At 50.1% G+C, this 128,882-nt stretch overlaps 88 non-coding genes and 6 pseudogenes across 88 annotated transcripts; all 94 read right to left on the bottom strand.

Annotated features, from left to right (window-relative positions):
• Positions 1-43,480: 43,480 nt before the first annotated feature.
• Positions 43,481-43,599, bottom strand: LOC140129253 (U5 spliceosomal RNA). The gene has a single exon (XR_011855458.1). It is a non-coding gene; the product is annotated as a U5 spliceosomal RNA (small nuclear RNA).
• A 548-nt stretch (positions 43,600-44,147) lies between these two features.
• Positions 44,148-44,266, bottom strand: LOC140129252 (U5 spliceosomal RNA). The gene has a single exon (XR_011855457.1). It is a non-coding gene; the product is annotated as a U5 spliceosomal RNA (small nuclear RNA).
• Positions 44,267-44,814: 548 nt separating this feature from the next.
• LOC140129251 (U5 spliceosomal RNA) lies at positions 44,815-44,933 on the bottom strand. The gene has a single exon (XR_011855456.1). It is a non-coding gene; the product is annotated as a U5 spliceosomal RNA (small nuclear RNA).
• A 548-nt stretch (positions 44,934-45,481) lies between these two features.
• LOC140129250 (U5 spliceosomal RNA) lies at positions 45,482-45,600 on the bottom strand. The gene has a single exon (XR_011855455.1). It is a non-coding gene; the product is annotated as a U5 spliceosomal RNA (small nuclear RNA).
• Positions 45,601-46,148: 548 nt separating this feature from the next.
• Positions 46,149-46,267, bottom strand: LOC140129248 (U5 spliceosomal RNA). The gene has a single exon (XR_011855453.1). It is a non-coding gene; the product is annotated as a U5 spliceosomal RNA (small nuclear RNA).
• A 548-nt stretch (positions 46,268-46,815) lies between these two features.
• On the bottom strand, positions 46,816-46,934 carry LOC140129247 (U5 spliceosomal RNA). The gene has a single exon (XR_011855452.1). It is a non-coding gene; the product is annotated as a U5 spliceosomal RNA (small nuclear RNA).
• A 548-nt stretch (positions 46,935-47,482) lies between these two features.
• Positions 47,483-47,601, bottom strand: LOC140129246 (U5 spliceosomal RNA). Its single transcript, XR_011855451.1, has one exon. It is a non-coding gene; the product is annotated as a U5 spliceosomal RNA (small nuclear RNA).
• Positions 47,602-48,149: 548 nt separating this feature from the next.
• On the bottom strand, positions 48,150-48,268 carry LOC140129245 (U5 spliceosomal RNA). The gene has a single exon (XR_011855450.1). It is a non-coding gene; the product is annotated as a U5 spliceosomal RNA (small nuclear RNA).
• Positions 48,269-48,816: 548 nt separating this feature from the next.
• Positions 48,817-48,935, bottom strand: LOC140129257 (U5 spliceosomal RNA). The gene has a single exon (XR_011855460.1). It is a non-coding gene; the product is annotated as a U5 spliceosomal RNA (small nuclear RNA).
• A 548-nt stretch (positions 48,936-49,483) lies between these two features.
• LOC140129244 (U5 spliceosomal RNA) lies at positions 49,484-49,602 on the bottom strand. The gene has a single exon (XR_011855449.1). It is a non-coding gene; the product is annotated as a U5 spliceosomal RNA (small nuclear RNA).
• Positions 49,603-50,150: 548 nt separating this feature from the next.
• On the bottom strand, positions 50,151-50,269 carry LOC140129243 (U5 spliceosomal RNA). The gene has a single exon (XR_011855448.1). It is a non-coding gene; the product is annotated as a U5 spliceosomal RNA (small nuclear RNA).
• A 548-nt stretch (positions 50,270-50,817) lies between these two features.
• Positions 50,818-50,936, bottom strand: LOC140129242 (U5 spliceosomal RNA). The gene has a single exon (XR_011855447.1). It is a non-coding gene; the product is annotated as a U5 spliceosomal RNA (small nuclear RNA).
• Positions 50,937-51,484: 548 nt separating this feature from the next.
• LOC140129241 (U5 spliceosomal RNA) lies at positions 51,485-51,603 on the bottom strand. The gene has a single exon (XR_011855446.1). It is a non-coding gene; the product is annotated as a U5 spliceosomal RNA (small nuclear RNA).
• Positions 51,604-52,154: 551 nt separating this feature from the next.
• LOC140129240 (U5 spliceosomal RNA) lies at positions 52,155-52,273 on the bottom strand. The gene has a single exon (XR_011855445.1). It is a non-coding gene; the product is annotated as a U5 spliceosomal RNA (small nuclear RNA).
• A 548-nt stretch (positions 52,274-52,821) lies between these two features.
• LOC140129259 (U5 spliceosomal RNA) lies at positions 52,822-52,940 on the bottom strand. Its single transcript, XR_011855462.1, has one exon. It is a non-coding gene; the product is annotated as a U5 spliceosomal RNA (small nuclear RNA).
• A 548-nt stretch (positions 52,941-53,488) lies between these two features.
• On the bottom strand, positions 53,489-53,607 carry LOC140129239 (U5 spliceosomal RNA). The gene has a single exon (XR_011855444.1). It is a non-coding gene; the product is annotated as a U5 spliceosomal RNA (small nuclear RNA).
• Positions 53,608-54,155: 548 nt separating this feature from the next.
• Positions 54,156-54,274, bottom strand: LOC140129174 (U5 spliceosomal RNA). The gene has a single exon (XR_011855381.1). It is a non-coding gene; the product is annotated as a U5 spliceosomal RNA (small nuclear RNA).
• Positions 54,275-54,822: 548 nt separating this feature from the next.
• LOC140129237 (U5 spliceosomal RNA) lies at positions 54,823-54,941 on the bottom strand. Its single transcript, XR_011855442.1, has one exon. It is a non-coding gene; the product is annotated as a U5 spliceosomal RNA (small nuclear RNA).
• A 548-nt stretch (positions 54,942-55,489) lies between these two features.
• Positions 55,490-55,608, bottom strand: LOC140129236 (U5 spliceosomal RNA). The gene has a single exon (XR_011855441.1). It is a non-coding gene; the product is annotated as a U5 spliceosomal RNA (small nuclear RNA).
• Positions 55,609-56,159: 551 nt separating this feature from the next.
• On the bottom strand, positions 56,160-56,278 carry LOC140129265 (U5 spliceosomal RNA). The gene has a single exon (XR_011855468.1). It is a non-coding gene; the product is annotated as a U5 spliceosomal RNA (small nuclear RNA).
• A 548-nt stretch (positions 56,279-56,826) lies between these two features.
• Positions 56,827-56,945, bottom strand: LOC140129173 (U5 spliceosomal RNA). Its single transcript, XR_011855380.1, has one exon. It is a non-coding gene; the product is annotated as a U5 spliceosomal RNA (small nuclear RNA).
• Positions 56,946-57,493: 548 nt separating this feature from the next.
• LOC140129235 (U5 spliceosomal RNA) lies at positions 57,494-57,612 on the bottom strand. The gene has a single exon (XR_011855440.1). It is a non-coding gene; the product is annotated as a U5 spliceosomal RNA (small nuclear RNA).
• Positions 57,613-58,163: 551 nt separating this feature from the next.
• On the bottom strand, positions 58,164-58,282 carry LOC140129234 (U5 spliceosomal RNA). Its single transcript, XR_011855439.1, has one exon. It is a non-coding gene; the product is annotated as a U5 spliceosomal RNA (small nuclear RNA).
• A 548-nt stretch (positions 58,283-58,830) lies between these two features.
• On the bottom strand, positions 58,831-58,949 carry LOC140129233 (U5 spliceosomal RNA). The gene has a single exon (XR_011855438.1). It is a non-coding gene; the product is annotated as a U5 spliceosomal RNA (small nuclear RNA).
• Positions 58,950-59,503: 554 nt separating this feature from the next.
• LOC140129232 (U5 spliceosomal RNA) lies at positions 59,504-59,622 on the bottom strand. Its single transcript, XR_011855437.1, has one exon. It is a non-coding gene; the product is annotated as a U5 spliceosomal RNA (small nuclear RNA).
• Positions 59,623-60,170: 548 nt separating this feature from the next.
• On the bottom strand, positions 60,171-60,289 carry LOC140129231 (U5 spliceosomal RNA). Its single transcript, XR_011855436.1, has one exon. It is a non-coding gene; the product is annotated as a U5 spliceosomal RNA (small nuclear RNA).
• A 548-nt stretch (positions 60,290-60,837) lies between these two features.
• Positions 60,838-60,956, bottom strand: LOC140129230 (U5 spliceosomal RNA). Its single transcript, XR_011855435.1, has one exon. It is a non-coding gene; the product is annotated as a U5 spliceosomal RNA (small nuclear RNA).
• A 548-nt stretch (positions 60,957-61,504) lies between these two features.
• Positions 61,505-61,623, bottom strand: LOC140129229 (U5 spliceosomal RNA). Its single transcript, XR_011855434.1, has one exon. It is a non-coding gene; the product is annotated as a U5 spliceosomal RNA (small nuclear RNA).
• A 548-nt stretch (positions 61,624-62,171) lies between these two features.
• Positions 62,172-62,290, bottom strand: LOC140129228 (U5 spliceosomal RNA). The gene has a single exon (XR_011855433.1). It is a non-coding gene; the product is annotated as a U5 spliceosomal RNA (small nuclear RNA).
• A 548-nt stretch (positions 62,291-62,838) lies between these two features.
• Positions 62,839-62,957, bottom strand: LOC140129226 (U5 spliceosomal RNA). The gene has a single exon (XR_011855431.1). It is a non-coding gene; the product is annotated as a U5 spliceosomal RNA (small nuclear RNA).
• Positions 62,958-63,505: 548 nt separating this feature from the next.
• LOC140129225 (U5 spliceosomal RNA) lies at positions 63,506-63,624 on the bottom strand. Its single transcript, XR_011855430.1, has one exon. It is a non-coding gene; the product is annotated as a U5 spliceosomal RNA (small nuclear RNA).
• Positions 63,625-64,172: 548 nt separating this feature from the next.
• LOC140129172 (U5 spliceosomal RNA) lies at positions 64,173-64,291 on the bottom strand. The gene has a single exon (XR_011855379.1). It is a non-coding gene; the product is annotated as a U5 spliceosomal RNA (small nuclear RNA).
• Positions 64,292-64,839: 548 nt separating this feature from the next.
• Positions 64,840-64,958, bottom strand: LOC140129224 (U5 spliceosomal RNA). The gene has a single exon (XR_011855429.1). It is a non-coding gene; the product is annotated as a U5 spliceosomal RNA (small nuclear RNA).
• A 548-nt stretch (positions 64,959-65,506) lies between these two features.
• LOC140129223 (U5 spliceosomal RNA) lies at positions 65,507-65,625 on the bottom strand. The gene has a single exon (XR_011855428.1). It is a non-coding gene; the product is annotated as a U5 spliceosomal RNA (small nuclear RNA).
• A 548-nt stretch (positions 65,626-66,173) lies between these two features.
• Positions 66,174-66,292, bottom strand: LOC140129222 (U5 spliceosomal RNA). The gene has a single exon (XR_011855427.1). It is a non-coding gene; the product is annotated as a U5 spliceosomal RNA (small nuclear RNA).
• A 548-nt stretch (positions 66,293-66,840) lies between these two features.
• On the bottom strand, positions 66,841-66,959 carry LOC140129221 (U5 spliceosomal RNA). The gene has a single exon (XR_011855426.1). It is a non-coding gene; the product is annotated as a U5 spliceosomal RNA (small nuclear RNA).
• Positions 66,960-67,510: 551 nt separating this feature from the next.
• Positions 67,511-67,629, bottom strand: LOC140129264 (U5 spliceosomal RNA). The gene has a single exon (XR_011855467.1). It is a non-coding gene; the product is annotated as a U5 spliceosomal RNA (small nuclear RNA).
• A 551-nt stretch (positions 67,630-68,180) lies between these two features.
• On the bottom strand, positions 68,181-68,299 carry LOC140129220 (U5 spliceosomal RNA). Its single transcript, XR_011855425.1, has one exon. It is a non-coding gene; the product is annotated as a U5 spliceosomal RNA (small nuclear RNA).
• Positions 68,300-68,847: 548 nt separating this feature from the next.
• On the bottom strand, positions 68,848-68,966 carry LOC140129219 (U5 spliceosomal RNA). The gene has a single exon (XR_011855424.1). It is a non-coding gene; the product is annotated as a U5 spliceosomal RNA (small nuclear RNA).
• Positions 68,967-69,514: 548 nt separating this feature from the next.
• Positions 69,515-69,633, bottom strand: LOC140129218 (U5 spliceosomal RNA). The gene has a single exon (XR_011855423.1). It is a non-coding gene; the product is annotated as a U5 spliceosomal RNA (small nuclear RNA).
• Positions 69,634-70,181: 548 nt separating this feature from the next.
• On the bottom strand, positions 70,182-70,300 carry LOC140129217 (U5 spliceosomal RNA). The gene has a single exon (XR_011855422.1). It is a non-coding gene; the product is annotated as a U5 spliceosomal RNA (small nuclear RNA).
• Positions 70,301-70,848: 548 nt separating this feature from the next.
• On the bottom strand, positions 70,849-70,967 carry LOC140129215 (U5 spliceosomal RNA). Its single transcript, XR_011855420.1, has one exon. It is a non-coding gene; the product is annotated as a U5 spliceosomal RNA (small nuclear RNA).
• Positions 70,968-71,515: 548 nt separating this feature from the next.
• On the bottom strand, positions 71,516-71,634 carry LOC140129214 (U5 spliceosomal RNA). The gene has a single exon (XR_011855419.1). It is a non-coding gene; the product is annotated as a U5 spliceosomal RNA (small nuclear RNA).
• A 548-nt stretch (positions 71,635-72,182) lies between these two features.
• On the bottom strand, positions 72,183-72,301 carry LOC140129213 (U5 spliceosomal RNA). Its single transcript, XR_011855418.1, has one exon. It is a non-coding gene; the product is annotated as a U5 spliceosomal RNA (small nuclear RNA).
• A 548-nt stretch (positions 72,302-72,849) lies between these two features.
• Positions 72,850-72,968, bottom strand: LOC140129212 (U5 spliceosomal RNA). Its single transcript, XR_011855417.1, has one exon. It is a non-coding gene; the product is annotated as a U5 spliceosomal RNA (small nuclear RNA).
• A 548-nt stretch (positions 72,969-73,516) lies between these two features.
• Positions 73,517-73,635, bottom strand: LOC140129211 (U5 spliceosomal RNA). The gene has a single exon (XR_011855416.1). It is a non-coding gene; the product is annotated as a U5 spliceosomal RNA (small nuclear RNA).
• Positions 73,636-74,183: 548 nt separating this feature from the next.
• On the bottom strand, positions 74,184-74,302 carry LOC140129210 (U5 spliceosomal RNA). The gene has a single exon (XR_011855415.1). It is a non-coding gene; the product is annotated as a U5 spliceosomal RNA (small nuclear RNA).
• Positions 74,303-74,850: 548 nt separating this feature from the next.
• LOC140129209 (U5 spliceosomal RNA) lies at positions 74,851-74,969 on the bottom strand. Its single transcript, XR_011855414.1, has one exon. It is a non-coding gene; the product is annotated as a U5 spliceosomal RNA (small nuclear RNA).
• A 551-nt stretch (positions 74,970-75,520) lies between these two features.
• LOC140129208 (U5 spliceosomal RNA) lies at positions 75,521-75,639 on the bottom strand. The gene has a single exon (XR_011855413.1). It is a non-coding gene; the product is annotated as a U5 spliceosomal RNA (small nuclear RNA).
• Positions 75,640-76,187: 548 nt separating this feature from the next.
• Positions 76,188-76,306, bottom strand: LOC140129207 (U5 spliceosomal RNA). The gene has a single exon (XR_011855412.1). It is a non-coding gene; the product is annotated as a U5 spliceosomal RNA (small nuclear RNA).
• Positions 76,307-76,854: 548 nt separating this feature from the next.
• LOC140129258 (U5 spliceosomal RNA) lies at positions 76,855-76,973 on the bottom strand. The gene has a single exon (XR_011855461.1). It is a non-coding gene; the product is annotated as a U5 spliceosomal RNA (small nuclear RNA).
• Positions 76,974-77,521: 548 nt separating this feature from the next.
• On the bottom strand, positions 77,522-77,640 carry LOC140129206 (U5 spliceosomal RNA). The gene has a single exon (XR_011855411.1). It is a non-coding gene; the product is annotated as a U5 spliceosomal RNA (small nuclear RNA).
• Positions 77,641-78,188: 548 nt separating this feature from the next.
• On the bottom strand, positions 78,189-78,307 carry LOC140129254 (U5 spliceosomal RNA). Its single transcript, XR_011855459.1, has one exon. It is a non-coding gene; the product is annotated as a U5 spliceosomal RNA (small nuclear RNA).
• A 548-nt stretch (positions 78,308-78,855) lies between these two features.
• On the bottom strand, positions 78,856-78,974 carry LOC140129204 (U5 spliceosomal RNA). Its single transcript, XR_011855409.1, has one exon. It is a non-coding gene; the product is annotated as a U5 spliceosomal RNA (small nuclear RNA).
• A 551-nt stretch (positions 78,975-79,525) lies between these two features.
• Positions 79,526-79,644, bottom strand: LOC140129203 (U5 spliceosomal RNA). The gene has a single exon (XR_011855408.1). It is a non-coding gene; the product is annotated as a U5 spliceosomal RNA (small nuclear RNA).
• Positions 79,645-80,192: 548 nt separating this feature from the next.
• LOC140129202 (U5 spliceosomal RNA) lies at positions 80,193-80,311 on the bottom strand. Its single transcript, XR_011855407.1, has one exon. It is a non-coding gene; the product is annotated as a U5 spliceosomal RNA (small nuclear RNA).
• Positions 80,312-80,859: 548 nt separating this feature from the next.
• LOC140129201 (U5 spliceosomal RNA) lies at positions 80,860-80,978 on the bottom strand. Its single transcript, XR_011855406.1, has one exon. It is a non-coding gene; the product is annotated as a U5 spliceosomal RNA (small nuclear RNA).
• Positions 80,979-81,529: 551 nt separating this feature from the next.
• On the bottom strand, positions 81,530-81,648 carry LOC140129200 (U5 spliceosomal RNA). Its single transcript, XR_011855405.1, has one exon. It is a non-coding gene; the product is annotated as a U5 spliceosomal RNA (small nuclear RNA).
• A 551-nt stretch (positions 81,649-82,199) lies between these two features.
• Positions 82,200-82,318, bottom strand: LOC140129198 (U5 spliceosomal RNA). Its single transcript, XR_011855404.1, has one exon. It is a non-coding gene; the product is annotated as a U5 spliceosomal RNA (small nuclear RNA).
• Positions 82,319-82,866: 548 nt separating this feature from the next.
• LOC140129197 (U5 spliceosomal RNA) lies at positions 82,867-82,985 on the bottom strand. The gene has a single exon (XR_011855403.1). It is a non-coding gene; the product is annotated as a U5 spliceosomal RNA (small nuclear RNA).
• A 548-nt stretch (positions 82,986-83,533) lies between these two features.
• LOC140129196 (U5 spliceosomal RNA) lies at positions 83,534-83,652 on the bottom strand. Its single transcript, XR_011855402.1, has one exon. It is a non-coding gene; the product is annotated as a U5 spliceosomal RNA (small nuclear RNA).
• Positions 83,653-84,200: 548 nt separating this feature from the next.
• On the bottom strand, positions 84,201-84,319 carry LOC140129195 (U5 spliceosomal RNA). Its single transcript, XR_011855401.1, has one exon. It is a non-coding gene; the product is annotated as a U5 spliceosomal RNA (small nuclear RNA).
• A 548-nt stretch (positions 84,320-84,867) lies between these two features.
• LOC140129194 (U5 spliceosomal RNA) lies at positions 84,868-84,986 on the bottom strand. Its single transcript, XR_011855400.1, has one exon. It is a non-coding gene; the product is annotated as a U5 spliceosomal RNA (small nuclear RNA).
• A 551-nt stretch (positions 84,987-85,537) lies between these two features.
• Positions 85,538-85,656, bottom strand: LOC140129192 (U5 spliceosomal RNA). The gene has a single exon (XR_011855398.1). It is a non-coding gene; the product is annotated as a U5 spliceosomal RNA (small nuclear RNA).
• Positions 85,657-86,204: 548 nt separating this feature from the next.
• Positions 86,205-86,323, bottom strand: LOC140129190 (U5 spliceosomal RNA). Its single transcript, XR_011855397.1, has one exon. It is a non-coding gene; the product is annotated as a U5 spliceosomal RNA (small nuclear RNA).
• A 548-nt stretch (positions 86,324-86,871) lies between these two features.
• On the bottom strand, positions 86,872-86,990 carry LOC140129189 (U5 spliceosomal RNA). The gene has a single exon (XR_011855396.1). It is a non-coding gene; the product is annotated as a U5 spliceosomal RNA (small nuclear RNA).
• A 551-nt stretch (positions 86,991-87,541) lies between these two features.
• On the bottom strand, positions 87,542-87,660 carry LOC140129188 (U5 spliceosomal RNA). The gene has a single exon (XR_011855395.1). It is a non-coding gene; the product is annotated as a U5 spliceosomal RNA (small nuclear RNA).
• A 548-nt stretch (positions 87,661-88,208) lies between these two features.
• Positions 88,209-88,327, bottom strand: LOC140129187 (U5 spliceosomal RNA). The gene has a single exon (XR_011855394.1). It is a non-coding gene; the product is annotated as a U5 spliceosomal RNA (small nuclear RNA).
• Positions 88,328-88,875: 548 nt separating this feature from the next.
• On the bottom strand, positions 88,876-88,994 carry LOC140129186 (U5 spliceosomal RNA). The gene has a single exon (XR_011855393.1). It is a non-coding gene; the product is annotated as a U5 spliceosomal RNA (small nuclear RNA).
• Positions 88,995-89,545: 551 nt separating this feature from the next.
• On the bottom strand, positions 89,546-89,664 carry LOC140129185 (U5 spliceosomal RNA). Its single transcript, XR_011855392.1, has one exon. It is a non-coding gene; the product is annotated as a U5 spliceosomal RNA (small nuclear RNA).
• Positions 89,665-90,212: 548 nt separating this feature from the next.
• On the bottom strand, positions 90,213-90,331 carry LOC140129184 (U5 spliceosomal RNA). The gene has a single exon (XR_011855391.1). It is a non-coding gene; the product is annotated as a U5 spliceosomal RNA (small nuclear RNA).
• Positions 90,332-90,879: 548 nt separating this feature from the next.
• Positions 90,880-90,996, bottom strand: LOC140129167 (U5 spliceosomal RNA). Its single transcript, XR_011855374.1, has one exon. It is a non-coding gene; the product is annotated as a U5 spliceosomal RNA (small nuclear RNA).
• A 548-nt stretch (positions 90,997-91,544) lies between these two features.
• On the bottom strand, positions 91,545-91,663 carry LOC140129183 (U5 spliceosomal RNA). Its single transcript, XR_011855390.1, has one exon. It is a non-coding gene; the product is annotated as a U5 spliceosomal RNA (small nuclear RNA).
• A 548-nt stretch (positions 91,664-92,211) lies between these two features.
• Positions 92,212-92,330, bottom strand: LOC140129171 (U5 spliceosomal RNA). The gene has a single exon (XR_011855378.1). It is a non-coding gene; the product is annotated as a U5 spliceosomal RNA (small nuclear RNA).
• A 548-nt stretch (positions 92,331-92,878) lies between these two features.
• On the bottom strand, positions 92,879-92,997 carry LOC140129182 (U5 spliceosomal RNA). Its single transcript, XR_011855389.1, has one exon. It is a non-coding gene; the product is annotated as a U5 spliceosomal RNA (small nuclear RNA).
• A 548-nt stretch (positions 92,998-93,545) lies between these two features.
• On the bottom strand, positions 93,546-93,664 carry LOC140129180 (U5 spliceosomal RNA). The gene has a single exon (XR_011855387.1). It is a non-coding gene; the product is annotated as a U5 spliceosomal RNA (small nuclear RNA).
• A 548-nt stretch (positions 93,665-94,212) lies between these two features.
• On the bottom strand, positions 94,213-94,331 carry LOC140129179 (U5 spliceosomal RNA). Its single transcript, XR_011855386.1, has one exon. It is a non-coding gene; the product is annotated as a U5 spliceosomal RNA (small nuclear RNA).
• Positions 94,332-94,879: 548 nt separating this feature from the next.
• Positions 94,880-94,998, bottom strand: LOC140129178 (U5 spliceosomal RNA). The gene has a single exon (XR_011855385.1). It is a non-coding gene; the product is annotated as a U5 spliceosomal RNA (small nuclear RNA).
• A 548-nt stretch (positions 94,999-95,546) lies between these two features.
• Positions 95,547-95,665, bottom strand: LOC140129177 (U5 spliceosomal RNA). Its single transcript, XR_011855384.1, has one exon. It is a non-coding gene; the product is annotated as a U5 spliceosomal RNA (small nuclear RNA).
• A 548-nt stretch (positions 95,666-96,213) lies between these two features.
• Positions 96,214-96,332, bottom strand: LOC140129176 (U5 spliceosomal RNA). Its single transcript, XR_011855383.1, has one exon. It is a non-coding gene; the product is annotated as a U5 spliceosomal RNA (small nuclear RNA).
• Positions 96,333-96,880: 548 nt separating this feature from the next.
• LOC140129270 (U5 spliceosomal RNA) lies at positions 96,881-97,016 on the bottom strand (annotated as a pseudogene).
• A 549-nt stretch (positions 97,017-97,565) lies between these two features.
• LOC140129166 (U5 spliceosomal RNA) lies at positions 97,566-97,682 on the bottom strand. Its single transcript, XR_011855373.1, has one exon. It is a non-coding gene; the product is annotated as a U5 spliceosomal RNA (small nuclear RNA).
• Positions 97,683-98,230: 548 nt separating this feature from the next.
• On the bottom strand, positions 98,231-98,351 carry LOC140129266 (U5 spliceosomal RNA; annotated as a pseudogene).
• A 545-nt stretch (positions 98,352-98,896) lies between these two features.
• LOC140129255 (U5 spliceosomal RNA) lies at positions 98,897-99,017 on the bottom strand (annotated as a pseudogene).
• Positions 99,018-99,565: 548 nt separating this feature from the next.
• LOC140129175 (U5 spliceosomal RNA) lies at positions 99,566-99,684 on the bottom strand. Its single transcript, XR_011855382.1, has one exon. It is a non-coding gene; the product is annotated as a U5 spliceosomal RNA (small nuclear RNA).
• Positions 99,685-100,232: 548 nt separating this feature from the next.
• LOC140129169 (U5 spliceosomal RNA) lies at positions 100,233-100,351 on the bottom strand. Its single transcript, XR_011855376.1, has one exon. It is a non-coding gene; the product is annotated as a U5 spliceosomal RNA (small nuclear RNA).
• A 548-nt stretch (positions 100,352-100,899) lies between these two features.
• On the bottom strand, positions 100,900-101,020 carry LOC140129256 (U5 spliceosomal RNA; annotated as a pseudogene).
• Positions 101,021-101,568: 548 nt separating this feature from the next.
• LOC140129168 (U5 spliceosomal RNA) lies at positions 101,569-101,687 on the bottom strand. The gene has a single exon (XR_011855375.1). It is a non-coding gene; the product is annotated as a U5 spliceosomal RNA (small nuclear RNA).
• A 548-nt stretch (positions 101,688-102,235) lies between these two features.
• On the bottom strand, positions 102,236-102,360 carry LOC140129269 (U5 spliceosomal RNA; annotated as a pseudogene).
• A 548-nt stretch (positions 102,361-102,908) lies between these two features.
• On the bottom strand, positions 102,909-103,027 carry LOC140129262 (U5 spliceosomal RNA). Its single transcript, XR_011855465.1, has one exon. It is a non-coding gene; the product is annotated as a U5 spliceosomal RNA (small nuclear RNA).
• Positions 103,028-103,575: 548 nt separating this feature from the next.
• Positions 103,576-103,700, bottom strand: LOC140129268 (U5 spliceosomal RNA; annotated as a pseudogene).
• A 548-nt stretch (positions 103,701-104,248) lies between these two features.
• On the bottom strand, positions 104,249-104,367 carry LOC140129261 (U5 spliceosomal RNA). Its single transcript, XR_011855464.1, has one exon. It is a non-coding gene; the product is annotated as a U5 spliceosomal RNA (small nuclear RNA).
• A 548-nt stretch (positions 104,368-104,915) lies between these two features.
• LOC140129164 (U5 spliceosomal RNA) lies at positions 104,916-105,032 on the bottom strand. Its single transcript, XR_011855372.1, has one exon. It is a non-coding gene; the product is annotated as a U5 spliceosomal RNA (small nuclear RNA).
• A 548-nt stretch (positions 105,033-105,580) lies between these two features.
• On the bottom strand, positions 105,581-105,699 carry LOC140129263 (U5 spliceosomal RNA). The gene has a single exon (XR_011855466.1). It is a non-coding gene; the product is annotated as a U5 spliceosomal RNA (small nuclear RNA).
• Between the last annotated feature and the right edge of the window lie 23,183 nt (positions 105,700-128,882).

Genomic DNA, 128,882 nt, shown 5'->3' with positions numbered 1-128,882 from the left:
TGTCTGCTGATGTTTTGGAACAGAGTCTCTCTCCCTCAGTTACTGGCAGAGACTCTCCTTGTTGAAGGTGCCCCAGACTTCCCGGTGTAGATTTATGACCGGTGGAAGGTGAAATGTTCTGCCTGGGAGGCTCAACTCCCATGTCTGCCAATGTGTTGGAACAGAGTCTCTCTCCCTCAGTTACTGGCAGAGACTCATCTTGTTGAAGGTGCCCCAGACTTCCAGGTGTGGAATTATGAGCGGTGGAAGGTGATATGTTCTGCCTGGGAGGCTCAACTCTATTCGCCATGAAACAAAGCTCCACTCCCATATCTGCCGATGTCTTGGAACAGAGTCTCTCTCCCTAAGTTACTGGCAGAGACTCTCCTTGTTTAAGGTGCCCCAGACTTCCAGGTGGGGAATTATGACCGGTGGAAGGTGATATGTTCTGCCTGGGAGGCTCAACTCCCATGTCTGCTGATGTGTTGGAACAGAGTCTCTCTCCCTCAGTTACTGGCAGAGACTCTCCTTGTTGAAGGTGCCCCAGACTTCCCGGTGTAGATTTATGACCGGTGGAAGGTGAAATGTTCTGCCTGGGAGGCTCAACTCTATTCGCCATGGAACAAAGCTCCACTCCCATGTCTGCCAATGTGTTGGAACAGAGTCTCTCTCCCTAAGTTACTGGCAGAGACTCTCCTTGTTGAAGGTGTCCCAGACTTCCAGGTGGGGAATTATTACCGGTGGAAGGTGATATGTTCTGCCTGGGAGGTTCAACTCTATTCGCCATGGAACAAAGCTCCACTCCCAAGTCTGCCGATGTGTTGGAACAGTCTCTCTCCCTCAGTTACCGGCAGAGACTCTCCTTGTTGAAGGTGCCCCAGACTTCCAGGTGTGGAATTATGAGCGGTGGAAGGTGATATGTTCTGCCTGGGAGGCTCAACTCTATTCGCCCTGGAACAAAGCTCCACTCCCATGTCTGCCGATGTCTTGGAACAGAGTCTCTCTCCCTAAGTTACTGGCAGAGACTCTCCTTGTTGAAGGCGCCCCAGACTTCCAGGTGTGGAATTATGACCGGAGGAAGGTGATATGTTCTGCCTGGGAGGCTCAACTCTATTCGCCATGGAACACAGCTCCACTCCCATGTCTGCCGATGTCTTGGAACAGAGTCTCTCTCCCTAAGTTACTGGCAGAGACTCTCCTTGTTGAAGGTGCCCCAGACTTCCAGGTGTGGAATTATGACCGGAGGAAGGTGATATGTTCTGCCTGGGAGGCTCAACTCTATTCGCCATGGAACAAAGCTCCACTCCCATGTCTGCCGATGTCTTGGAACAGAGTCTCTCTCCCTAAGTTACTGGCAGAGACTCTCCTTGTTGAAGGTGCCCCAGACTTCCAGGTGTGGAATTATGACCGGAGGAAGGTGATATGTTCTGCCTGGGAGGCTCAACTCCCATGTCTGCTGATGTGTTGGAACAGAGTCTCTCTCCCTCAGTTACTGGCAGAGACTCTCCTTGTTGAAGGTGCCCCAGACTTCCAGGTGTGGAATTATGACCGGTGGAAGGTAATATGTTCTGCCTGGGAGGCTCAACTCCCATGTCTGCCGATGTGTTGTAACAGAGTCTTTCTCCCTCAGTTACTGGCAGAGACTCACCTTGTTGAAGGTGCCCCAGACTTCCAGGTGTGGAATTATGAGCGGTGGAAGGTGATATGTTCTGCCTGGGAGGCTTAACTCTATTCTCCATGGAACAAAGCTCCACTCCCATGTCTGCTGATGTCTTGGAACAGAGTCTCTCTCCCTAAGTTACTGGCAGAGACTCTCCTTGTTGAAGGTGCCCCAGACTTCCCGGTGTAGATTTATGACCGGTGGAAGGTGAAATGTTCTGCCTGGGAGGCTCAACTCCCATGTCTGCCGATGTGTTGGAACAGAGTCTCTCTCCCTCAGTTACTGGCAGAGACTCATCTTGTTGAAGGTGCCCCAGACTTCCAGGTGTGGAATTATGAGCGGTGGAAGGTGATATGTTCTGCCTGGGAGGCTCAACTCTATTCGCCATGGAACAAAGCTCCACTCCCATGTCTGCCGATGTCTTGGAACAGAGTCTCTCTCCCTAAGTTACTGGCAGAGACTCTCCTTGTTTAAGGTGCCCCAGACTTCCAGGTGGGGAATTATGACCGGTGGAAGGTGATATGTTCTGCCTGGGAGGCTCAACTCCCATGTCTGCTGATGTGTTGGAACAGAGTCTCTCTCCCTCAGTTACTGGCAGAGACTCTCCTTGTTGAAGGTGCCCCAGACTTCCCGGTGTAGATTTATGACCGGTGGAAGGTGAAATGTTCTGCCTGGGAGGCTCAACTCTATTCGCCATGGAACAAAGCTCCACTCCCATGTCTGCCAATGTGTTGGAACAGAGTCTCTCTCCCTAAGTTACTGGCAGAGACTCTCCTTGTTTAAGGTGTCCCAGACTTCCAGGTGGGGAATTATTACCGGTGGAAGGTGATATGTTCTGCCTGGGAGGTTCAACTCTATTCGCCATGGAACAAAGCTCCACTCCCAAGTCTGCCGATGTGTTGGAACAGAGTCTCTCTCCCTCAGTTACCGGCAGAGACTCTCCTTGTTGAAGGTGCCCCAGACTTCCAGGTGTGGAATTATGAGCGGTGGAAGGTGATATGTTCTGCCTGGGAGGCTCAACTCTATTCGCCATGGAACAAAGCTCCACTCCCATGTCTGCCGATGTCTTGGAACAGAGTCTCTCTCCCTAAGTTACTGGCAGAGACTCTCCTTGTTGAAGGCGCCCCAGACTTCCAGGTGTGGAATTATGACCGGAGGAAGGTGATATGTTCTGCCTGGGAGGCTCAACTCTATTCGCCATGGAACAAAGCTCCTCTCCCATGTCTGCCGATGTCTTGGAACAGAGTCTCTCTCCCTAAGTTACTGGCAGAGACTCTCCTTGTTGAAGGTGCCCCAGACTTCCAGGTGTGGAATTATGACCGGAGGAAGGTGATATGTTCTGCCTGGGAGGCTCAACTCTATTCGCCATGGAACAAAGCTACACTCCCATGTCTGCCGATGTCTTGGAACAGAGTCTCTCTCCCTAAGTTACTGGCAGAGACTCTCCTTGTTTAAGGTGCCCCAGACTTCCAGGTGGGGAATTATGACCGGTGGAAGGTGATATGTTCTGCCTGGGAGGCTCAACTCCCATGTCTGCTGATGTGTTGGAACAGAGTCTCTCTCCCTCAGTTACTGGCAGAGACTCTCCTTGTTGAAGGTGCCCCAGACTTCCCGATGTAGATTTATGACCGGTGGAAGGTGAAATGTTCTGCCTGGGAGGCTCAACTCTATTCGCCATGGAACAAAGCTCCACTCCCATGTCTGCCAATGTGTTGGAACAGAGTCTCTCTCCCTAAGTTACTGGCAGAGACTCTCCTTGTTGAAGGTGTCCCAGACTTCCAGGTGGAGAATTATCACCGGTGGAAGGTGATATGTTCTGCCTGGGAGGTTCAACTCTATTCGCCATGGAACAAAGCTCCACTCCCAAGTCTGCCGATGTGTTGGAACAGAGTCTCTCTCCCTCAGTTACTGGCAGAGACTCTCCTTGTTGAAGGTGCCCCAGACTTCCAGGTGTGGAATTATGAGCGGTGGAAGGTGATATGTTCTGCCTGGGAGGCTCAACTCTATTCGCCATGGAACAAAGCTCCACTCCCATGTCTGCCGATGTGTTGGAACAGAGTCTCTCTTCCTAAGTTACTGGCAGAGACTCTCCTTGTTGAAGGTGCCCCAGACTTCCAGGTGTGGAATTATGACCGGAGGAAGGTGATATGTTCTGCCTGGGAGACTCAACTCTATTCGCCATGGAACAAAGCTCCACTCCCATGTCTGCCGATGTCTTGGAACAGAGTCTCTCTCCTTAAGTTACTGGCAGAGACTCTCCTTGTTTAAGGTGCCCCAGACTTCCAGGTCTGGAATTATGACCGGTGGAAGGTGATATGTTCTGCCTGGGAGGCTCAACTCTATTCGCCATGGAACAAAGCTCCACTCCCATGTCTGCCGATGTGTTGGAACAGAGTCTCTCTCCCTAAGTTACTGGCAGAGACTCTCCTTGTTTAAGGTGCCCCAGACTTCCAGGTGGGGAATTATGACCGGTGGAAGGTGATATGTTCTACCTGGGAGGCTCACCTCCCATGTCTGCTGATGTGTTGGAACAGAGTCTCTCTCCCTCAGTTACTGGCAGAGACTCTCCTTGTTGAAGGTGCCCCAGACTTCCAGGTGTGGAATTATGAGCGGTGGAAGGTGATATGTTCTGCCTGGGAGGCTCAACTCTATTCGCCATGGAACAAAGCTCCACTCCCATGTCGGCCGATGTCTTGGAACAGAGTCTCTCTCCCTAAGTTACTGGCAGAGACTCTCCTTGTTGAAGGTGCCCCAGACTTCCAGGTGGGGAATTATGACCGGTGGAAGGTGATATGTTCTGCCTGGGAGGCTCAACTCCCATGTCTGCTGATGTTTTGGAACAGAGTCTCTCTCCCTCAGTTACTGGCAGAGACTCTCCTTGTTGAAGGTGCCCCAGACTTCCCGGTGTAGATTTATGACCGGTGGAAGGTGAAATGTTCTGCCTGGGAGGCTCAACTCCCATGTCTGCCGATGTGTTGGAACAGAGTCTCTCTCCCTCAGTTACTGGCAGAGACTCATCTTGTTGAAGGTGCCCCAGACTTCCAGGTGTGGAATTATGAGCGGTGGAAGGTGATATGTTCTGCCTGGGAGGCTCAACTCTATTCGCCATGGAACAAAGCTCCACTCCCATGTCTGCCGATGTCTTGGAACAGAGTCTCTCTCCCTAAGTTACTGGCAGAGACTCTCCTTGTTTAAGGTGCCCCAGACTTCCAGGTGGGGAATTATGACCGGTGGAAGGTGATATGTTCTGCCTGGGAGGCTCAACTCCCATGTCTGCTGATGTGTTGGAACAGAGTCTCTCTCCCTCAGTTACTGGCAGAGACTCTCCTTGTTGAAGGTGCCCCAGACTTCCCGGTGTAGATTTATGACCGGTGGAAGGTGAAATGTTCTGCCTGGGAGGCTCAACTCTATTCGCCATGGAACAAAGCTCCACTCCCATGTCTGCCAATGTGTTGGAACAGAGTCTCTCTCCCTAAGTTACTGGCAGAGACTCTCCTTGTTGAAGGTGTCCCAGACTTCCAGGTGTGGAATTATGAGCGGTGGAAGGTGATATGTTCTGCCTGGGAGGCTCAACTCTATTCGCCATGGAACAAAGCTCCACTCCCATGTCTGCCGATGTCTTGGAACAGAGTCTCTCTCCCTAAGTTACTGGCAGAGACTCTCCTTGTTGAAGGCGCCCCAGACTTCCAGGTGTGGAATTATGACCGGTGGAAGGTGATATGTTCTGCCTGGGAGGCTCAACTCTATTCGCCATGGAACAAAGCTCCACTCCCATGTCTGCCGATGTCTTGGAACAGAGTCTCTCTCCCTAAGTTACTGGCAGAGACTCTCCTTGTTGAAGGTGCCCCAGACTTCCCGGTGTAGATTTATGACCGGTGGAAGGTGAAATGTTCTGCCTGGGAGGCTCAACTCCCATGTCTGCTGATGTGTTGGAACAGAGTCTCTCTCCCTCAGTTACTGGCAGAGACTCTCCTTGTTGAAGGTGCCCCAGACTTCCCGGTGTAGATTTATGACCGGTGGAAGGTGAAATGTTCTGCCTGGGAGGCTCAACTCTATTCGCCATGGAACAAAGCTCCACTCCCATGTCTGCCAATGTGTTGGAACAGAGTCTCTCTCCCTAAGTTACTGGCAGAGACTCTCCTTGTTTAAGGTGTCCCAGACTTCCAGGTGGGGAATTATTACCGGTGGAAGGTGATATGTTCTGCCTGGGAGGTTCAACTCTATTCGCCATGGAACAAAGCTCCACTCCCAAGTCTGCCGATGTGTTGGAACAGAGTCTCTCTCCCTCAGTTACCGGCAGAGACTCTCCTTGTTGAAGGTGCCCCAGACTTCCAGGTGTGGAATTATGAGCGGTGGAAGGTGATATGTTCTGCCTGGGAGGCTCAACTCTATTCGCCATGGAACAAAGCTCCACTCCCATGTCTGCCGATGTCTTGGAACAGAGTCTCTCTCCCTAAGTTACTGGCAGAGACTCTCCTTGTTGAAGGCGCCCCAGACTTCCAGGTGTGGAATTATGACCGGAGGAAGGTGATATGTTCTGCCTGGGAGGCTCAACTCTATTCGCCATGGAACAAAGCTCCACTCCCATGTCTGCCGATGTCTTGGAACAGAGTCTCTCTCCCTAAGTTACTGGCAGAGACTCTCCTTGTTGAAGGTGCCCCAGACTTCCAGGTGTGGAATTATGACCGGAGGAAGGTGATATGTTCTGCCTGGGAGGCTCAACTCTATTCGCCATGGAACAAAGCTACACTCCCATGTCTGCCGATGTCTTGGAACAGAGTCTCTCTCCCTAAGTTACTGGCAGAGACTCTCCTTGTTTAAGGTGCCCCAGACTTCCAGGTGGGGAATTATGACCGGTGGAAGGTGATATGTTCTGCCTGGGAGGCTAAACTCCCATGTCTGCTGATGTGTTGGAACAGAGTCTCTCTCCCTCAGTTACTGGCAAAGACTCTCCTTGTTGAAGGTGCCCCAGACTTCCAGGTGTAGATTTATGACCGGTGGAAGGTGAAATGTTCTGCCTGGGAGGCTCAACTCTATTCGCCATGGAACAAAGCTCCACTCCCATGTCTGCCAATGTGTTGGAACAGAGTCTCTCTCCCTAAGTTACTGGCAGAGACTCTCCTTGTTGAAGGTGTCCCAGACTTCCAGGTGGAGAATTATCACCGGTGGAAGGTGATATGTTCTGCCTGGGAGGTTCAACTCTATTCGCCATGGAACAAAGCTCCACTCCCAAGTCTGCCGATGTGTTGGAACAGAGTCTCTCTCCCTCAGTTACTGGCAGAGACTCTCCTTGTTGAAGGTGCCCCAGACTTCCAGGTGTGGAATTATGAGCGGTGGAAGGTGATATGTTCTGCCTGGGAGGCTCAACTCTATTCGCCATGGAACAAAGCTCCACTCCCATGTCTGCCGATGTGTTGGAACAGAGTCTCTCTCCCTAAGTTACTGGCAGAGACTCTCCTTGTTGAAGGTGCCCCAGACTTTCAGGTGTGGAATTATGACCGGAGGAAGGTGATATGTTCTGCCTTGGAGGCTCAACTCTATTCGCCATGGAACAAAGCTCCACTCCCATGTCTGCCGATGTCTTGGAACAGAGCCTCTCTCCCTAAGTTACTGGCAGAGACTCTCCTTGTTGAAGGTGCCCCAGACTTCCAGGTGTGGAATTATGACCGGAGGAAGGTGATATGTTCTGCCTGGGAGGCTCAACTCTATTCGCCATGGAACAAAGCTCCACTCCCATGTCTGCCGATGTCTTGGAACAGAGTCTCTCTCCCTAAATTACTGGCAGAGACTCTCCTTGTTTAAGGTGCCCCAGACTTCCAGGTCTGGAATTATGACCGGTGGAAGGTGATATGTTCTGCCTGGGAGGCTCAACTCTATTCGCCATGGAACAAAGCTCCACTCCCATGTCTGCCGATGTGTTGGAACAGAGTCTCTCTCCCTAAGTTACTGGCAGAGACTCTCCTTGTTTAAGGTGCCCCAGACTTCCAGGTGGGGAATTATGACCGGTGGAAGGTGATATGTTCTACCTGGGAGGCTCACCTCCCATGTCTGCTGATGTGTTGGAACAGAGTCTCTCTCCCTCAGTTACTGGCAGAGACTCTCCTTGTTGAAGGTGCCCCAGACTTCCAGGTGTGGAATTATGAGCGGTGGAAGGTGATATGTTCTGCCTGGGAGGCTCAACTCTATTCGCCATGGAACAAAGCTCCACTCCCATGTCTGCCGATGTCTTGGAACAGAGTCTCTCTCCCTAAGTTTCTGGCAGAGACTCTCCTTGTTTAAGGTGCCCCAGACTTCCAGGTGGGGAATTATGACCGGTGGAAGGTGATATGTTCTGCCTGGGAGGCTCAACTCCCATGTCTGCTGATGTGTTGGAACAGAGTCTCTCTCCCTCAGTTACTGGCAGAGACTCTCCTTGTTGAAGGTGCCCCAGACTTCCCGGTGTAGATTTATGACCGGTGGAAGGTGAAATGTTCTGCCTGGGAGGCTCAACTCTATTCGCCATGGAACAAAGCTCCACTCCCATGTCTGCCAATGTGTTGGAACAGAGTCTCTCTCCCTAAGTTACTGGCAGAGACTCTCCTTGTTGAAGGTGTCCCAGACTTCCAGGTGGGGAATTATTACCGGTGGAAGGTGATATGTTCTGCCTGGGAGGTTCAACTCTATTCGCCATGGAACAAAGCTCCACTCCCATGTCTGCCAATGTGTTGGAACAGAGTCTCTCTCCCTAAGTTACTGGCAGAGACTCTCCTTGTTGAAGGTGCCCCAGACTTCCAGGTGTGGAATTATGAGCGGTGGAAGGTGATATGTTCTGCCTGGGAGGCTTAACTCTATTCTCCATGGAACAAAGCTCCACTCCCATGTCTGCTGATGTCTTGGAACAGAGTCTCTCTCCCTAAGTTACTGGCAGAGACTCTCCTTGTTTAAGGTGCCCCAGACTTCCAGGTGGGGAATTATGACCGGTGGAAGGTGATATGTTCTGCCTGGGAGGCTCAACTCCCATATCTGCTGATGTTTTGGAACAGAGTCTCTCTCCCTCAGTTACTGGCAGAGACTCTCCTTGTTGAAGGTGCCCCAGACTTCCCGGTGTAGATTTATGACCGGTGGAAGGTGAAATGTTCTGCCTGGGAGGCTCAACTCTATTCGCCATGGAACAAAGCTCCACTCCCATGTCTGCCAATGTGTTGGAACAGAGTCTCTCTCCCTAAGTTACTGGCAGAGACTCTCCTTGTTGAAGGTGTCCCAGACTTCCAGGTGGGGAATTATTACCGGTGGAAGGTGATATGTTCTGCCTGGGAGGTTCAACTCTATTCGCCATGGAACAAAGCTCCACTCCCAAGTCTGCCGATGTGTTGGAACAGAGTCTCTCTCCCTCAGTTACCGGCAGAGACTCTCCTTGTTGAAGGTGCCCCAGACTTCCAGGTGTGGAATTATGAGCGGTGGAAGGTGATATGTTCTGCCTGGGAGGCTCAACTCTATTCGCCATGGAACAAAGCTCCACTCCCATGTCTGCCGATGTCTTGGAACAGAGTCTCTCTCCCTAAGTTACTGGCAGAGACTCTCCTTGTTGAAGGCGCCCCAGACTTCCAGGTGTGGAATTATGACCGGAGGAAGGTGATATGTTCTGCCTGGGAGGCTCAACTCTATTCGCCATGGAACAAAGCTCCACTCCCATGTCTGCCGATGTCTTGGAACAGAGTCTCTCTCCCTAAGTTACTGGCAGAGACTCTCCTTGTTGAAGGTGCCCCAGACTTCCAGGTGTGGAATTATGACCGGAGGAAGGTGATATGTTCTGCCTGGGAGGCTCAACTCTATTCGCCATGGAACAAAGCTCCACTCCCATGTCTGCCGATGTCTTGGAACAGAGTCTCTCTCCCTAAGTTACTGGCAGAGACTCTCCTTGTTGAAGGTGCCCCAGACTTCCAGGTGTGGAATTATGACCGGAGGAAGGTGATATGTTCTGCCTGGGAGGCTCAACTCCCATGTCTGCTGATGTGTTGGAACAGAGTCTCTCTCCCTCAGTTACTGGCAGAGACTCTCCTTGTTGAAGGTGCCCCAGACTTCCAGGTGTGGAATTATGACCGGTGGAAGGTAATATGTTCTGCCTGGGAGGCTCAACTCCCATGTCTGCCGATGTGTTGTAACAGAGTCTTTCTCCCTCAGTTACTGGCAGAGACTCACCTTGTTGAAGGTGCCCCAGACTTCCAGGTGTGGAATTATGAGCGGTGGAAGGTGATATGTTCTGCCTGGGAGGCTTAACTCTATTCTCCATGGAACAAAGCTCCACTCCCATGTCTGCTGATGTCTTGGAACAGAGTCTCTCTCCCTAAGTTACTGGCAGAGACTCTCCTTGTTGAAGGTGCCCCAGACTTCCCGGTGTAGATTTATGACCGGTGGAAGGTGAAATGTTCTGCCTGGGAGGCTCAACTCCCATGTCTGCCGATGTGTTGGAACATAGTCTCTCTCCCTCAGTTACTGGCAGAGACTCATCTTGTTGAAGGTGCCCCAGACTTCCAGGTGTGGAATTATGAGCGGTGGAAGGTGATATGTTCTGCCTGGGAGGCTCAACTCTATTCGCCATGGAACAAAGCTCCACTCCCATGTCTGCCGATGTCTTGGAACAGAGTCTCTCTCCCTAAGTTACTGGCAGAGACTCTCCTTGTTTAAGGTGCCCCAGACTTCCAGGTGGGGAATTATGACCGGTGGAAGGTGATATGTTCTGCCTGGGAGGCTCAACTCCCATGTCTGCTGATGTGTTGGAACAGAGTCTCTCTCCCTCAGTTACTGGCAGAGACTCTCCTTGTTGAAGGTGCCCCAGACTTCCCGGTGTAGATTTATGACCGGTGGAAGGTGAAATGTTCTGCCTGGGAGGCTCAACTCTATTCGCCATGGAACAAAGCTCCACTCCCATGTCTGCCAATGTGTTGGAACAGAGTCTCTCTCCCTAAGTTACTGGCAGAGACTCTCCTTGTTTAAGGTGTCCCAGACTTCCAGGTGGGGAATTATTACCGGTGGAAGGTGATATGTTCTGCCTGGGAGGTTCAACTCTATTCGCCATGGAACAAAGCTCCACTCCCAAGTCTGCCGATGTGTTGGAACAGAGTCTCTCTCCCTCAGTTACCGGCAGAGACTCTCCTTGTTGAAGGTGCCCCAGACTTCCAGGTGTGGAATTATGAGCGGTGGAAGGTGATATGTTCTGCCTGGGAGGCTCAACTCTATTCGCCATGGAACAAAGCTCCACTCCCATGTCTGCCGATGTCTTGGAACAGAGTCTCTCTCCCTAAGTTACTGGCAGAGACTCTCCTTGTTGAAGGCGCCCCAGACTTCCAGGTGTGGAATTATGACCGGAGGAAGGTGATATGTTCTGCCTGGGAGGCTCAACTCTATTCGCCATGGAACAAAGCTCCTCTCCCATGTCTGCCGATGTCTTGGAACAGAGTCTCTCTCCCTAAGTTACTGGCAGAGACTCTCCTTGTTGAAGGTGCCCCAGACTTCCAGGTGTGGAATTATGACCGGAGGAAGGTGATATGTTCTGCCTGGGAGGCTCAACTCTATTCGCCATGGAACAAAGCTACACTCCCATGTCTGCCGATGTCTTGGAACAGAGTCTCTCTCCCTAAGTTACTGGCAGAGACTCTCCTTGTTTAAGGTGCCCCAGACTTCCAGGTGGGGAATTATGACCGGTGGAAGGTGATATGTTCTGCCTGGGAGGCTCAACTCCCATGTCTGCTGATGTGTTGGAACAGAGTCTCTCTCCCTCAGTTACTGGCAGAGACTCTCCTTGTTGAAGGTGCCCCAGACTTCCCGATGTAGATTTATGACCGGTGGAAGGTGAAATGTTCTGCCTGGGAGGCTCAACTCTATTCGCCATGGAACAAAGCTCCACTCCCATGTCTGCCAATGTGTTGGAACAGAGTCTCTCTCCCTAAGTTACTGGCAGAGACTCTCCTTGTTGAAGGTGTCCCAGACTTCCAGGTGGAGAATTATCACCGGTGGAAGGTGATATGTTCTGCCTGGGAGGTTCAACTCTATTCGCCATGGAACAAAGCTCCACTCCCAAGTCTGCCGATGTGTTGGAACAGAGTCTCTCTCCCTCAGTTACTGGCAGAGACTCTCCTTGTTGAAGGTGCCCCAGACTTCCAGGTGTGGAATTATGAGCGGTGGAAGGTGATATGTTCTGCCTGGGAGGCTCAACTCTATTCGCCATGGAACAAAGCTCCACTCCCATGTCTGCCGATGTCTTGGAACAGAGTCTCTCTCCCTAAGTTACTGGCAGAGACTCTCCTTGTTGAAGGTGCCCCAGACTTTCAGGTGTGGAATTATGACCGGAGGAAGGTGATATGTTCTGCCTTGGAGGCTCAACTCTATTCGCCATGGAACAAAGCTCCACTCCCATGTCTGCCGATGTCTTGGAACAGAGCCTCTCTCCCTAAGTTACTGGCAGAGACTCTCCTTGTTGAAGGTGCCCCAGACTTCCCGGTGTAGATTTATGACCGGTGGAAGGTGAAATGTTCTGCCTGGGAGGCTCAACTCCCATGTCTGCCGATGTGTTGGAACAGAGTCTCTCTCCCTCAGTTACTGGCAGAGACTCATCTTGTTGAAGGTGCCCCAGACTTCCAGGTGTGGAATTATGAGCGGTGGAAGGTGATATGTTCTGCCTGGGAGGCTCAACTCTATTCGCCATGGAACAAAGCTCCACTCCCATGTCTGCCGATGTCTTGGAACAGAGTCTCTCTCCCTAAGTTACTGGCAGAGACTCTCCTTGTTTAAGGTGCCCCAGACTTCCAGGTGGGGAATTATGACCGGTGGAAGGTGATATGTTCTGCCTGGGAGGCTCAACTCCCATGTCTGCTGATGTGTTGGAACAGAGTCTCTCTCCCTCAGTTACTGGCAGAGACTCTCCTTGTTGAAGGTGCCCCAGACTTCCCGGTGTAGATTTATGACCGGTGGAAGGTGAAATGTTCTGCCTGGGAGGCTCAACTCTATTCGCCATGGAACAAAGCTCCACTCCCATGTCTGCCAATGTGTTGGAACAGAGTCTCTCTCCCTAAGTTACTGGCAGAGACTCTCCTTGTTTAAGGTGTCCCAGACTTCCAGGTGGGGAATTATTACCGGTGGAAGGTGATATGTTCTGCCTGGGAGGTTCAACTCTATTCGCCATGGAACAAAGCTCCACTCCCAAGTCTGCCGATGTGTTGGAACAGAGTCTCTCTCCCTCAGTTACCGGCAGAGACTCTCCTTGTTGAAGGTGCCCCAGACTTCCAGGTGTGGAATTATGAGCGGTGGAAGGTGATATGTTCTGCCTGGGAGGCTCAACTCTATTCGCCATGGAACAAAGCTCCACTCCCATGTCTGCCGATGTCTTGGAACAGAGTCTCTCTCCCTAAGTTACTGGCAGAGACTCTCCTTGTTGAAGGTGCCCCAGACTTCCAGGTGTGGAATTATGACCGGAGGAAGGTGAAATGTTCTGCCTGGGAGGCTCAACTCTATTCGCCATGGAACAAAGCTCCACTCCCATGTCTGCCAATGTGTTGGAACAGAGTCTCTCTCCCTAAGTTACTGGCAGAGACTCTCCTTGTTGAAGGTGTCCCAGACTTCCAGGTGGAGAATTATCACCGGTGGAAGGTGATATGTTCTGCCTGGGAGGTTCAACTCTATTCGCCATGGAACAAAGCTCCACTCCCAAGTCTGCCGATGTGTTGGAACAGAGTCTCTCTCCCTCAGTTACTGGCAGAGACTCTCCTTGTTGAAGGTGCCCCAGACTTCCAGGTGTGGAATTATGAGCGGTGGAAGGTGATATGTTCTGCCTGGGAGGCTCAACTCTATTCGCCATGGAACAAAGCTCCACTCCCATGTCTGCCGATGTGTTGGAACAGAGTCTCTCTCCCTAAGTTACTGGCAGAGACTCTCCTTGTTGAAGGTGCCCCAGACTTTCAGGTGTTGAATTATGACCGGAGGAAGGTGATATGTTCTGCCTTGGAGGCTCAACTCTATTCGCCATGGAACAAAGCTCCACTCCCATGTCTGCCGATGTCTTGGAACAGAGCCTCTCTCTCTAAGTTACTGGCAGAGACTCTCCTTGTTGAAGGTGCCCCAGACTTTCAGGTGTGGAATTATGACCGGAGGAAGGTGATATGTTCTGCCTTGGAGGCTCAACTCTATTCGCCATGGAACAAAGCTCCACTCCCATGTCTGCCGATGTCTTGGAACAGAGCCTCTCTCCCTAAATTACTGGCAGAGACTCTCCTTGTTGAAGGTGCCCCAGACTTCCAGGTGTGGAATTATGACCGGAGGAAGGTGATATGTTCTGCCTGGGAGGCTCAACTCTATTCGCCATGGAACAAAGCTCCACTCCCATGTCTGCCGATGTGTTGGAACAGAGTCTCTCTCCCTAAGTTACTGGCAGAGACTCTCCTTGTTTAAGGTGCCCCAGACTTCCAGGTGGGGAATTATGACCGGTGGAAGGTGATATGTTCTACCTGGGAGGCTCACCTCCCATGTCTGCTGATGTGTTGGAACAGAGTCTCTCTCCCTCAGTTACTGGCAGAGACTCTCCTTGTTGAAGGTGCCCCAGACTTCCAGGTGTGGAATTATGAGCGGTGGAAGGTGATATGTTCTGCCTGGGAGGCTCAACTCTATTCGCCATGGAACAAAGCTCCACTCCCATATCGGCCGATGTCTTGGAACAGAGTCTCTCTCCCTAAGTTACTGGCAGAGACTCTCCTTGTTGAAGGTGCCCCAGACTTCCAGGTGGGGAATTATGACCGGTGGAAGGTGATATGTTCTGCCTGGGAGGCTCAACTCCCATGTCTGCTGATGTTTTGAAACAGAGTCTCTCTCCCTCAGTTACTGGCAGAGACTCTCCTTGTTGAAGGTGCCCCAGACTTCCCGGTGTAGATTTATGACCGGTGGAAGGTGAAATGTTCTGCCTGGGAGGCTCAACTCCCATGTCTGCCGATGTGTTGGAACAGAGTCTCTCTCCCTCAGTTACTGGCAGAGACTCTCCTTGTTGAAGGTGTCCCAGACTTCCAGGTGGGGAATTATTACCGGTGGAAGGTGATATGTTCTGCCTGGGAGGTTCAACTCTATTCGCCATGGAACAAAGCTCCACTCCCATGTCTGCCAATGTGTTGGAACAGAGTCTCTCTCCCTAAGTTACTGGCAGAGACTCTCCTTGTTGAAGGTGTCCCAGACTTCCAGGTGGGGAATTATTACCGGTGGAAGGTGATATGTTCTGCCTGGGAGGTTCAACTCTATTCGCCATGGAACAAAGCTCCACTCCCAAGTCTGCCGATGTGTTGGAACAGAGTCTCTCTCCCTCAGTTACCGGCAGAGACTCTCCTTGTTGAAGGTGCCCCAGACTTCCAGGTGTGGAATTATGAGCGGTGGAAGGTGATATGTTCTGCCTGGGAGGCTCAACTCTATTCGCCATGGAACAAAGCTCCACTCCCATGTCTGCCGATGTCTTGGAACAGAGTCTCTCTCCCTAAGTTACTGGCAGAGACTCTCCTTGTTGAAGGCGCCCCAGACTTCCAGGTGTGGAATTATGACCGGAGGAAGGTGATATGTTCTGCCTGGGAGGCTCAACTCTATTCGCCATGGAACAAAGCTCCACTCCCATGTCTGCCGATGTCTTGGAACAGAGTCTCTCTCCCTAAGTTACTGGCAGAAACTCTTCTTGTTGAAGGTGCCCCAGACTTCCAGGTGTGGAATTATGACCGGAGGAAGGTGATATGTTCTGCCTGGGAGGCTCAACTCTATTCGCCATGGAACAAAGCTCCACTCCCATGTCTGCCGATGTCTTGGAACAGAGTCTCTCTCCCTAAGTTACTGGCAGAGACTCTCCTTGTTGAAGGTGCCCCAGACTTCCAGGTGTGGAATTATGACCGGAGGAAGGTGATATGTTCTGCCTGGGAGGCTCAACTCCCATGTCTGCTGATGTGTTGGAACAGAGTCTCTCTCCCTCAGTTACTGGCAGAGACTCTCCTTGTTGAAGGTGCCCCAGACTTCCAGGTGTGGAATTATGACCGGTGGAAGGTAATATGTTCTGCCTGGGAGGCTCAACTCCCATGTCTGCCGATGTGTTGTAACAGAGTCTTTCTCCCTCAGTTACTGGCAGAGACTCACCTTGTTGAAGGTGCCCCAGACTTCCAGGTGTGGAATTATGAGCGGTGGAAGGTGATATGTTCTGCCTGGGAGGCTTAACTCTATTCTCCATGGAACAAAGCTCCACTCCCATGTCTGCTGATGTCTTGGAACAGAGTCTCTCTCCCTAAGTTACTGGCAGAGACTCTCCTTGTTTAAGGTGCCCCAGACTTCCAGGTGGGGAATTATGACCGGTGGAAGGTGATATGTTCTGCCTGGGAGGCTCAACTCCCATGTCTGCTGATGTTTTGGAACAGAGTCTCTCTCCCTCAGTTACTGGCAGAGACTCTCCTTGTTGAAGGTGCCCCAGACTTCCCGGTGTAGATTTATGACCGGTGGAAGGTGAAATGTTCTGCCTGGGAGGCTCAACTCCCATGTCTGCCGATGTGTTGGAACAGAGTCTCTCTCCCTCAGTTACTGGCAGAGACTCATCTTGTTGAAGGTGCCCCAGACTTCCAGGTGTGGAATTATGAGCGGTGGAAGGTGATATGTTCTGCCTGGGAGGCTCAACTCTATTCGCCATGGAACAAAGCTCCACTCCCATGTCTGCCGATGTCTTGGAACAGAGTCTCTCTCCCTAAGTTACTGGCAGAGACTCTCCTTGTTTAAGGTGCCCCAGACTTACAGGTGGGGAATTATGACCGGTGGAAGGTGATATGTTCTGCCTGGGAGGCTCAACTCCCATGTCTGCTGATGTGTTGGAACAGAGTCTCTCTCCCTCAGTTACTGGCAGAGACTCTCCTTGTTGAAGGTGCCCCAGACTTCCCGGTGTAGATTTATGACCGGTGGAAGGTGAAATGTTCTGCCTGGGAGGCTCAACTCTATTCGCCATGGAACAAAGCTCCACTCCCATGTCTGCCAATGTGTTGGAACAGAGTCTCTCTCCCTAAGTTACTGGCAGAGACTCTCCTTGTTGAAGGTGTCCCAGACTTCCAGGTGGGGAATTATTACCGGTGGAAGGTGATATGTTCTGCCTGGGAGGTTCAACTCTATTCGCCATGGAACAAAGCTCCACTCCCAAGTCTGCCGATGTGTTGGAACAGAGTCTCTCTCCCTCAGTTACCGGCAGAGACTCTCCTTGTTAAAGGTGCCCCAGACTTCCAGGTGTGGAATTATGAGCGGTGTAAGGTGATATGTTCTGCCTGGGAGGCTCAACTCTATTCGCCATGGAACAAAGCTCCACTCCCATGTCTGCCGATGTCTTGGAACAGAGTCTCTCTCCCTAAGTTACTGGCAGAGACTCTCCTTGTTGAAGGCGCCCCAGACTTCCAGGTGTGGAATTATGACCGGAGGAAGGTGATATGTTCTGCCTGGGAGGCTCAACTCTATTTGCCATGGAACAAAGCTCCACTCCCATGTCTGCCGATGTCTTGGAACAGAGTCTCTCTCCCTAAGTTACTGGCAGAGACTCTCCTTGTTGAAGGTGCCCCAGACTTCCAGGTGTGGAATTATGACCGGAGGAAGGTGATATGTTCTGCCTGGGAGGCTCAACTCTATTCGCCATGGAACAAAGCTCCACTCCCATGTCTGCCGATGTCTTGGAACAGAGTCTCTCTCCCTAAGTTACTGGCAGAGACTCTCCTTGTTGAAGGTGCCCCAGACTTCCAGGTGTGGAATTATGACCGGAGGAAGGTGATATGTTCTGCCTGGGAGGCTCAACTCCCATGTCTGCTGATGTGTTGGAACAGAGTCTCTCTCCCTCAGTTACTGGCAGAGACTCTCCTTGTTGAAGGTGCCCCAGACTTCCAGGTGTGGAATTATGACCGGTGGAAGGTAATATGTTCTGCCTGGGAGGCTCAACTCCCATGTCTGCCGATGTGTTGTAACAGAGTCTTTCTCCCTCAGTTACTGGCAGAGACTCACCTTGTTGAAGGTGCCCCAGACTTCCAGGTGTGGAATTATGAGCGGTGGAAGGTGATATGTTCTGCCTGGGAGGCTTAACTCTATTCTCCATGGAACAAAGCTCCACTCCCATGTCTGCTGATGTCTTGGAACAGAGTCTCTCTCCCTAAGTTACTGGCAGAGACTCTCCTTGTTTAAGGTGCCCCAGACTTCCAGGTGGGGAATTATGACCGGTGGAAGGTGATATGTTCTGCCTGGGAGGCTCAACTCCCATGTCTGCTGATGTTTTGGAACAGAGTCTCTCTCCCTCAGTTACTGGCAGAGACTCTCCTTGTTGAAGGTGCCCCAGACTTCCCGGTGTAGATTTATGACCGGTGGAAGGTGAAATGTTCTGCCTGGGAGGCTCAACTCTATTCGCCATGGAACAAAGCTCCACTCCCATGTCTGCCAATGTGTTGGAACAGAGTCTCTCTCCCTAAGTTACTGGCAGAGACTCTCCTTGTTGAAGGTGTCCCAGACTTCCAGGTGGGGAATTATTACCGGTGGAAGGTGATATGTTCTGCCTGGGAGGTTCAACTCTATTCGCCATGGAACAAAGCTCCACTCCCAAGTCTGCCGATGTGTTGGAACAGAGTCTCTCTCCCTCAGTTACCGGCAGAGACTCTCCTTGTTGAAGGTGCCCCAGACTTCCAGGTGTGGAATTATGAGCGGTGGAAGGTGATATGTTCTGCCTGGGAGGCTCAACTCTATTCGCCATGGAACAAAGCTCCACTCCCATGTCTGCCGATGTCTTGGAACAGAGTCTCTCTCCCTAAGTTACTGGCAGAGACTCTCCTTGTTGAAGGCGCCCCAGACTTCCAGGTGTGGAATTATGACCGGAGGAAGGTGATATGTTCTGCCTGGGAGGCTCAACTCTATTCGCCATGGAACAAAGCTCCACTCCCATGTCTGCCGATGTCTTGGAACAGAGTCTCTCTCCCTAAGTTACTGGCAGAGACTCTCCTTGTTGAAGGTGCCCCAGACTTCCAGGTGTGGAATTATGACCGGAGGAAGGTGATATGTTCTGCCTGGGAGGCTCAACTCTATTCGCCATGGAACAAAGCTCCACTCCCATGTCTGCCGATGTCTTGGAACAGAGTCTCTCTCCCTAAGTTACTGGCAGAGACTCTCCTTGTTGAAGGTGCCCCAGACTTCCAGGTGTGGAATTATGACCGGAGGAAGGTGATATGTTCTGCCTGGGAGGCTCAACTCCCATGTCTGCTGATGTGTTGGAACAGAGTCTCTCTCCCTCAGTTACTGGCAGAGACTCTCCTTGTTGAAGGTGCCCCAGACTTCCAGGTGTGGAATTATGACCGGTGGAAGGTAATATGTTCTGCCTGGGAGGCTCAACTCCCATGTCTGCCGATGTGTTGTAACAGAGTCTTTCTCCCTCAGTTACTGGCAGAGACTCACCTTGTTGAAGGTGCCCCAGACTTCCAGGTGTGGAATTATGAGCGGTGGAAGGTGATATGTTCTGCCTGGGAGGCTTAACTCTATTCTCCATGGAACAAAGCTCCACTCCCATGTCTGCTGATGTCTTGGAACAGAGTCTCTCTCCCTAAGTTACTGGCAGAGACTCTCCTTGTTTAAGGTGCCCCAGACTTCCAGGTGGGGAATTATGACCGGTGGAAGGTGATATGTTCTGCCTGGGAGGCTCAACTCCCATGTCTGCTGATGTTTTGGAACAGAGTCTCTCTCCCTCAGTTACTGGCAGAGACTCTCCTTGTTGAAGGTGCCCCAGACTTCCCGGTGTAGATTTATGACCGGTGGAAGGTGAAATGTTCTGCCTGGGAGGCTCAACTCCCATGTCTGCCGATGTGTTGGAACAGAGTCTCTCTCCCTCAGTTACTGGCAGAGACTCATCTTGTTGAAGGTGCCCCAGACTTCCAGGTGTGGAATTATGAGCGGTGGAAGGTGATATGTTCTGCCTGGGAGGCTCAACTCTATTCGCCATGGAACAAAGCTCCACTCCCATGTCTGCCGATGTCTTGGAACAGAGTCTCTCTCCCTAAGTTACTGGCAGAGACTCTCCTTGTTTAAGGTGCCCCAGACTTACAGGTGGGGAATTATGACCGGTGGAAGGTGATATGTTCTGCCTGGGAGGCTCAACTCCCATGTCTGCTGATGTGTTGGAACAGAGTCTCTCTCCCTCAGTTACTGGCAGAGACTCTCCTTGTTGAAGGTGCCCCAGACTTCCCGGTGTAGATTTATGACCGGTGGAAGGTGAAATGTTCTGCCTGGGAGGCTCAACTCTATTCGCCATGGAACAAAGCTCCACTCCCATGTCTGCCAATGTGTTGGAACAGAGTCTCTCTCCCTAAGTTACTGGCAGAGACTCTCCTTGTTGAAGGTGTCCCAGACTTCCAGGTGGGGAATTATTACCGGTGGAAGGTGATATGTTCTGCCTGGGAGGTTCAACTCTATTCGCCATGGAACAAAGCTCCACTCCCAAGTCTGCCGATGTGTTGGAACAGAGTCTCTCTCCCTCAGTTACCGGCAGAGACTCTCCTTGTTAAAGGTGCCCCAGACTTCCAGGTGTGGAATTATGAGCGGTGGAAGGTGATATGTTCTGCCTGGGAGGCTCAACTCTATTCGCCATGGAACAAAGCTCCACTCCCATGTCTGCCGATGTCTTGGAACAGAGTCTCTCTCCCTAAGTTACTGGCAGAGACTCTCCTTGTTGAAGGCGCCCCAGACTTCCAGGTGTGGAATTATGACCGGAGGAAGGTGATATGTTCTGCCTGGGAGGCTCAACTCTATTTGCCATGGAACAAAGCTCCACTCCCATGTCTGCCGATGTCTTGGAACAGAGTCTCTCTCCCTAAGTTACTGGCAGAGACTCTCCTTGTTGAAGGTGCCCCAGACTTCCAGGTGTGGAATTATGACCGGAGGAAGGTGATATGTTCTGCCTGGGAGGCTCAACTCTATTCGCCATGGAACAAAGCTCCACTCCCATGTCTGCCGATGTCTTGGAACAGAGTCTCTCTCCCTAAGTTACTGGCAGAGACTCTCCTTGTTGAAGGTGCCCCAGACTTCCAGGTGTGGAATTATGACCGGAGGAAGGTGATATGTTCTGCCTGGGAGGCTCAACTCCCATGTCTGCTGATGTGTTGGAACAGAGTCTCTCTCCCTCAGTTACTGGCAGAGACTCTCCTTGTTGAAGGTGCCCCAGACTTCCAGGTGTGGAATTATGACCGGTGGAAGGTAATATGTTCTGCCTGGGAGGCTCAACTCCCATGTCTGCCGATGTGTTGTAACAGAGTCTTTCTCCCTCAGTTACTGGCAGAGACTCACCTTGTTGAAGGTGCCCCAGACTTCCAGGTGTGGAATTATGAGCGGTGGAAGGTGATATGTTCTGCCTGGGAGGCTTAACTCTATTCTCCATGGAACAAAGCTCCACTCCCATGTCTGCTGATGTCTTGGAACAGAGTCTCTCTCCCTAAGTTACTGGCAGAGACTCTCCTTGTTTAAGGTGCCCCAGACTTCCAGGTGGGGAATTATGACCGGTGGAAGGTGATATGTTCTGCCTGGGAGGCTCAACTCCCATGTCTGCTGATGTTTTGGAACAGAGTCTCTCTCCCTCAGTTACTGGCAGAGACTCTCCTTGTTGAAGGTGCCCCAGACTTCCCGGTGTAGATTTATGACCGGTGGAAGGTGAAATGTTCTGCCTGGGAGGCTCAACTCTATTCGCCATGGAACAAAGCTCCACTCCCATGTCTGCCAATGTGTTGGAACAGAGTCTCTCTCCCTAAGTTACTGGCAGAGACTCTCCTTGTTGAAGGTGTCCCAGACTTCCAGGTGGGGAATTATTACCGGTGGAAGGTGATATGTTCTGCCTGGGAGGTTCAACTCTATTCGCCATGGAACAAAGCTCCACTCCCAAGTCTTCCGATGTGTTGGAACAGAGTCTCTCTCCCTCAGTTACCGGCAGAGACTCTCCTTGTTGAAGGTGCCCCAGACTTCCAGGTGTGGAATTATGAGCGGTGGAAGGTGATATGTTCTGCCTGGGAGGCTCAACTCTATTCGCCATGGAACAAAGCTCCACTCCCATGTCTGCCGATGTCTTGGAACAGAGTCTCTCTCCCTAAGTTACTGGCAGAGACTCTCCTTGTTGAAGGCGCCCCAGACTTCCAGGTGTGGAATTATGACCGGAGGAAGGTGATATGTTCTGCCTGGGAGGCTCAACTCTATTCGCCATGGAACAAAGCTCCACTCCCATGTCTGCCGATGTCTTGGAACAGAGTCTCTCTCCCTAAGTTACTGGCAGAGACTCTCCTTGTTGAAGGTGCCCCAGACTTCCAGGTGTGGAATTATGACCGGAGGAAGGTGATATGTTCTGCCTGGGAGGCTCAACTCTATTCGCCATGGAACAAAGCTCCACTCCCATGTCTGCCGATGTCTTGGAACAGAGTCTCTCTCCCTAAGTTACTGGCAGAGACTCTCCTTGTTGAAGGTGCCCCAGACTTCCAGGTGTGGAATTATGACCGGAGGAAGGTGATATGTTCTGCCTGGGAGGCTCAACTCCCATGTCTGCTGATGTGTTGGAACAGAGTCTCTCTCCCTCAGTTACTGGCAGAGACTCTCCTTGTTGAAGGTGCCCCAGACTTCCAGGTGTGGAATTATGACCGGTGGAAGGTAATATGTTCTGCCTGGGAGGCTCAACTCCCATGTCTGCCGATGTGTTGTAACAGAGTCTTTCTCCCTCAGTTACTGGCAGAGACTCACCTTGTTGAAGGTGCCCCAGACTTCCAGGTGTGGAATTATGAGCGGTGGAAGGTGATATGTTCTGCCTGGGAGGCTCAACTCCCATGTCTGCTGATGTGTTGGAACAGAGTCTCTCTCCCTCAGTTACTGGCAGAGACTCTCCTTGTTTAAGGTGCCCCAGACTTCCAGGTGGGGAATTATGACCGGTGGAAGGTGATATGTTCTGCCTGGGAGGCTCAACTCCCATGTCTGCTGATGTTTTGGAACAGAGTCTCTCTCCCTCAGTTACTGGCAGAGACTCTCCTTGTTGAAGGTGCCCCAGACTTCCCGGTGTAGATTTATGACCGGTGGAAGGTGAAATGTTCTGCCTGGGAGGCTCAACTCCCATGTCTGCCGATGTGTTGGAACAGAGTCTCTCTCCCTCAGTTACTGGCAGAGACTCATCTTGTTGAAGGTGCCCCAGACTTCCAGGTGTGGAATTATGAGCGGTGGAAGGTGATATGTTCTGCCTGGGAGGCTCAACTCTATTCGCCATGGAACAAAGCTCCACTCCCATGTCTGCCGATGTCTTGGAACAGAGTCTCTCTCCCTAAGTTACTGGCAGAGACTCTCCTTGTTTAAGGTGCCCCAGACTTCCAGGTGGGGAATTATGACCGGTGGAAGGTGATATGTTCTGCCTGGGAGGCTCAACTCCCATGTCTGCTGATGTGTTGGAACAGAGTCTCTCTCCCTCAGTTACTGGCAGAGACTCTCCTTGTTGAAGGTGCCCCAGACTTCCCGGTGTAGATTTATGACCGGTGGAAGGTGAAATGTTCTGCCTGGGAGGCTCAACTCTATTCGCCATGGAACAAAGCTCCACTCCCATGTCTGCCAATGTGTTGGAACAGAGTCTCTCTCCCTAAGTTACTGGCAGAGACTCTCCTTGTTTAAGGTGTCCCAGACTTCCAGGTGGGGAATTATTACCGGTGGAAGGTGATATGTTCTGCCTGGGAGGTTCAACTCTATTCGCCATGGAACAAAGCTCCACTCCCAAGTCTGCCGATGTGTTGGAACAGAGTCTCTCTCCCTCAGTTACCGGCAGAGACTCTCCTTGTTGAAGGTGCCCCAGACTTCCAGGTGTTGAATTATGAGCGGTGGAAGGTGATATGTTCTGCCTGGGAGGCTCAACTCTATTCGCCATGGAACAAAGCTCCACTCCCATGTCTGCCGATGTCTTGGAACAGAGTCTCTCTCCCTAAGTTACTGGCAGAGACTCTCCTTGTTGAAGGCGCCCCAGACTTCCAGGTGTGGAATTATGACCGGAGGAAGGTGATATGTTCTGCCTGGGAGGCTCAACTCTATTCGCCATGGAACAAAGCTCCACTCCCATGTCTGCCGATGTCTTGGAACAGAGTCTCTCTCCCTAAGTTACTGGCAGAGACTCTCCTTGTTGAAGGTGCCCCAGACTTCCAGGTGTGGAATTATGACCGGAGGAAGGTGATATGTTCTGCCTGGGAGGCTCAACTCTATTCGCCATGGAACAAAGCTACACTCCCATGTCTGCCGATGTCTTGGAACAGAGTCTCTCTCCCTAAGTTACTGGCAGAGACTCTCCTTGTTTAAGGTGCCCCAGACTTCCAGGTGGGGAATTATGACCGGTGGAAGGTGATATGTTCTGCCTGGGAGGCTAAACTCCCATGTCTGCTGATGTGTTGGAACAGAGTCTCTCTCCCTCAGTTACTGGCAAAGACTCTCCTTGTTGAAGGTGCCCCAGACTTCCAGGTGTAGATTTATGACCGGTGGAAGGTGAAATGTTCTGCCTGGGAGGCTCAACTCTATTCGCCATGGAACAAAGCTCCACTCCCATGTCTGCCAATGTGTTGGAACAGAGTCTCTCTCCCTAAGTTACTGGCAGAGACTCTCCTTGTTGAAGGTGCCCCAGACTTTCAGGTGTGGAATTATGACCGGAGGAAGGTGATATGTTCTGCCTTGGAGGCGCAACTCTATTCGCCATGGAACAAAGCTCCACTCCCATGTCTGCCGATGTCTTGGAACAGAGCCTCTCTCCCTAAGTTACTGGCAGAGACTCTCCTTGTTGAAGGTGCCCCAGACTTCCAGGTGTGGAATTATGACCGGAGGAAGGTGATATGTTCTGCCTGGGAGGCTCAACTCTATTCGCCATGGAACAAAGCTCCACTCCCATGTCTGCCGATGTCTTGGAACAGAGTCTCTCTCCCTAAATTACTGGCAGAGACTCTCCTTGTTTAAGGTGCCCCAGACTTCCAGGTCTGGAATTATGACCGGTGGAAGGTGATATGTTCTGCTTGGGAGGCTCAACTCTATTCGCCATGGAACAAAGCTCCACTCCCATGTCTGCCGATGTGTTGGAACAGAGTCTCTCTCCCTAAGTTACTGGCAGAGACTCTCCTTGTTTAAGGTGCCCCAGACTTCCAGGTGGGGAATTATGACCGGTGGAAGGTGATATGTTCTACCTGGGAGGCTCACCTCCCATGTCTGCTGATGTGTTGGAACAGAGTCTCTCTCCCTCAGTTACTGGCAGAGACTCTCCTTGTTGAAGGTGCCCCAGACTTCCAGGTGTGGAATTATGAGCGGTGGAAGGTGATATGTTCTGCCTGGGAGGCTCAACTCTATTCGCCATGGAACAAAGCTCCACTCCCATGTCGGCCGATGTCTTGGAACAGAGTCTCTCTCCCTAAGTTACTGGCAGAGACTCTCCTTGTTGAAGGTGCCCCAGACTTCCAGGTGGGGAATTATGACCGGTGGAAGGTGATATGTTCTGCCTGGGAGGCTCAACTCTATTCGCCATGGAACAAAGCTCCACTCCCATGTCTGCCGATGTCTTGGAACAGAGTCTCTCTCCCTAAGTTACTGGCAGAGACTCTCCTTGTTTAAGGTGCCCCAGACTTCCAGGTGGGGAATTATGACCGGTGGAAGGTGATATGTTCTGCCTGGGAGGCTCAACTCCCATGTCTGCTGATGTGTTGGAACAGAGTCTCTCTCCCTCAGTTACTGGCAGAGACTCTCCTTGTTGAAGGTGCCCCAGACTTCCCGGTGTAGATTTATGACCGGTGGAAGGTGAAATGTTCTGCCTGGGAGGCTCAACTCTATTCGCCATGGAACAAAGCTCCACTCCCATGTCTGCCAATGTGTTGGAACAGAGTCTCTCTCCCTAAGTTACTGGCAGAGACTCTCCTTGTTGAAGGTGTCCCAGACTTCCAGGTGGGGAATTATTACCGGTGGAAGGTGATATGTTCTGCCTGGGAGGCTCAACTCTATTCGCCATGGAACAAAGCTCCACTCCCATGTCGGCCGATGTCTTGGAACAGAGTCTCTCTCCCTAAGTTACTGGCAGAGACTCTCCTTGTTGAAGGTGCCCCAGACTTCCAGGTGGGGAATTATGACCGGTGGAAGGTGATATGTTCTGCCTGGGAGGCTCAACTCTATTCGCCATGGAACAAAGCTCCACTCCCATGTCTGCCGATGTCTTGGAACAGAGTCTCTCTCCCTAAGTTACTGGCAGAGACTCTCCTTGTTTAAGGTGCCCCAGACTTCCAGGTGGGGAATTATGACCGGTGGAAGGTGATATGTTCTGCCTGGGAGGCTCAACTCCCATGTCTGCTGATGTGTTGGAACAGAGTCTCTCTCCCTCAGTTACTGGCAGAGACTCTCCTTGTTGAAGGTGCCCCAGACTTCCCGGTGTAGATTTATGACCGGTGGAAGGTGAAATGTTCTGCCTGGGAGGCTCAACTCTATTCGCCATGGAACAAAGCTCCACTCCCATGTCTGCCAATGTGTTGGAACAGAGTCTCTCTCCCTAAGTTACTGGCAGAGACTCTCCTTGTTGAAGGTGTCCCAGACTTCCAGGTGGGGAATTATTACCGGTGGAAGGTGATATGTTCTGCCTGGGAGGTTCAACTCTATTCGCCATGGAACAAAGCTCCACTCCCAAGTCTGCCGATGTGTTGGAACAGAGTCTCTCTCCCTCAGTTACCGGCAGAGACTCTCCTTGTTGAAGGTGCCCCAGACTTCCAGGTGTGGAATTATGAGCGGTGGAAGGTGATATGTTCTGCCTGGGAGGCTCAACTCTATTCGCCATGGAACAAAGCTCCACTCCCATGTCTGCCGATGTCTTGGAACAGAGTCTCTCTCCCTAAGTTACTGGCAGAGACTCTCCTTGTTGAAGGCGCCCCAGACTTCCAGGTGTGGAATTATGACCGGAGGAAGGTGATATGTTCTGCCTGGGAGGCTCAACTCTATTCGCCATGGAACAAAGCTCCACTCCCATGTCTGCCGATGTCTTGGAACAGAGTCTCTCTCCCTAAGTTACTGGCAGAGACTCTCCTTGTTGAAGGTGCCCCAGACTTCCAGGTGTGGAATTATGATCGGAGGAAGTTGATATGTTCTGCCTGGGAGGCTCAACTCTATTCGCCATGGAACAAAGCTCCACTCCCATGTCTGCCGATGTCTTGGAACAGAGTCTCTCTCCCTAAGTTACTGGCAGAGACTCTCCTTGTTGAAGGTGCCCCAGACTTCCAGGTGTGGAATTATGACCGGAGGAAGGTGATATGTTCTGCCTGGGAGGCTCAACTCCCATGTCTGCTGATGTGTTGGAACAGAGTCTCTCTCCCTCAGTTACTGGCAGAGACTCTCCTTGTTGAAGGTGCCCCAGACTTCCAGGTGTGGAATTATGAGCGGTGGAAGGTGATATGTTCTGCCTGGGAGGCTTAACTCTATTCTCCATGGAACAAAGCTCCACTCCCATGTCTGCTGATGTCTTGGAACAGAGTCTCTCTCCCTAAGTTACTGGCAGAGACTCTCCTTGTTTAAGGTGCCCCAGACTTCCAGGTGGGGAATTATGACCGGTGGAAGGTGATATGTTCTGCCTGGGAGGCTCAACTCCCATGTCTGCTGATGTTTTGGAACAGAGTCTCTCTCCCTCAGTTACTGGCAGAGACTCTCCTTGTTGAAGGTGCCCCAGACTTCCCGGTGTAGATTTATGACCGGTGGAAGGTGAAATGTTCTGCCTGGGAGGCTCAACTCTATTCGCCATGGAACAAAGCTCCACTCCCATGTCTGCCAATGTGTTGGAACAGAGTCTCTCTCCCTAAGTTACTGGCAGAGACTCTCCTTGTTGAAGGTGTCCCAGACTTCCAGGTGGGGAATTATTACCGGTGGAAGGTGATATGTTCTGCCTGGGAGGTTCAACTCTATTCGCCATGGAACAAAGCTCCACTCCCAAGTCTGCCGATGTCTTGGAACAGAGTCTCTCTCCCTAAGTTACTGGCAGAGACTCTCCTTGTTGAAGGTGCCCCAGACTTCCAGGTGTGGAATTATGACCGGAGGAAGGTGATATGTTCTGCCTGGGAGGCTCAACTCTATTCGCCATGGAACAAAGCTCCACTCCCATGTCTGCCGATGTCTTGGAACAGAGTCTCTCTCCCTAAGTTACTGGCAGAGACTCTCCTTGTTGAAGGTGCCCCAGACTTCCAGGTGTGGAATTATGACCGGAGGAAGGTGATATGTTCTGCCTGGGAGGCTCAACTCCCATGTCTGCTGATGTGTTGGAACAGAGTCTCTCTCCCTCAGTTACTGGCAGAGACTCTCCTTGTTGAAGGTGCCCCAGACTTCCAGGTGTGGAATTATGACCGGTGGAAGGTAATATGTTCTGCCTGGGAGGCTCAACTCCCATGTCTGCCGATGTGTTGTAACAGAGTCTTTCTCCCTCAGTTACTGGCAGAGACTCACCTTGTTGAAGGTGCCCCAGACTTCCAGGTGTGGAATTATGAGCGGTGGAAGGTGATATGTTCTGCCTGGGAGGCTTAACTCTATTCTCCATGGAACAAAGCTCCACTCCCATGTCTGCTGATGTCTTGGAACAGAGTCTCTCTCCCTAAGTTACTGGCAGAGACTCTCCTTGTTTAAGGTGCCCCAGACTTCCAGGTGGGGAATTATGACCGGTGGAAGGTGATATGTTCTGCCTGGGAGGCTCAAATCCCATGTCTGCTGATGTTTTGGAACAGAGTCTCTCTCCCTCAGTTACTGGCAGAGACTCTCCTTGTTGAAGGTGCCCCAGACTTCCCGGTGTAGATTTATGACCGGTGGAAGGTGAAATGTTCTGCCTGGGAGGCTCAACTCCCATGTCTGCCGATGTGTTGGAACAGAGTCTCTCTCCCTCAGTTACTGGCAGAGACTCATCTTGTTGAAGGTGCCCCAGACTTCCAGGTGTGGAATTATGAGCGGTGGAAGGTGATATGTTCTGCCTGGGAGGCTCAACTCTATTCGCCATGGAACAAAGCTCCACTCCCATGTCTGCCGATGTCTTGGAACAGAGTCTCTCTCCCTAAGTTACTGGCAGAGACTCTCCTTGTTTAAGGTGCCCCAGACTTCCAGGTGGGGAATTATGACCGGTGGAAGGTGATATGTTCTGCCTGGGAGGCTCAACTCCCATGTCTGCTGATGTGTTGGAACAGAGTCTCTCTCCCTCAGTTACTGGCAGAGACTCTCCTTGTTGAAGGTGCCCCAGACTTCCCGGTGTAGATTTATGACCGGTGGAAGGTGAAATGTTCTGCCTGGGAGGCTCAACTCTATTCGCCATGGAACAAAGCTCCACTCCCATGTCTGCCAATGTGTTGGAACAGAGTCTCTCTCCCTAAGTTACTGGCAGAGACTCTCCTTGTTTAAGGTGTCCCAGACTTCCAGGTGGGGAATTATTACCGGTGGAAGGTGATATGTTCTGCCTGGGAGGTTCAACTCTATTCGCCATGGAACAAAGCTCCACTCCCAAGTCTGCCGATGTGTTGGAACAGAGTCTCTCTCCCTCAGTTACCGGCAGAGACTCTCCTTGTTGAAGGTGCCCCAGACTTCCAGGTGTTGAATTATGAGCGGTGGAAGGTGATATGTTCTGCCTGGGAGGCTCAACTCTATTCGCCATGGAACAAAGCTCCACTCCCATGTCTGCCGATGTCTTGGAACAGAGTCTCTCTCCCTAAGTTACTGGCAGAGACTCTCCTTGTTGAAGGTGCCCCAGACTTCCAGGTGTGGAATTATGACCGGAGGAAGGTGATATGTTCTGCCTGGGAGGCTCAACTCTATACGCCATGGAACAAAGCTCCACTCCCATGTCTGCCGATGTCTTGGAACAGAGTCTCTCTCCCTAAGTTACTGGCAGAGACTCTCCTTGTTGAAGGTGCCCCAGACTTCCAGGTGTGGAATTATGACCGGAGGAAGGTGATATGTTCTGCCTGGGAGGCTCAACTCCCATGTCTGCTGATGTGTTGGAACAGAGTCTCTCTCCCTCAGTTACTGGCAGAGACTCTCCTTGTTGAAGGTGCCCCAGACTTCCAGGTGTGGAATTATGACCGGTGGAAGGTAATATGTTCTGCCTGGGAGGCTCAACTCCCATGTCTGCCGATGTGTTGTAACAGAGTCTTTCTCCCTCAGTTACTGGCAGAGACTCACCTTGTTGAAGGTGCCCCAGACTTCCAGGTGTGGAATTATGAGCGGTGGAAGGTGATATGTTCTGCCTGGGAGGCTTAACTCTATTCTCCATGGAACAAAGCTCCACTCCCATGTCTGCTGATGTCTTGGAACAGAGTCTCTCTCCCTAAGTTACTGGCAGAGACTCTCCTTGTTTAAGGTGCCCCAGACTTCCAGGTGGGGAATTATGACCGGTGGAAGGTGATATGTTCTGCCTGGGAGGCTCAACTCCCATGTCTGCTGATGTTTTGGAACAGAGTCTCTCTCCCTCAGTTACTGGCAGAGACTCTCCTTGTTGAAGGTGCCCCAGACTTCCCGGTGTAGATTTATGACCGGTGGAAGGTGAAATGTTCTGCCTGGGAGGCTCAACTCCCATGTCTGCCGATGTGTTGGAACAGAGTCTCTCTCCCTCAGTTACTGGCAGAGACTCATCTTGTTGAAGGTGCCCCAGACTTCCAGGTGTGGAATTATGAGCGGTGGAAGGTGATATGTTCTGCCTGGGAGGCTCAACTCTATTCGCCATGGAACAAAGCTCCACTCCCATGTCTGCCGATGTCTTGGAACAGAGTCTCTCTCCCTAAGTTACTGGCAGAGACTCTCCTTGTTTAAGGTGCCCCAGACTTCCAGGTGGGGAATTATGACCGGTGGAAGGTGATATGTTCTGCCTGGGAGGCTCAACTCCCATGTCTGCTGATGTGTTGGAACAGAGTCTCTCTCCCTCAGTTACTGGCAGAGACTCTCCTTGTTGAAGGTGCCCCAGACTTCCAGGTGTGGAATTATGAGCGGTGGAAGGTGATATGGTCTGCCTGGGAGGCTTAACTCTATTCTCCATGGAACAAAGCTCCACTCCCATGTCTGCTGATGTCTTGGAACAGAGTCTCTCTCCCTAAGTTACTGGCAGAGACTCTCCTTGTTGAAGGTGCCCCAGACTTCCAGGTGTGGAATTATGACCGGAGGAAGGTGATATGTTCTGCCTGGGAGGCTCAACTCTATTCGCCATGGAACAAAGCTCCACTCCCATGTCTGCCGATGTCTTGGAACAGAGTCTCTCTCCCTAAGTTACTGGCAGAGACTCTCCTTGTTGAAGGTGCCCCAGACTTCCAGGTGTGGAATTATGACTGGAGGAAGGTGATATGTTCTGCCTGGGAGGCTCAACTCCCATGTCTGCTGATGTGTTGGAACAGAGTCTCTCTCCCTCAGTTACTGGCAGAGACTCTCCTTGTTGAAGGTGCCCCAGACTTCCAGGTGTGGAATTATGACCAGTGGAAGGTAATATGTTCTGCCTGGGAGGCTCAACTCCCATGTCTGCCGATGTGTTGTAACAGAGTCTTTCTCCCTCAGTTACTGGCAGAGACTCACCTTGTTGAAGGTGCCCCAGACTTCCAGGTGTGGAATTATGAGCGGTGGAAGGTGATATGGTCTGCCTGGGAGGCTTAACTCTATTCTCCATGGAACAAAGCTCCACTCCCATGTCTGCTGATGTCTTGGAACAGAGTCTCTCTCCCTAAGTTACTGGCAGAGACTCTCCTTGTTTAAGGTGCCCCAGACTTCCAGGTGGGGAATTATGACCGGTGGAAGGTGATATGTTCTGCCTGGGAGGCTCAACTCCCATGTCTGCTGATGTTTTGGAACAGAGTCTCTCTCCCTCAGTTACTGGCAGAGACTCTCCTTGTTGAAGGTGCCCCAGACTTCCCGGTGTAGATTTATGACCGGTGGAAGGTGAAATGTTCTGCCTGGGAGGCTCAACTCCCATGTCTGCCGATGTGTTGGAACAGAGTCTCTCTCCCTCAGTTACTGGCAGAGACTCATCTTGTTGAAGGTGCCCCAGACTTCCAGGTGTGGAATTATGAGCGGTGGAAGGTGATATGTTCTGCCTGGGAGGCTCAACTCTATTCGCCATGGAACAAAGCTCCACTCCCATGTCTGCCGATGTCTTGGAACAGAGTCTCTCTCCCTAAGTTACTGGCAGAGACTCTCCTTGTTGAAGGTGTCCCAGACTTCCAGGTGGGGAATTATTACCGGTGGAAGGTGATATGTTCTGCCTGGGAGGTTCAACTCTATTCGCCATGGAACAAAGCTCCACTCCCAAGTCTGCCGATGTGTTGGAACAGAGTCTCTCTCCCTCAGTTACCGGCAGAGACTCTCCTTGTTGAAGGTGCCCCAGACTTCCAGGTGTGGAATTATGAGCGGTGGAAGGTGATATGTTCTGCCTGGGAGGCTCAACTCTATTCGCCATGGAACAAAGCTCCACTCCCATGTCTGCCGATGTCTTGGAACAGAGTCTCTCTCCCTAAGTTACTGGCAGAGACTCTCCTTGTTGAAGGTGCCCCAGACTTCCAGGTGTGGAATTATGACCGGAGGAAGGTGATATGTTCTGCCTGGGAGGCTCAACTCCCATGTCTGCCGATGTGTTGTAACAGAGTCTTTCTCCCTCAGTTACTGGCAGAGACTCACCTTGTTGAAGGTGCCCCAGACTTCCAGGTGTGGAATTATGAGCGGTGGAAGTTGATATGTTCTGCCTGGGAGGCTTAACTCTATTCTCCATGGAACAAAGCTCCACTCCCATGTCTGCTGATGTCTTGGAACAGAGTCTCTCTCCCTAAGTTACTGGCAGAGACTCTCCTTGTTGAAGGTGCCCCAGACTTCCAGGTGTGGAATTATGACCGGAGGAAGGTGATATGTTCTGCCTGGGAGGCTCAACTCCCATGTCTGCTGATGTGTTGGAACAGAGTCTCTCTCCCTCAGTTACTGGCAGAGACTCTCCTTGTTGAAGGTGCCCCAGACTTCCAGGTGTGGAATTATGACCGGTGGAAGGTGATATGTTCTGCCTGGGAGGCTCAACTCCCATGTCTGCCGATGTGTTGGAACAGAGTCTCTCTCCCTCAGTTACTGGCAGAGACTCACCTTGTTGAAGGTGCCCCAGACTTCCAGGTGTGGAATTATGAGCGGTGGAAGGTGATATGTTCAGCCTGGGAGGCTCAACTCCCATGTCTGCCGATGTCTTGGAACAGAGTCTCTCTCCCTAAGTTACTGGCAGAGACTCTCCTTGTTTAAGGTGCCCCAGACTTCCAGGTGTGGAATTATGACCGGAGGAAGGTGATATGTTCTGCCTGGGAGGCTCAACTCCCATGTCTGCTGATGTGTTGGAACAGAGTCTCTCTCCCTCAGTTACTGGCAGAGACTCTCCTTGTTGAAGGTGCCCCAGACTTCCAGGTGTGGAATTATGACCGGTGGAAGGTGATATGTTCTGCCTGGGAGGCTCAACTCCCATGTCTGCCGATGTGTTGGAACAGAGTCTCTCTCCCTCAGTTACTGGCAGAGACTCACCTTGTTGAAGGTGCCCCAGACTTCCAGGTGTGGAATTATGAGCGGTGGAAGGTGATATGTTCTGCCTGGGAGGCTCAACTCTATTCGCCATGAAACAAAGCTCCACTCCCATGTCTGCCGATGTCTTGGAACAGAGTCTCTCTCCCTAAGTTACTGGCAGAGACTCTCCTTGTTTAAGGTGCCCCAGACTTCCAGGTGGGGAATTATGACCGGTGGAAGGTGATATGTTCTGCCTGGGAGGTTCAACTCTATTCGCCATGGAACAAAGCTCCACTCCAAAGTCTGCCGATGTGTTGGAACAGAGTCTCTCTCCCTCAGTTACTGGCAGAGACTCTCCTTGTTGAAGGTGCCCCAGACTTCCAGGTGTGGAATTATGAGCGGTGGAAGGTGATATGTTCTGCCTGGGAGGCTCAACTCTATTCGCCATGGAACAAAGCTCCACTCCCATGTCTGCCGATGTCTTGGAACAGAGTCTCTCTCCCTAAGTTACTGGCAGAGACTCTCCTTGTTGAAGGTGCCCCAGACTTCCAGGTGTGGAATTATGACCGGAGGAAGGTGATATGTTCTGCCTGGGAGGCTCAACTCCCATGTCTGCTGATGTGTTGGAACAGAGTCTCTCTCCCTCAGTTACTGGCAGAGACTCTCCTTGTTGAAGGTGCCCCAGACTTCCAGGTGTGGAATAATGACCGGTGGAAGGTGATATGTTCTGCCTGGGAGGCTCAACTCCCATGTCTGCCGATGTGTTGGAACAGAGTCTCTCTCCCTCAGTTACTGGCAGAGACTCACCTTGTTGAAGGTGCCCCAGACTTCCAGGTGTGGAATTATGAGCGGTGGAAGGTGATATGTTCTGCCTGGGAGGCTCAACTCCCATGTCTGCTGATGTGTTGGAACAGAGTCTCTCTCCCTCAGTTACTGGCAGAGACTCTCCTTGTTGAAGGTGCCCCAGACTTCCCGGTGTAGATTTATGACCGGTGGAAGGTGAAATGTTCTGCCTGGGAGGCTCAACTCTATTCGCCATGGAACAATGCTCCACTCCCATGTCTGCCAATGTGTTGGAACAGAGTCTCTCTCCCTAAGTTACTGGCAGAGACTCTCCTTGTTGAAGGTGTCCCAGACTTCCAGGTGGGGAATTATCACCTTTGGAAGGTGATATGTTCTGCCTGGGAGGTTCAACTCTATTCGCCATGGAACAAAGCTCCACTCCCAAGTCTGCCGATGTGTTGGAACAGAGTCTCTCTCCCTCAGTTACTGGCAGAGACTCTCCTTGTGGAAGGTGCCCCAGACTTCCAGGTGTGGAATTATGAGCGGTGGAAAGTGATATGTTCTGCCTGGGAGGCTCAACTCTATTCGCCATGGAACAAAGCTCCACTCCCATGTCTGCCGATGTGTTGGAACAGAGTCTCTCTCCCTCAGTTACTGGCAGAGACTCACCTTGTTGAAGGTGCCCCAGACTTCCAGGTGTGGAATTATGAGCGGTGGAAGGTGATATGTTCTGCCTGGGAGGCTCAACTCTATTCGCCATGGAACAAAGCTCCACTCCCATGTCTGCCGATGTGTTGGAACAGAGTCTCTCTCCCTAAGTTACTGGCAGAGACTCACCTTGTTGAAGGTGCCCCAGACTTCCAGGTGTGGAATTATGAGCGGTGGAAGGTGATATGTTCTGCCTGGGAGGCTCAACTCCCATGTCTGCTGATGTGTTGGAACAGAGTCTCTCTCCCTCAGTTACTGGCAGAGACTCTCCTTGTTGAAGGTGCCCCAGACTTCCCGGTGTAGATTTATGACTGGTGGAAGGTGAAATGTTCTGCCTGGGAGGCTCAACTCTATTCGCCATGGAACAAAGCTCCACTCCCATGTCTGCCAATGTGTTGGAACAGAGTCTCTCTCCCTAAGTTACTGGCAGAGACTCTCCTTGTTGAAGGTGTCCCAGACTTCCAGGTGGGGAATTATCACCGGTGGAAGGTGATATGTTCTGCCTGGGAGGTTCAACTCTATTCGCCATGGAACAAAGCTCCACTCCCAAGTCTGCCGATGTGTTGGAACAGAGTCTCTCTCCCTCAGTTACTGGCAGAGACTCTCCTTGTTGAAGGTGCCCCAGACTTCCAGGTGTGGAATTATGAGCGGTGGAAGGTGATATGTTCTGCCTGGGAGGCTCAACTCTATTCGCCATGGAACAAAGCTCCACTCCCATGTCTGCTGATGTCTTGGAACAGAGTCTCTCTCCCTAAGTTACTGGCAGAGACTCTCCTTGTTGAAGGTGCCCCAGACTTCCAGGTGTGGAATTATGACCGGAGGAAGGTGATATGTTCTGCCTGGGAGGCTCAACTCCCATGTCTGCTGATGTGTTGGAACAGAGTTTCTCTCCCTCAGTTACTGGCAGAGACTCTCCTTGTTGAAGGTGCCCCAGACTTCCAGGTGTGGAATTATGACCGGTGGAAGGTGATATGTTCTGCCTGGGAGGCTCAACTCCCATGTCTGCCGATGTGTTGGAACAGAGTCTCTCTCCCTCAGTTACTGGCAGAGACTCACCTTGTTGAAGGTGCCCCAGACTTCCAGGTGTGGAATTATGAGCGGTGGAAGGTGATATGTTCAGCCTGGGAGGCTCAACTCCCATGTCTGCCGATGTCTTGGAACAGAGTCTCTCTCCCTAAGTTACTGGCAGAGACTCTCCTTGTTTAAGGTGCCCCAGACTTCCAGGTGTGGAATTATGACCGGAGGAAGGTGATATGTTCTGCCTGGGAGGCTCAACTCCCATGTCTGCTGATGTGTTGGAACAGAGTCTCTCTCCCTCAGTTACTGGCAGAGACTCTCCTTGTTGAAGGTGCCCCAGACTTCCAGGTGTGGAATTATGACCGGTGGAAGGTGATATGTTCTGCCTGGGAGGCTCAACTCCCATGTCTGCCGATGTGTTGGAACAGAGTCTCTCTCCCTCAGTTACTGGCAGAGACTCACCTTGTTGAAGGTGCCCCAGATTTCCAGGTGTGGAATTATGAGCGGTGGAAGGTGATATGTTCTGCCTGGGAGGCTCAACTCTATTCGACATGGAACAAAGCTCCACTCCCATGTCTGCCGATGTCTTGGAACAGAGTCTCTCTCCCTAAGTTACTGGCAGAGACTCTCCTTGTTTAAGGTGCCCCAGACTTCCAGGTGTGGAATTATGAGCGGTGGAAGGTGATATGTTCTGCCTGGGAGGCTCAACTCTATTAGCCATGGAACAAAGCTCCACTCCCATGTCTGCCGATGTCTTGGAACAGAGTCTCTCTCCCTAAGTTACTGGCAGAGACTCTCCTTGTTTAAGGTGCCCCAGACTTCCAGGTGGGGAATTATGACCGGTGGAAGGTGATATGTTCTGCCTGGGAGGCTCAACTCCCATGTCTGCCGATGTGTTGGAACAGAGTCTCTCTCCCTCAGTTACTGGCAGAGACTCTCCTTGTTGAAGGTGCCCCAGACTTCCCGGTGAAGATTTATGACCGGTGGAAGGTGAAATGTTCTGCCTGGGAGGCTCAACTCTATTCGCCATGGAACAAAGCTCCACTCCCATGTCTGCCAATGTGTTGGAACAGAGTCTCTCTCCCTAAGTTACTGGCAGAGACTCTCCTTGTTGAAGGTGTCCCAGACTACCAGGTGGGGAATTATCACCGGTGGAAGGTGATATGTTCTGCTTGGGAGGTTCAACTCTATTCGCCATGGAACAAAGCTCCACTCCCAAGTCTGCCGATGTGTTGGAACAGAGTCTCTCTCCCTCAGTTACTGGCAGAGACTCTCCTTGTTGAAGGTGCCCCAGACTTCCAGGTGTGGAATTATGAGCTGTGGAAGGTGATATGTTCTGCCTGAGAGGCTCAACTCTATTCGCCATGGAACAAAGCTCCACTCCCATGTCTGCCGATGTCTTGGAACAGAGTCTCTCTCCCTAAGTTACTGGCAGAGACTCTCCTTGTTGAAGGTGCCCCAGACTTCCAGGTGTGGAATTATGACCGGAGGAAGGTGATATGTTCTGCCTGGGAGGCTCAACTCCCATGTCTGCTGATGTGTTGGAACAGAGTCTCTCTCCCTCAGTTACTGGCAGAGACTCTCCTTGTTGAAGGTGCCCCAGACTTCCAGGTGTGGAATTATGACCGGTGGAAGGTGATATGTTCTGCCTGGGAGGCTCAACTCCCATGTCTGCTGATGTGTTGGAACAGAGTCTCTCTCCCTCAGTTACTGGCAGAGACTCTCCTTGTTGAAGGTGCCCCAGACTTCCCGGTGTAGATTTATGACCGGTGGAAGGTGAAATGTTCTGCCTGGGAGGCTCAATTCTATTCGCCATGGAACAAAGCTCCACTCCCATGTCTGCCAATGTGTTGGAACAGAGTCTCTCTCTCTAAGTTACTGGCAGAGACTCTCCTTGTTGAAGGTGTCCCAGACTTCCAGGTGGGGAATTATCACCGGTGGAAGGTGATATGTTCTGCCTGGGAGGTTCAACTCTATTCGCCATGGAACAAAGCTCCACTCCCAAGTCTGCCGATGTGTTGGAACAGAGTCTCTCTCCCTCAGTTACTGGCAGAGACTCTCCTTGTTGAAGGTGCCCCAGACTTCCAGGTGTGGAATTATGACCGGTGGAAGGTGATATGTTCTGCCTGGGAGGCTCAACTCCCATGTCTGCCGATGTGTTGGAACAGAGTCTCTCTCCCTCAGTTACTGGCAGAGACTCACCTTGTTGAAGGTGCCCCAGACATCCAGGTGTTGAATTATGAGCGGTGGAAGGTGATATGTTCTGCCTGGAGGCTCAACTCTATTCGCCATGGAACAAAGCTCCACTCCCATGTCTGCCGATGTCTTGGAACAGAGTCTCTCTCCCTAAGTTACTGGCAGAGACTCTCCTTGTTTAAGGTGCCCCAGACTTCCAGGTGGGGAATTATGACCGGTGGAAGGTGATATGTTCTGCCTGGGAGGCTCAACTCCCATGTCTGCTGATGTGTTGGAACAGAGTCTCTCTCCCTCAGTTACTGGCAGAGACTCTCCTTGTTGAAGGTGCCCCAGACTTCCCGGTGTAGATTTATGACCGGTGGAAGGTGAAATGTTCTGCCTGGGAGGCTCAACTCTATTCGCCATGGAACAAAGCTCCACTCCCATGTCTGCCAATGTGTTGGAACAGAGTCTCTCTCCCTAAGTTACTGGCAGAGACTCTCCTTGTTGAAGGTGTCCCAGACTTCCAGGTGGGGAATTATCACCGGTGGAAGGTGATATGTTCTGCCTGGGAGGTTCAACTCTATTCGCCATGGAACAAAGCTCCACTCCCAAGTCTGCCGATGTGTTGGAACAGAGTCTCTCTCCCTCAGTTACTGGCAGAGACTCTCCTTGTTGAAGGTGCCCCAGACTTCCAGGTGTGGAATTATGAGCGGTGGAAGGTGATATGTTCTGCCTGGGAGGCTCAACTCTATTCGCCATGGAACAAAGCTCCACTCCCATGTCTGCTGATGTCTTGGAACAGAGTCTCTCTCCCTAAGTTACTGGCAGAGACTCTCCTTGTTGAAGGTGCCCCAGACTTCCAGGTGTGGAATTATGACCGGAGGAAGGTGATATGTTCTGCCTGGGAGGCTCAACTCCCATGTCTGCTGATGTGTTGGAACAGAGTCTCTCTCCCTCAGTTACTGGCAGAGACTCTTCTTGTTGAAGGTGCCCCAGACTTCCAGGTGTGGAATTATGACCGGTGGAAGGTGATATGTTCTGCCTGGGAGGCTCAACTCCCATGTCTGCCGATGTGTTGGAACAGAGTCTCTCTCCCTCAGTTACTGGAAGAGACTCACCTTGTTGAAGGTGCCCCAGACTTCCAGGTGTGGAATTATGAGCGGTGGAAGGTGATATGTTCAGCCTGGGAGGCTCAACTCCCATGTCTGCCGATGTCTTGGAACAGAGTCTCTCTCCCTAAGTTACTGGCAGAGACTCTCCTTGTTGAAGGTGCCCCAGACTTCCAGGTGTGGAATTATGACCGGAGGAAGGTGATATGTTCTGCCTGGGAGGCTCAACTCCCATGTCTGCTGATGTGTTGGAACAGAGTCTCTCTCCCTCAGTTACTGGCAGAGACTCTCCTTGTTGAAGGTGCCCCAGACTTCCAGGTGTGGAATTATGAGCGGTGGAAGGTGATATGTTCTGCCTGGGAGGCTCAACTCCCATGTCTGCCGATGTGTTGGAACAGAGTCTCTCTCCCTCAGTTACTGGCAGAGACTCACCTTGTTGAAGGTGCCCCAGACTTCCAGGTGTGGAATTATGAGCGGTGGAAGGTGATATGTTCTGCCTGGGAGGCTCAACTCCCATGTCTGCTGATGTGTTGGAACAGAGTCTCTCTCCCTCAGTTACTGGCAGAGACTCTCCTTGTTGAAGGTGCCCCAGACTTCCCGGTGTAGATTTATGACCGGTGGAAGGTGAAATGTTCTGCCTGGGAGGCTCAACTCTATTCACCATGGAACAAAGCTCCACTCCCATGTCTGCCAATGTGTTGGAACAGAGTCTCTCTCCCTAAGTTACTGGCAGAGACTCTCCTTGTTGAAGGTGTCCCAGACTTCCAGGTGGGGAATTATCACCGGTGGAAGGTGATATGTTCTGCCTGGGAGGTTCAACTCTATTCGCCATGGAACAAAGCTCCACTCCCAAGTCTGCCGATGTGTTGGAACAGAGTCTCTCTCCCTCAGTTACTGGCAGAGACTCTCCTTGTTGAAGGTGCCCCAGACTTCCAGGTGTGGAATTATGAGCGGTGGAAAGTGATATGTTCTGCCTGGGAGGCTCAACTCTATTCGCCATGGAACAAAGCTCCACTCCCATGTCTGCCGATGTGTTGGAACAGAGTCTCTCTCCCTCAGTTACTGGCAGAGACTCACCTTGTTGAAGGTGCCCCAGACTTCCAGGTGTGGAATTATGAGCGGTGGAAGGTGATATGTTCTGCCTGGGAGGCTCAACTCCCATGTCTGCTGATGTGTTGGAACAGAGTCTCTCTCCCTCAGTTACTGGCAGAGACTCTCCTTGTTGAAGGTGCCCCAGACTTCCCGGTGTAGATTTATGACCGGTGGAAGGTGAAATGTTCTGCCTGGGAGGCTCAACTCCCATGTCTGCCGATGTGTTGGAACAGAGTCTCTCTCCCTCAGTTACTGGCAGAGACTCATCTTGTTGAAGGTGCCCCAGACTTCCAGGTGTGGAATTATGAGCGGTGGAAGGTGATATGTTCTGCCTGGGAGGTTCAACTCTATTCGCCATGGAACAAAGCTCCACTCCCAAGTCTGCCGATGTGTTGGAACAGAGTCTCTCTCCCTAAGTTACTGGCAGAGACTCTCCTTGTTGAAGGTGCCCCAGACTTCCAGGTGTGGAATTATGACCGGAGGAAGGTGATATGTTCTGCCTGGGAGGCTCAACTCCCATGTCTGCTGATGTGTTGGAACAGAGTCTCTCTCCCTCAGTTACTGGCAGAGACTCTCCTTGTTGAAGGTGCCCCAGACTTCCAGGTGTGGAATTATGAGCGGTGGAAGGTGATATGTTCTGCCTGGGAGGCTCAACTCCCATGTCTGCCGATGTGTTGGAACAGAGTCTCTCTCCCTCAGTTACTGGCAGAGACTCACCTTGTTGAAGGTGCCCCAGACTTCCAGGTGTGGAATTATGAGCGGTGGAAGGTGATATGTTCTGCCTGGGAGGCTCAACTCCCATGTCTGCTGATGTGTTGGAACAGAGTCTCTCTCCCTCAGTTACTGGCAGAGACTCTCCTTGTTGAAGGTGCCCCAGACTTCCCGGTGTAGATTTATGACCGGTGGAAGGTGAAATGTTCTGCCTGGGAGGCTCAACTCTATTCACCATGGAACAAAGCTCCACTCCCATGTCTGCCAATGTGTTGGAACAGAGTCTCTCTCCCTAAGTTACTGGCAGAGACTCTCCTTGTTGAAGGTGTCCCAGACTTCCAGGTGGGGAATTATCACCGGTGGAAGGTGATATGTTCTGCCTGGGAGGTTCAACTCTATTCGCCATGGAACAAAGCTCCACTCCCAAGTCTGCCGATGTGTTGGAACAGAGTCTCTCTCCCTCAGTTACTGGCAGAGACTCTCCTTGTTGAAGGTGCCCCAGACTTCCAGGTGTGGAATTATGAGCGGTGGAAAGTGATATGTTCTGCCTGGGAGGCTCAACTCTATTCGCCATGGAACAAAGCTCCACTCCCAAGTCTGCCGATGTGTTGGAACAGAGTCTCTCTCCCTCAGTTACTGGCAGAGACTCTCCTTGTTGAAGGTGCCCCAGACTTCCAGGTGTGGAATTATGAGCGGTGGAAGGTGATATGTTCTGCCTGGGAGGCTCAACTTTCATGTCTGCTGATGTGTTGGAACAGAGTCTCTCTCCCTCAGTTACTGGCAGAGACTCTCCTTGTTGAAGGTGCCCCAGACTTCCCGGTGTAGATTTATGACCGGTGGAAGGTGAAATGTTCTGCCTGGGAGGCTCAACTCTATTCGCCATGGAACAAAGCTCCACTCCCATGTCTGCCAATGTGTTGGAACAGAGTCTCTCTCCCTAAGTTACTGGCAGAGACTCTCCTTGTTGAAGGTGTCCCAGACTTCCAGGTGGGGAATTATCACCGGTGGAAGGTGATATGTTCTGCCTGGGAGGTTCAACTCTATTCGCCATGGAACAAAGCTCCACTCCCAAGTCTGCCGATGTGTTGGAACAGAGTCTCTCTCCCTCAGTTACTGGCAGAGACTCTCCTTGTTGAAGGTGCCCCAGACTTCCAGGTGTGGAATTATGAGCGGTGGAAGGTGATATGTTCTGCCTGGGAGGCTCAACTCCCATGTCTGCTGATGTGTTGGAACAGAGTCTCTCTCCCTCAGTTACTGGCAGAGACTCACCTTGTTGAAGGTGCCCCAGACTTCCAGGTGTGGAATTATGACCGGAGGAAGGTGATATGTTCTGCCTGGGAGGCTCAACTCTATTCGCCATGGAACAAAGCTACACTCCCATGTCTGCCGATGTCTTGGAACAGAGTCTCTCTCCCTAAGTTACTGGCAGAGACTCTCCTTGTTGAAGGTGCCCCAGACTTCCAGGTGGGGAATTATGACCGGTGGAAGGTGATATGTTCTGCCTGGGAGGCTCAACTCCCATGTCTGCCGATGTGTTGGAACAGAGTCTCTCTCCCTCAGTTACTGGCAGAGACTCTCCTTGTTGAAGGTGCCCCAGACTTCCAGGTGTGGAATTATGAGCGGTGGAAGGTGATATGTTCTGCCTGGGAGGCTCAACTCCCATGTCTGCTGATGTGTTGGAACAGAGTCTCTCTCCCTCAGTTACTGGCAGAGACTCTCCTTGTTGAAGGTGCCCCAGACTTCCACGTGTGGAATTATGACCGGTGGAAGGTGATATGTTCTGCCTGGGAGGCTCAACTCCCATGTCTGCCGATGTGTTGGAACAGAGTCTCTCTCCCTCAGTTACTGGCAGAGACTCACCTTGTTGAAGGTGCCCCAGACTTCCAGTTGTGGAATTATGACCGGTGGAAGGTAATATGTTCTGCCTGGGAGGCTCAACTCCCATGTCTGCTGATGTGTTGGAACAGAGTCTCTCTCCCTCAGTTACTGGCAGAGACTCTCCTTGTTGAAGGTGCCCCAGACTTCCCGGTGTAGATTTATGACCGGTGGAAGGTGAAATGTTCTGCCTGGGAGGCTCAATTCTATTCGCCATGGAACAAAGCTCCACTCCCATGTCTGCCAATGTGTTGGAACAGAGTCTCTCTCTCTAAGTTACTGGCAGAGACTCTCCTTGTTGAAGGTGCCCAAGACTTCCAGGTGGGGAATTATAAACGGTGGAAGGTGATATGTTCTGCCTGGGAGGTTCAACTCTATTCGCCATGGAACAAAGCTCCACTCCCATGTCTGCCAATGTGTTGGAACAGAGTCTCTCTCCCTCAGTTACTGGCAGAGACTCTCCTTTTTGAAGGTGCCCCAAACTTCCAGGTGTGGAATTATGACCGGTGGAAGGTGATATGTTCTGCCTGGGAGGTTCAACTCTATTCGCCATGGAACAAAGCTCCACTCCCATGTCTGCCGATGTGTTGGAAAAGAGATCTCCTGTCCTTCTCTGTCTCCCACCCAGATGGCCGTTCTCAATAAAGCCTTGTGCCTGCCTGTCGAACAGTCTTCCGCAAGGCACACTAGCCTGAAAGCTTTCGGCTGTGCCCTGGATAACCCCTAGACCAAAGCGCCTCAAACAGCGGTACACGACGCCAGATTATTTAGTAAAAGGCCTCCTCCCTTGTTTATCAAGCCAGTAATCAACAGATCTTTCCTTCTCCACTCCTCCTTCTGTTCTTCCACAAAGACAAGAAGCTCCAGCAAGCTGAAGCATACAAAAATTGCAACAAAACTCGGTTTCATCTCTCTCTCCACGGGAAATCTTTAGTAAAAGCCAAAAGACTCGTTCGGTATGAAGAGAGACCAGAGCATGTTTTTGCTGCTGGAACAAGCCCCGCCTCCGATGCCTGCCGACAGCCACAGGTGTCGAGCTGCTCAGGGAGATGCCACTAATTTGCACAGAGGCAAATTCCCTTGCAAAATGTGTGCAAATTAGGCCACAGACAAAAAGGAGTCCCAGACGGCGCCCGGGGAGGGATTTGTGCCAAAGAAGGTGTTGTGCTCCAGGGAGGGGGGCAGGCCTCATAGACTCCTGCTTTGGTTATTGTTGTTGTCGTCGTCAAAAACAGAAGCAGAGAGGAGAGGAGGATTCCATTTAGATCTCCTGTCCTTCTCTGTCTCCCACCCAGATGGCCGTTCTCAATAAAGCCTTGTGCCTGCCTGTCGAACAGTCTTCCGCAAGGCACACTAGCCTGAAAGCTTTCGGCTGTGCCCTTGATAACCCCTAGACCAAAGCGCCTCAAACAGCGGTACACGACGCCAGATTATTTAGTAAAAGGCCTCCTCCCTTGTTTATCAAGCCAGTAATCAACAGATCTTTCCTTCTCCACTCCTCCTTCTGTTCTTCCACAAAGACAAGAAGCTCCAGCAAGCTGAAGCATACAAAAATTGCAACAAAACTCGGTTTCATCTCTCTCTCCACGGGAAATCTTTAGTAAAAGCCAAAAGACTCGTTCGGTATGAAGAGAGACCAGAGCATGTTTTTGCTGCTGGAACAAGCCCCGCCTCCGATGCCTGCCGACAGCCACAGGTGTCGAGCTGCTCAGGGAGATGCCACTAATTTGCACAGAGGCAAATTCCCTTGCAAAATGTGTGCAAATTAGGCCACAGACAAAAAGGAGTCCCAGACGGCGCCCGGGGAGGGATTTGTGCCAAAGAAGGTGTTGTGCTCCAGGGAGGGGGGCAGGCCTCATAGACTCCTGCTTTGGTTATTGTTGTTGTCGTCGTCAAAAACAGAAGCAGAGAGGAGAGGAGGATTCCATTTAGATCTCCTGTCCTTCTCTGTCTCCCACCCAGATGGCCGTTCTCAATAAAGCCTTGTGCCTGCCTGTCGAACAGTCTTCCGCAAGGCACACTAGCCTGAAAGCTTTCGGCTGTGCCCTGGATAACCCCTAGACCAAAGCGCCTCAAACAGCGGTACACGACGCCAGATTATTTAGTAAAAGGCCTCCTCCCTTGTTTATCAAGCCAGTAATCAACAGATCTTTCCTTCTCCACTCCTCCTTCTGTTCTTCCACAAAGACAAGAAGCTCCAGCAAGCTGAAGCATACAAAAATTGCAACAAAACTCGGTTTCATCTCTCTCTCCACGGGAAATCTTTAGTAAAAGCCAAAAGACTCGTTCGGTATGAAGAGAGACCAGAGCATGTTTTTGCTGCTGGAACAAGCCCCGCCTCCGATGCCTGCCGACAGCCACAGGTGTCGAGCTGCTCAGGGAGATGCCACTAATTTGCACAGAGGCAAATTCCCTTGCAAAATGTGTGCAAATTAGGCCACAGACAAAAAGGAGTCCCAGACGGCGCCCGGGGAGGGATTTGTGCCAAAGAAGGTGTTGTGCTCCAGGGAGGGGGGCAGGCCTCATAGACTCCTGCTTTGGTTATTGTTGTTGTCGTCGTCAAAAACAGAAGCAGAGAGGAGAGGAGGATTCCATTTAGATCTCCTGTCCTTCTCTGTCTCCCACCCAGATGGCCGTTCTCAATAAAGCCTTGTGCCTGCCTGTCGAACAGTCTTCCGCAAGGCACACTAGCCTGAAAGCTTTCGGCTGTGCCCTTGATAACCCCTAGACCAAAGCGCCTCAAACAGCGGTACACGACGCCAGATTATTTAGTAAAAGGCCTCCTCCCTTGTTTATCAAGCCAGTAATCAACAGATCTTTCCTTCTCCACTCCTCCTTCTGTTCTTCCACAAAGACAAGAAGCTCCAGCAAGCTGAAGCATACAAAAATTGCAACAAAACTCGGTTTCATCTCTCTCTCCACGGGAAATCTTTAGTAAAAGCCAAAAGACTCGTTCGGTATGAAGAGAGACCAGAGCATGTTTTTGCTGCTGGAACAAGCCCCGCCTCCGATGCCTGCCGACAGCCACAGGTGTCGAGCTGCTCAGGGAGATGCCACTAATTTGCACAGAGGCAAATTCCCTTGCAAAATGTGTGCAAATTAGGCCACAGACAAAAAGGAGTCCCAGACGGCGCCCGGGGAGGGATTTGTGCCAAAGAAGGTGTTGTGCTCCAGGGAGGGGGGCAGGCCTCATAGACTCCTGCTTTGGTTATTGTTGTTGTCGTCGTCAAAAACAGAAGCAGAGAGGAGAGGAGGATTCCATTTAGATCTCCTGTCCTTCTCTGTCTCCCACCCAGATGGCCGTTCTCAATAAAGCCTTGTGCCTGCCTGTCGAACAGTCTTCCGCAAGGCACACTAGCCTGAAAGCTTTCGGCTGTGCCCTGGATAACCCCTAGACCAAAGCGCCTCAAACAGCGGTACACGACGCCAGATTATTTAGTAAAAGGCCTCCTCCCTTGTTTATCAAGCCAGTAATCAACAGATCTTTCCTTCTCCACTCCTCCTTCTGTTCTTCCACAAAGACAAGAAGCTCCAGCAAGCTGAAGCATACAAAAATTGCAACAAAACTCGGTTTCATCTCTCTCTCCACGGGAAATCTTTAGTAAAAGCCAAAAGACTCGTTCGGTATGAAGAGAGACCAGAGCATGTTTTTGCTGCTGGAACAAGCCCCGCCTCCGATGCCTGCCGACAGCCACAGGTGTCGAGCTGCTCAGGGAGATGCCACTAATTTGCACAGAGGCAAATTCCCTTGCAAAATGTGTGCAAATTAGGCCACAGACAAAAAGGAGTCCCAGACGGCGCCCGGGGAGGGATTTGTGCCAAAGAAGGTGTTGTGCTCCAGGGAGGGGGGCAGGCCTCATAGACTCCTGCTTTGGTTATTGTTGTTGTCGTCGTCAAAAACAGAAGCAGAGAGGAGAGGAGGATTCCATTTAGATCTCCTGTCCTTCTCTGTCTCCCACCCAGATGGCCGTTCTCAATAAAGCCTTGTGCCTGCCTGTCGAACAGTCTTCCGCAAGGCACACTAGCCTGAAAGCTTTCGGCTGTGCCCTGGATAACCCCTAGACCAAAGCGCCTCAAACAGCGGTACACGACGCCAGATTATTTAGTAAAAGGCCTCCTCCCTTGTTTATCAAGCCAGTAATCAACAGATCTTTCCTTCTCCACTCCTCCTTCTGTTCTTCCACAAAGACAAGAAGCTCCAGCAAGCTGAAGCATACAAAAATTGCAACAAAACTCGGTTTCATCTCTCTCTCCACGGGAAATCTTTAGTAAAAGCCAAAAGACTCGTTCGGTATGAAGAGAGACCAGAGCATGTTTTTGCTGCTGGAACAAGCCCCGCCTCCGATGCCTGCCGACAGCCACAGGTGTCGAGCTGCTCAGGGAGATGCCACTAATTTGCACAGAGGCAAATTCCCTTGCAAAATGTGTGCAAATTAGGCCACAGACAAAAAGGAGTCCCAGACGGCGCCCGGGGAGGGATTTGTGCCAAAGAAGGTGTTGTGCTCCAGGGAGGGGGGCAGGCCTCATAGACTCCTGCTTTGGTTATTGTTGTTGTCGTCGTCAAAAACAGAAGCAGAGAGGAGAGGAGGATTCCATTTAGATCTCCTGTCCTTCTCTGTCTCCCACCCAGATGGCCGTTCTCAATAAAGCCTTGTGCCTGCCTGTCGAACAGTCTTCCGCAAGGCACACTAGCCTGAAAGCTTTCGGCTGTGCCCTGGATAACCCCTAGACCAAAGCGCCTCAAACAGCGGTACACGACGCCAGATTATTTAGTAAAAGGCCTCCTCCCTTGTTTATCAAGCCAGTAATCAACAGATCTTTCCTTCTCCACTCCTCCTTCTGTTCTTCCACAAAGACAAGAAGCTCCAGCAAGCTGAAGCATACAAAAATTGCAACAAAACTCGGTTTCATCTCTCTCTCCACGGGAAATCTTTAGTAAAAGCCAAAAGACTCGTTCGGTATGAAGAGAGACCAGAGCATGTTTTTGCTGCTGGAACAAGCCCCGCCTCCGATGCCTGCCGACAGCCACAGGTGTCGAGCTGCTCAGGGAGATGCCACTAATTTGCACAGAGGCAAATTCCCTTGCAAAATGTGTGCAAATTAGGCCACAGACAAAAAGGAGTCCCAGACGGCGCCCGGGGAGGGATTTGTGCCAAAGAAGGTGTTGTGCTCCAGGGAGGGGGGCAGGCCTCATAGACTCCTGCTTTGGTTATTGTTGTTGTCGTCGTCAAAAACAGAAGCAGAGAGGAGAGGAGGATTCCATTTAGATCTCCTGTCCTTCTCTGTCTCCCACCCAGATGGCCGTTCTCAATAAAGCCTTGTGCCTGCCTGTCGAACAGTCTTCCGCAAGGCACACTAGCCTGAAAGCTTTCGGCTGTGCCCTGGATAACCCCTAGACCAAAGCGCCTCAAACAGCGGTACACGACGCCAGATTATTTAGTAAAAGGCCTCCTCCCTTGTTTATCAAGCCAGTAATCAACAGATCTTTCCTTCTCCACTCCTCCTTCTGTTCTTCCACAAAGACAAGAAGCTCCAGCAAGCTGAAGCATACAAAAATTGCAACAAAACTCGGTTTCATCTCTCTCTCCACGGGAAATCTTTAGTAAAAGCCAAAAGACTCGTTCGGTATGAAGAGAGACCAGAGCATGTTTTTGCTGCTGGAACAAGCCCCGCCTCCGATGCCTGCCGACAGCCACAGGTGTCGAGCTGCTCAGGGAGATGCCACTAATTTGCACAGAGGCAAATTCCCTTGCAAAATGTGTGCAAATTAGGCCACAGACAAAAAGGAGTCCCAGACGGCGCCCGGGGAGGGATTTGTGCCAAAGAAGGTGTTGTGCTCCAGGGAGGGGGGCAGGCCTCATAGACTCCTGCTTTGGTTATTGTTGTTGTCGTCGTCAAAAACAGAAGCAGAGAGGAGAGGAGGATTCCATTTAGATCTCCTGTCCTTCTCTGTCTCCCACCCAGATGGCCGTTCTCAATAAAGCCTTGTGCCTGCCTGTCGAACAGTCTTCCGCAAGGCACACTAGCCTGAAAGCTTTCGGCTGTGCCCTGGATAACCCCTAGACCAAAGCGCCTCAAACAGCGGTACACGACGCCAGATTATTTAGTAAAAGGCCTCCTCCCTTGTTTATCAAGCCAGTAATCAACAGATCTTTCCTTCTCCACTCCTCCTTCTGTTCTTCCACAAAGACAAGAAGCTCCAGCAAGCTGAAGCATACAAAAATTGCAACAAAACTCGGTTTCATCTCTCTCTCCACGGGAAATCTTTAGTAAAAGCCAAAAGACTCGTTCGGTATGAAGAGAGACTAGAGCATGTTTTTGCTGCTGGAACAAGCCCCGCCTCCGATGCCTGCCGACAGCCACAGGTGTCGAGCTGCTCAGGGAGATGCCACTAATTTGCACAGAGGCAAATTCCCTTGCAAAATGTGTGCAAATTAGGCCACAGACAAAAAGGAGTCCCAGACGGCGCCCGGGGAGGGATTTGTGCCAAAGAAGGTGTTGTGCTCCAGGGAGGGGGGCAGGCCTCATAGACTCCTGCTTTGGTTATTGTTGTTGTCGTCGTCAAAAACAGAAGCAGAGAGGAGAGGAGGATTCCATTTAGATCTCCTGTCCTTCTCTGTCTCCCACCCAGATGGCCGTTCTCAATAAAGCCTTGTGCCTGCCTGTCGAACAGTCTTCCGCAAGGCACACTAGCCTGAAAGCTTTCGGCTGTGCCCTGGATAACCCCTAGACCAAAGCGCCTCAAACAGCGGTACACGACGCCAGATTATTTAGTAAAAGGCCTCCTCCCTTGTTTATCAAGCCAGTAATCAACAGATCTTTCCTTCTCCACTCCTCCTTCTGTTCTTCCACAAAGACAAGAAGCTCCAGCAAGCTGAAGCATACAAAAATTGCAACAAAACTCGGTTTCATCTCTCTCTCCACGGGAAATCTTTAGTAAAAGCCAAAAGACTCGTTCGGTATGAAGAGAGACCAGAGCATGTTTTTGCTGCTGGAACAAGCCCCGCCTCCGATGCCTGCCGACAGCCACAGGTGTCGAGCTGCTCAGGGAGATGCCACTAATTTGCACAGAGGCAAATTCCCTTGCAAAATGTGTGCAAATTAGGCCACAGACAAAAAGGAGTCCCAGACGGCGCCCGGGGAGGGATTTGTGCCAAAGAAGGTGTTGTGCTCCAGGGAGGGGGGCAGGCCTCATAGACTCCTGCTTTGGTTATTGTTGTTGTCGTCGTCAAAAACAGAAGCAGAGAGGAGAGGAGGATTCCATTTAGATCTCCTGTCCTTCTCTGTCTCCCACCCAGATGGCCGTTCTCAATAAAGCCTTGTGCCTGCCTGTCGAACAGTCTTCCGCAAGGCACACTAGCCTGAAAGCTTTCGGCTGTGCCCTGGATAACCCCTAGACCAAAGCGCCTCAAACAGCGGTACACGACGCCAGATTATTTAGTAAAAGGCCTCCTCCCTTGTTTATCAAGCCAGTAATCAACAGATCTTTCCTTCTCCACTCCTCCTTCTGTTCTTCCACAAAGACAAGAAGCTCCAGCAAGCTGAAGCATACAAAAATTGCAACAAAACTCGGTTTCATCTCTCTCTCCACGGGAAATCTTTAGTAAAAGCCAAAAGACTCGTTCGGTATGAAGAGAGACCAGAGCATGTTTTTGCTGCTGGAACAAGCCCCGCCTCCGATGCCTGCCGACAGCCACAGGTGTCGAGCTGCTCAGGGAGATGCCACTAATTTGCACAGAGGCAAATTCCCTTGCAAAATGTGTGCAAATTAGGCCACAGACAAAAAGGAGTCCCAGACGGCGCCCGGGGAGGGATTTGTGCCAAAGAAGGTGTTGTGCTCCAGGGAGGGGGGCAGGCCTCATAGACTCCTGCTTTGGTTATTGTTGTTGTCGTCGTCAAAAACAGAAGCAGAGAGGAGAGGAGGATTCCATTTAGATCTCCTGTCCTTCTCTGTCTCCCACCCAGATGGCCGTTCTCAATAAAGCCTTGTGCCTGCCTGTCGAACAGTCTTCCGCAAGGCACACTAGCCTGAAAGCTTTCGGCTGTGCCCTGGATAACCCCTAGACCAAAGCGCCTCAAACAGCGGTACACGACGCCAGATTATTTAGTAAAAGGCCTCCTCCCTTGTTTATCAAGCCAGTAATCAACAGATCTTTCCTTCTCCACTCCTCCTTCTGTTCTTCCACAAAGACAAGAAGCTCCAGCAAGCTGAAGCATACAAAAATTGCAACAAAACTCGGTTTCATCTCTCTCTCCACGGGAAATCTTTAGTAAAAGCCAAAAGACTCGTTCGGTATGAAGAGAGACCAGAGCATGTTTTTGCTGCTGGAACAAGCCCCGCCTCCGATGCCTGCCGACAGCCACAGGTGTCGAGCTGCTCAGGGAGATGCCACTAATTTGCACAGAGGCAAATTCCCTTGCAAAATGTGTGCAAATTAGGTCACAGACAAAAAGGAGTCCCAGACGGCGCCCGGGGAGGGATTTGTGCCAAAGAAGGTGTTGTGCTCCAGGGAGGGGGGCAGGCCTCATAGACTCCTGCTTTGGTTATTGTTGTTGTCGTCGTCAAAAACAGAAGCAGAGAGGAGAGGAGGATTCCATTTAGATCTCCTGTCCTTCTCTGTCTCCCACCCAGATGGCCGTTCTCAATAAAGCCTTGTGCCTGCCTGTCGAACAGTCTTCCGCAAGGCACACTAGCCTGAAAGCTTTCGGCTGTGCCCTGGATAACCCCTAGACCAAAGCGCCTCAAACAGCGGTACACGACGCCAGATTATTTAGTAAAAGGCCTCCTCCCTTGTTTATCAAGCCAGTAATCAACAGATCTTTCCTTCTCCACTCCTCCTTCTGTTCTTCCACAAAGACAAGAAGCTCCAGCAAGCTGAAGCATACAAAAATTGCAACAAAACTCGGTTTCATCTCTCTCTCCACGGGAAATCTTTAGTAAAAGCCAAAAGACTCGTTCGGTATGAAGAGAGACCAGAGCATGTTTTTGCTGCTGGAACAAGCCCCGCCTCCGATGCCTGCCGACAGCCACAGGTGTCGAGCTGCTCAGGGAGATGCCACTAATTTGCACAGAGGCAAATTCCCTTGCAAAATGTGTGCAAATTAGGCCACAGACAAAAAGGAGTCCCAGACGGCGCCCGGGGAGGGATTTGTGCCAAAGAAGGTGTTGTGCTCCAGGGAGGGGGGCAGGCCTCATAGACTCCTGCTTTGGTTATTGTTGTTGTCGTCGTCGTCAAAAACAGAAGCAGAGAGGAGAGGAGGATTCCATTTAGATCTCCTGTCCTTCTCTGTCTCCCACCCAGATGGCCGTTCTCAATAAAGCCTTGTGCCTGCCTGTCGAACAGTCTTCCGCAAGGCACACTAGCCTGAAAGCTTTCGGCTGTGCCCTGGATAACCCCTAGACCAAAGCGCCTCAAACAGCGGTACACGACGCCAGATTATTTAGTAAAAGGCCTCCTCCCTTGTTTATCAAGCCAGTAATCAACAGATCTTTCCTTCTCCACTCCTCCTTCTGTTCTTCCACAAAGACAAGAAGCTCCAGCAAGCTGAAGCATACAAAAATTGCAACAAAACTCGGTTTCATCTCTCTCTCCACGGGAAATCTTTAGTAAAAGCCAAAAGACTCGTTCGGTATGAAGAGAGACCAGAGCATGTTTTTGCTGCTGGAACAAGCCCCGCCTCCGATGCCTGCCAACAGCCACAGGTGTCGAGCTGCTCAGGGAGATGCCACTAATTTGCACAGAGGCAAATTCCCTTGCAAAATGTGTGCAAATTAGGCCACAGACAAAAAGGAGTCCCAGACGGCGCCCGGGGAGGGATTTGTGCCAAAGAAGGTGTTGTGCTCCAGGGAGGGGGGCAGGCCTCATAGACTCCTGCTTTGGTTATTGTTGTTGTCGTCGTCAAAAACAGAAGCAGAGAGGAGAGGAGGATTCCATTTAGATCTCCTGTCCTTCTCTGTCTCCCACCCAGATGGCCGTTCTCAATAAAGCCTTGTGCCTGCCTGTCGAACAGTCTTCCGCAAGGCACACTAGCCTGAAAGCTTTCGGCTGTGCCCTGGATAACCCCTAGACCAAAGCGCCTCAAACAGCGGTACACGACGCCAGATTATTTAGTAAAAGGCCTCCTCCCTTGTTTATCAAGCCAGTAATCAACAGATCTTTCCTTCTCCACTCCTCCTTCTGTTCTTCCACAAAGACATAAAGCTCCAGCAAGCTGAAGCATACAAAAATTGCAACAAAACTCGGTTTCATCTCTCTCTCCAAGGGAAATCTTTAGTAAAAGCCAAAAGACTCGTTCGGTATGAAGAGAGACCAGAGCATGTTTTTGCTGCTGGAACAAGCCCCGCCTCCGATGCCTGCCAACAGCCACAGGTGTCGAGCTGCTCAGGGAGATGCCACTAATTTGCACAGAGGCAAATTCCCTTGCAAAATGTGTGCAAATTAGGCCACAGACAAAAAGGAGTCCCAGACGGCGCCCGGGGAGGGATTTGTGCCAAAGAAGGTGTTGTGCTCCAGGGAGGGGGGCAGGCCTCATAGACTCCTGCTTTGGTTATTGTTGTTGTCGTCGTCAAAAACAGAAGCAGAGAGGAGAGGAGGATTCCATTTAGATCTCCTGTCCTTCTCTGTCTCCCACCCAGATGGCCGTTCTCAATAAAGCCTTGTGCCTGCCTGTCGAACAGTCTTCCGCAAGGCACACTAGCCTGAAAGCTTTCGGCTGTGCCCTGGATAACCCCTAGACCAAAGCGCCTCAAACAGCGGTACACGACGCCAGATTATTTAGTAAAAGGCCTCCTCCCTTGTTTATCAAGCCAGTAATCAACAGATCTTTCCTTCTCCACTCCTCCTTCTGTTCTTCCACAAAGACAAGAAGCTCCAGCAAGCTGAAGCATACAAAAATTGCAACAAAACTCGGTTTCATCTCTCTCTCCACGGGAAATCTTTAGTAAAAGCCAAAAGACTCGTTCGGTATGAAGAGAGACCAGAGCATGTTTTTGCTGCTGGAACAAGCCCCGCCTCCGATGCCTGCCGACAGCCACAGGTGTCGAGCTGCTCAGGGAGATGCCACTAATTTGCACAGAGGCAAATTCCCTTGCAAAATGTGTGCAAATTAGGCCACAGACAAAAAGGAGTCCCAGACGGCGCCCGGGGAGGGATTTGTGCCAAAGAAGGTGTTGTGCTCCAGGGAGGGGGGCAGGCCTCATAGACTCCTGCTTTGGTTATTGTTGTTGTCGTCGTCAAAAACAGAAGCAGAGAGGAGAGGAGGATTCCATTTAGATCTCCTGTCCTTCTCTGTCTCCCACCCAGATGGCCGTTCTCAATAAAGCCTTGTGCCTGCCTGTCGAACAGTCTTCCGCAAGGCACACTAGCCTGAAAGCTTTCGGCTGTGCCCTGGATAACCCCTAGACCAAAGCGCCTCAAACAGCGGTACACGACGCCAGATTATTTAGTAAAAGGCCTCCTCCCTTGTTTATCAAGCCAGTAATCAACAGATCTTTCCTTCTCCACTCCTCCTTCTGTTCTTCCACAAAGACAAGAAGCTCCAGCAAGCTGAAGCATACAAAAATTACAACAAAACTCGGTTTCATCTCTCTCTCCACGGGAAATCTTTAGTAAAAGCCAAAAGACTCGTTCGGTATGAAGAGAGACCAGAGCATGTTTTTGCTGCTGGAACAAGCCCCGCCTCCGATGCCTGCCGACAGCCACAGGTGTCGAGCTGCTCAGGGAGATGCCACTAATTTGCACAGAGGCAAATTCCCTTGCAAAATGTGTGCAAATTAGGCCACAGACAAAAAGGAGTCCCAGACGGCGCCCGGGGAGGGATTTGTGCCAAAGAAGGTGTTGTGCTCCAGGGAGGGGGGCAGGCCTCATAGACTCCTGCTTTGGTTATTGTTGTTGTCGTCGTCAAAAACAGAAGCAGAGAGGAGAGGAGGATTCCATTTAGATCTCCTGTCCTTCTCTGTCTCCCACCCAGATGGCCGTTCTCAATAAAGCCTTGTGCCTGCCTGTCGAACAGTCTTCCGCAAGGCACACTAGCCTGAAAGCTTTCGGCTGTGCCCTGGATAACCCCTAGACCAAAGCGCCTCAAACAGCGGTACACGACGCCAGATTATTTAGTAAAAGGCCTCCTCCCTTGTTTATCAAGCCAGTAATCAACAGATCTTTCCTTCTCCACTCCTCCTTCTGTTCTTCCACAAAGACAAGAAGCTCCAGCAAGCTGAAGCATACAAAAATTGCAACAAAACTCGGTTTCATCTCTCTCTCCACGGGAAATCTTTAGTAAAAGCCAAAAGACTCGTTCGGTATGAAGAGAGACCAGAGCATGTTTTTGCTGCTGGAACAAGCCCCGCCTCCGATGCCTGCCGACAGCCACAGGTGTCGAGCTGCTCAGGGAGATGCCACTAATTTGCACAGAGGCAAATTCCCTTGCAAAATGTGTGCAAATTAGGCCACAGACAAAAAGGAGTCCCAGACGGCGCCCGGGGAGGGATTTGTGCCAAAGAAGGTGTTGTGCTCCAGGGAGGGGGGCAGGCCTCATAGACTCCTGCTTTGGTTATTGTTGTTGTCGTCGTCAAAAACAGAAGCAGAGAGGAGAGGAGGATTCCATTTAGATCTCCTGTCCTTCTCTGTCTCCCACCCAGATGGCCGTTCTCAATAAAGCCTTGTGCCTGCCTGTCGAACAGTCTTCCGCAAGGCACACTAGCCTGAAAGCTTTCGGCTGTGCCCTGGATAACCCCTAGACCAAAGCGCCTCAAACAGCGGTACACGACGCCAGATTATTTAGTAAAAGGCCTCCTCCCTTGTTTATCAAGCCAGTAATCAACAGATCTTTCCTTCTCCACTCCTCCTTCTGTTCTTCCACAAAGACAAGAAGCTCCAGCAAGCTGAAGCATACAAAAATTGCAACAAAACTCGGTTTCATCTCTCTCTCCACGGGAAATCTTTAGTAAAAGCCAAAAGACTCGTTCGGTATGAAGAGAGACCAGAGCATGTTTTTGCTGCTGGAACAAGCCCCGCCTCCGATGCCTGCCGACAGCCACAGGTGTCGAGCTGCTCAGGGAGATGCCACTAATTTGCACAGAGGCAAATTCCCTTGCAAAATGTGTGCAAATTAGGCCACAGACAAAAAGGAGTCCCAGACGGCGCCCGGGGAGGGATTTGTGCCAAAGAAGGTGTTGTGCTCCAGGGAGGGGGGCAGGCCTCATAGACTCCTGCTTTGGTTATTGTTGTTGTCGTCGTCGTCAAAAACAGAAGCAGAGAGGAGAGGAGGATTCCATTTAGATCTCCTGTCCTTCTCTGTCTCCCACCCAGATGGCCGTTCTCAATAAAGCCTTGTGCCTGCCTGTCGAACAGTCTTCCGCAAGGCACACTAGCCTGAAAGCTTTCGGCTGTGCCCTGGATAACCCCTAGACCAAAGCGCCTCAAACAGCGGTACACAACGCCAGATTATTTAGTAAAAGGCCTCCTCCCTTGTTTATCAAGCCAGTAATCAACAGATCTTTCCTTCTCCACTCCTCCTTCTGTTCTTCCACAAAGACAAGAAGCTCCAGCAAGCTGAAGCATACAAAAATTGCAACAAAACTCGGTTTCATCTCTCTCTCCACGGGAAATCTTTACTAAAAGCCAAAAGACTCGTTCGGTATGAAGAGAGACCAGAGCATGTTTTTGCTGCTGGAACAAGCCCCGCCTCCGATGCCTGCCGACAGCCACAGGTGTCGAGCTGCTCAGGGAGATGCCACTAATTTGCACAGAGGCAAATTCCCTTGCAAAATGTGTGCAAATTAGGCCACAGACAAAAAGGAGTCCCAGACGGCGCCCGGGGAGGGATTTGTGCCAAAGAAGGTGTTGTGCTCCAGGGAGGGGGGCAGGCCTCATAGACTCCTGCTTTGGTTATTGTTGTTGTCGTCGTCAAAAACAGAAGCAGAGAGGAGAGGAGGATTCCATTTAGATCTCCTGTCCTTCTCTGTCTCCCACCCAGATGGCCGTTCTCAATAAAGCCTTGTGCCTGCCTGTCGAACAGTCTTCCGCAAGGCACACTAGCCTGAAAGCTTTCGGCTGTGCCCTGGATAACCCCTAGACCAAAGCGCCTCAAACAGCGGTACACGACGCCAGATTATTTAGTAAAAGGCCTCCTCCCTTGTTTATCAAGCCAGTAATCAACAGATCTTTCCTTCTCCACTCCTCCTTCTGTTCTTCCACAAAGACAAGAAGCTCCAGCAAGCTGAAGCATACAAAAATTACAACAAAACTCGGTTTCATCTCTCTCTCCACGGGAAATCTTTAGTAAAAGCCAAAAGACTCGTTCGGTATGAAGAGAGACCAGAGCATGTTTTTGCTGCTGGAACAAGCCCCGCCTCCGATGCCTGCCGACAGCCACAGGTGTCGAGCTGCTCAGGGAGATGCCACTAATTTGCACAGAGGCAAATTCCCTTGCAAAATGTGTGCAAATTAGGCCACAGACAAAAAGGAGTCCCAGACGGCGCCCGGGGAGGGATTTGTGCCAAAGAAGGTGTTGTGCTCCAGGGAGGGGGGCAGGCCTCATAGACTCCTGCTTTGGTTATTGTTGTTGTCGTCGTCAAAAACAGAAGCAGAGAGGAGAGGAGGATTCCATTTAGATCTCCTGTCCTTCTCTGTCTCCCACCCAGATGGCCGTTCTCAATAAAGCCTTGTGCCTGCCTGTCGAACAGTCTTCCGCAAGGCACACTAGCCTGAAAGCTTTCGGCTGTGCCCTGGATAACCCCTAGACCAAAGCGCCTCAAACAGCGGTACACGACGCCAGATTATTTAGTAAAAGGCCTCCTCCCTTGTTTATCAAGCCAGTAATCAACAGATCTTTCCTTCTCCACTCCTCCTTCTGTTCTTCCACAAAGACAAGAAGCTCCAGCAAGCTGAAGCATACAAAAATTGCAACAAAACTCGGTTTCATCTCTCTCTCCACGGGAAATCTTTAGTAAAAGCCAAAAGACTCGTTCGGTATGAAGAGAGACCAGAGCATGTTTTTGCTGCTGGAACAAGCCCCGCCTCCGATGCCTGCCGACAGCCACAGGTGTCGAGCTGCTCAGGGAGATGCCACTAATTTGCACAGAGGCAAATTCCCTTGCAAAATGTGTGCAAATTAGGCCACAGACAAAAAGGAGTCCCAGACGGCGCCCGGGGAGGGATTTGTGCCAAAGAAGGTGTTGTGCTCCAGGGAGGGGGGCAGGCCTCATAGACTCCTGCTTTGGTTATTGTTGTTGTCGTCGTCGTCAAAAACAGAAGCAGAGAGGAGAGGAGGATTCCATTTAGATCTCCTGTCCTTCTCTGTCTCCCACCCAGATGGCCGTTCTCAATAAAGCCTTGTGCCTGCCTGTCGAACAGTCTTCCGCAAGGCACACTAGCCTGAAAGCTTTCGGCTGTGCCCTGGATAACCCCTAGACCAAAGCGCCTCAAACAGCGGTACACGACGCCAGATTATTTAGTAAAAGGCCTCCTCCCTTGTTTATCAAGCCAGTAATCAACAGATCTTTCCTTCTCCACTCCTCCTTCTGTTCTTCCACAAAGACAAGAAGCTCCAGCAAGCTGAAGCATACAAAAATTGCAACAAAACTCGGTTTCATCTCTCTCTCCACGGGAAATCTTTAGTAAAAGCCAAAAGACTCGTTCGGTATGAAGAGAGACCAGAGCATGTTTTTGCTGCTGGAACAAGCCCCGCCTCCGATGCCTGCCGACAGCCACAGGTGTCGAGCTGCTCAGGGAGATGCCACTAATTTGCACAGAGGCAAATTCCCTTGCAAAATGTGTGCAAATTAGGCCACAGACAAAAAGGAGTCCCAGACGGCGCCCGGGGAGGGATTTGTGCCAAAGAAGGTGTTGTGCTCCAGGGAGGGGGGCAGGCCTCATAGACTCCTGCTTTGGTTATTGTTGTTGTCGTCGTCAAAAACAGAAGCAGAGAGGAGAGGAGGATTCCATTTAGATCTCCTGTCCTTCTCTGTCTCCCACCCAGATGGCCGTTCTCAATAAAGCCTTGTGCCTGCCTGTCGAACAGTCTTCCGCAAGGCACACTAGCCTGAAAGCTTTCGGCTGTGCCCTGGATAACCCCTAGACCAAAGCGCCTCAAACAGCGGTACACGACGCCAGATTATTTTGTAAAAGGCCTCCTCCCTTGTTTATCAAGCCAGTAATCAACAGATCTTTCCTTCTCCACTCCTCCTTCTGTTCTTCCACAAAGACAAGAAGCTCCAGCAAGCTGAAGCATACAAAAATTGCAACAAAACTCGGTTTCATCTCTCTCTCCACGGGAAATCTTTAGTAAAAGCCAAAAGACTCGTTCGGTATGAAGAGAGACCAGAGCATGTTTTTGCTGCTGGAACAAGCCCCGCCTCCGATGCCTGCCGACAGCCACAGGTATCGAGCTGCTCAGGGAGATGCCACTAATTTGCACAGAGGCAAATTCCCTTGCAAAATGTGTGCAAATTAGGCCACAGACAAAAAGGAGTCCCAGACGGCGCCCGGGGAGGGATTTGTGCCAAAGAAGGTGTTGTGCTCCAGGGAGGGGGGCAGGCCTCATAGACTCCTGCTTTGGTTATTGTTGTTGTCGTCGTCGTCGTCAAAAACAGAAGCAGAGAGGAGAGGAGGATTCCATTTAGATCTCCTGTCCTTCTCTGTCTCCCACCCAGATGGCCGTTCTCAATAAAGCCTTGTGCCTGCCTGTCGAACAGTCTTCCGCAAGGCACACTAGCCTGAAAGCTTTCGGCTGTGCCCTGGATAACCCCTAGACCAAAGCGCCTCAAACAGCGGTACACGACGCCAGATTATTTAGTAAAAGGCCTCCTCCCTTGTTTATCAAGCCAGTAATCAACAGATCTTTCCTTCTCCACTCCTCCTTCTGTTCTTCCACAAAGACAAGAAGCTCCAGCAAGCTGAAGCATACAAAAATTGCAACAAAACTCGGTTTCATCTCTCTCTCCACGGGAAATCTTTAGTAAAAGCCAAAAGACTCGTTCGGTATGAAGAGAGACCAGAGCATGTTTTTGCTGCTGGAACAAGCCCCGCCTCCGATGCCTGCCGACAGCCACAGGTGTCGAGCTGCTCAGGGAGATGCCACTAATTTGCACAGAGGCAAATTCCCTTGCAAAATGTGTGCAAATTAGGCCACAGACAAAAAGGAGTCCCAGACGGCGCCCGGGGAGGGATTTGTGCCAAAGAAGGTGTTGTGCTCCAGGGAGGGGTGCAGGCCTCATAGACTCCTGCTTTGGTTATTGTTGTTGTCGTCGTCAAAAACAGAAGCAGAGAGGAGAGGAGGATTCCATTTAGATCTCCTGTCCTTCTCTGTCTCCCACCCAGATGGCCGTTCTCAATAAAGCCTTGTGCCTGCCTGTCGAACAGTCTTCCGCAAGGCACACTAGCCTGAAAGCTTTCGGCTGTGCCCTGGATAACCCCTAGACCAAAGCGCCTCAAACAGCGGTACACGACGCCAGATTATTTAGTAAAAGGCCTCCTCCCTTGTTTATCAAGCCAGTAATCAACAGATCTTTCCTTCTCCACTCCTCCTTCTGTTCTTCCACAAAGACAAGAAGCTCCAGCAAGCTGAAGCATACAAAAATTGCAACAAAACTCGGTTTCATCTCTCTCTCCACGGGAAATCTTTAGTAAAAGCCAAAAGACTCGTTCGGTATGAAGAGAGACCAGAGCATGTTTTTGCTGCTGGAACAAGCCCCGCCTCCGATGCCTGCCGACAGCCACAGGTGTCGAGCTGCTCAGGGAGATGCCACTAATTTGCACAGAGGCAAATTCCCTTGCAAAATGTGTGCAAATTAGGCCACAGACAAAAAGGAGTCCCAGACGGCGCCCGGGGAGGGATTTGTGCCAAAGAAGGTGTTGTGCTCCAGGGAGGGGGGCAGGCCTCATAGACTCCTGCTTTGGTTATTGTTGTTGTCGTCGTCAAAAACAGAAGCAGAGAGGAGAGGAGGATTCCATTTAGATCTCCTGTCCTTCTCTGTCTCCCACCCAGATGGCCGTTCTCAATAAAGCCTTGTGCCTGCCTGTCGAACAGTCTTCCGCAAGGCACACTAGCCTGAAAGCTTTCGGCTGTGCCCTGGATAACCCCTAGACCAAAGCGCCTCAAACAGCGGTACACGACGCCAGATTATTTAGTAAAAGGCCTCCTCCCTTGTTTATCAAGCCAGTAATCAACAGATCTTTCCTTCTCCACTCCTCCTTCTGTTCTTCCACAAAGACAAGAAGCTCCAGCAAGCTGAAGCATACAAAAATTGCAACAAAACTCGGTTTCATCTCTCTCTCCACGGGAAATCTTTAGTAAAAGCCAAAAGACTCGTTCGGTATGAAGAGAGACCAGAGCATGTTTTTGCTGCTGGAACAAGCCCCGCCTCCGATGCCTGCCGACAGCCACAGGTGTCGAGCTGCTCAGGGAGATGCCACTAATTTGCACAGAGGCAAATTCCCTTGCAAAATGTGTGCAAATTAGGCCACAGACAAAAAGGAGTCCCAGACGGCGCCCGGGGAGGGATTTGTGCCAAAGAAGGTGTTGTGCTCCAGGGAGGGGGGCAGGCCTCATAGACTCCTGCTTTGGTTATTGTTGTTGTCGTCGTCAAAAACAGAAGCAGAGAGGAGAGGAGGATTCCATTTAGATCTCCTGTCCTTCTCTGTCTCCCACCCAGATGGCCGTTCTCAATAAAGCCTTGTGCCTGCCTGTCGAACAGTCTTCCGCAAGGCACACTAGCCTGAAAGCTTTCGGCTGTGCCCTGGATAACCCCTAGACCAAAGCGCCTCAAACAGCGGTACACGACGCCAGATTATTTAGTAAAAGGCCTCCTCCCTTGTTTATCAAGCCAGTAATCAACAGATCTTTCCTTCTCCACTCCTCCTTCTGTTCTTCCACAAAGACAAGAAGCTCCAGCAAGCTGAAGCATACAAAAATTGCAACAAAACTCGGTTTCATCTCTCTCTCCACGGGAAATCTTTAGTAAAAGCCAAAAGACTCGTTCGGTATGAAGAGAGACCAGAGCATGTTTTTGCTGCTGGAACAAGCCCCGCCTCCGATGCCTGCCGACAGCCACAGGTGTCGAGCTGCTCAGGGAGATGCCACTAATTTGCACAGAGGCAAATTCCCTTGCAAAATGTGTGCAAATTAGGCCACAGACAAAAAGGAGTCCCAGACGGCGCCCGGGGAGGGATTTGTGCCAAAGAAGGTGTTGTGCTCCAGGGAGGGGGGCAGGCCTCATAGACTCCTGCTTTGGTTATTGTTGTTGTCGTCGTCAAAAACAGAAGCAGAGAGGAGAGGAGGATTCCATTTAGATCTCCTGTCCTTCTCTGTCTCCCACCCAGATGGCCGTTCTCAATAAAGCCTTGTGCCTGCCTGTCGAACAGTCTTCCGCAAGGCACACTAGCCTGAAAGCTTTCGGCTGTGCCCTGGATAACCCCTAGACCAAAGCGCCTCAAACAGCGGTACACGACGCCAGATTATTTAGTAAAAGGCCTCCTCCCTTGTTTATCAAGCCAGTAATCAACAGATCTTTCCTTCTCCACTCCTCCTTCTGTTCTTCCACAAAGACAAGAAGCTCCAGCAAGCTGAAGCATACAAAAATTGCAACAAAACTCGGTTTCATCTCTCTCTCCACGGGAAATCTTTAGTAAAAGCCAAAAGACTCGTTCGGTATGAAGAGAGACCAGAGCATGTTTTTGCTGCTGGAACAAGCCCCGCCTCCGATGCCTGCCGACAGCCACAGGTGTCGAGCTGCTCAGGGAGATGCCACTAATTTGCACAGAGGCAAATTCCCTTGCAAAATGTGTGCAAATTAGGCCACAGACAAAAAGGAGTCCCAGACGGCGCCCGGGGAGGGATTTGTGCCAAAGAAGGTGTTGTGCTCCAGGGAGGGGGGCAGGCCTCATAGACTCCTGCTTTGGTTATTGTTGTTGTCGTCGTCAAAAACAGAAGCAGAGAGGAGAGGAGGATTCCATTTAGATCTCCTGTCCTTCTCTGTCTCCCACCCAGATGGCCGTTCTCAATAAAGCCTTGTGCCTGCCTGTCGAACAGTCTTCCGCAAGGCACACTAGCCTGAAAGCTTTCGGCTGTGCCCTGGATAACCCCTAGACCAAAGCGCCTCAAACAGCGGTACACGACGCCAGATTATTTAGTAAAAGGCCTCCTCCCTTGTTTATCAAGCCAGTAATCAACAGATCTTTCCTTCTCCACTCCTCCTTCTGTTCTTCCACAAAGACAAGAAGCTCCAGCAAGCTGAAGCATACAAAAATTGCAACAAAACTCGGTTTCATCTCTCTCTCCACGGGAAATCTTTAGTAAAAGCCAAAAGACTCGTTCGGTATGAAGAGAGACCAGAGCATGTTTTTGCTGCTGGAACAAGCCCCGCCTCCGATGCCTGCCGACAGCCACAGGTGTCGAGCTGCTCAGGGAGATGCCACTAATTTGCACAGAGGCAAATTCCCTTGCAAAATGTGTGCAAATTAGGCCACAGACAAAAAGGAGTCCCAGACGGCGCCCGGGGAGGGATTTGTGCCAAAGAAGGTGTTGTGCTCCAGGGAGGGGGGCAGGCCTCATAGACTCCTGCTTTGGTTATTGTTGTTGTCGTCGTCAAAAACAGAAGCAGAGAGGAGAGGAGGATTCCATTTAGATCTCCTGTCCTTCTCTGTCTCCCACCCAGATGGCCGTTCTCAATAAAGCCTTGTGCCTGCCTGTCGAACAGTCTTCCGCAAGGCACACTAGCCTGAAAGCTTTCGGCTGTGCCCTGGATAACCCCTAGACCAAAGCGCCTCAAACAGCGGTACACGACGCCAGATTATTTAGTAAAAGGCCTCCTCCCTTGTTTATCAAGCCAGTAATCAACAGATCTTTCCTTCTCCACTCCTCCTTCTGTTCTTCCACAAAGACAAGAAGCTCCAGCAAGCTGAAGCATACAAAAATTGCAACAAAACTCGGTTTCATCTCTCTCTCCACGGGAAATCTTTAGTAAAAGCCAAAAGACTCGTTCGGTATGAAGAGAGACCAGAGCATGTTTTTGCTGCTGGAACAAGCCCCGCCTCCGATGCCTGCCGACAGCCACAGGTGTCGAGCTGCTCAGGGAGATGCCACTAATTTGCACAGAGGCAAATTCCCTTGCAAAATGTGTGCAAATTAGGTCACAGACAAAAAGGAGTCCCAGACGGCGCCCGGGGAGGGATTTGTGCCAAAGAAGGTGTTGTGCTCCAGGGAGGGGGGCAGGCCTCATAGACTCCTGCTTTGGTTATTGTTGTTGTCGTCGTCAAAAACAGAAGCAGAGAGGAGAGGAGGATTCCATTTAGATCTCCTGTCCTTCTCTGTCTCCCACCCAGATGGCCGTTCTCAATAAAGCCTTGTGCCTGCCTGTCGAACAGTCTTCCGCAAGGCACACTAGCCTGAAAGCTTTCGGCTGTGCCCTGGATAACCCCTAGACCAAAGCGCCTCAAACAGCGGTACACGACGCCAGATTATTTAGTAAAAGGCCTCCTCCCTTGTTTATCAAGCCAGTAATCAACAGATCTTTCCTTCTCCACTCCTCCTTCTGTTCTTCCACAAAGACAAGAAGCTCCAGCAAGCTGAAGCATACAAAAATTGCAACAAAACTCGGTTTCATCTCTCTCTCCACGGGAAATCTTTAGTAAAAGCCAAAAGACTTGTTCGGTATGAAGAGAGACCAGAGCATGTTTTTGCTGCTGGAACAAGCCCCGCCTCCGATGCCTGCCGACAGCCACAGGTGTCGAGCTGCTCAGGGAGATGCCACTAATTTGCACAGAGGCAAATTCCCTTGCAAAATGTGTGCAAATTAGGCCACAGACAAAAAGGAGTCCCAGACGGCGCCCGGGGAGGGATTTGTGCCAAAGAAGGTGTTGTGCTCCAGGGAGGGGGGCAGGCCTCATAGACTCCTGCTTTGGTTATTGTTGTTGTCGTCGTCAAAAACAGAAGCAGAGAGGAGAGGAGGATTCCATTTAGATCTCCTGTCCTTCTCTGTCTCCCACCCAGATGGCCGTTCTCAATAAAGCCTTGTGCCTGCCTGTCGAACAGTCTTCCGCAAGGCACACTAGCCTGAAAGCTTTCGGCTGTGCCCTGGATAACCCCTAGACCAAAGCGCCTCAAACAGCGGTACACGACGCCAGATTATTTAGTAAAAGGCCTCCTCCCTTGTTTATCAAGCCAGTAATCAACAGATCTTTCCTTCTCCACTCCTCCTTCTGTTCTTCCACAAAGACAAGAAGCTCCAGCAAGCTGAAGCATACAAAAATTGCAACAAAACTCGGTTTCATCTCTCTCTCCACGGGAAATCTTTAGTAAAAGCCAAAAGACTCGTTCGGTATGAAGAGAGACCAGAGCATGTTTTTGCTGCTGGAACAAGCCCCGCCTCCGATGCCTGCCGACAGCCACAGGTGTCGAGCTGCTCAGGGAGATGCCACTAATTTGCACAGAGGCAAATTCCCTTGCAAAATGTGTGCAAATTAGGCCACAGACAAAAAGGAGTCCCAGACGGCGCCCGGGGAGGGATTTGTGCCAAAGAAGGTGTTGTGCTCCAGGGAGGGGGGCAGGCCTCATAGACTCCTGCTTTGGTTATTGTTGTTGTCGTCGTCAAAAACAGAAGCAGAGAGGAGAGGAGGATTCCATTTAGATCTCCTGTCCTTCTCTGTCTCCCACCCAGATGGCCGTTCTCAATAAAGCCTTGTGCCTGCCTGTCGAACAGTCTTCCGCAAGGCACACTAGCCTGAAAGCTTTCGGCTGTGCCCTGGATAACCCCTAGACCAAAGCGCCTCAAACAGCGGTACACGACGCCAGATTATTTAGTAAAAGGCCTCCTCCCTTGTTTATCAAGCCAGTAATCAACAGATCTTTCCTTCTCCACTCCTCCTTCTGTTCTTCCACAAAGACAAGAAGCTCCAGCAAGCTGAAGCATACAAAAATTGCAACAAAACTCGGTTTCATCTCTCTCTCCACGGGAAATCTTTAGTAAAAGCCAAAAGACTCGTTCGGTATGAAGAGAGACCAGAGCATGTTTTTGCTGCTGGAACAAGCCCCGCCTCCGATGCCTGCCGACAGCCACAGGTGTCGAGCTGCTCAGGGAGATGCCACTAATTTGCACAGAGGCAAATTCCCTTGCAAAATGTGTGCAAATTAGGCCACAGACAAAAAGGAGTCCCAGACGGCGCCCGGGGAGGGATTTGTGCCAAAGAAGGTGTTGTGCTCCAGGGAGGGGGGCAGGCCTCATAGACTCCTGCTTTGGTTATTGTTGTTGTCGTCGTCAAAAACAGAAGCAGAGAGGAGAGGAGGATTCCATTTAGATCTCCTGTCCTTCTCTGTCTCCCACCCAGATGGCCGTTCTCAATAAAGCCTTGTGCCTGCCTGTCGAACAGTCTTCCGCAAGGCACACTAGCCTGAAAGCTTTCGGCTGTGCCCTGGATAACCCCTAGACCAAAGCGCCTCAAACAGCGGTACACGACGCCAGATTATTTAGTAAAAGGCCTCCTCCCTTGTTTATCAAGCCAGTAATCAACAGATCTTTCCTTCTCCACTCCTCCTTCTGTTCTTCCACAAAGACAAGAAGCTCCAGCAAGCTGAAGCATACAAAAATTGCAACAAAACTCGGTTTCATCTCTCTCTCCACGGGAAATCTTTAGTAAAAGCCAAAAGACTCGTTCGGTATGAAGAGAGACCAGAGCATGTTTTTGCTGCTGGAACAAGCCCCGCCTCCGATGCCTGCCGACAGCCACAGGTGTCGAGCTGCTCAGGGAGATGCCACTAATTTGCACAGAGGCAAATTCCCTTGCAAAATGTGTGCAAATTAGGCCACAGACAAAAAGGAGTCCCAGACGGCGCCCGGGGAGGGATTTGTGCCAAAGAAGGTGTTGTGCTCCAGGGAGGGGGGCAGGCCTCATAGACTCCTGCTTTGGTTATTGTTGTTGTCGTCGTCAAAAACAGAAGCAGAGAGGAGAGGAGGATTCCATTTAGATCTCCTGTCCTTCTCTGTCTCCCACCCAGATGGCCGTTCTCAATAAAGCCTTGTGCCTGCCTGTCGAACAGTCTTCCGCAAGGCACACTAGCCTGAAAGCTTTCGGCTGTGCCCTGGATAACCCCTAGACCAAAGCGCCTCAAACAGCGGTACACGACGCCAGATTATTTAGTAAAAGGCCTCCTCCCTTGTTTATCAAGCCAGTAATCAACAGATCTTTCCTTCTCCACTCCTCCTTCTGTTCTTTCACAAAGACAAGAAGCTCCAGCAAGCTGAAGCATACAAAAATTGCAACAAAACTCGGTTTCATCTCTCTCTCCACGGGAAATCTTTAGTAAAAGCCAAAAGACTCGTTCGGTATGAAGAGAGACCAGAGCATGTTTTTGCTGCTGGAACAAGCCCCGCCTCCGATGCCTGCCGACAGCCACAGGTGTCGAGCTGCTCAGGGAGATGCCACTAATTTGCACAGAGGCAAATTCCCTTGCAAAATGTGTGCAAATTAGGCCACAGACAAAAAGGAGTCCCAGACGGCGCCCGGGGAGGGATTTGTGCCAAAGAAGGTGTTGTGCTCCAGGGAGGGGGGCAGGCCTCATAGACTCCTGCTTTGGTTATTGTTGTTGTCGTCGTCGTCAAAAACAGAAGCAGAGAGGAGAGGAGGATTCCATTTAGATCTCCTGTCCTTCTCTGTCTCCCACCCAGATGGCCGTTCTCAATAAAGCCTTGTGCCTGCCTGTCGAACAGTCTTCCGCAAGGCACACTAGCCTGAAAGCTTTCGGCTGTGCCCTGGATAACCCCTAGACCAAAGCGCCTCAAACAGCGGTACACGACGCCAGATTATTTAGTAAAAGGCCTCCTCCCTTGTTTATCAAGCCAGTAATCAACAGATCTTTCCTTCTCCACTCCTCCTTCTGTTCTTCCACAAAGACAAGAAGCTCCAGCAAGCTGAAGCATACAAAAATTGCAACAAAACTCGGTTTCATCTCTCTCTCCACGGGAAATCTTTAGTAAAAGCCAAAAGACTCGTTCGGTAGGAAGAGAGACCAGAGCATGTTTTTGCTGCTGGAACAAGCCCCGCCTCCGATGCCTGCCGACAGCCACAGGTGTCGAGCTGCTCAGGGAGATGCCACTAATTTGCACAGAGGCAAATTCCCTTGCAAAATGTGTGCAAATTAGGCCACAGACAAAAAGGAGTCCCAGACGGCGCCCGGGGAGGGATTTGTGCCAAAGAAGGTGTTGTGCTCCAGGGAGGGGGGCAGGCCTCATAGACTCCTGCTTTGGTTATTGTTGTTGTCGTCGTCGTCAAAAACAGAAGCAGAGAGGAGAGGAGGATTCCATTTAGATCTCCTGTCCTTCTCTGTCTCCCACCCAGATGGCCGTTCTCAATAAAGCCTTGTGCCTGCCTGTCGAACAGTCTTCCGCAAGGCACACTAGCCTGAAAGCTTTCGGCTGTGCCCTGGATAACCCCTAGACCAAAGCGCCTCAAACAGCAGTACACGACGCCAGATTATTTAGTAAAAGGCCTCCTCCCTTGTTTATCAAGCCAGTAATCAACAGATCTTTCCTTCTCCACTCCTCCTTCTGTTCTTCCACAAAGACAAGAAGCTCCAGCAAGCTGAAGCATACAAAAATTGCAACAAAACTCGGTTTCATCTCTCTCTCCACGGGAAATCTTTAGTAAAAGCCAAAAGACTCGTTCGGTATGAAGAGAGACCAGAGCATGTTTTTGCTGCTGGAACAAGCCCCGCCTCCGATGCCTGCCGACAGCCACAGGTGTCGAGCTGCTCAGGGAGATGCCACTAATTTGCACAGAGGCAAATTCCCTTGCAAAATGTGTGCAAATTAGGCCACAGACAAAAAGGAGTCCCAGACGGCGCCCGGGGAGGGATTTGTGCCAAAGAAGGTGTTGTGCTCCAGGGAGGGGGGCAGGCCTCATAGACTCCTGCTTTGGTTATTGTTGTTGTCGTCGTCAAAAACAGAAGCAGAGAGGAGAGGAGGATTCCATTTAGATCTCCTGTCCTTCTCTGTCTCCCACCCAGATGGCCGTTCTCAATAAAGCCTTGTGCCTGCCTGTCGAACAGTCTTCCGCAAGGCACACTAGCCTGAAAGCTTTCGGCTGTGCCCTGGATAACCCCTAGACCAAAGCGCCTCAAACAGCGGTACACGACGCCAGATTATTTAGTAAAAGGCCTCCTCCCTTGTTTATCAAGCCAGTAATCAACAGATCTTTCCTTCTCCACTCCTCCTTCTGTTCTTCCACAAAGACAAGAAGCTCCAGCAAGCTGAAGCATACAAAAATTGCAACAAAACTCGGTTTCATCTCTCTCTCCACGGGAAATCTTTAGTAAAAGCCAAAAGACTCGTTCGGTATGAAGAGAGACCAGAGCATGTTTTTGCTGCTGGAACAAGCCCCGCCTCCGATGCCTGCCGACAGCCACAGGTGTCGAGCTGCTCAGGGAGATGCCACTAATTTGCACAGAGGCAAATTCCCTTGCAAAATGTGTGCAAATTAGGCCACAGACAAAAAGGAGTCCCAGACGGCGCCCGGGGAGGGATTTGTGCCAAAGAAGGTGTTGTGCTCCAGGGAGGGGGGCAGGCCTCATAGACTCCTGCTTTGGTTATTGTTGTTGTCGTCGTCAAAAACAGAAGCAGAGAGGAGAGGAGGATTCCATTTAGATCTCCTGTCCTTCTCTGTCTCCCACCCAGATGGCCGTTCTCAATAAAGCCTTGTGCCTGCCTGTCGAACAGTCTTCCGCAAGGCACACTAGCCTGAAAGCTTTCGGCTGTGCCCTGGATAACCCCTAGACCAAAGCGCCTCAAACAGCGGTACACGACGCCAGATTATTTAGTAAAAGGCCTCCTCCCTTGTTTATCAAGCCAGTAATCAACAGATCTTTCCTTCTCCACTCCTCCTTCTGTTCTTCCACAAAGACAAGAAGCTCCAGCAAGCTGAAGCATACAAAAATTGCAACAAAACTCGGTTTCATCTCTCTCTCCACGGGAAATCTTTAGTAAAAGCCAAAAGACTCGTTCGGTATGAAGAGAGACCAGAGCATGTTTTTGCTGCTGGAACAAGCCCCGCCTCCGATGCCTGCCGACAGCCACAGGTGTCGAGCTGCTCAGGGAGATGCCACTAATTTGCACAGAGGCAAATTCCCTTGCAAAATGTGTGCAAATTAGGCCACAGACAAAAAGGAGTCCCAGACGGCGCCCGGGGAGGGATTTGTGCCAAAGAAGGTGTTGTGCTCCAGGGAGGGGGGCAGGCCTCATAGACTCCTGCTTTGGTTATTGTTGTTGTCGTCGTCAAAAACAGAAGCAGAGAGGAGAGGAGGATTCCATTTAGATCTCCTGTCCTTCTCTGTCTCCCACCCAGATGGCCGTTCTCAATAAAGCCTTGTGCCTGCCTGTCGAACAGTCTTCCGCAAGGCACACTAGCCTGAAAGCTTTCGGCTGTGCCCTGGATAACCCCTAGACCAAAGCGCCTCAAACAGCGGTACACGACGCCAGATTATTTAGTAAAAGGCCTCCTCCCTTGTTTATCAAGCCAGTAATCAACAGATCTTTCCTTCTCCACTCCTCCTTCTGTTCTTCCACAAAGACAAGAAGCTCCAGCAAGCTGAAGCATACAAAAATTGCAACAAAACTCGGTTTCATCTCTCTCTCCACGGGAAATCTTTAGTAAAAGCCAAAAGACTCGTTCGGTATGAAGAGAGACCAGAGCATGTTTTTGCTGCTGGAACAAGCCCCGCCTCCGATGCCTGCCGACAGCCACAGGTGTCGAGCTGCTCAGGGAGATGCCACTAATTTGCACAGAGGCAAATTCCCTTGCAAAATGTGTGCAAATTAGGCCACAGACAAAAAGGAGTCCCAGACGGCGCCCGGGGAGGGATTTGTGCCAAAGAAGGTGTTGTGCTCCAGGGAGGGGGGCAGGCCTCATAGACTCCTGCTTTGGTTATTGTTGTTGTCGTCGTCAAAAACAGAAGCAGAGAGGAGAGGAGGATTCCATTTAGATCTCCTGTCCTTCTCTGTCTCCCACCCAGATGGCCGTTCTCAATAAAGCCTTGTGCCTGCCTGTCGAACAGTCTTCCGCAAGGCACACTAGCCTGAAAGCTTTCGGCTGTGCCCTGGATAACCCCTAGACCAAAGCGCCTCAAACAGCGGTACACGACGCCAGATTATTTAGTAAAAGGCCTCCTCCCTTGTTTATCAAGCCAGTAATCAACAGATCTTTCCTTCTCCACTCCTCCTTCTGTTCTTCCACAAAGACAAGAAGCTCCAGCAAGCTGAAGCATACAAAAATTGCAACAAAACTCGGTTTCATCTCTCTCTCCACGGGAAATCTTTAGTAAAAGCCAAAAGACTCGTTCGGTATGAAGAGAGACCAGAGCATGTTTTTGCTGCTGGAACAAGCCCCGCCTCCGATGCCTGCCGACAGCCACAGGTGTCGAGCTGCTCAGGGAGATGCCACTAATTTGCACAGAGGCAAATTCCCTTGCAAAATGTGTGCAAATTAGGCCACAGACAAAAAGGAGTCCCAGACGGCGCCCGGGGAGGGATTTGTGCCAAAGAAGGTGTTGTGCTCCAGGGAGGGGGGCAGGCCTCATAGACTCCTGCTTTGGTTATTGTTGTTGTCGTCGTCAAAAACAGAAGCAGAGAGGAGAGGAGGATTCCATTTAGATCTCCTGTCCTTCTCTGTCTCCCACCCAGATGGCCGTTCTCAATAAAGCCTTGTGCCTGCCTGTCGAACAGTCTTCCGCAAGGCACACTAGCCTGAAAGCTTTCGGCTGTGCCCTGGATAACCCCTAGACCAAAGCGCCTCAAACAGCGGTACACGACGCCAGATTATTTAGTAAAAGGCCTCCTCCCTTGTTTATCAAGCCAGTAATCAACAGATCTTTCCTTCTCCACTCCTCCTTCTGTTCTTCCACAAAGACAAGAAGCTCCAGCAAGCTGAAGCATACAAAAATTGCAACAAAACTCGGTTTCATCTCTCTCTCCACGGGAAATCTTTAGTAAAAGCCAAAAGACTCGTTCGGTATGAAGAGAGACCAGAGCATGTTTTTGCTGCTGGAACAAGCCCCGCCTCCGATGCCTGCCGACAGCCACAGGTGTCGAGCTGCTCAGGGAGATGCCACTAATTTGCACAGAGGCAAATTCCCTTGCAAAATGTGTGCAAATTAGGCCACAGACAAAAAGGAGTCCCAGACGGCGCCCGGGGAGGGATTTGTGCCAAAGAAGGTGTTGTGCTCCAGGGAGGGGGGCAGGCCTCATAGACTCCTGCTTTGGTTATTGTTGTTGTCGTCGTCAAAAACAGAAGCAGAGAGGAGAGGAGGATTCCATTTAGATCTCCTGTCCTTCTCTGTCTCCCACCCAGATGGCCGTTCTCAATAAAGCCTTGTGCCTGCCTGTCGAACAGTCTTCCGCAAGGCACACTAGCCTGAAAGCTTTCGGCTGTGCCCTGGATAACCCCTAGACCAAAGCGCCTCAAACAGCGGTACACGACGCCAGATTATTTAGTAAAAGGCCTCCTCCCTTGTTTATCAAGCCAGTAATCAACAGATCTTTCCTTCTCCACTCCTCCTTCTGTTCTTCCACAAAGACAAGAAGCTCCAGCAAGCTGAAGCATACAAAAATTGCAACAAAACTCGGTTTCATCTCTCTCTCCACGGGAAATCTTTAGTAAAAGCCAAAAGACTCGTTCGGTATGAAGAGAGACCAGAGCATGTTTTTGCTGCTGGAACAAGCCCCGCCTCCGATGCCTGCCGACAGCCACAGGTGTCGAGCTGCTCAGGGAGATGCCACTAATTTGCACAGAGGCAAATTCCCTTGCAAAATGTGTGCAAATTAGGCCACAGACAAAAAGGAGTCCCAGACGGCGCCCGGGGAGGGATTTGTGCCAAAGAAGGTGTTGTGCTCCAGGGAGGGGGGCAGGCCTCATAGACTCCTGCTTTGCTTATTGTTGTTGTCGTCGTCAAAAACAGAAGCAGAGAGGAGAGGAGGATTCCATTTAGATCTCCTGTCCTTCTCTGTCTCCCACCCAGATGGCCGTTCTCAATAAAGCCTTGTGCCTGCCTGTCGAACAGTCTTCCGCAAGGCACACTAGCCTGAAAGCTTTCGGCTGTGCCCTGGATAACCCCTAGACCAAAGCGCCTCAAACAGCGGTACACGACGCCAGATTATTTAGTAAAAGGCCTCCTCCCTTGTTTATCAAGCCAGTAATCAACAGATCTTTCCTTCTCCACTCCTCCTTCTGTTCTTCCACAAAGACAAGAAGCTCCAGCAAGCTGAAGCATACAAAAATTGCAACAAAACTCGGTTTCATCTCTCTCTCCACGGGAAATCTTTAGTAAAAGCCAAAAGACTCGTTCGGTATGAAGAGAGACCAGAGCATGTTTTTGCTGCTGGAACAAGCCCCGCCTCCGATGCCTGCCGACAGCCACAGGTGTCGAGCTGCTCAGGGAGATGCCACTAATTTGCACAGAGGCAAATTCCCTTGCAAAATGTGTGCAAATTAGGCCACAGACAAAAAGGAGTCCCAGACGGCGCCCGGGGAGGGATTTGGGCCAAAGAAGGTGTTGTGCTCCAGGGAGGGGGGCAGGCCTCATAGACTCCTGCTTTGGTTATTGTTGTTGTCGTCGTCAAAAACAGAAGCAGAGAGGAGAGGAGGATTCCATTTAGATCTCCTGTCCTTCTCTGTCTCCCACCCAGATGGCCGTTCTCAATAAAGCCTTGTGCCTGCCTGTCGAACAGTCTTCCGCAAGGCACACTAGCCTGAAAGCTTTCGGCTGTGCCCTGGATAACCCCTAGACCAAAGCGCCTCAAACAGCGGTACACGACGCCAGATTATTTAGTAAAAGGCCTCCTCCCTTGTTTATCAAGCCAGTAATCAACAGATCTTTCCTTCTCCACTCCTCCTTCTGTTCTTCCACAAAGACAAGAAGCTCCAGCAAGCTGAAGCATACAAAAATTGCAACAAAACTCGGTTTCATCTCTCTCTCCACGGGAAATCTTTAGTAAAAGCCAAAAGACTCGTTCGGTATGAAGAGAGACCAGAGCATGTTTTTGCTGCTGGAACAAGCCCCGCCTCCGATGCCTGCCGACAGCCACAGGTGTCGAGCTGCTCAGGGAGATGCCACTAATTTGCACAGAGGCAAATTCCCTTGCAAAATGTGTGCAAATTAGGCCACAGACAAAAAGGAGTCCCAGACGGCGCCCGGGGAGGGATTTGGGCCAAAGAAGGTGTTGTGCTCCAGGGAGGGGGGCAGGCCTCATAGACTCCTGCTTTGGTTATTGTTGTTGTCGTCGTCAAAAACAGAAGCAGAGAGGAGAGGAGGATTCCATTTAGATCTCCTGTCCTTCTCTGTCTCCCACCCAGATGGCCGTTCTCAATAAAGCCTTGTGCCTGCCTGTCGAACAGTCTTCCGCAAGGCACACTAGCCTGAAAGCTTTCGGCTGTGCCCTGGATAACCCCTAGACCAAAGCGCCTCAAACAGCGGTACACGACGCCAGATTATTTAGTAAAAGGCCTCCTCCCTTGTTTATCAAGCCAGTAATCAACAGATCTTTCCTTCTCCACTCCTCCTTCTGTTCTTCCACAAAGACAAGAAGCTCCAGCAAGCTGAAGCATACAAAAATTGCAACAAAACTCGGTTTCATCTCTCTCTCCACGGGAAATCTTTAGTAAAAGCCAAAAGACTCGTTCGGTATGAAGAGAGACCAGAGCATGTTTTTGCTGCTGGAACAAGCCCCGCCTCCGATGCCTGCCGACAGCCACAGGTGTCGAGCTGCTCAGGGAGATGCCACTAATTTGCACAGAGGCAAATTCCCTTGCAAAATGTGTGCAAATTAGGCCACAGACAAAAAGGAGTCCCAGACGGCGCCCGGGGAGGGATTTGTGCCAAAGAAGGTGTTGTGCTCCAGGGAGGGGGGCAGGCCTCATAGACTCCTGCTTTGGTTATTGTTGTTGTCGTCGTCAAAAACAGAAGCAGAGAGGAGAGGAGGATTCCATTTAGATCTCCTGTCCTTCTCTGTCTCCCACCCAGATGGCCGTTCTCAATAAAGCCTTGTGCCTGCCTGTCGAACAGTCTTCCGCAAGGCACACTAGCCTGAAAGCTTTCGGCTGTGCCCTGGATAACCCCTAGACCAAAGCGCCTCAAACAGCGGTACACGACGCCAGATTATTTAGTAAAAGGCCTCCTCCCTTGTTTATCAAGCCAGTAATCAACAGATCTTTCCTTCTCCACTCCTCCTTCTGTTCTTCCACAAAGACAAGAAGCTCCAGCAAGCTGAAGCATACAAAAATTGCAACAAAACTCGGTTTCATCTCTCTCTCCACGGGAAATCTTTAGTAAAAGCCAAAAGACTCGTTCGGTATGAAGAGAGACCAGAGCATGTTTTTGCTGCTGGAACAAGCCCCGCCTCCGATGCCTGCCGACAGCCACAGGTGTCGAGCTGCTCAGGGAGATGCCACTAATTTGCACAGAGGCAAATTCCCTTGCAAAATGTGTGCAAATTAGGCCACAGACAAAAAGGAGTCCCAGACGGCGCCCGGGGAGGGATTTGTGCCAAAGAAGGTGTTGTGCTCCAGGGAGGGGGGCAGGCCTCATAGACTCCTGCTTTGGTTATTGTTGTTGTCGTCGTCGTCAAAAACAGAAGCAGAGAGGAGAGGAGGATTCCATTTAGATCTCCTGTCCTTCTCTGTCTCCCACCCAGATGGCCGTTCTCAATAAAGCCTTGTGCCTGCCTGTCGAACAGTCTTCCGCAAGGCACACTAGCCTGAAAGCTTTCGGCTGTGCCCTGGATAACCCCTAGACCAAAGCGCCTCAAACAGCGGTACACGACGCCAGATTATTTAGTAAAAGGCCTCCTCCCTTGTTTATCAAGCCAGTAATCAACAGATCTTTCCTTCTCCACTCCTCCTTCTGTTCTTCCACAAAGACAAGAAGCTCCAGCAAGCTGAAGCATACAAAAATTGCAACAAAACTCGGTTTCATCTCTCTCTCCACGGGAAATCTTTAGTAAAAGCCAAAAGACTCGTTCGGTATGAAGAGAGACCAGAGCATGTTTTTGCTGCTGGAACAAGCCCCGCCTCCGATGCCTGCCGACAGCCACAGGTGTCGAGCTGCTCAGGGAGATGCCACTAATTTGCACAGAGGCAAATTCCCTTGCAAAATGTGTGCAAATTAGGCCACAGACAAAAAGGAGTCCCAGACGGCGCCCGGGGAGGGATTTGTGCCAAAGAAGGTGTTGTGCTCCAGGGAGGGGGGCAGGCCTCATAGACTCCTGCTTTGGTTATTGTTGTTGTCGTCGTCAAAAACAGAAGCAGAGAGGAGAGGAGGATTCCATTTAGATCTCCTGTCCTTCTCTGTCTCCCACCCAGATGGCCGTTCTCAATAAAGCCTTGTGCCTGCCTGTCGAACAGTCTTCCGCAAGGCACACTAGCCTGAAAGCTTTCGGCTGTGCCCTGGATAACCCCTAGACCAAAGCGCCTCAAACAGCGGTACACGACGCCAGATTATTTAGTAAAAGGCCTCCTCCCTTGTTTATCAAGCCAGTAATCAACAGATCTTTCCTTCTCCACTCCTCCTTCTGTTCTTCCACAAAGACAAGAAGCTCCAGCAAGCTGAAGCATACAAAAATTGCAACAAAACTCGGTTTCATCTCTCTCTCCACGGGAAATCTTTAGTAAAAGCCAAAAGACTCGTTCGGTATGAAGAGAGACCAGAGCATGTTTTTGCTGCTGGAACAAGCCCCGCCTCCGATGCCTGCCGACAGCCACAGGTGTCGAGCTGCTCAGGGAGATGCCACTAATTTGCACAGAGGCAAATTCCCTTGCAAAATGTGTGCAAATTAGGCCACAGACAAAAAGGAGTCCCAGACGGCGCCCGGGGAGGGATTTGTGCCAAAGAAGGTGTTGTGCTCCAGGGAGGGGGGCAGGCCTCATAGACTCCTGCTTTGGTTATTGTTGTTGTCGTCGTCAAAAACAGAAGCAGAGAGGAGAGGAGGATTCCATTTAGATCTCCTGTCCTTCTCTGTCTCCCACCCAGATGGCCGTTCTCAATAAAGCCTTGTGCCTGCCTGTCGAACAGTCTTCCGCAAGGCACACTAGCCTGAAAGCTTTCGGCTGTGCCCTGGATAACCCCTAGACCAAAGCGCCTCAAACAGCGGTACACGACGCCAGATTATTTAGTAAAAGGCCTCCTCCCTTGTTTATCAAGCCAGTAATCAACAGATCTTTCCTTCTCCACTCCTCCTTCTGTTCTTCCACAAAGACATAAAGCTCCAGCAAGCTGAAGCATACAAAAATTGCAACAAAACTCGGTTTCATCTCTCTCTCCACGGGAAATCTTTAGTAAAAGCCAAAAGACTCGTTTGGTATGAAGAGAGACCAGAGCATGTTTTTGCTGCTGGAACAAGCCCCGCCTCCGATGCCTGCCAACAGCCACAGGTGTCGAGCTGCTCAGGGAGATGCCACTAATTTGCACAGAGGCAAATTCCCTTGCAAAATGTGTGCAAATTAGGCCACAGACAAAAAGGAGTCCCAGACGGCGCCCGGGGAGGGATTTGTGCCAAAGAAGGTGTTGTGCTCCAGGGAGGGGGGCAGGCCTCATAGACTCCTGCTTTGGTTATTGTTGTTGTCGTCGTCAAAAACAGAAGCAGAGAGGAGAGGAGGATTCCATTTAGATCTCCTGTCCTTCTCTGTCTCCCACCCAGATGGCCGTTCTCAATAAAGCCTTGTGCCTGCCTGTCGAACAGTCTTCCGCAAGGCACACTAGCCTGAAAGCTTTCGGCTGTGCCCTGGATAACCCCTAGACCAAAGCGCCTCAAACAGCGGTACACGACGCCAGATTATTTAGTAAAAGGCCTCCTCCCTTGTTTATCAAGCCAGTAATCAACAGATCTTTCCTTCTCCACTCCTCCTTCTGTTCTTCCACAAAGACAAGAAGCTCCAGCAAGCTGAAGCATACAAAAATTGCAACAAAACTCGGTTTCATCTCTCTCTCCACGGGAAATCTTTAGTAAAAGCCAAAAGACTCGTTCGGTATGAAGAGAGACCAGAGCATGTTTTTGCTGCTGGAACAAGCCCCGCCTCCGATGCCTGCCGACAGCCACAGGTGTCGAGCTGCTCAGGGAGATGCCACTAATTTGCACAGAGGCAAATTCCCTTGCAAAATGTGTGCAAATTAGGCCACAAACAAAAAGGAGTCCCAGACGGCGCCCGGGGAGGGATTTGTGCCAAAGAAGGTGTTGTGCTCCAGGGAGGGGGGCAGGCCTCATAGACTCCTGCTTTGGTTATTGTTGTTGTCGTCGTCAAAAACAGAAGCAGAGAGGAGAGGAGGATTCCATTTAGATCTCCTGTCCTTCTCTGTCTCCCACCCAGATGGCCGTTCTCAATAAAGCCTTGTGCCTGCCTGTCGAACAGTCTTCCGCAAGGCACACTAGCCTGAAAGCTTTCGGCTGTGCCCTGGATAACCCCTAGACCAAAGCGCCTCAAACAGCGGTACACGACGCCAGATTATTTAGTAAAAGGCCTCCTCCCTTGTTTATCAAGCCAGTAATCAACAGATCTTTCCTTCTCCACTCCTCCTTCTGTTCTTCCACAAAGACAAGAAGCTCCAGCAAGCTGAAGCATACAAAAATTGCAACAAAACTCGGTTTCATCTCTCTCTCCACGGGAAATCTTTAGTAAAAGCCAAAAGACTCATTCGGTATGAAGAGAGACCAGAGCATGTTTTTGCTGCTGGAACAAGCCCCGCCTCCGATGCCTGCCGACAGCCACAGGTGTCGAGCTGCTCAGGGAGATGCCACTAATTTGCACAGAGGCAAATTCCCTTGCAAAATGTGTGCAAATTAGGCCACAGACAAAAAGGAGTCCCAGACGGCGCCCGGGGAGGGATTTGTGCCAAAGAAGGTGTTGTGCTCCAGGGAGGGGGGCAGGCCTCATAGACTCCTGCTTTGGTTATTGTTGTTGTCGTCGTCAAAAACAGAAGCAGAGAGGAGAGGAGGATTCCATTTAGATCTCCTGTCCTTCTCTGTCTCCCACCCAGATGGCCGTTCTCAATAAAGCCTTGTGCCTGCCTGTCGAACAGTCTTCCGCAAGGCACACTAGCCTGAAAGCTTTCGGCTGTGCCCTGGATAACCCCTAGACCAAAGCGCCTCAAACAGCGGTACACGACGCCAGATTATTTAGTAAAAGGCCTCCTCCCTTGTTTATCAAGCCAGTAATCAACAGATCTTTCCTTCTCCACTCCTCCTTCTGTTCTTCCACAAAGACAAGAAGCTCCAGCAAGCTGAAGCATACAAAAATTGCAACAAAACTCGGTTTCATCTCTCTCTCCACGGGAAATCTTTAGTAAAAGCCAAAAGACTCGTTCGGTATGAAGAGAGACCAGAGCATGTTTTTGCTGCTGGAACAAGCCCCGCCTCCGATGCCTGCCGACAGCCACAGGTGTCGAGCTGCTCAGGGAGATGCCACTAATTTGCACAGAGGCAAATTCCCTTGCAAAATGTGTGCAAATTAGGCCACAGACAAAAAGGAGTCCCAGACGGCGCCCGGGGAGGGATTTGTGCCAAAGAAGGTGTTGTGCTCCAGGGAGGGGGGCAGGCCTCATAGACTCCTGCTTTGGTTATTGTTGTTGTCGTCGTCGTCAAAAACAGAAGCAGAGAGGAGAGGAGGATTCCATTTAGATCTCCTGTCCTTCTCTGTCTCCCACCCAGATGGCCGTTCTCAATAAAGCCTTGTGCCTGCCTGTCGAACAGTCTTCCGCAAGGCACACTAGCCTGAAAGCTTTCGGCTGTGCCCTGGATAACCCCTAGACCAAAGCGCCTCAAACAGCGGTACACGACGCCAGATTATTTAGTAAAAGGCCTCCTCCCTTGTTTATCAAGCCAGTAATCAACAGATCTTTCCTTCTCCACTCCTCCTTCTGTTCTTCCACAAAGACAAGAAGCTCCAGCAAGCTGAAGCATACAAAAATTGCAACAAAACTCGGTTTCATCTCTCTCTCCACGGGAAATCTTTAGTAAAAGCCAAAAGACTCGTTCGGTATGAAGAGAGACCAGAGCATGTTTTTGCTGCTGGAACAAGCCCCGCCTCCGATGCCTGCCGACAGCCACAGGTGTCGAGCTGCTCAGGGAGATGCCACTAATTTGCACAGAGGCAAATTCCCTTGCAAAATGTGTGCAAATTAGGCCACAGACAAAAAGGAGTCCCAGACGGCGCCCGGGGAGGGATTTGTGCCAAAGAAGGTGTTGTGCTCCAGGGAGGGGGGCAGGCCTCATAGACTCCTGCTTTGGTTATTGTTGTTGTCGTCGTCAAAAACAGAAGCAGAGAGGAGAGGAGGATTCCATTTAGATCTCCTGTCCTTCTCTGTCTCCCACCCAGATGGCCGTTCTCAATAAAGCCTTGTGCCTGCCTGTCGAACAGTCTTCCGCAAGGCACACTAGCCTGAAAGCTTTCGGCTGTGCCCTGGATAACCCCTAGACCAAAGCGCCTCAAACAGCGGTACACGACGCCAGATTATTTAGTAAAAGGCCTCCTCCCTTGTTTATCAAGCCAGTAATCAACAGATCTTTCCTTCTCCACTCCTCCTTCTGTTCTTCCACAAAGACAAGAAGCTCCAGCAAGCTGAAGCATACAAAAATTGCAACAAAACTCGGTTTCATCTCTCTCTCCACGGGAAATCTTTAGTAAAAGCCAAAAGACTCGTTCGGTATGAAGAGAGACCAGAGCATGTTTTTGCTGCTGGAACAAGCCCCGCCTCCGATGCCTGCCGACAGCCACAGGTGTCGAGCTGCTCAGGGAGATGCCACTAATTTGCACAGAGGCAAATTCCCTTGCAAAATGTGTGCAAATTAGGCCACAGACAAAAAGGAGTCCCAGACGGCGCCCGGGGAGGGATTTGTGCCAAAGAAGGTGTTGTGCTCCAGGGAGGGGGGCAGGCCTCATAGACTCCTGCTTTGGTTATTGTTGTTGTCGTCGTCAAAAACAGAAGCAGAGAGGAGAGGAGGATTCCATTTAGATCTCCTGTCCTTCTCTGTCTCCCACCCAGATGGCCGTTCTCAATAAAGCCTTGTGCCTGCCTGTCGAACAGTCTTCCGCAAGGCACACTAGCCTGAAAGCTTTCGGCTGTGCCCTTGATAACCCCTAGACCAAAGCGCCTCAAACAGCGGTACACGACGCCAGATTATTTAGTAAAAGGCCTCCTCCCTTGTTTATCAAGCCAGTAATCAACAGATCTTTCCTTCTCCACTCCTCCTTCTGTTCTTCCACAAAGACAAGAAGCTCCAGCAAGCTGAAGCATACAAAAATTGCAACAAAACTCGGTTTCATCTCTCTCTCCACGGGAAATCTTTAGTAAAAGCCAAAAGACTCGTTCGGTATGAAGAGAGACCAGAGCATGTTTTTGCTGCTGGAACAAGCCCCGCCTCCGATGCCTGCCGACAGCCACAGGTGTCGAGCTGCTCAGGGAGATGCCACTAATTTGCACAGAGGCAAATTCCCTTGCAAAATGTGTGCAAATTAGGCCACAGACAAAAAGGAGTCCCAGACGGCGCCCGGGGAGGGATTTGTGCCAAAGAAGGTGTTGTGCTCCAGGGAGGGGGGCAGGCCTCATAGACTCCTGCTTTGGTTATTGTTGTTGTCGTCGTCGTCAAAAACAGAAGCAGAGAGGAGAGGAGGATTCCATTTAGATCTCCTGTCCTTCTCTGTCTCCCACCCAGATGGCCGTTCTCAATAAAGCCTTGTGCCTGCCTGTCGAACAGTCTTCCGCAAGGCACACTAGCCTGAAAGCTTTCGGCTGTGCCCTGGATAACCCCTAGACCAAAGCGCCTCAAACAGCGGTACACGACGCCAGATTATTTAGTAAAAGGCCTCCTCCCTTGTTTATCAAGCCAGTAATCAACAGATCTTTCCTTCTCCACTCCTCCTTCTGTTCTTCCACAAAGACAAGAAGCTCCAGCAAGCTGAAGCATACAAAAATTGCAACAAAACTCGGTTTCATCTCTCTCTCCACGGGAAATCTTTAGTAAAAGCCAAAAGACTCGTTCGGTATGAAGAGAGACCAGAGCATGTTTTTGCTGCTGGAACAAGCCCCGCCTCCGATGCCTGCCGACAGCCACAGGTGTCGAGCTGCTCAGGGAGATGCCACTAATTTGCACAGAGGCAAATTCCCTTGCAAAATGTGTGCAAATTAGGCCACAGACAAAAAGGAGTCCCAGACGGCGCCCGGGGAGGGATTTGTGCCAAAGAAGGTGTTGTGCTCCAGGGAGGGGGGCAGGCCTCATAGACTCCTGCTTTGGTTATTGTTGTTGTCGTCGTCGTCAAAAACAGAAGCAGAGAGGAGAGGAGGATTCCATTTAGATCTCCTGTCCTTCTCTGTCTCCCACCCAGATGGCCGTTCTCAATAAAGCCTTGTGCCTGCCTGTCGAACAGTCTTCCGCAAGGCACACTAGCCTGAAAGCTTTCGGCTGTGCCCTGGATAACCCCTAGACCAAAGCGCCTCAAACAGCGGTACACGACGCCAGATTATTTAGTAAAAGGCCTCCTCCCTTGTTTATCAAGCCAGTAATCAACAGATCTTTCCTTCTCCACTCCTCCTTCTGTTCTTCCACAAAGACAAGAAGCTCCAGCAAGCTGAAGCATACAAAAATTGCAACAAAACTCGGTTTCATCTCTCTCTCCACGGGAAATCTTTAGTAAAAGCCAAAAGACTCGTTCGGTATGAAGAGAGACCAGAGCATGTTTTTGCTGCTGGAACAAGCCCCGCCTCCGATGCCTGCCGACAGCCACAGGTGTCGAGCTGCTCAGGGAGATGCCACTAATTTGCACAGAGGCAAATTCCCTTGCAAAATGTGTGCAAATTAGGCCACAGACAAAAAGGAGTCCCAGACGGCGCCCGGGGAGGGATTTGTGCCAAAGAAGGTGTTGTGCTCCAGGGAGGGGGGCAGGCCTCATAGACTCCTGCTTTGGTTATTGTTGTTGTCGTCGTCAAAAACAGAAGCAGAGAGGAGAGGAGGATTCCATTTAGATCTCCTGTCCTTCTCTGTCTCCCACCCAGATGGCCGTTCTCAATAAAGCCTTGTGCCTGCCTGTCGAACAGTCTTCCGCAAGGCACACTAGCCTGAAAGCTTTCGGCTGTGCCCTGGATAACCCCTAGACCAAAGCGCCTCAAACAGCGGTACACGACGCCAGATTATTTAGTAAAAGGCCTCCTCCCTTGTTTATCAAGCCAGTAATCAACAGATCTTTCCTTCTCCACTCCTCCTTCTGTTCTTCCACAAAGACAAGAAGCTCCAGCAAGCTGAAGCATACAAAAATTGCAACAAAACTCGGTTTCATCTCTCTCTCCACGGGAAATCTTTAGTAAAAGCCAAAAGACTCGTTCGGTATGAAGAGAGACCAGAGCATGTTTTTGCTGCTGGAACAAGCCCCGCCTCCGATGCCTGCCGACAGCCACAGGTGTCGAGCTGCTCAGGGAGATGCCACTAATTTGCACAGAGGCAAATTCCCTTGCAAAATGTGTGCAAATTAGGCCACAGACAAAAAGGAGTCCCAGACGGCGCCCGGGGAGGGATTTGTGCCAAAGAAGGTGTTGTGCTCCAGGGAGGGGGGCAGGCCTCATAGACTCCTGCTTTGGTTATTGTTGTTGTCGTCGTCAAAAACAGAAGCAGAGAGGAGAGGAGGATTCCATTTAGATCTCCTGTCCTTCTCTGTCTCCCACCCAGATGGCCGTTCTCAATAAAGCCTTGTGCCTGCCTGTCGAACAGTCTTCCGCAAGGCACACTAGCCTGAAAGCTTTCGGCTGTGCCCTGGATAACCCCTAGACCAAAGCGCCTCAAACAGCGGTACACAACGCCAGATTATTTAGTAAAAGGCCTCCTCCCTTGTTTATCAAGCCAGTAATCAACAGATCTTTCCTTCTCCACTCCTCCTTCTGTTCTTCCACAAAGACAAGAAGCTCCAGCAAGCTGAAGCATACAAAAATTGCAACAAAACTCGGTTTCATCTCTCTCTCCACGGGAAATCTTTAGTAAAAGCCAAAAGACTCGTTCGGTATGAAGAGAGACCAGAGCATGTTTTTGCTGCTGGAACAAGCCCCGCCTCCGATGCCTGCCGACAGCCACAGGTGTCGAGCTGCTCAGGGAGATGCCACTAATTTGCACAGAGGCAAATTCCCTTGCAAAATGTGTGCAAATTAGGCCACAGACAAAAAGGAGTCCCAGACGGCGCCCGGGGAGGGATTTGTGCCAAAGAAGGTGTTGTGCTCCAGGGAGGGGGGCAGGCCTCATAGACTCCTGCTTTGGTTATTGTTGTTGTCGTCGTCAAAAACAGAAGCAGAGAGGAGAGGAGGATTCCATTTAGATCTCCTGTCCTTCTCTGTCTCCCACCCAGATGGCCGTTCTCAATAAAGCCTTGTGCCTGCCTGTCGAACAGTCTTCCGCAAGGCACACTAGCCTGAAAGCTTTCGGCTGTGCCCTGGATAACCCCTAGACCAAAGCGCCTCAAACAGCGGTACACGACGCCAGATTATTTAGTAAAAGGCCTCCTCCCTTGTTTATCAAGCCAGTAATCAACAGATCTTTCCTTCTCCACTCCTCCTTCTGTTCTTCCACAAAGACAAGAAGCTCCAGCAAGCTGAAGCATACAAAAATTGCAACAAAACTCGGTTTCATCTCTCTCTCCACGGGAAATCTTTAGTAAAAGCCAAAAGACTCGTTCGGTATGAAGAGAGACCAGAGCATGTTTTTGCTGCTGGAACAAGCCCCGCCTCCGATGCCTGCCGACAGCCACAGGTGTCGAGCTGCTCAGGGAGATGCCACTAATTTGCACAGAGGCAAATTCCCTTGCAAAATGTGTGCAAATTAGGCCACAGACAAAAAGGAGTCCCAGACGGCGCCCGGGGAGGGATTTGTGCCAAAGAAGGTGTTGTGCTCCAGGGAGGGGGGCAGGCCTCATAGACTCCTGCTTTGGTTATTGTTGTTGTCGTCGTCAAAAACAGAAGCAGAGAGGAGAGGAGGATTCCATTTAGATCTCCTGTCCTTCTCTGTCTCCCACCCAGATGGCCGTTCTCAATAAAGCCTTGTGCCTGCCTGTCGAACAGTCTTCCGCAAGGCACACTAGCCTGAAAGCTTTCGGCTGTGCCCTTGATAACCCCTAGACCAAAGCGCCTCAAACAGCGGTACACGACGCCAGATTATTTAGTAAAAGGCCTCCTCCCTTGTTTATCAAGCCAGTAATCAACAGATCTTTCCTTCTCCACTCCTCCTTCTGTTCTTCCACAAAGACAAGAAGCTCCAGCAAGCTGAAGCATACAAAAATTGCAACAAAACTCGGTTTCATCTCTCTCTCCACGGGAAATCTTTAGTAAAAGCCAAAAGACTCGTTCGGTATGAAGAGAGACCAGAGCATGTTTTTGCTGCTGGAACAAGCCCCGCCTCCGATGCCTGCCGACAGCCACAGGTGTCGAGCTGCTCAGGGAGATGCCACTAATTTGCACAGAGGCAAATTCCCTTGCAAAATGTGTGCAAATTAGGCCACAGACAAAAAGGAGTCCCAGACGGCGCCCGGGGAGGGATTTGTGCCAAAGAAGGTGTTGTGCTCCAGGGAGGGGGGCAGGCCTCATAGACTCCTGCTTTGGTTATTGTTGTTGTCGTCGTCGTCAAAAACAGAAGCAGAGAGGAGAGGAGGATTCCATTTAGATCTCCTGTCCTTCTCTGTCTCCCACCCAGATGGCCGTTCTCAATAAAGCCTTGTGCCTGCCTGTCGAACAGTCTTCCGCAAGGCACACTAGCCTGAAAGCTTTCGGCTGTGCCCTGGATAACCCCTAGACCAAAGCGCCTCAAACAGCGGTACACGACGCCAGATTATTTAGTAAAAGGCCTCCTCCCTTGTTTATCAAGCCAGTAATCAACAGATCTTTCCTTCTCCACTCCTCCTTCTGTTCTTCCACAAAGACAAGAAGCTCCAGCAAGCTGAAGCATACAAAAATTGCAACAAAACTCGGTTTCATCTCTCTCTCCACGGGAAATCTTTAGTAAAAGCCAAAAGACTCGTTCGGTATGAAGAGAGACCAGAGCATGTTTTTGCTGCTGGAACAAGCCCCGCCTCCGATGCCTGCCAACAGCCACAGGTGTCGAGCTGCTCAGGGAGATGCCACTAATTTGCACAGAGGCAAATTCCCTTGCAAAATGTGTGCAAATTAGGCCACAGACAAAAAGGAGTCCCAGACGGCGCCCGGGGAGGGATTTGTGCCAAAGAAGGTGTTGTGCTCCAGGGAGGGGGGCAGGCCTCATAGACTCCTGCTTTGGTTATTGTTGTTGTCGTCGTCAAAAACAGAAGCAGAGAGGAGAGGAGGATTCCATTTAGATCTCCTGTCCTTCTCTGTCTCCCACCCAGATGGCCGTTCTCAATAAAGCCTTGTGCCTGCCTGTCGAACAGTCTTCCGCAAGGCACACTAGCCTGAAAGCTTTCGGCTGTGCCCTGGATAACCCCTAGACCAAAGCGCCTCAAACAGCGGTACACGACGCCAGATTATTTAGTAAAAGGCCTCCTCCCTTGTTTATCAAGCCAGTAATCAACAGATCTTTCCTTCTCCACTCCTCCTTCTGTTCTTCCACAAAGACAAGAAGCTCCAGCAAGCTGAAGCATACAAAAATTGCAACAAAACTCGGTTTCATCTCTCTCTCCACGGGAAATCTTTAGTAAAAGCCAAAAGACTCGTTCGGTATGAAGAGAGACCAGAGCATGTTTTTGCTGCTGGAACAAGCCCCGCCTCCGATGCCTGCCGACAGCCACAGGTGTCGAGCTGCTCAGGGAGATGCCACTAATTTGCACAGAGGCAAATTCCCTTGCAAAATGTGTGCAAATTAGGCCACAGACAAAAAGGAGTCCCAGACGGCGCCCGGGGAGGGATTTGTGCCAAAGAAGGTGTTGTGCTCCAGGGAGGGGGGCAGGCCTCATAGACTCCTGCTTTGGTTATTGTTGTTGTCGTCGTCAAAAACAGAAGCAGAGAGGAGAGGAGGATTCCATTTAGATCTCCTGTCCTTCTCTGTCTCCCACCCAGATGGCCGTTCTCAATAAAGCCTTGTGCCTGCCTGTCGAACAGTCTTCCGCAAGGCACACTAGCCTGAAAGCTTTCGGCTGTGCCCTGGATAACCCCTAGACCAAAGCGCCTCAAACAGCGGTACACGACGCCAGATTATTTAGTAAAAGGCCTCCTCCCTTGTTTATCAAGCCAGTAATCAACAGATCTTTCCTTCTCCACTCCTCCTTCTGTTCTTCCACAAAGACAAGAAGCTCCAGCAAGCTGAAGCATACAAAAATTGCAACAAAACTCGGTTTCATCTCTCTCTCCACGGGAAATCTTTAGTAAAAGCCAAAAGACTCGTTCGGTATGAAGAGAGACCAGAGCATGTTTTTGCTGCTGGAACAAGCCCCGCCTCCGATGCCTGCCGACAGCCACAGGTGTCGAGCTGCTCAGGGAGATGCCACTAATTTGCACAGAGGCAAATTCCCTTGCAAAATGTGTGCAAATTAGGCCACAGACAAAAAGGAGTCCCAGACGGCGCCCGGGGAGGGATTTGTGCCAAAGAAGGTGTTGTGCTCCAGGGAGGGGGGCAGGCCTCATAGACTCCTGCTTTGGTTATTGTTGTTGTCGTCGTCGTCAAAAACAGAAGCAGAGAGGAGAGGAGGATTCCATTTAGATCTCCTGTCCTTCTCTGTCTCCCACCCAGATGGCCGTTCTCAATAAAGCCTTGTGCCTGCCTGTCGAACAGTCTTCCGCAAGGCACACTAGCCTGAAAGCTTTCGGCTGTGCCCTGGATAACCCCTAGACCAAAGCGCCTCAAACAGCGGTACACGACGCCAGATTATTTAGTAAAAGGCCTCCTCCCTTGTTTATCAAGCCAGTAATCAACAGATCTTTCCTTCTCCACTCCTCCTTCTGTTCTTCCACAAAGACAAGAAGCTCCAGCAAGCTGAAGCATACAAAAATTGCAACAAAACTCGGTTTCATCTCTCTCTCCACGGGAAATCTTTAGTAAAAGCCAAAAGACTCGTTCGGTATGAAGAGAGACCAGAGCATGTTTTTGCTGCTGGAACAAGCCCCGCCTCCGATGCCTGCCGACAGCCACAGGTGTCGAGCTGCTCAGGGAGATGCCACTAATTTGCACAGAGGCAAATTCCCTTGCAAAATGTGTGCAAATTAGGCCACAGACAAAAAGGAGTCCCAGACGGCACCCGGGGAGGGATTTGTGCCAAAGAAGGTGTTGTGCTCCAGGGAGGGGGGCAGGCCTCATAGACTCCTGCTTTGGTTATTGTTGTTGTCGTCGTCAAAAACAGAAGCAGAGAGGAGAGGAGGATTCCATTTAGATCTCCTGTCCTTCTCTGTCTCCCACCCAGATGGCCGTTCTCAATAAAGCCTTGTGCCTGCCTGTCGAACAGTCTTCCGCAAGGCACACTAGCCTGAAAGCTTTCGGCTGTGCCCTGGATAACCCCTAGACCAAAGCGCCTCAAACAGCGGTACACGACGCCAGATTATTTAGTAAAAGGCCTCCTCCCTTGTTTATCAAGCCAGTAATCAACAGATCTTTCCTTCTCCACTCCTCCTTCTGTTCTTCCACAAAGACAAGAAGCTCCAGCAAGCTGAAGCATACAAAAATTGCAACAAAACTCGGTTTCATCTCTCTCTCCACGGGAAATCTTTAGTAAAAGCCAAAAGACTCGTTCGGTATGAAGAGAGACCAGAGCATGTTTTTGCTGCTGGAACAAGCCCCGCCTCCGATGCCTGCCGACAGCCACAGGTGTCGAGCTGCTCAGGGAGATGCCACTAATTTGCACAGAGGCAAATTCCCTTGCAAAATGTGTGCAAATTAGGCCACAGACAAAAAGGAGTCCCAGACGGCGCCCGGGGAGGGATTTGTGCCAAAGAAGGTGTTGTGCTCCAGGGAGGGGGGCAGGCCTCATAGACTCCTGCTTTGGTTATTGTTGTTGTCGTCGTCAAAAACAGAAGCAGAGAGGAGAGGAGGATTCCATTTAGATCTCCTGTCCTTCTCTGTCTCCCACCCAGATGGCCGTTCTCAATAAAGCCTTGTGCCTGCCTGTCGAACAGTCTTCCGCAAGGCACACTAGCCTGAAAGCTTTCGGCTGTGCCCTGGATAACCCCTAGACCAAAGCGCCTCAAACAGCGGTACACGACGCCAGATTATTTAGTAAAAGGCCTCCTCCCTTGTTTATCAAGCCAGTAATCAACAGATCTTTCCTTCTCCACTCCTCCTTCTGTTCTTCCACAAAGACAAGAAGCTCCAGCAAGCTGAAGCATACAAAAATTGCAACAAAACTCGGTTTCATCTCTCTCTCCACGGGAAATCTTTAGTAAAAGCCAAAAGACTCGTTCGGTATGAAGAGAGACCAGAGCATGTTTTTGCTGCTGGAACAAGCCCCGCCTCCGATGCTTGCCAACAGCCACAGGTGTCGAGCTGCTCAGGGAGATGCCACTAATTTGCACAGAGGCAAATTCCCTTGCAAAATGTGTGCAAATTAGGCCACAGACAAAAAGGAGTCCCAGACGGCGCCCGGGGATGGATTTGTGCCAAAGAAGGTGTTGTGCTCCAGGGAGGGGGGCAGGCCTCATAGACTCCTGCTTCGGTTATTGTTGTTGTCGTCGTCGTCAAAAACAGAAGCAGAGAGGAGAGGAGGATTCCATTTAGATCTCCTGTCCTTCTCTGTCTCCCACCCAGATGGCCGTTCTCAATAAAGCCTTGTGCCTGCCTGTCGAACAGTCTTCCGCAAGGCACACTAGCCTGAAAGCTTTCGGCTGTGCCCTGGATAACCCCTAGACCAAAGCGCCTCAAACAGCGGTACACGATGCCAGATTATTTAGTAAAAGGCCTCCTCCCTTGTTTATCAAGCCAGTAATCAACAGATCTTTCCTTCTCCACTCCTCCTTCTGTTCTTCCACAAAGACAAGAAGCTCCAGCAAGCTGAAGCATACAAAAATTGCAACAAAACTCGGTTTCATCTCTCTCTCCACGGGAAATCTTTAGTAAAAGCCAAAAGACTCGTTCGGTATGAAGAGAGACCAGAGCATGTTTTTGCTGCTGGAACAAGCCCCGCCTCCGATGCCTGCCGACAGCCACAGGTGTCGAGCTGCTCAGGGAGATGCCACTAATTTGCACAGAGGCAAATTCCCTTGCAAAATGTGTGCAAATTAGGCCACAGACAAAAAGGAGTCCCAGACGGCGCCCGGGGAGGGATTTGTGCCAAAGAAGGTGTTGTGCTCCAGGGAGGGGGGCAGGCCTCATAGACTCCTGCTTTGGTTATTGTTGTTGTCGTCGCCAAAAACAGAAGCAGAGAGGAGAGGAGATTTCCATTTAGATCTCCTGTCCTTCTCTGTCTCCCACCCAGATGGCCGTTCTCAATAAAGCCTTGTGCCTGCCTGTCGAACAGTCTTCCGCAAGGCACACTAGCCTGAAAGCTTTCGGCTGTGCCCTGGATAACCCCTAGACCAAAGCGCCTCAAACAGCGGTACACGACGCCAGATTATTTAGTAAAAGGCCTCCTCCCTTGTTTATCAAGCCAGTAATCAACAGATCTTTCCTTCTCCACTCCTCCTTCTGTTCTTCCACAAAGACAAGAAGCTCCAGCAAGCTGAAGCATACAAAAATTGCAACAAAACTCGGTTTCATCTCTCTCTCCACGGGAAATCTTTAGTAAAAGCCAAAAGACTCGTTCGGTATGAAGAGAGACCAGAGCATGTTTTTGCTGCTGGAACAAGCCCCGCCTCCGATGCCTGCCGACAGCCACAGGTGTCGAGCTGCTCAGGGAGATGCCACTAATTTGCACAGAGGCAAATTCCCTTGCAAAATGTGTGCAAATTAGGCCACAGACAAAAAGGAGTCCCAGACGGCGCCCGGGGAGGGATTTGTGCCAAAGAAGGTGTTGTGCTCCAGGGAGGGGGGCAGGCCTCATAGACTCCTGCTTTGGTTATTGTTGTTGTCGTCGTCAAAAACAGAAGCAGAGAGGAGAGGAGGATTCCATTTAGATCTCCTGTCCTTCTCTGTCTCCCACCCAGATGGCCGTTCTCAATAAAGCCTTGTGCCTGCCTGTCGAACAGTCTTCCGCAAGGCACACTAGCCTGAAAGCTTTCGGCTGTGCCCTGGATAACCCCTAGACCAAAGCGCCTCAAACAGCGGTACACGACGCCAGATTATTTAGTAAAAGGCCTCCTCCCTTGTTTATCAAGCCAGTAATCAACAGATCTTTCCTTCTCCACTCCTCCTTCTGTTCTTCCACAAAGACAAGAAGCTCCAGCAAGCTGAAGCATACAAAAATTGCAACAAAACTCGGTTTCATCTCTCTCCACGGGAAATCTTTAGTAAAAGCCAAAAGACTCGTTCGGTATGAAGAGAGACCAGAGCATGTTTTTGCTGCTGGAACAAGCCCCGCCTCCGATGCCTGCCGACAGCCACAGGTGTCGAGCTGCTCAGGGAGATGCCACTAATTTGCACAGAGGCAAATTCCCTTGCAAAATGTGTGCAAATTAGGCCACAGACAAAAAGGAGTCCCAGACGGCGCCCGGGGAGGGATTTGTGCCAAAGAAGGTGTTGTGCTCCAGGGAGGGGGGCAGGCCTCATAGACTCCTGCTTTGGTTATTGTTGTTGTCGTCGTCAAAAACAGAAGCAGAGAGGAGAGGAGGATTCCATTTAGATCTCCTGTCCTTCTCTGTCTCCCACCCAGATGGCCGTTCTCAATAAAGCCTTGTGCCTGCCTGTCGAACAGTCTTCCGCAAGGCACACTAGCCTGAAAGCTTTCGGCTGTGCCCTGGATAACCCCTAGACCAAAGCGCCTCAAACAGCGGTACACGACGCCAGATTATTTAGTAAAAGGCCTCCTCCCTTGTTTATCAAGCCAGTAATCAACAGATCTTTCCTTCTCCACTCCTCCTTCTGTTCTTCCACAAAGACAAGAAGCTCCAGCAAGCTGAAGCATACAAAAATTGCAACAAAACTCGGTTTCATCTCTCTCTCCACGGGAAATCTTTAGTAAAAGCCAAAAGACTCGTTCGGTATGAAGAGAGACCAGAGCATGTTTTTGCTGCTGGAACAAGCCCCGCCTCCGATGCCTGCCGACAGCCACAGGTGTCGAGCTGCTCAGGGAGATGCCACTAATTTGCACAGAGGCAAATTCCCTTGCAAAATGTGTGCAAATTAGGCCACAGACAAAAAGGAGTCCCAGACGGCGCCCGGGGAGGGATTTGTGCCAAAGAAGGTGTTGTGCTCCAGGGAGGGGGGCAGGCCTCATAGACTCCTGCTTTGGTTATTGTTGTTGTCGTCGTCAAAAACAGAAGCAGAGAGGAGAGGAGGATTCCATTTAGATCTCCTGTCCTTCTCTGTCTCCCACCCAGATGGCCGTTCTCAATAAAGCCTTGTGCCTGCCTGTCGAACAGTCTTCCGCAAGGCACACTAGCCTGAAAGCTTTCGGCTGTGCCCTGGATAACCCCTAGACCAAAGCGCCTCAAACAGCGGTACACGACGCCAGATTATTTAGTAAAAGGCCTCCTCCCTTGTTTATCAAGCCAGTAATCAACAGATCTTTCCTTCTCCACTCCTCCTTCTGTTCTTCCACAAAGACAAGAAGCTCCAGCAAGCTGAAGCATACAAAAATTGCAACAAAACTCGGTTTCATCTCTCTCTCCACGGGAAATCTTTAGTAAAAGCCAAAAGACTTGTTCGGTATGAAGAGAGACCAGAGCATGTTTTTGCTGCTGGAACAAGCCCCGCCTCCGATGCCTGCCAACAGCCACAGGTGTCGAGCTGCTCAGGGAGATGCCACTAATTTGCACAGAGGCAAATTCCCTTGCAAAATGTGTGCAAATTAGGCCACAGACAAAAAGGAGTCCCAGACGGCGCCCGGGGAGGGATTTGTGCCAAAGAAGGTGTTGTGCTCCAGGGAGGGGGGCAGGCCTCATAGACTCCTGCTTTGGTTATTGTTGTTGTCGTCGTCAAAAACAGAAGCAGAGAGGAGAGGAGGATTCCATTTAGATCTCCTGTCCTTCTCTGTCTCCCACCCAGATGGCCGTTCTCAATAAAGCCTTGTGCCTGCCTGTCGAACAGTCTTCCGCAAGGCACACTAGCCTGAAAGCTTTCGGCTGTGCCCTGGATAACCCCTAGACCAAAGCGCCTCAAACAGCGGTACACGACGCCAGATTATTTAGTAAAAGGCCTCCTCCCTTGTTTATCAAGCCAGTAATCAACAGATCTTTCCTTCTCCACTCCTCCTTCTGTTCTTCCACAAAGACAAGAAGCTCCAGCAAGCTGAAGCATACAAAAATTGCAACAAAACTCGGTTTCATCTCTCTCTCCACGGGAAATCTTTAGTAAAAGCCAAAAGACTCGTTCGGTATGAAGAGAGACCAGAGCATGTTTTTGCTGCTGGAACAAGCCCCGCCTCCGATGCCTGCCGACAGCCACAGGTGTCGAGCTGCTCAGGGAGATGCCACTAATTTGCACAGAGGCAAATTCCCTTGCAAAATGTGTGCAAATTAGGCCACAGACAAAAAGGAGTCCCAGACGGCGCCCGGGGAGGGATTTGTGCCAAAGAAGGTGTTGTGCTCCAGGGAGGGGGGCAGGCCTCATAGACTCCTGCTTTGGTTATTGTTGTTGTCGTCGTCAAAAACAGAAGCAGAGAGGAGAGGAGGATTCCATTTAGATCTCCTGTCCTTCTCTGTCTCCCACCCAGATGGCCGTTCTCAATAAAGCCTTGTGCCTGCCTGTCGAACAGTCTTCCGCAAGGCACACTAGCCTGAAAGCTTTCGGCTGTGCCCTGGATAACCCCTAGACCAAAGCGCCTCAAACAGCGGTACACGACGCCAGATTATTTAGTAAAAGGCCTCCTCCCTTGTTTATCAAGCCAGTAATCAACAGATCTTTCCTTCTCCACTCCTCCTTCTGTTCTTCCACAAAGACAAGAAGCTCCAGCAAGCTGAAGCATACAAAAATTGCAACAAAACTCGGTTTCATCTCTCTCTCCACGGGAAATCTTTAGTAAAAGCCAAAAGACTCGTTCGGTATGAAGAGAGACCAGAGCATGTTTTTGCTGCTGGAACAAGCCCCGCCTCCGATGCCTGCCGACAGCCACAGGTGTCGAGCTGCTCAGGGAGATGCCACTAATTTGCACAGAGGCAAATTCCCTTGCAAAATGTGTGCAAATTAGGCCACAGACAAAAAGGAGTCCCAGACGGCGCCCGGGGAGGGATTTGTGCCAAAGAAGGTGTTGTGCTCCAGGGAGGGGGGCAGGCCTCATAGACTCCTGCTTTGGTTATTGTTGTTGTCGTCGTCAAAAACAGAAGCAGAGAGGAGAGGAGGATTCCATTTAGATCTCCTGTCCTTCTCTGTCTCCCACCCAGATGGCCGTTCTCAATAAAGCCTTGTGCCTGCCTGTCGAACAGTCTTCCGCAAGGCACACTAGCCTGAAAGCTTTCGGCTGTGCCCTGGATAACCCCTAGACCAAAGCGCCTCAAACAGCGGTACACGACGCCAGATTATTTTGTAAAAGGCCTCCTCCCTTGTTTATCAAGCCAGTAATCAACAGATCTTTCCTTCTCCACTCCTCCTTCTGTTCTTCCACAAAGACAAGAAGCTCCAGCAAGCTGAAGCATACAAAAATTGCAACAAAACTCGGTTTCATCTCTCTCTCCACGGGAAATCTTTAGTAAAAGCCAAAAGACTCGTTCGGTATGAAGAGAGACCAGAGCATGTTTTTGCTGCTGGAACAAGCCCCGCCTCCGATGCCTGCCGACAGCCACAGGTGTCGAGCTGCTCAGGGAGATGCCACTAATTTGCACAGAGGCAAATTCCCTTGCAAAATGTGTGCAAATTAGGCCACAGACAAAAAGGAGTCCCAGACGGCGCCCGGGGAGGGATTTGTGCCAAAGAAGGTGTTGTGCTCCAGGGAGGGGGGCAGGCCTCATAGACTCCTGCTTTGGTTATTGTTGTTGTCGTCGTCAAAAACAGAAGCAGAGAGGAGAGGAGGATTCCATTTAGATCTCCTGTCCTTCTCTGTCTCCCACCCAGATGGCCGTTCTCAATAAAGCCTTGTGCCTGCCTGTCGAACAGTCTTCCGCAAGGCACACTAGCCTGAAAGCTTTCGGCTGTGCCCTGGATAACCCCTAGACCAAAGCGCCTCAAACAGCGGTACACGACGCCAGATTATTTAGTAAAAGGCCTCCTCCCTTGTTTATCAAGCCAGTAATCAACAGATCTTTCCTTCTCCACTCCTCCTTCTGTTCTTCCACAAAGACAAGAAGCTCCAGCAAGCTGAAGCATACAAAAATTGCAACAAAACTCGGTTTCATCTCTCTCTCCACGGGAAATCTTTAGTAAAAGCCAAAAGACTCGTTCGGTATGAAGAGAGACCAGAGCATGTTTTTGCTGCTGGAACAAGCCCCGCCTCCGATGCCTGCCGACAGCCACAGGTGTCGAGCTGCTCAGGGAGATGCCACTAATTTGCACAGAGGCAAATTCCCTTGCAAAATGTGTGCAAATTAGGCCACAGACAAAAAGGAGTCCCAGACGGCGCCCGGGGAGGGATTTGTGCCAAAGAAGGTGTTGTGCTCCAGGGAGGGGGGCAGGCCTCATAGACTCCTGCTTTGGTTATTGTTGTTGTCGTCGTCAAAAACAGAAGCAGAGAGGAGAGGAGGATTCCATTTAGATCTCCTGTCCTTCTCTGTCTCCCACCCAGATGGCCGTTCTCAATAAAGCCTTGTGCCTGCCTGTCGAACAGTCTTCCGCAAGGCACACTAGCCTGAAAGCTTTCGGCTGTGCCCTGGATAACCCCTAGACCAAAGCGCCTCAAACAGCGGTACACGACGCCAGATTATTTAGTAAAAGGCCTCCTCCCTTGTTTATCAAGCCAGTAATCAACAGATCTTTCCTTCTCCACTCCTCCTTCTGTTCTTCCACAAAGACAAGAAGCTCCAGCAAGCTGAAGCATACAAAAATTGCAACAAAACTCGGTTTCATCTCTCTCTCCACGGGAAATCTTTAGTAAAAGCCAAAAGACTCGTTCGGTATGAAGAGAGACCAGAGCATGTTTTTGCTGCTGGAACAAGCCCCGCCTCCGATGCCTGCCGACAGCCACAGGTGTCGAGCTGCTCAGGGAGATGCCACTAATTTGCACAGAGGCAAATTCCCTTGCAAAATGTGTGCAAATTAGGCCACAGACAAAAAGGAGTCCCAGACGGCGCCCGGGGAGGGATTTGTGCCAAAGAAGGTGTTGTGCTCCAGGGAGGGGGGCAGGCCTCATAGACTCCTGCTTTGGTTATTGTTGTTGTCGTCGTCAAAAACAGAAGCAGAGAGGAGAGGAGGATTCCATTTAGATCTCCTGTCCTTCTCTGTCTCCCACCCAGATGGCCGTTCTCAATAAAGCCTTGTGCCTGCCTGTCGAACAGTCTTCCGCAAGGCACACTAGCCTGAAAGCTTTCGGCTGTGCCCTGGATAACCCCTAGACCAAAGCGCCTCAAACAGCGGTACACGACGCCAGATTATTTAGTAAAAGGCCTCCTCCCTTGTTTATCAAGCCAGTAATCAACAGATCTTTCCTTCTCCACTCCTCCTTCTGTTCTTCCACAAAGACAAGAAGCTCCAGCAAGCTGAAGCATACAAAAATTGCAACAAAACTCGGTTTCATCTCTCTCTCCACGGGAAATCTTTAGTAAAAGCCAAAAGACTCGTTCGGTATGAAGAGAGACCAGAGCATGTTTTTGCTGCTGGAACAAGCCCCGCCTCCGATGCCTGCCGACAGCCACAGGTGTCGAGCTGCTCAGGGAGATGCCACTAATTTGCACAGAGGCAAATTCCCTTGCAAAATGTGTGCAAATTAGGCCACAGACAAAAAGGAGTCCCAGACGGCGCCCGGGGAGGGATTTGTGCCAAAGAAGGTGTTGTGCTCCAGGGAGGGGGGCAGGCCTCATAGACTCCTGCTTTGGTTATTGTTGTTGTCGTCGTCAAAAACAGAAGCAGAGAGGAGAGGAGGATTCCATTTAGATCTCCTGTCCTTCTCTGTCTCCCACCCAGATGGCCGTTCTCAATAAAGCCTTGTGCCTGCCTGTCGAACAGTCTTCCGCAAGGCACACTAGCCTGAAAGCTTTCGGCTGTGCCCTGGATAACCCCTAGACCAAAGCGCCTCAAACAGCGGTACACGATGCCAGATTATTTAGTAAAAGGCCTCCTCCCTTGTTTATCAAGCCAGTAATCAACAGATCTTTCCTTCTCCACTCCTCCTTCTGTTCTTCCACAAAGACAAGAAGCTCCAGCAAGCTGAAGCATACAAAAATTGCAACAAAACTCGGTTTCATCTCTCTCTCTCTCTCTCTCTCTCTCTCCACGGGAAATCTTTAATAAAAGCCAAAAGACTCGTTCGGTATGAAGAGAGACCAGAGCATGTTTTTGCTGCTGGAACAAGCCCCGCCTCCGATGCCTGCCGACAGCCACAGGTGTCGAGCTGCTCAGGGAGATGCCACTAATTTGCACAGAGGCAAATTCCCTTGCAAAATGTGTGCAAATTAGGCCACAGACAAAAAGGAGTCCCAGACGGCGCCCGGGGAGGGATTTGTGCCAAAGAAGGTGTTGTGCTCCAGGGAGGGGGGCAGGCCTCATAGACTCCTGCTTTGGTTATTGTTGTTGTCGTCGTCAAAAACAGAAGCAGAGAGGAGAGGAGGATTCCATTTAGATCTCCTGTCCTTCTCTGTCTCCCACCCAGATGGCCGTTCTCAATAAAGCCTTGTGCCTGCCTGTCGAACAGTCTTCCGCAAGGCACACTAGCCTGAAAGCTTTCGGCTGTGCCCTGGATAACCCCTAGACCAAAGCGCCTCAAACAGCGGTACACGACGCCAGATTATTTAGTAAAAGGCCTCCTCCCTTGTTTATCAAGCCAGTAATCAACAGATCTTTCCTTCTCCACTCCTCCTTCTGTTCTTCCACAAAGACAAGAAGCTCCAGCAAGCTGAAGCATACAAAAATTGCAACAAAACTCGGTTTCATCTCTCTCCACGGGAAATCTTTAGTAAAAGCCAAAAGACTCGTTCGGTATGAAGAGAGACCAGAGCATGTTTTTGCTGCTGGAACAAGCCCCGCCTCCGATGCCTGCCGACAGCCACAGGTGTCGAGCTGCTCAGGGAGATGCCACTAATTTGCACAGAGGCAAATTCCCTTGCAAAATGTGTGCAAATTAGGCCACAGACAAAAAGGAGTCCCAGACGGCGCCCGGGGAGGGATTTGTGCCAAAGAAGGTGTTGTGCTCCAGGGAGGGGGACAGGCCTCATAGACTCCTGCTTTGGTTATTGTTGTTGTCGTCGTCAAAAACAGAAGCAGAGAGGAGAGGAGGATTCCATTTAGATCTCCTGTCCTTCTCTGTCTCCCACCCAGATGGCCGTTCTCAATAAAGCCTTGTGCCTGCCTGTCGAACAGTCTTCCGCAAGGCACACTAGCCTGAAAGCTTTCGGCTGTGCCCTGGATAACCCCTAGACCAAAGCGCCTCAAACAGCGGTACACGATGCCAGATTATTTAGTAAAAGGCCTCCTCCCTTGTTTATCAAGCCAGTAATCAACAGATCTTTCCTTCTCCACTCCTCCTTCTGTTCTTCCACAAAGACAAGAAGCTCCAGCAAGCTGAAGCATACAAAAATTGCAACAAAACTCGGTTTCATCTCTCTCTCTCCACGGGAAATCTTTAATAAAAGCCAAAAGACTCGTTCGGTATGAAGAGAGACCAGAGCATGTTTTTGCTGCTGGAACAAGCCCCGCCTCCGATGCCTGCCGACAGCCACAGGTGTCGAGCTGCTCAGGGAGATGCCACTAATTTGCACAGAGGCAAATTCCCTTGCAAAATGTGTGCAAATTAGGCCACAGACAAAAAGGAGTGCCAGACGGCGCCCGGGGAGGGATTTGTGCCAAAGAAGGTGTTGTGCTCCAGGGAGGGGGGCAGGCCTCATAGACTCCTGCTTTGGTTATTGTTGTTGTCGTCGTCAAAAACAGAAGCAGAGAGGAGAGGATTCCATTTAGATCTCCTGTCCTTCTCTGTCTCCCACCCAGATGGCCGTTCTCAATAAAGCCTTGTGCCTGCCTGTCGAACAGTCTTCCGCAAGGCACACTAGCCTGAAAGCTTTCGGCTGTGCCCTGGATAACCCCTAGACCAAAGCGCCTCAAACAGCGGTACACGATGCCAGATTATTTAGTAAAAGGCCTCTTCCCTTGTTTATCAAGCCAGTAATCAACAGATCTTTCCTTCTCCTCTCCTCCTTCTGTTCTTCCACAAAGACAAGAAGCTCCAGCAAGCTGAAGCATACAAAAATTGCAACAAAACTCGATTTCATCTCTCTCTCTCCACGGGAAATCTTTAGTAAAAGCCAAAAGACTCGTTCGGTATGAAGAGAGACCAGAGCATGTTTTTGCTGCTGGAACAAGCCCCGCCTCCGATGCCTGCCGACAGCCACAGGTGTCGAGCTGCTCAGGGAGATGCCACTAATTTGCACAGAGGCAAATTCCCTTGCAAAATGTGTGCAAATTAGGCCACAGACAAAAAGGAGTGCCAGACGGCGCCCGGGGAGGGATTTGTGCCAAAGAAGGTGTTGTGCTCCAGGGAGGGGGGCAGGCCTCATAGACTCCTGCTTTGGTTATTGTTGTTGTCGTCGTCAAAAACAGAAGCAGAGAGGAGAGGAGGATTCCATTTAGATCTCCTGTCCTTCTCTGTCTCCCACCCAGATGGCCGTTCTCAATAAAGCCTTGTGCCTGCCTGTCGAACAGTCTTCCGCAAGGCACACTAGCCTGAAAGCTTTCGGCTGTGCCCTGGATAACCCCTAGACCAAAGCGCCTCAAACAGCGGTACACGACGCCAGATTATTTAGTAAAAGGCCTCCTCCCTTGTTTATCAAGCCAGTAATCAACAGATCTTTCCTTCTCCACTCCTCCTTCTGTTCTTCCACAAAGACAAGAAGCTCCAGCAAGCTGAAGCATACAAAAATTGCAACAAAACTCGGTTTCATCTCTCTCTCCACGGGAAATCTTTAGTAAAAGCCAAAAGACTCGTTCGGTATGAAGAGAGACCAGAGCATGTTTTTGCTGCTGGAACAAGCCCCGCCTCCGATGCCTGCCGACAGCCACAGGTGTCGAGCTGCTCAGGGAGATGCCACTAATTTGCACAGAGGCAAATTCCCTTGCAAAATGTGTGCAAATTAGGCCACAGACAAAAAGGAGTCCCAGACGGCGCCCGGGGAGGGATTTGTGCCAAAGAAGGTGTTGTGCTCCAGGGAGGGGGGCAGGCCTCATAGACTCCTGCTTTGGTTATCGTTGTTGTCGGTGTCAAAAACAGAAGCAGAGAGGAGAGGAGGATTCCATTTAGATCTCCTGTCCTTCTCTGTCTCCCACCAAGATGGCCGTTCTCAATAAAGCCTTGTGCCTGCCTGTCGAACAGTCTTCCGCAAGGCACACTAGCCTGAAAGCTTTCGGCTGTGCCCTGGATAACCCCTAGACCAAAGCGCCTCAAACAGCGGTACACGACGCCAGATTATTTAGTAAAAGGCCTCCTCCCTTGTTTATCAAGCCAGTAATCAACAGATCTTTCCTTCTCCACTCCTCCTTCTGTTCTTCCACAAAGACAAGAAGCTCCAACAAGCTGAAGCATACAAAAATTGCAACAAAACTCGGTTTCATCTCTCTCTCCACGGGAAATCTTTAGTAAAAGCCAAAAGACTCGTTCGGTATGAAGAGAGACCAGAGCATGTTTTTGCTGCTGGAACAAGCCCCGCCTCCGATGCCTGCCGACAGCCACAGGTGTCGAGCTGCTCAGGGAGATGCCACTAATTTGCACAGAGGCAAATTCCCTTGCAAAATGTGTGCAAATTAGGCCACAGACAAAAAGGAGTCCCAGACGGCGCCCGGGGAGGGATTTGTGCCAAAGAAGGTGTTGTGCTCCAGGGAGGGGGGCAGGCCTCATAGACTCCTGCTTTGGTTATTGTTGTTGTCGTCGTCAAAAACAGAAGCAGAGAGGAGAGGAGGATTCCATTTAGATCTCCTGTCCTTCTCTGTCTCCCACCCAGATGGCCGTTCTCAATAAAGCCTTGTGCCTGCCTGTCGAACAGTCTTCCGCAAGGCACACTAGACTGAAAGCTTTCGGCTGTGCCCTGGATAACCCCTAGACCAAAGCGCCTCAAACAGCGGTACACGACGCCAGATTATTTAGTAAAAGGCCTCCTCCCTTGTTTATCAAGCCAGTAATCAACAGATCTTTCCTTCTCCACTCCTCCTTCTGTTCTTCCACAAAGACAAGAAGCTCCAGCAAGCTGAAGCATACAAAAATTGCAACAAAACTCGGTTTCATCTCTCTCTCTCCACGGGAAATCTTTAGTAAAAGCCAAAAGACTCGTTCGGTATGAAGAGAGACCAGAGCATGTTTTTGCTGCTGGAACAAGCCCCGCCTCCGATGCCTGCCGACAGCCACAGGTGTCGAGCTGCTCAGGGAGATGCCACTAATTTGCACAGAGGCAAATTCCCTTGCAAAATGTGTGCAAATTAGGCCACAGACAAAAAGGAGTGCCAGACGGCGCCCGGGGAGGGATTTGTGCCAAAGAAGGTGTTGTGCTCCAGGGAGGGGGGCAGGCCTCATAGACTCCTGCTTTGGTTATTGTTGTTGTCGTCGTCAAAAACAGAAGCAGAGAGGAGAGGAGGATTCCATTTAGATCTCCTGTCCTTCTCTGTCTCCCACCCAGATGGCCGTTCTCAATAAAGCCTTGTGCCTGCCTGTCGAACAGTCTTCCGCAAGGCACACTAGCCTGAAAGCTTTCGGCTGTGCCCTGGATAACCCCTAGACCAAAGCGCCTCAAACAGCGGTACACGACGCCAGATTATTTAGTAAAAGGCCTCCTCCCTTGTTTATCAAGCCAGTAATCAACAGATCTTTCCTTCTCCACTCCTCCTTCTGTTCTTCCACAAAGACAAGAAGCTCCAACAAGCTGAAGCATACAAAAATTGCAACAAAACTCGGTTTCATCTCTCTCTCCACGGGAAATCTTTAGTAAAAGCCAAAAGACTCGTTCGGTATGAAGAGAGACCAGAGCATGTTTTTGCTGCTGGAACAAGCCCCGCCTCCGATGCCTGCCGACAGCCACAGGTGTCGAGCTGCTCAGGGAGATGCCACTAATTTGCACAGAGGCAAATTCCCTTGCAAAATGTGTGCAAATTAGGCCACAGACAAAAAGGAGTCCCAGACGGCGCCCGGGGAGGGATTTGTGCCAAAGAAGGTGTTGTGCTCCAGGGAGGGGGGCAGGCCTCATAGACTCCTGCTTTGGTTATTGTTGTTGTCGTCGTCAAAAACAGAAGCAGAGAGGAGAGGAGGATTCCATTTAGATCTCCTGTCCTTCTCTGTCTCCCACCCAGATGGCCGTTCTCAATAAAGCCTTGTGCCTGCCTGTCGAACAGTCTTCCGCAAGGCACACTAGACTGAAAGCTTTCGGCTGTGCCCTGGATAACCCCTAGACCAAAGCGCCTCAAACAGCGGTACACGACGCCAGATTATTTAGTAAAAGGCCTCCTCCCTTGTTTATCAAGCCAGTAATCAACAGATCTTTCCTTCTCCACTCCTCCTTCTGTTCTTCCACAAAGACAAGAAGCTCCAGCAAGCTGAAGCATACAAAAATTGCAACAAAACTCGGTTTCATCTCTCTCTCTCTCTCCACGGGAAATCTTTAGTAAAAGCCAAAAGACTCGTTCGGTATGAAGAGAGACCAGAGCATGTTTTTCCTGCTGGAACAAGGCCCGCCTCCGATGCCTGCCGACAGCCACAGGTGTCGAGCTGCTCAGGGAGATGCCACTAATTTGCACAGAGGCAAATTCCTTTGCAAAATGTGTGCAAATTAGGCCACAGACAAAAAGGAGTCCCAGACGGCGCCCGGGGAGGGATTTGTGCCAAAGAAGGTGTTGTGCTCCAGGGAGGGGGGCAGGCCTCATAGACTCCTGCTTTGGTTATTGTTGTTGTCGTCGTCAAAAACAGAAGCAGAGAGGAGAGGAGGATTCCATTTAGATCTCCTGTCCTTCTCTGTCTCCCACCCAGATGGCCGTTCTCAATAAAGCCTTGTGCCTGCCTGTCGAACAGTCTTCCGCAAGGCACACTAGCCTGAAAGCTTTCGGCTGTGCCCTGGATAACCCCTAGACCAAAGCGCCTCAAACAGCGGTACACGACGCCAGATTATTTAGTAAAAGGCCTCCTCCCTTGTTTATCAAGCCAGTAATCAACAGATCTTTCCTTCTCCACTCCTCCTTCTGTTCTTCCACAAAGACAAGAAGCTCCAACAAGCTGAAGCATACAAAAATTGCAACAAAACTCGGTTTCATCTCTCTCTCCACGGGAAATCTTTAATAAAAGCCAAAAGACTCGTTCGGTATGAAGAGAGACCAGAGCATGTTTTTGCTGCTGGAACAAGCCCCGCCTCCGATGCCTGCCGACAGCCACAGGTGTCGAGCTGCTCAGGGAGATGCCACTAATTTGCACAGAGGCAAATTCCCTTGCAAAATGTGTGCAAATTAGGCCACAGACAAAAAGGAGTCCCAGACGGCGCCCGGGGAGGGATTTGTGCCAAAGAAGGTGTTGTGCTCCAGGGAGGGGGGCAGGCCTCATAGACTCCTGCTTTGGTTATTGTTGTTGTCGTCGTCAAAAACAGAAGCAGAGAGGAGAGGAGGATTCCATTTAGATCTCCTGTCCTTCTCTGTCTCCCACCCAGATGGCCGTTCTCAATAAAGCCTTGTGCCTGCCTGTCGAACAGTCTTCCGCAAGGCACACTAGCCTGAAAGCTTTCGGCTGTGCCCTGGATAACCCCTAGACCAAAGCGCCTCAAACAGCGGTACACGACGCCAGATTATTTAGTAAAAGGCCTCCTCCCTTGTTTATCAAGCCAGTAATCAACAGATCTTTCCTTCTCCACTCCTCCTTCTGTTCTTCCACAAAGACAAGAAGCTCCAGCAAGCTGAAGCATACAAAAATTGCAACAAAACTCGGTTTCATCTCTCTCTCTCTCTCCACGGGAAATCTTTAGTAAAAGCCAAAAGACTCGTTCGGTATGAAGAGAGACCAGAGCATGTTTTTCCTGCTGGAACAAGGCCCGCCTCCGATGCCTGCCGACAGCCACAGGTGTCGAGCTGCTCAGGGAGATGCCACTAATTTGCACAGAGGCAAATTCCTTTGCAAAATGTGTGCAAATTAGGCCACAGACAAAAAGGAGTCCCAGACGGCGCCCGGGGAGGGATTTGTGCCAAAGAAGGTGTTGTGCTCCAGGGAGGGGGGCAGGCCTCATAGACTCCTGCTTTGGTTATTGTTGTTGTCGTCGTCAAAAACAGAAGCAGAGAGGAGAGGAGGATTCCATTTAGATCTCCTGTCCTTCTCTGTCTCCCACCCAGATGGCCGTTCTCAATAAAGCCTTGTGCCTGCCTGTCGAACAGTCTTCCGCAAGGCACACTAGCCTGAAAGCTTTCGGCTGTGCCCTGGATAACCCCTAGACCAAAGCGCCTCAAACAGCGGTACACGACGCCAGATTATTTAGTAAAAGGCCTCCTCCCTTGTTTATCAAGCCAGTAATCAACAGATCTTTCCTTCTCCACTCCTCCTTCTGTTCTTCCACAAAGACAAGAAGCTCCAACAAGCTGAAGCATACAAAAATTGCAACAAAACTCGGTTTCATCTCTCTCTCCACGGGAAATCTTTAATAAAAGCCAAAAGACTCGTTCGGTATGAAGAGAGACCAGAGCATGTTTTTGCTGCTGGAACAAGCCCCGCCTCCGATGCCTGCCGACAGCCACAGGTGTCGAGCTGCTCAGGGAGATGCCACTAATTTGCACAGAGGCAAATTCCCTTGCAAAATGTGTGCAAATTAGGCCACAGACAAAAAGGAGTCCCAGACGGCGCCCGGGGAGGGATTTGTGCCAAAGAAGGTGTTGTGCTCCAGGGAGGGGGGCAGGCCTCATAGACTCCTGCTTTGGTTATTGTTGTTGTCGTCGTCAAAAACAGAAGCAGAGAGGAGAGGAGGATTCCATTTAGATCTCCTGTCCTTCTCTGTCTCCCACCCAGATGGCCGTTCTCAATAAAGCCTTGTGCCTGCCTGTCGAACAGTCTTCCGCAAGGCACACTAGCCTGAAAGCTTTCGGCTGTGCCCTGGATAACCCCTAGACCAAAGCGCCTCAAACAGCGGTACACGACGCCAGATTATTTAGTAAAAGGCCTCCTCCCTTGTTTATCAAGCCAGTAATCAACAGATCTTTCCTTCTCCACTCCTCCTTCTGTTCTTCCACAAAGACAAGAAGCTCCAGCAAGCTGAAGCATACAAAAATTGCAACAAAACTCGGTTTCATCTCTCTCCACGGGAAATCTTTAGTAAAAGCCAAAAGACTCGTTCGGTATGAAGAGAGACCAGAGCATGTTTTTGCTGCTGGAACAAGCCCCGCCTCCGATGCCTGCCGACAGCCACAGGTGTCGAGCTGCTCAGGGAGATGCCACTAATTTGCACAGAGGCAAATTCCCTTGCAAAATGTGTGCAAATTAGGCCACAGACAAAAAGGAGTCCCAGACGGCGCCCGGGGAGGGATTTGTGCCAAAGAAGGTGTTGTGCTCCAGGGAGGGGGGCAGGCCTCATAGACTCCTGCTTTGGTTATTGTTGTTGTCGTCGTCAAAAACAGAAGCAGAGAGGAGAGGAGGATTCCATTTAGATCTCCTGTCCTTCTCTGTCTCCCACCCAGATGGCCGTTCTCAATAAAGCCTTGTGCCTGCCTGTCGAACAGTCTTCCGCAAGGCACACTAGCCTGAAAGCTTTCGGCTGTGCCCTGGATAACCCCTAGACCAAAGCGCCTCAAACAGCGGTACACGACGCCAGATTATTTAGTAAAAGGCCTCCTCCCTTGTTTATCAAGCCAGTAATCAACAGATCTTTCCTTCTCCACTCCTCCTTCTGTTCTTCCACAAAGACAAGAAGCTCCAGCAAGCTGAAGCATACAAAAATTGCAACAAAACTCGGTTTCATCTCTCTCTCCACGGGAAATCTTTAGTAAAAACCAAAAGACTCGTTCGGTATGAAGAGAGACCAGAGCATGTTTTTGCTGCTGGAACAAGCCCCGCCTCCGATGCCTGCCGACAGCCACAGGTGTCGAGCTGCTCAGGGAGATGCCACTAATTTGCACAGAGGCAAATTCCCTTGCAAAATGTGTGCAAATTAGGCCACAGACAAAAAGGAGTCCCAGACGGCGCCCGGGGAGGGATTTGTGCCAAAGAAGGTGTTGTGCTCCAGGGAGGGGGGCAGGCCTCATAGACTCCTGCTTTGGTTATTGTTGTTGTCGTCGTCAAAAACAGAAGCAGAGAGGAGAGGAGGATTCCATTTAGATCTCCTGTCCTTCTCTGTCTCCCACCCAGATGGCCGTTCTCAATAAAGCCTTGTGCCTGCCTGTCGAACAGTCTTCCGCAAGGCACACTAGCCTGAAAGCTTTCGGCTGTGCCCTGGATAACCCCTAGACCAAAGCGCCTCAAACAGCGGTACACGACGCCAGATTATTTAGTAAAAGGCCTCCTCCCTTGTTTATCAAGCCAGTAATCAACAGATCTTTCCTTCTCCACTCCTCCTTCTGTTCTTCCACAAAGACAAGAAGCTCCAGCAAGCTGAAGCATACAAAAATTGCAACAAAACTCGGTTTCATCTCTCTCCATGGGAAATCTTTAGTAAAACCAAAAGCAGGGGGTCCAAATCCAGCTAGGCGTTAGCCTGTTTTGCTCTTACTGTGTCCTCACAGATAAGACATTGACTCCTGCTGAGGCACTGCAGCGTCGTCGTCGCCGCCGCTCGGTATACCTCAGCAGAGGAGGGAGGAGCCTCCTGTGAAGGGGGCTTCTCCTTCTTGTCATTGTCTCCCTGCTAGGGAGTAATCCAGCAGGCTGTTGAGGACAAGTCTGTAGCAATCTGGCGTCATCAAGACTGTCTTGTGCCAAGTGAGGAGTCTCCTGGCGTACCAGATGGCGTCCTTATAGCAATTTATAAGGAGCCAGGCGGCCTGGATATCCTCAATGGCATGAGTGCCCTGGAACAGCCCATAAAGCACCGCGTGGTGGGTCATGGAGCTCCTTGGCACAGAGTCTTGGAAATGGGGCTCTACGGCGTCCAACAGGCTCTGAGCAAAGGGGCACCCCCAAAACAGGTGCAGGGGAGTCTCCTCCGACCAGGGGCACCTGGGGCAATAGGGGGTGTTGCTCAGTCTCCGGGCATAGGTGAAGGCCGTGTCCTGGGTGACTCCTGGGACAAATTCCATCAAGTCTTTGGCTCGGATGAGCTTGTGCACGGTCTTTGGTTTCCACAGGTCGGGCTTGAGTCCCTCCAGTTGGTGCTCCCTCACAAAACGGACGGCCTGGCCGTAGTACCAGGGTTCGCCCCAGTTGTAAGGGATGGAGCTGTCCCACTTGTCCCAGTCCAGCCCCCTCCAGAGGGGCAGGAGGAAGAAACGGGACATGGACTTTCCCGCGGATCTTGCAGAGTTCCTCAGGGTCCTGCGCACGCAGTCGCAAACAAAGAAGATCCAGAGCAAAGTGGAGATGTCGGGGACACCTTTACCCCCCTTGCTTGGCTCCTTGAACATGACCGCTCGCTTGACCCGGTCCATCTTTGAGCCCCAAACAAAATGAAAAATGGTCCTGGTAACAGCCTTGCAGACGGGGGCCGGGGGCGGCCACACCTGAGCCGCGTACTGGAGTACGGGCAGCACCTCGTTACGCAGGACGAGCGTCTTCCCCTCCAAGGAGAGCTGTCTGAGGCTCCACAGGGTGACTCTGGTGTTGACTTTGGCCAAGCGTTCTTGCCAGGTCTTCAGGGCTGCGCCTTCCTTCCCGAACCAAACTCCCAGGACCTTCATGAAGTCCGGCTGAATGGTGAAGGGGAAGGGGGCAGAAGAAGCAAGCTGCCAGTCTCCGAAAAGCATGGCCTCCGACTTCCCGCAGTTGACTTTTGCCCCCGAAGCCTGTCCAAATTCCTCGCAGGTCTGGACGAGCGCCGTCACCGAGCTCCGGTCGGAGCAGAAGACGGTCACGTCGTCCATGTACAGCGAGCACTTGACCTCGTCGCGTCCGGGTCCCAGTGCGGTGATCCCTCTGATCCCTTGGTTCTGCCGGATAGACTCTGCGAACAGTTCTATAACGCAAACAAAAAGAAGGGGTGAAAGAGGGCAGCCTTGCCTGACCCCCGAAAACACAGGGAAGGGGTCAGTCTTCCAGCCGTTCACCAGCACCGAGCTGTGGATATCAAGGTACATTAGGTCAACATAGGAGCAGAACGTCTTACCCAACCCGAACCTGCGCAGGGCCTGGCTCATGAAGTGGTGAGAGACACGGTCGAAGGCCTTCTCCTGGTCCAGACTGACCAGGGCCGCGCGGACGCGGCGGCTTCCGACGTAGTGCAAGGTGTCCCTCACCAGGGCCAGGTTGTCCGCGATCCGGCGACCCGGAACGCCGCAGGTCTGATCCGGGTGGACGATACCTCCGATGACTCCCTTCAGCCTGTTGGCGAGCACCTTGGCCAGGATCTTGTAGTCCACGTTGAGCAGAGAGATGGGACGCCAGTTCCGCAGGTCGCATCTCTCTCCCTTGTGCTTGTACAAGACCGTGATCAGTCCCTGCCTCAGGGACGGCGGCATCCTACCCTCCACCACCATCTCCTCGTAGAGCTCCAGCAGGTCCGGGCAGATGAGGTCCCCCAGCGCTACGTAGAGCTCGGCCGGGAGACCGTCACCGCCCGGGGTCCTGCCGGGTCTGAAGGATTTAGCGGCAGAGAGCAGCTCAGCCGCCGTCAGAGGGGCGTCTGTGGCCTCGGCACCTGCAGGATCGAGGGTGTTAGCGATACCTGACAGGAACCTCTCGGCGGCTTCGTCGTCCGTGGGCTTGCGGGAGTAAAGGTCGCCGTAGAAGTCGCTGACGACTCCTATGACGGCGTTCTTCCCCCTCTGCACGCATCCGCTTTCGTCACGTAGTTCGTTCAGGGGCGTGTGGCCGGCGTGGACTTTCCTGAAAAAGAAAGAGTTACACTTCTCACCCTTCTCCAGGTTGTCCACTTTGGCACGTAAGATGATTCGCCTGGATTCCTCCTCAAAGTGCCTCTTCAGGCCCTTCTTGGTGTCCTCCAGCTCCTCTCTGACGTCCCAGCCGCAGCGCTGGAGGTCCTGCAGGGATCTCAGCTGGTGCTGGAGGTCTCTGAGGCCCCTCTTGGCCGCGGCCGCCTGCCGCCTGCCTTTGTCCTGAAAGAAAGAACGGATTTCAACTTTAGCGTATTCCCACCATTCGCTTACAGTTTCAAACAAACATTTGTCGTTTCTCAGGACCATATAGATGTCCCTCAGCTCCGCCTGCACTCCCTCGTCCGCCAGCAGGGCACAGTTCAGCTTCCAGGAGCCCGGGCCCGGCGGGAAGCCGTGACCCAGGGCGCACCTTACCTGCACCGCCCTGTGGTCGGAGAAGAAGCAGGGGACCGTGGAGGACCCGCACTGCCTGATCGCCTTGGAGGTGAACACAAAGTCAATCCTAGAACGGGAAGCGCCGTCGGAGCTGCTCCAAGTGTAATTCACGGAGCCGGCCCCGACGGCGTCCTTCAGGGATGCTTCCGTCACTACCTCTATCAGCAGCTTGGACGTGGCGTCCAGCTTGCGCCACTCTTCCTCTATGACGCAGTTGAAGTCGCCGGCCAACACCACCGCCCCAATGGTGGTGGCGAGTTGCGGCCTGAGGTTCTGGAAAAGCTCCAGTCGCTCACCCCTGTCAGGGGAAGCGTACACGCTGATGAGCCGCACGGGCTCACCCGCCCAGGAGCCGTCCACGACCAGAAGTCGGCTGCAGACTAGCTCCTGGACGGAATCGAGCGTGAAAGCGCTCCCCCTGAGAAGGATGGCGGTACCAGCAGACCTGCAATCGCCCCCACCGGACCAGTAGGAAGGACCGTGACTCCAGCCCCTGGCCAGATGGTCGTAGGACCTAGAGGAGGGGATACCACATTCCTGTAACATGTAAACATCGCACGACTGGGAGGCAAGGTAAGTTAGTGCAGTCTGACAACGAAACTTATCTCCAATGCTTCTAACATTGATGGAAAAAACGGTTAGGTTAGCCATCATGAGGGAAGAAAAAGAGGGTTAGGTTGGGACGATACCGCCTTAGTTACCTGTCCGGTCGGGCGGCTTGCCTTCGGTTCCGTCCGGAACCTTTTTGAGGTTCTCCAGCACCTCATCCAGGTGCTGTTCCTCCGCGGTCAGGTCGATGGAGCTGGAGAGGGGGCCGTGTTCCCTGAAACCGGCTTCCATCTCCTCGAAGAACTCCTCCTTTTCTGCGTCCTGTTCGGCCGCCTCCAGCGGTTTCTTGCTGGTGGAGTCGCTGACGGGGCTGTCCCTCTGTTTCCTTTTCCGTCGACTTGGCTCTGGGGAGACAGGGTTGGAGACAAGGGCCTGGGAGAGGTAGGGGAAGTTTGTCTCTGTCATGGCAAGAGGAGAGGTGGCGGGGGAGGAGGTCATTAGTGCCGCCTCTCCAAAGGAGGTGGGGATGGACTGGGGCTGGTGACAGAATTGCTGAGATGCTTGCTGGGGGGAGGGTGGCATTCTCAGCCGGGGAGAGGGGGGAGGAAAGGTTATGGGCGGTCAGGGAGGGCTGGGAGGTGGAAGGTATCACCTTGTCTTACCAGACTTGGGCTTTGACGCCTCTGACTGCTTGTTTGCATTCTTTGACACCTTCTTCTTGGGCTGAGGTGTCGACACAGCGGGCGTCCGAGCTTCAAAGCCCTTGGCCGGAGCGAGTGCAGCCACGTGTGCCCAGGTCTTCTTCCTCTCTGAACAATCTTTGTAGAGATGTCCAGCTAGTCTGCAGAGGTTACACGTGGTTCTTCTCGGGCAATCCTTAGAGACGTGACCCGTCACCCGGCAGTTCTTGCACGCCTCCTCCTTGCAGGCCTTGATCACGTGCCCTTCTTGTCCGCATTTTTGGCAGGTCCGCGGCATGTCCGGGTAGTAAATGAGGCCATAGGAGTTCCCCAGCATGAAGGACTGGGGCAGGTGCTTGAGTCCGTCCTTGGCTTCCGGGTCCAGGGTGAGCCAGACGGTCGCCATCTACTTACCCATCCAGAGGCCGTAGCAGTTCAGGATCTTCGTGGGCTCCTTCACCACTATGCAGAACCTCTTGAGGAACCTCTTGATGCTCACCCAGATAAACGTCACGTAGAAGAGCCCGGTGACCATTGCCTGGATTCCAAACATGTCCGAGGCTTTGACCGCCTGGTCCAGCAGCATTTTCTTGCAGAACATTTCTTTCGTCATGTCCAGTACCCTTCCATCAACCTTCTTCAGTCGCAGCGCCACCGTGTCCCTCATGTAGGGCGGGAGCTTGGGGGGCTCCAGGCTGGTCTGCGTAGCCGCTGGTTGCTACTGCTCAGGGGAGGAGGCTTCAGGGGTTGAAGCAGTTGCTGGGGCCTGGGGTTCCTCTTCCATCCTCTCTTCCAGGGCATGCTGGGTCTTCTTGTGCTTCTTAGTTCCGGTGGCTTTGCTTGAAGAGGCCATGGCTTCTTTCAGGCTTGCTCCGGAGGTGTGAAGAAATTCCAGGGAGGCTTGCTTGCTCGGCTTCCAAGGAGGGGGCGGAGCTATGCAAATCTTCACAGCAGAGTTCATCTCTAAGAGGCTTCTCCGGTTCTCTTCAAGTGAATCGAAATCTAAGCGAGTACTAGCTCTGTGTTCTTAAAAGAACAATACTACGCTTAATCTGCATAAATCCTCCAGTCCAAGCAAAAGATTTTTGCGTTTTGAAGAAGAACCAGAGTTGAGAGTTAAGAAGGGCAGTAATTTTTTCCCTAAATTTGTGCAAAGTAGGACGATCAGGACTCAACCATTTCAAATTCACTACCATGTTTATCGCACCAGAACTTGATAGTAATTTGTAGAAGACAAAAATGAAAAGATTGAATTACCACCAGTAGTAAAATAGTAACAATGTGGTTACATGCTAATATGCTAAATAGTTGCATGTTGCATTTATGCATGACATAGCCAGGATGATATCTATTAAATGATGGCATGTCCAAAGGATTAGTGGATGGTGAAATATGGGTCTGAAAATCAAACGTTCAAAATATGCTACACTGTGGCTTGGCAGTGGTATCACAGTACAGGGATAATAAAGCCACTGATATCACAGAAAACACTAACCTACACAGTAATGTTACATTACTAACATAACACAAGGTATAATGTACACCATAATATCATAGCTAAGAAATATTGCAGAAAATATAATACTGCAGTAAATGGATAATTGATGCACACAGCTTTTTAATAAATTCTTTATGAAATGCTCTCTCAATGTCTGAGTTGGGTGATGGGTCCCAAAGTGACTGCTATGCCTGTCTCACCGTTATGTACATGGATGTTTTTACTTCTGGGGTCATTTATAAGTTGTTAGACTCCTATAAATATAGGCTGTGTTTTAGTCCATTGGCACAATTTTCTCTTGAAAGATGTTTGACTGTTGTTGGATGAAATATATGAATTTAAAACAATATTTAGGGGATGGTGCCCATGGTATGCTAGATAAAACCTATAGATGAGTAATTATATTGTAGCCGGTATAGCACTGACTTGCTCGGAATAACTGACTGTACTATTACCTCCAGCTATCTGTAATATTGCTTAATACCGAACAAGCATGTCTCCAACATATGCTTCCCATTAACTTTCTAACTACTGCCAGAACAGCTTCCACGTGCAGGGGTTGTGACCAGAGTCTCTCTAATGCTCTGCAATCAATTGTTTCACAATCTTCAGAATTATCATATGTTCAGGAAAAGTACATATTCTTCTATGCCTTAAATGGAAAACCTAAGAGTTATAACCACGGTCCTGGAATTACTCCAGAAAATACGTAACGCCTCGTCCCTCTGAATATAATATACAAACACTGGGGAAGTCAGGAAAAACAGGCTGCACTCATTGTCATTCACAGCAGAGAAGCATTTGTGCTTTGGAACATGACCTCATCCTGTTCTAGAGACAACACATTCAAAGCAAGCCTGGGACAGAAACACTTCTATTTATGCTAATACAGGCTGACCTAATAACGAGACAAAAAGGGAGAAAAGGCACATTGGAGAATGTAGATAGATCCAATAATATATTCATAGATCTTAGATTTTATATAGAAGATGGATGGATAGATAGATAGATAGATAGATATACGAGGAAGGCAGCAGCACTCCAGTTAGTAGATTTTAAATCAGGGTGATCTTTATTTCAGATGCGACGTTTCGGTGTATCCACCTTTTTCAAGCATTGAAAAAGGTGGATACACCGAAACGTCGCATCTGAAATAAAGATCACCCTGATTTAAAATCTACTAACTGGAGTGCTGCTGCCTTCCTCGTATATACCACTTGGTCCTTGCCACGGACATCCAGATTTTTGCACCCAGGCCATTCGGTTGTGCTGCCTTGGACTTCTTTTGTTTTAGATAGATAGATAGATAGAATACAAAAAATAGGCAGCACTCCTAATGGATTGGTGATAAAAAAAAAATGTGGATTTAATTTACCTTATGTGAGCCACGTAGAGGTAGAGTCAGGCTTGAGAAACACTACAGACAAAATGTCACTCACCAATCCATTCAGAGTGCTGCCTATATTTTTTGTATTCTATTATTGGACTTTGCAGGGCCCAAAGTTTTTGGGATAGCGACCATTTTTCAGGTCTGTGCTGCTATTATTTTGAATAGATAGATAGATGCAACAGGGTTCTCAGCTAATATGTACCTCACCAAAAAGAAGCCATTCTAGCTATCACATTAGGTTGCATTCACTTTTTAGTTTTTGGACAAGCTCCCAGTGTATACATGGAACATATCCATAGGCAAATACTGGCATATGAAGGCATCTTTTTGGGGTCTATCTGCGCAAGTATGTGTCATGTTAAGATGTAGCAAACTTCATTTTCCCATCTGCTTCTTGCTGCAGAGCAACATATACACTCACTGGAGTTCATGAAAACCTGAGGGGATGGACACAAACTTGTGGTATTCATCCCCGGCCTCAGTCGAGAGAACTCCCTGTAAAGTTCCCAGTGATTTAATTGTCTAAATATGGACCGTTATATCACTGGGGGAAACACACTGAATTGATTGGCAGCTGTCAATCACTGTCTGCTGTCGATGTTCACTCCCTGTTTTTAGGGGGAGCAGGACAAAGTATCCCACTGTATGGGTACTGTATATGTCAGGTATCCTTACAATGGCGGAGTAAAAACAAGATGTTAATGTAGTCTTACTAATGCCACTCTTATTAAATTAAATTAAATTCTGCATTTCTCTTCAGTGGATCACATGATTCTTGATGAATTAACATTCAGACCCCTATTGCCAACTACTAGTGATTGGGTACAGCACTAAAGACATTGATTATATTAAACACATCATGATGAATTATTAAACTTTCACATATATAAAATTATATCACAAATCAGGATTACTATAAACTCTGCAGAGGTCAGAGCTGTGACAATGAAATGTAGCGCAATTGTTCCAACACATACAGCTGTTACATTGTTGCATAAGTAATTGGGCTGCCAACAATCCGCTTTTTCAGACTTGCATCTTTTTCCATGTGCATACACGCATGTTTTTTTTAACGCGCGTTTAAAAAATGCTCTACTTTTGCAAGTCACGCGTGTGAAAAACGCATCATACATGTCTATGGAGATGCATCAAAAACGCATTGCACTCTGAGACACATGCAAGTGCAATGCAAGAGCAATGCGTTTTTCACGCATCAATTGCCATAGCAAAGATAGACCTCAGCCCTGAGTCCTTTCACGTGCATTATCTGCTTGTGAAAAACGCATTGAAATTGCATTGAAAACGCGCGTGAAAAACTGAGACACTGAACAAACTCTGACTGAAAACTAATTGAACTCTGATGCAAAATGTCAGCTTTTCACTGACCAAACCCTGATCGCACCCTGGTCAGACTCTGACGTGACCTGCAACACAAGTGTGGAAGGGGGCTTAGTATCAACCGCCTTTTTTTTTTTACAGAATTATATAGATTTTTGCGATTTTTGCTACCATGAATGTTTATACACAGTATACTGTTGCCAATGATTTATGTATCCCAACTGTATGACATGCATTAAGTGCTTTATGTCATAGTTCACATTATATTTTGTCAATATAAAAAATAATTTTGGTGATTATGGATTATTTAGTCTGTACAGAGAAAAAGTAATAACAATATGTAACTCATATACCTCCACAGAATTAGTGTGATTTTTCAGCCCTTAGCCTGCGCTGCCATCTTGTGACCACATGTGGTCTAGGCCTTTGTGTGAGATCCGGCCTATTCTGGGTGGAGCTAAACAATCCAACAAATATGCCATCATTTACAATCATTTACCAGAGAGCTGATTATACATTCATGAATTGTTGCATTCTGATTAACACAGTGCAACATAGAGTAAAAATGAAATACATGTAAAGTTACACAAAATAACAAAAAGAAAAATAACCAATGAAGGAAATAAATGTGAGCAGGCTGACGAAAGCCATTTTGAAAAATTATCCTTGAAGGCATTGCTAATGTTAATGGTAGTGAATAAGATGTAAAAAGCTGTATTTTGATACAACAAATAAACAACAAAACATAAAACACTATAATAACTAAATAATGAATAGTACTGATGGTACTATTCATGCAAATCCCATATTTTCATGGAGTTACAAATTCTTAATTTTTTTAATTAACATAATATACCAAAATTATGCAAAATAAATTTGCAAAATAAATCAATGAGATTTATCCATAAAATCCCCCTACAGGTTAGTTTTCACCATTGCCCCAGCTCTTATTTTCTGTCCCTCTTCCACACCAAAGAAATAGGTAATTATTTGTGTCAGTGCCTGTTCTACCATGTCAGTTATCTCCAGGCATTTTGACTGTGCTTTGAGTAATAAGGAAAACCTTGTAATTCATCAGGGGATCGGGGAAAGTAAGTAACATGGTTGTTTGTTTTAATTTACTTTATTGATCAAAAGATAGAAATAACAACATTAGAGATGAGCGAACACTAAAATGCTCGGGTACTCGTTATTCGAGACGAACTTTTCCCGATGCTCGAGTGCTCGTCTCGAATAACGAACCCCATTGAAGTCAATGGGAGACTCGAGCATTTTTCAAGGGGACCAAGGCTCTGCACAGGGAAGCTTGGCCAAACACCTGGGAACCTCAGAAAAGTATGGAAACACCACGGAAATGGACAGGAAACAGCAGGGGCAGCATGCATGGATGCCTCTGAGGCTGCTTAATCGCACCATTATGCCGAAATTATGGGCAACAGCATGGCCCTGACAGAGTGACAGAATGAAGCTAGATAGCATGTAAAACATCCAATAATTGACCCTGACACTATAGGGGACGGCATGCAGAGGCAGAGGCAGCGGCAGCAGGCTAGAGAGTGGCATGGCGACATACCCTAATTGGACTCAGGCTTCAAACCAATGGGTGTCAGAGAGGAACCAAAGGAGGTGAGCAAGAAGCGCTCAAATAATATCGGTACATGATAAAAGTTTGCCAGTATATTTTGTGGATTACACAGCAGGGTGGCGACAAAGTTAACATGGAAGCCATGAAAACAACCCAAAATTCTGCCTGACACAGCTCGTTTGATAAGGGGACCATGTATGCTTACAGTTCATGCCAGTCGCTGCACTGGCTGCCAGTCTCCTTTCGAATACAGTTTAAAATAATAATAACCCTCATCCATAAAGCTCTGTATAATGCTGCACCCCCCTACCTCTCCTCTCTTATCTCAGTCTATCGCCCAACCCGTGCTCTTAGATCCGCCAGTGATCTTAGATTAACCTCTACCCTAGTGCGGACCTCCCACTCGCGTCTCCAAGACTTCTCTAGAGCTGCACCAATTCTATGGAATGCTCTGCCCTGGACTATCAGACTAATACCTAACCTCCAAAGTTTCAAACGTGCTCTTAAAACCCATTTCTTTAGGCAAGCCTATAACACTCATTAACTGCATGAAGTTTTAACTCTTCTACTAACCCGTCCTGTGTCGTCCTCCCATCTGTTATCCAGCAACCAACAGGCACCAGACTTCTCTGCAGTCCCATTCACCCTGGACCTGGTATATAAGATGACGGCTGAGTGGTTCAAGCGACAGCAATTCCATTTATTATATTTTTTTCTATTCCCTAAGAAGAATGGCTTGACCATTAAATATTCTTTTACCTCGTGTTACCCCATCATCTTCATAAACCGTAAGCTCTGGCGAGCAGGGACCTCACTCCTGTTGTTCCATACAAATGTTTTGCTCTGTTACATTACATTTGTATTTGTTTCCTATGATTTGTAAAGCGCTACAGAATATGATGACGCTATATAAATAAAGATTATTATTATTATTATTATGGAGGCAGTGAACTAGTAGTAGATTAAAGGTGCTGCAACTATGTTAGTTGGATCTTGGGATGGAGCTGGCGCTCTGCAGCCAGGCGAGCTTTTGCCAATCCAAGCCCCTGTCTCTAGGCTACTCCCCAAACAGCACTTCTAAGAACCTTTTGTATAAGATCAAGTGTAGTAGCGTTCTTATAAGTTTAGGATATGGCGGGTGAGGGGAATGTAAACAGATGCGCAAGAAGCGCTGAAATAATATCCCTAAATGGTAAAAGTTTGCAAGTATATTTTGTGGATTACACAGCAGGGTGGCGACAAAGTTAACAAGTTTGATGTGGAATGCCCTGTAATAGCTCTTGGGCGGTGTGCCTTTTATCGCCTAGGCTCAGCAGTTTCAGCACCGCCTGCTGTCGCTTAGCGACGGCACTGCTGCTGTGCCTAGAGCTACCGACTGATGGCGCCATGCCCACGGATGGTAATTCGGAGGAGGAGGAGGTGGAGGAGGGGTGGGAGGAGGTATAGTAGGCCTTTGAGACCTGGACCGAGGTAGGCCCCGCAATTCTAAGAACCTTTTGTATAAGATCAAGTGTAGTAGCGTTCTTATAAGTTTAGGATATGTCGGGTGAGGGGAATGTAAACAGATGCGCAAGAAGCGCTGAAATAATATCCCTAAATGGTAAAAGTTTGCCAGTATATTTTGTGGATAACACAGCAGGGTGGCGACAAAGTTAACAACTTTGATGTGGAATCCATGAAAACAACCCAAATTTCTGCCTGACACACCTCGTTTGATAAAGGGACGATGTATGGAGGCAGCTATATGGACGACTTTTGGAGGTAGCAATGGAGACAACGTGTGGAGGCTGCTATGGAGACAATTTAATTTGGATAGTGCCTGTATGTGGCAGTCCCAAACATTTTTCAAACCAGAGGAGCAGGTAGGTGGCCCTCCAGTAAAATGGAATAGATTGAGTGCCTGTATGTGGCAGTCCCAAAAATGTTTCAAACCAGAGGAGCAGGTAGGTGGCCCTGCAGTAAAATGGAATAGATTGAGTGCCTGTATGTGGCAGTCCCAAAAATTTTTCAAACCAGAGGAGCAGGTAGGTGGCCCTCCAGTAAAATGGAATAGATTGAGTGCCTGTATGTGGCAGTCCCAAAAATGTTTCAAACCAGAGGAGCAGGTAGGTGGCCCTGCAGTAAAATGGAATAGATTGAGTGCCTGTATGTGGCACTCACAAAAATTGTTTCAAACAGAGGACCGGGTAGGTGGCCCTCCAGAAAAATTAAATGCATGAAGTACTATAGCAAGAGCCAGTGGGCCCTGTCAAAAAATAGCCATTTTCCTCTGCTTTACTGTACAAAGAGGAGGAGAAGGAGGAAAATGAGGAGGAGGAGGAGTGGATCAATTATTCAGGTTGAGCTTCCTTCACCTGGTGGAGATTGGAAATTCTGAGAAATCCAGCCTTTATTCATTTTAATAAGCGTCAGCCTGTCAGCGCTGTCAGTCGACAGGCGTGTACGCTTATCGGTGATGATGCCACCAGCTGCACTGAAAACCCGCTCGGACAAGACGCTAGCGGCAGGGCAGGCAAGAACCTCCAAGGCGTACAGCGCCAGTTCGTGCCACATGTCCAGCTTTGAAACCCAGTAGTTGTAGGGAGCTGTGTGATCATTTAGGACGATGGTATGGTCAGCTACGTACTCCCTCACCATCTTTCTGTAAAGATCAGCCCTACTCTGCCGAGACTGGGGACAGGTGACAGTGTCTTGCTGGGGTGACATAAAGCTGGCAAAAGCCTTGTAAAGCGTACCCTTGCCAGTGCTGGACAAGCTGCCTGCTCGCCTACTCTCCCTCGCTACTTGTCCCGCAGAACTACGCACTCTGCCGCTAGCGCTGTCAGAAGGGAAATACTGTTTCAGCTTGTGCACCAGGGCCTGCTGGTATTCATGCATTCTCACACTCCTTTCCTCTGCAGGGATGAGAGTGGAAAGATTTTGCTTGTACCGTGGGTCCAGGAGAGTGAACACCCAGTAATCGGTGCTGGAATAAATTCTTTGAACGCGAGGGTCACGGGATAGGCAGCCTAGCATGAAATCTGCCATATGCGCCAGAGTACCAACGCGTAAGAATTCACTCCCCTCACTGGCCTGACTGTCCATTTCCTCCTCCTCCAACTCCTCCAACTCCTCTTCTTCTGCCCATACACGCTGAACAGTAAAGGACTCAACAATGGTCCCCTCTTGTGTCTCACCAACATTCTCCTCCTCTTCCTCCTCATCCTCCTCCACCTCCACCTCCTCCGATATGCGCTGAGAAACAGACCTGAGGGTGCTTTGGCTATCAACAAGGGAATATTCTTCCCCTGTCTCTTGTGACGAGCGCAAAGCTTCCGACTTCATGCTGACCAGAGAGTTTTTCAACAGGCCAAGCAGCGGGATGGTGAGGCTGATGATGGCGGCATCGCCACTGACCATCTGTGTTGACTCCTCAAAGTTACTCAGCACCTGACAGATATCAGACATCCACGTCCACTCCTCATTGTAGACTTGAGGAAGCTGACTGACCTGACTACCAGTTCTGGTGGAAGTTGACATCTGGCAGTCTACAATCGCTCTGCGCTGCTGGTAAACTCTGGATAACATGGTCAGTGTTGAATTCCACCTCGTGGGCACGTCGCACAACAGTCGGTGAGCGGGCAGTTGGAGGCGGCGCTGCGCTGCCCTGAGAGTGGCAGCATCTGGGCTGGACTTCCTGAAATGCGCACAGATGCGGCGCACCTTCGTGAGCAAATCAGACAGATTGGGGTATGTCTTGAGGAAACGCTGAACTATCAGATTTAACACATGGGCCAGGCATGGCACATGTGTCAGTCTGCCGAGTTGCAGAGCCGCCACCAGGTTACGGCCGTTGTCACACACAACCATTCCCGGCTTGAGGTTCAGCGGTGCCAGCCACAGATCAGTCTGCGCCGTGATGCCCTGTAATAGCTCTTGGGCGGTGTGCCTTTTGTCGCCTAGGCTCAGCAGTTTGAGCACCGCCTGCTGTCGCTTAGCGACGGCACTGCTGCTGTGCCTAGAGCTACCGACTGATGGCGCCGTGCCCACGGATGGTAGTTCGGAGGAGGAGGTGGAGGAGGGGTGGGAGGAGGAGGAGGCATAGTAGGCCTGAAACACCTGGACCGAGGTAGGCCCCGCAATCCTCGGAGTCGGCAGTATATGAGCAGCCCCAGTGTCAGACTCGGTCCCAGCCTCCACCAAGTTAACCCAATGTGCCGTCAGCGATATATAGTGGCCCTGCCCGGCAGCACTCGTCCACGTGTCCGTGGTCAGGTGGACCTTGTCAGAAACGGCGTTGGTCAGGGCACGGATGATGTTGTCTGACACGTGCTGGTGCAGGGCTGGGACGGCACATCGGGAAAAGTAGTGGCGGCTGGGGACCGAATACCGAGGGGCGGCCGCCGCCATGAGGTTGCGAAAGGCCTCGGTCTCTACTAGCCTATAGGGCAGCATCTCCAGGCTAAGCAATCTGGAGATGTGCACATTAAGGGCTTGGGCGTGCGGGTGGGTTGCACTATATTTGCGTTTCCGCTCCAGCGTCTGGGGTATGGAGAGCTGAACGCTGGTGGATGCTGTGGAGGATCGTGGAGGCGACGATGGGGTTTTTGTGGCAGGGTCCTGGGCAGGGGGCTGACTAGCAGCTGACACAGGGGAAGGAGCAGTGGTGTGCACGGCCGGAGGTGAACGGGCTTGTTGCCACTGAGTGGGGTGTTTAGCATTCATATGCCTGCGCATACTGGTGGTAGTTAAGCTAGTAGTGGTGGAACCCCTGCTGAGCCTGGTTTGGCAAATGTTGCACACCACAGTCCGTCGGTCATCCGGTGTTTCCTTAAAGAACCTCCAGACTTCTGAAGATCTAGCCCTCGCCGCAGGAGCCCTCGCCACGGGAGCTTCACTAGTTGACACATTTGGCGCTGATGCACCAGCTCTGGCCCTGCCTCTCCGTCTGGCCCCACCACTGCCTCTTCCAACCTGTTCTGGTCGAGGACTCTCCTCCGTCTCAGAAGCACTGTGTTCACCCGGCCTCTCAACCCAGCTTGGGTCTGTCACCTCATCATCCTCCGATCCCTCAGTCTGCTCCCCCCTCGGACTTCCTGCCCTGACAACAACTTCCCCACTGTCTGACAACCGTGTCTCCTCATCGTCGGACACCTCTTTACACACTTCCACTACGTCAAGAAGGTCATCATCACCCACAGACTGTGACTGTTGGAAAACCTGGGCATCGGAAAATTGCTCAGCAGCAACCGGACAAGTGGTTTGTGACTGTGGGAAGGGTCCAGAAAACAGTTCCTCAGAGTATGCCGGTTCAAATGCCAAATTTTCCTGGGAGGGGGCAGACTGGGGGGGAGGAGGCTGAGGTGCAGGAGCTGGAGGAGTGGCGATTTCGGTGACATGGGTGGACTGCGTGGAAGACTGACTGGTGGTGGACAAATTGCTCGAAGCATTGTCAGCAATCCACGACATCACCTGTTCGCACTGTTCTGGCCTCAACAGTGCTCTACCACGAGTCCCAGTAACTTCAGACATGAACCTAGGGAGTGTAGCTCTGCGGCGTTCCCCTGCTCCCTCATCAGCAGGTGGTGTCTCACCCCGCCCAGGACCACGGCCTCTGACCCCTGCAGTAGTTGGACGCCCACGTCCCCGCCCTCGTCCTCTACCCCTAGCCCTCGGGTTAAACATTTTTAAAATGAGAGTTATAACTTTATTTTTTTTTTTACTTTTTTTTGTTTTTTTTTGTGTTTTTTTTTTTTTTTTGTGTTTTTTGTTTTTTTTTGAGTTTTTAAAACCAAACAATGCTATCCTATTGCTATGGCTATTTTCTAGCCAAGTATCAAAGCACACTACTATGCCAGATGAGATGACACTGAGTTAGTGCCTAATTGAAATCCAACCCCTACTAAATTTTCCCACTTCGGTCTTTGCTATGGATATGTGCGTCACTAAGCGCAGAACACAGCGGTCGCAAGTCTCACTACAAATTGCTCAGAATTGGCTAGTACATGCACTGCAGAAAGTACAGCCACCAGCAGATCAACCAGAAATCAAATATATAGAACGCTACTGTATGCGTAAGTAAGCTCTTTGTATTCTCCTATGGCTATTTTCTAGCCAAGTATCAAAGCACACTACTATGCCAGATGAGATGACACTGAGTTAGTGCCTAATTGAAATCCAACCCCTACTAAATTTTCCCACTTCGGTCTTTGCTATGGATATGTGCGTCACTAAGCGCAGAACACAGCGGTCGCAAGTCTCACTACAAATTGCTCAGAATTGGCTAGTACATGCACTGCAGAAAGTACAGCCACCAGCAGATCAACCAGAAATCAAATATATTGATTGCTACTGTATGCGTAAGTAAGCTCTTTGTATTCTCCTATGGCTATTTTCTAGCCAAGTATCAAAGCACACTACTATGCCAGATGAGATGACACTGAGTTAGTGCCTAATTGAAATCCAACCCCTACTAAATTTTCCCACTTCGGTCTTTGCTATGGATATGTGCGTCACTAAGCGCAGAACACAGCGGTCGCAAGTCTCACTACAAATTGCTCAGAATTGGCTAGTACATGCACTGCAGAAAGTACAGCCACCAGCAGATCAACCAGAAATCAAATATATAGAACGCTACTGTATGCGTAAGTAAGCTCTTTGTATTCTCCTATGGCTATTTTCTAGCCAAGTATCAAAGCACACTACTATGCCAGATGAGATGACACTGAGTTAGTGCCTAATTGAAATCCAACCCCTACTAAATTTTCCCACTTCGGTCTTTGCTATGGATATGTGCGTCACTAAGCGCAGAACACAGCGGTCGCAAGTCTCACTACAAATTGCTCAGAATTGGCTAGTACATGCACTGCAGAAAGTACAGCCACCAGCAGATCAACCAGAAATCAAATATATAGAACGCTACTGTATGCGTAAGTAAGCTCTTTGTATTCTCCTATGGCTATTTTCTAGCCAAGTATCAAAGCACACTACTATGCCAGATGAGATGACACTGAGTTAGTGCCTAATTGAAATCCAACCCCTACTAAATTTTCCCACTTCGGTCTTTGCTATGGATATGTGCGTCACTAAGCGCAGAACACAGCGGTCGCAAGTCTCACTACAAATTGCTCAGAATTGGCTAGTACATGCACTGCAGAAAGTACAGCCACCAGCAGATCAACCAGAAATCAAATATATAGAACGCTACTGTATGCGTAAGTAAGCTCTTTGTATTCTCCTATGGCTATTTTCTAGCCAAGTATCAAAGCACACTACTATGCCAGATGAGATGACACTGAGTTAGTGCCTAATTGAAATCCAACCCCTACTAAATTTTCCCACTTCGGTCTTTGCTATGGATATGTGCGTCACTAAGCGCAGAACACAGCGGTCGCAAGTCTCACTACAAATTGCTCAGAATTGGCTAGTACATGCACTGCAGAAAGTACAGCCACCAGCAGATCAACCAGAAATCAAATATATAGAACGCTACTGTATGCGTAAGTAAGCTCTTTGTATTCTCCTATGGCTATTTTCTAGCCAAGTATCAAAGCACACTACTATGCCAGATGAGATGACACTGAGTTAGTGCCTAATTGAAATCCAACCCCTACTAAATTTTCCCACTTCGGTCTTTGCTATGGATATGTGCGTCACTAAGCGCAGAACACAGCGGTCGCAAGTCTCACTACAAATTGCTCAGAATTGGCTAGTACATGCACTGCAGAAAGTACAGCCACCAGCAGATCAACCAGAAATCAAATATATAGAACGCTACTGTATGCGTAAGTAAGCTCTTTGTATTCTCCTATGGCTATTTTCTAGCCAAGTATCAAAGCACACTACTATGCCAGATGAGATGACACTGAGTTAGTGCCTAATTGAAATCCAACCCCTACTAAATTTTCCCACTTCGGTCTTTGCTATGGATATGTGCGTCACTAAGCGCAGAACACAGCGGTCGCAAGTCTCACTACAAATTGCTCAGAATTGGCTAGTACATGCACTGCAGAAAGTACAGCCACCAGCAGATCAACCAGAAATCAAATATATAGAACGCTACTGTATGCGTAAGTAAGCTCTTTGTATTCTCCTATGGCTATTTTCTAGCCAAGTATCAAAGCACACTACTATGCCAGATGAGATGACACTGAGTTAGTGCCTAATTGAAATCCAACCCCTACTAAATTTTCCCACTTCGGTCTTTGCTATGGATATGTGCGTCACTAAGCGCAGAACACAGCGGTCGCAAGTCTCACTACAAATTGCTCAGAATTGGCTAGTACATGCACTGCAGAAAGTACAGCCACCAGCAGATCAACCAGAAATCAAATATATAGAACGCTACTGTATGCGTAAGTAAGCTCTTTGTATTCTCCTATGGCTATTTTCTAGCCAAGTATCAAAGCACACTACTATGCCAGATGAGATGACACTGAGTTAGTGCCTAATTGAAATCCAACCCCTACTAAATTTTCCCACTTCGGTCTTTGCTATGGATATGTGCGTCACTAAGCGCAGAACACAGCGGTCGCAAGTCTCACTACAAATTGCTCAGAATTGGCTAGTACATGCACTGCAGAAAGTACAGCCACCAGCAGATCAACCAGAAATCAAATATATAGAACGCTACTGTATGCGTAAGTAAGCTCTTTGTATTCTCCTATGGCTATTTTCTAGCCAAGTATCAAAGCACACTACTATGCCAGATGAGATGAAACTGAGTTAGTGCCTAATTGAAATCCAACCCCTACTAAATTTTCCCACTTCGGTCTTTGCTATGGATATGTGCGTCACTAAGCGCAGAACACAGCGGTCGCAAGTCTCACTACAAATTGCTCAGAATTGGCTAGTACATGCACTGCAGAAAGTACAGCCACCAGCAGATCAACCAGAAATCAAATATATAGAACGCTACTGTATGCGTAAGTAAGCTCTTTGTATTCTCCTATGGCTATTTTCTAGCCAAGTATCAAAGCACACTACTATGCCAGATGAGATGACACTGAGTTAGTGCCTAATTGAAATCCAACCCCTACTAAATTTTCCCACTTCGGTCTTTGCTATGGATATGTGCGTCACTAAGCGCAGAACACAGCGGTCGCAAGTCTCACTACAAATTGCTCAGAATTGGCTAGTACATGCACTGCAGAAAGTACAGCCACCAGCAGATCAACCAGAAATCAAATATATAGAACGCTACTGTATGCGTAAGTAAGCTCTTTGTATTCTCCTATGGCTATTTTCTAGCCAAGTATCAAAGCACACTACTATGCCAGATGAGATGACACTGAGTTAGTGCCTAATTGAAATCCAACCCCTACTAAATTTTCCCACTTCGGTCTTTGCTATGGATATGTGCGTCACTAAGCGCAGAACACAGCGGTCGCAAGTCTCACTACAAATTGCTCAGAATTGGCTAGTACATGCACTGCAGAAAGTACAGCCACCAGCAGATCAACCAGAAATCAAATATATAGAACGCTACTGTATGCGTAAGTAAGCTCTTTGTATTCTCCTATGGCTATTTTCTAGCCAAGTATCAAAGCACACTACTATGCCAGATGAGATGACACTGAGTTAGTGCCTAATTGAAATCCAACCCCTACTAAATTTTCCCACTTCGGTCTTTGCTATGGATATGTGTGCCACTAAGAGCTAAACACAACGGTAGCAAGTCCCCCTGCTAATTCCTCACAAAATGGTACTAGATGCAAATTAAAATAAAAAAAGTAGAACGTTATTGTAGCCCTAAGAAGGGCTGTTGGGTTCTTTGAGAATCACTCCTGCCTAACAGTAAGCTAATAGAACACCCTAACGCTTTCCCTGACCAGCAGCAGCTCTCTCCCTAGCGGCATCCAGACACAGAATGATCCGAGCAGCGCGGGCAGCGGCTAGTCTATCCCAGGGTCACCTGATCTGGCCAGCCAACCACTGCTATCGACGTGTAAGGGTACCACGTCATGCTGGGTGGAGTGCAGAGTCTCCTGGCTTGTGATTGGCTCTGTTTCTGGCCGCCAAAAAGCAAAACGGCGGGAGCTGCCATTTTCTCGAGCGGGCGAAGTATTCGTCCGAGCAACGAGCAGTTTCGAGTACCCTAATGCTCGACCGAGCATCAAGCTCGGACGAGCATGTTCGCTCATCTCTAAACAACATACAAGCTGTTCACTTCAGAGATTGTGGTACCGTTATGGGCACAAACTTTACCCCAGGTCAACATTTCTGCAGATATGTATATGTTTGAATCAGTGTATTAGTAGCATTCATGTGTTTACTCTGTCCTATGAGAAGGCATACAAAGCCACTGAGAACTTTTAAAAAACAGACTATATCAGTGATGGCGAACCTTTTGGAGACAGAGTGCCAATATGACATTTTAAGTCAACTGTATGCCCCCCCCCCATCCCCCCCCTGAGGCCACCAATGCAGTTGAAAGAAGGAGAGCAGATTCAGACTCTTGTTGAAGCTTCTCTCCAGGGTCTCTCTGTAGAGGAAAAATGGTTGGTCCAGCAGGATGACCTACAAAGATATTACAGTTCTTTCAACACCTTCTCGACTTTCCCGCAGTTCCTAACAGCCAATGAAGTGTTGCTTTAAAATAGCCCTAAGAGCAGCATCTCTTAAGTTGCCTGGGACTTGGTGGATTTGGTCCTATTTGGTGAACCCTGTCCTGAGGGGATGGTCTGGTGTGCCCACAGAAATGGCTCCGAGTGCCTCCTCTGGCACCCGTGCCATAGGTTCGCCACCACTGGACTATATCATAACAGGACTGCTCAAAAGCAGATAAAAATGGAAACAAAAATGTAATCTGTTCAGTAAATTATGTGTTCTAAAAATCCACCAACCTAACAATTTCACCGTTTTTAGGTAATTATATTCCTGTACACAGTGTTCTCTATTTTAGGGTGTTTACTAAATAGGAATCAGTGAGTACAAAAAATAGCCTTGTGTTTGTTTTGGGGCTTCAGGAACCATAACATAGTTGCAGGTGGAATGAATCATTTCTTAGCTTCGTGAGCACCGCTCCTTGTTGCTTAGATTAAATATATTCTACTTAAGCAATACCAAGAAAACTTGACATAAGCTTTATGCAGATCAGGGTTTCTTTTCTGTACGCCAAATAAATATCAGAAGACATAGGACACTGTTCCATGACAGATGCACTTGAAGCCAATGTACTCTGGACAAGGTTATTAACTATATAATTAGGTAAAAAGTAACAATTACAGTGACATTGGAAGTTGAATACTGTGCCAAGAAACAAGCAAAGTCTTGTCTGCAGATGATATTATTTATTGTTTACTCAAATACCAAGAACAATCACAAAAGAACAAGTTATCGAGGTCAAGAAAGATTGCTGATAAAGCCCAAATACCTGTATATTCTTCAAATAACATTCAAATTTGTGTATAGTAAAGTAGAAAGATATGTTGAATTTTATATAAATAAAATGATCATTAGAATTTTTTATTTTTATTTTTAAGTCTTTTTTTTGTGGACTTATATTGATGGTAGAGCCATAAATAAGTTAGCAGTATAAGATCAATGGGTCCAACTCCTTTTACCTGGTCGGCAGCCATCTTGTTTTGAAGCTGTGGAGCTGAGCTTCTCTCTCCCTCTGCTCCCTGCAGTACCCCCCCCCCCATGCATTCCAGGATGAGCTCACACTGATACACACTGACTTCCTGCAAGGAAACACCACCAGCAGCAAGAGAAGCGCTACAAACTGCAGGCAGAAAAGTTCTTTATCCAGGGAGGGGGATAAATCAGGGATTTAGCAGGGCTGACTGAGATGATGGATCTCATCATTTCATCTCTGATCTGTTTCATCTCTTCCTTTGTACGAGGTCAAATGAAAGTGTATACTGTATAAACCTTGTACCCTGATAATCTAACCACATTGTCAGCACACTGTATTACACAGTACTACAGGGATCTTAACCCCTTAAGGACCAGGCCCTTTTTCGTTTTTGCGTTTTTATTTTTCACTCCCCACCTTCAAAAATCTATAACTTTTTTATTTTTCCATGTACAGAGCTGTGTGATGGCTTATTTTCTGCGTAACAAATTGCACTTCATAGTAATGGTATTAAATATTCCATGCCGTGTACTGGGAAGCGGGAAAAAAATTCTAAATGCAGGGAAAATGATGAAAAAACACATTTGCGCCATTTCTTGTGGGCTTGGTTTTTACAGCTTTCACTGTGCACCCTAAATGACATGTCTATTTCATTCATTGGGTCAATACAATCACGGGGATACCAAATTTGTATAGGTTTTATAATGTTTTCATACATTTACAAAAATTAAAACCTCCTGTACAGAAAAAAAAATCTTCATTTTGCCATGTTCTTGAGCTAATAACTTTTTCATACTTTGGTGTATGGAGCTGTGGGTGGTGTCATTTTTTGCGACTTCTGATTACGTTTTCAATGCTTCTATTTTTAGGACTGTTCGACATTTTGATCACTTTTTATAGAATTTTTTCTATTTTTCAAAATGGCAAAAAAATGCCATTTGCGACTTCGGGCGCTATTTTCCGCTACGGGGTTTAACGCAGTGAAAAACGGTTATTATATTTTGATAGATCGGGCATTTTCGGACGCGGCGATACCTATTGTGTTTATGATTTTTACTGTTTATTTATATTTATATCAGTTCTAGGGAAAGGGGGGTGATTTGAATTTTTATGTTTTTTTAATATAAATTTTTTTTTTTTACTTTTTTTAATTTATTTTTTTTACTATTTTACAGACTCCCTAGGGTACTTTAAC

Source organism: Engystomops pustulosus, chromosome 4, assembly GCF_040894005.1.
Source record: "Engystomops pustulosus chromosome 4, aEngPut4.maternal, whole genome shotgun sequence".
NCBI classification, from domain to species: Eukaryota; Metazoa; Chordata; class Amphibia; order Anura; family Leptodactylidae; genus Engystomops; species Engystomops pustulosus.
Note: the sequence above shows the minus strand (reverse complement) of the source record. Positions and strands in the feature narration are given on the sequence as shown.